Here is a 143,263-nt window from a genome sequence, read left to right as displayed (position 1 = left end):
GATGTTGCGAGGGACAGAGACGTCTGCGCTTCTTTGCTCGCCCTGTTGCCACCGCGACCCTGAAATGGAAAAGCGGAAAAGAAGATGATGATGATGACGATGAGTTTATTAATCTGAACACAGCAGCTGTCCTTCAAACTGTGTGAACATTTAATAACAAATGGACCAGTAAAAACACTCCAAATTACTTTTATTTAATTAACATTGACTTCCATTGAAATGTTAAAAGTTTTTTTCCCTTCTCCTGTAAAGTTACTATTTCATTTTACTATGTTTTTATTTGGACAGCAACAATAAATTTGTTGTTGAAGTTTGTAGTGTTAGAGTTAGTAATGACATATTCATTCATTCATTCATTCATTGTCTGTAACCGCTTATCCAAGTCAGGGTCGCGGTGGGTCCAGAGCCTACCTGGAATCATTGGGCACAAGGCGGGAATACATCCTGGAGGGGGCGCCAGTCCTTCACAGGGCAACACAGACACACACACACACATTCACTTACACATTCACACCTACGGACACTTTGGAGTCGCCAATCCACCTACAAACGTGTGTTTTTGGACTGTGGGAAGAGTAATGACATATGTGTTATTTAAATGTTTGTTAATCATATTTATACCAGGTAAATTTATAAATTAGCATTTTAATTATTAACATAAGCCCAAACAGTGACTTCTAATTGTCACAGTGCCAACACAGGACATATCCTCCAGAAGAGACCCGTGTAATGAGGGATTCCTACAGTGGTGAGGGTGGTGGGGTTTCCTCTTGTCCTTTAAGGGGGAAGTGTGATGCAGTGAAATTACAAACACTAAACAGTAAAATTTATATACAGAAGTGTTCATTTCCTCTTTTGGATTCCTGAGATGGGTGCGGTTGTCAATTAATGTTAGCCTTGTTTGGCAAGTTAGCAGGTTTTATCTTGCCCAGATACAAGTCTTTTATCACAGAGATGATATTTTTTTACATATTGCACAAATACTAAATACCCCTTGAACAACTCCAAAGCTCCAGGGCAGTATTCAGTGTTACATTCATTTGCATGCCATAACCTGGCACTGATTAGAAATAAAACTTTCACAGGCAGAATTTAAATTGTAGCTAAAGGCTACATACATTATATATATATATATATTACATTTACATACATAGTATATGCATAATTACGACAGAGTACTACATGATAAAAATATAACACATACCTGGTATCCATCTGAGGACTACTCACTGCTTTCATTCTTGGCATGTCACCTGTGCAGCCTGGTAAGATGACAACTGTGATGGAAACATGCAGCTTAACACTGTAATGATTAATAATGATGATAACACAATATACTATATAATGATTGTTTTTAGTAAGGCTGATTAAAGCATACAACATATTATTAAGATTTTGACCTTAAAGTGCTTATCACATGATGTACTCTGGACAAGACCCGGAAGCAACCGTGGGGGGCGGGGGATTGCTGAACATTGCAGTTTTGTAGTTAAGTTAGAGATCAAAGTCTCTAGATAGATTACTGAAGTAATCTGTTAAAGAACATCCTGAGTGGGAAACTTGTCTTAATCGTCTGCAAACATTATGCTGACAAGAGAAGACAATATAACAGAAATATGTATAGCGATGCCAGTTTGGGAGTGTCTGTGTTTTTGAGCAATAAGACATGATGTAATAATGACTGAATGGTGCACATGGCCATTGGTGTACGTGACAAAGGTCCCCTTTACTGCAGCAAAGGTTTGAATAAACTAGAGATTGGAGTGAATAATTGACTAATTGTGTCTTTATTCCTCTGATGTCTCCTCAGGCCCGAGAATAATTTTGAAACTCTGTCTTTCTTCCTTGGCGCCAGTTTCCTGAGAAAGTATCATTTGTAGATACCTCTAGATTTTTCTCCTCGTAGATTATTCTTCCTCTGCTTCCTTTTTCATCTGTGATATGACAAAAAAAAACTTCAATATATGCGCACTTTTAATAACTTGCACTTCAACAGAATCATATAATAATTATAAAATACAATAAAAGACTTCTATATCTTTGCACTGAACCACAGCCTCCATTTTCAGCAGTGCTCTTAGGGATCTGAAACAGAACCGTCTTCTACCAGAAGGCTGTCTAGGATATAAGTCTTAACATTGGTCCATTTTTCTTCTGATGATGTCTGCAATGTCTGGAACCTTTGCAGTTCTATTGAGTCAAAGCAATGTAAGCCAATGTTTATTTACACGACACAACGGCACATCAAAGTGCTTTTCCGAAACAGTACAATTACAGATCTACTGGAACAGGGAAAAACATTTTAAAAGATGTCGATGATACGTATGGATTTCTACGTAGCTTCTATGGATTTTTTTGTACCTTTTATACATGCTCTAATCCTAATATGGAACAACTGTAAGGGCCTGTGATTGACCCTTTTTTGTGCCCTATAAATATATTAGAACAATCGATGCTGGGGCCCAAGGTTCTGCTTTTTTACAGGGCCCTAAAATCCCGGCAATGCCCCTGCTCATGGCATGGGATTTGGGAGAAGAAAAAAAAATGAGCACAGTGAAACACGCCAGTTTATAAAATGTATTTCTGAACTATCAAAACAAAATTAAATGTGCAATACCTTGAACAAGCCAGATTTATTGCCACAATAAATGTAATTAAACAAATTAATATTGACTTTTGCACATAGTCAACAAGCTTTATTCAGCTCTGAGCTTTATTCATCTCAAAGCTGGAAAAAGTGTATAAGGAAATAGACAGTATCTTGTAAATATAACCAGATGAAACTGGAGAGTGCTACATGTGTGCAGGAGAAAGTTAGCTGTCCAAATGTGTTATGCCGACTTACAGAAGCCTACTTTGAGCGACATGATGCTGATTGTTGGGGAAAAGAGAGGGGCGTCCTACCTGCCTGTAGAACAAGGTGCGGAGCTTAAAGATATTTTAAAGTTATTAAGATGTGCACGTTTCTTTTCTTTTTAGAATAAAGAAACATCTTTGTTGATTGTTTGGTGTCATCAATTGTGACTCAGTTAGTACTTGACAACACAGCAGTTTTTAATAAAATACATGTTTTTAAAATAGAAATCATTGACAGTATTTGATTTCCATGTGCTCCAAAATGATTGGTGATTCACTGAGTTCTGACTGACATTGTACAAACAAACAATACTGAAAATAAGGTTGCTCTATTATTGATACGTCTCATGCTCTTCATTTTCTTTGGAACTGTTGATACTGTACACCGAGGTGTTGGACTGTTCAACAGAGAGTTACCTTTGTGCCAGGAGCCATTAGACTCTTGAATGAGCACTAATTGCTTGGAATGATTAAAAAAGAACACTTAGTTTTGTTTTACATGAAACTATCTTCATGAGAAGAAATGAAAGTAAACTGGATTTGGACCCATCCCCAATGATGTGGTTTAATGTTTAATTCTATATACAGTATGACTCACCCGTTCACTAGTGTGTGTGTCCAAAGTGTGAAACTATACACTGTTGCCAGTTTAATGTTTGGTTCAAATAAACATGTTCAAATATGTACAGACACTTGTAAATCTGATATTTCTTCTGACATGAAAGGAAGTAACATTCTAATGAAGGTGTAACTTTACTTGTTGGAACATTGCAGTGAGAAATTGATCGCTTTCAGCAACAAGAACATTACAGAAGTCAGCTGTTGATATCAAAGGACTGTACAATATGTGTGTTCTTTATAACGAACACATAAGGTTCACATGCAGGTGCTTCAGAGTGCCTCGTTCTATTGGTCAGTGTTGTACATTACAAGCTCTACCTGTGAGCAAATGAGTCTCTGTGTCCACAGTGGGTGCAGAAGCTGAAACGCTGATTAGAAGAGGTGTGTACTGAAGCCACACCCTTTTTAGATCACATTTATACTGAGGCAAGTTCTGCTTGTACCCTATTCAGATCCCTGTCTCATCTATCAGCAATGAAGTTGCAATTCACACTGCTGCTCATCTGTGGGCTTTATCCAGCAGGTAGGTAACTGTACTGAGTGTTCTGGATAAAACATTTTGACCACATTCCCTTTTTTTATAATTAATTTTAACTTGACAAAACAATATCTCCCACTTTGTACATTTGTTATTAAAGTTTATTTAGTTAAAAATCCTAAGGCAAACTAACATGCTTTTTAAAGAATCATTGCTTACAGTGTGTTTTTTAACAAACCAATCATAATTTTTACTTTACTTTTTATGTTCAAATTATAATATTCAGTAACTTTTTCACATATTTTTTTTAAGTAGAGACTCTGCAGTTTTGCGGTTTGCAAATTTAAAGAATATTTCAGCATTTAATCACACATTTAGTGAAGTGCATGTATAAATAAATCTGCTTGGTTTTAACTGTTATTGCATCAATATTTTATCCAAATAACTGCTTTCCCTAAAGACAGAGAAACGTCAATTGTTACATATACATATTTGAAGATCCCACAGTGTTTGTTTAGTTTACTTAAAAGTTTTTATTTTCTTCTAGCTCTGTCACTGATTTGTTATCGGTGCATACCCAGCCATTCTGAGCCATGCACAACCATGCAGACAGTCTGTCCAAGTCAGTGCGACAGTGCGACCGTCAATTTCACCATTACCTTTTTGTCTTTGAGCAGCTGAAACCTGAGCATTCTGTCAGTAATGCAATAGAAGTTTGTTTATAAACATTTTCTCAAAAGCAACGTTCCCTGCTGCTCTCATTTAGACAAGAATAACATATGATCAATTTACATATGATACATATGATCAATAGACAATCTCTTGTTAAAAATGTACAGCTTCTATTCAAAACACTTCTCACAAACACAACCCCAGATCATCTCAAAGCAACTGAAGCTAAAGTTCCAGTGATCTGTTTGTTCTGGGGTTTTATGCATTTGTAGCCTGTGCTTGGCACTGAGAAAGCCATATGCACTCATTTAATTTGATTCCACGCACTTCTGTGTGTGCATTATTTATCATTTATGTTCTAATGAGTGCACATTCATTATAAAAGGTGTCTACAAACTTTGGATATGTAATGTATTTCTAGGCTTTACAAAGCACTTACACAAAACCAGTTAAATTTCGCATTCACACAGCTCCAGTTGGTAGGTGGATTGGCGACTCAAAAGTGTCCATAGGCGTGAGTGTGTGAGTGAATGTATGAGTGTGTGTCACTCTGCAAGGAACTGGCAGCCCCTCCAGTGTGAGTTCCCACCTTGCGCCCAGTGATTCTGGGTGCGCTCCAAACCAACCGTGCCTCAGTAGCGGATTGTGTCAGCGGGAGCCTAAGCCTGGAAATCATGGAAACAACAATCAACACCCAGTGCTACAGCACAAACCTCTGCAAAAGTCAAAATGCTCCAGGTAAAGAGCGTGAGGTCCGATGTCCCAGACTCACCCCCCCTCCCCCAAGTTCACTTTACACATCTATGATTTAACAAGCCTTTAATATGTAGATAAACATCAGTGTCCCTGGTGAATAATGCTGTACCTAGCCCCACTGGCACCGTTAATGCATGCTCTGTGCATCCACAAGTTCCATGTGTATTCTGCATCAAAACAATACATACATACACACATGTACAGCATAAACATTACTCGCAATTTATTACAGTGCAGCATGAAAGTAAGTTTAAAAAATACAGAATATTAAAGTGTCACCCACACATACACCTTAAACTTCACAGTATATTATAGTGTGATATGTTCATTTTGTGGAAGAAATCCATTCAACAGACTGGAGTTGTTCATGAGGAACCTGCAAGGTTTAAATCTGATTAATTTAACCCTCCAGTAAAGGGGGAATGTCCAGTCATGTCCAGATTCATGAGCCCCACAGTTCTGTTGAACAAACTAAGTGAGCTTTAATTGCCCTTTTAATTGTCATCTACAACTGCAACTAATTCCTGTTAAATCTCTGCTTTTTGTTTGTTTACTGAAGCTTTACCCTTTAAGTCACCCAATGGTAAACATTGTTATTACTGCACTGGTAACGAATGCTCAGGGACTGTGAACTGTCTGGGGGACGAGGATCAGTGCATCAGTTTCACAGGTAGGGTATCCACACATGCATGCGCACAAACACACATGCATACACACACACAAACACACACACACACACATATACACACACACATACATAAAGGTGCTCCAAAGGTTATTTTGAGAGACGTCATAAAATAACCATTTTTGGTTCCATAAAAAAATTTACATTTAAATGGGTATCGAGTGGTAGATTTTTAAACCTTTTAAAAGCTTGTTCACACTCACACATCTCTTAAACAAACATGGTTCTTTGTGGAACCAAAAGTGGTTCTTCTATGGCATTGCTCAAAGCACCTTTATCTTTAAGAGTATGCCTACCATAGGGTGAGCTTGTGGAGTTCTGATCATTTTAAAGAACAAGGCAAAAGGGGATTGGCAAAGTATGCAGAGCAACATATGTACTAGTTTGTGGAACTACAAAGTGCTCTTATATGGTAAAGGGAGCTGTAGGCTGACTCATTGTTGTTCGTAATCAGTCCTACAATTGTGGTGTCATCTACAAACTTGATGATGTTGTTCGAGGTGTGAATGGGGGAGCAGTCATATGTAAAGAGTGAGTAGAGGAGGGGGCTGAGGACACATCCCTGTGGGGTGCCTGTGTTCAAGATGAGAGTTGAGAATGTGCGGTCTCCCATCCTGACGAATTGTGGTCTGTTGCTCAGGAAGTCCAATATCCATAAGCATAGTGAAATGCTCAGGCCCAGATCGCCCAGTTGTTTTACCAGGTTTTATGGAATAATTGTATTAAAGGCTGAACTAAAGTCCACGAACAACATCCTTACATTTGAATTTTTCTGTTCTAGATGAGTGAGGGCGGAGTGGAGAGCTGTGATCACAGCATCCTCTGTCGACCTGTTGGTCCTGTTGGCAAACTGATGTTGGACAAGGTCAGCTGGGATGGCAGATCTGATGTGAGGGATGATGAGTTTCTCTAAGCATTTGGAGATGATGGGAGTTAGGGCGACCGGGCGGTAGTCATTTAGGCAGCACACTTTGTTTTTCTTTGCCACTGGGATGATGGTGGCTGATTTGAGGCAGGTGGGAACTGCAGATTGTTGCAAGGAGAGGTTGAAGACAGTGGGGAACACTCCTGACAGCTGGTCTGCGCAGTCCTTGAGAATATGTCCGGCAACACCATCTGGTCCAGGATCTTTTCTAGTGTTTATCCTGTGCAGAGCAGATTGGACCTGGTTTGGGTGAAGCTGAATGGGGGTGTCTTTTACTACACATCTAGGCTGGCTGGTGGCATCCGGGTTACTGTTGTTCTTATGGTCGAAGCCCATAAAATGATTCAGTGTGTCTGGGTGGGTTCTGTCTGTGTCAGTTTTGGATGTGGCATCATATCCAGTGAGTGATTTTATTCCTTGCCACATACCTTTGGAGTTATTTTGGTTGAAGCACTCCTGGATGCACAGTTGGTATTTGCGCTTGGCTTTTATGATGCCCTGCCTCAGGTCAGTCCTCACTCTTTTGTAGACCAGCTGGTCCCCGAGTCTGAAAGCAGTGTTGAGCAGGGTCCTCAGTTCTTTGTTGAGCCATGGTTTCTGATTGGGCAGCACTTTCACAGTAGGGTCTTGGTCACACAGTCCGCATAAAAGTTGATGTACTCCAGTACAGCTAATGTGTGTCCATTCAAGTCTGCCCCCTCTGCAAAAACACCCCAGTCTGAGTGGCTTATATGCTGGGGTTAGAGACAGGTACAGATGATCACAAACACCCAGATGTGGTGAGGGTCTGGCTCTGTGAGCATGAGGAATGTTGCAGTAGATCTGATCTAAAATGTTCCTCTCTGTTGTGGGAAAGTTTACATATCTGTGAAAATTATAAAATTCATTCATTCATCTGTAACTGCTTATCTAATTATTAATAAAGGCTAATGGGCTCATAGGTTTTGTAGTCATCTACTGAGACAAACAGCTGGGAATATTCTGTTTTGTGACATCATAAATCATTAATTTAAATTGTCCTTGCTTTCTCTCTCACAGTGAGTGATGATGGTGTTCAGATGGGTATGAAAAGCTGTGCGACCAGAAGTATCTGTAATGCCCCTACAGGGAGTATGCAGACAGCTGGAATCAGTGGAAGTGTGAGCTGTTGTTCAGGGAATCTGTGTAACGGCGCTGAAGGGGTTAAGATCAGTCTCCTGTTCGTCCTGGTCCCTCTGCTCTCCTCCTTCCTCTTCCTCTGAAATCTCTGCTGAAGAGGATATTATCTCACATTTCTGTGTTCTACATTTCCAGAGCCACAGACTCATGTAATTAAAGGTGTCCCAGTGACTCAGTCTGAACGTATGAATGTATTACTTTTTAATAAACAGTGTTGAGACTGGGGGCTGCAGTATGTTTTAATTTCTGAGAGAGTCAAGACAAAACTATGTTGTTGCCTGTTACACTATTCAATAAATAAATAAAAATAAAACAGAAACACAGAAGCCCACCGCCTGTTTGCGCCAGGGTGTAAAGAATCCCCCAGTGTTGCATAATGAAGGAAAAAAACATTATTCACTATTAGCCATATTAGCATTTTCACCAAATCCAGAAAATAGTTAGCACATTACTCCAGCGCATTTCACTGCTATTTTGACTGAATCTGAGCGAGGTTTTTCACACACAGATCATTTACAAACTTCAGTAATAATCTTGTTTCACTTGTGTACATAATCTGATCACACTGTTAACAGATAATATTTACTGCAAATCTAAATTAATTCTCTGATTTGGCTTATTTTAATAAAGTAGTTATTCTTGTCTGAAAATGTTGGTAGGTGGATTGGTGACTCAAAAGTGTCTGTGTGTGTGTGTGTGTGTGAAGGAATTGCTTCCTCTCGAGGGTGTGTCCTCACTTTGTATCCAGTGATTCCAGGTAGACTCCGGACCCACCGCCACCCTGAACTGAATAAGTACTTTTAGCACTTTGAGATTTCCTTGAAATGTAAAGTGCATTACAAATAAAATTTATTATTATTATTATTACTTACAGACCATGAATGAATGAATGAATGTTAAATTTACTTTGTCTGTGGCCTTCAGATTAATCATTTGATTAAACTAAGGACCCCAGACCCTAGAGCTGTGGGCACCATCAGCCACTCAGACCTTTTTTTCATCTGTTAAATCTAAACATATATTTTACATCTGCTACGTTTTAAAAAAGATACTATTGACACTGGCCTCAGACTAACTTTTATATTTGAAAAAGTTTAAATATTGTCACTTTCCAATTAAAAACATACGTCTTGGTTTTTGTGGGTTTTTAGTTTATTACATCATCTAAACACAGCAGCTGTCCTTCACACTGTGTGAACATTTAATGATGAATGGACCAATAGAAACGCTCCAAAATTACTCTGAATAAAATGTTTACATTGATTTCCAGGGAAAGTTAAGAAGGTTTTTCCCTCTCCTGGAAAGTTTGTAGATGCATGTTTTTCTTTGAACAGTGACACAATATTTTTAATGTTTGCATTTTTGAGTTTTTGTTGTTGAGGTTTGTGGTGTTAGCATTAATAGTGACATCATTATTATATTGTTTGTTGCAACATAATATTTTTTATACCAAATAAATTATAAAATAAACATTAATTAAACTTTAATTATTAACATATGCCCAAACAGTTACTTCCTGTTGTCTCAGAGCCAACACAGGACATGTCCTCCAGAAGAGAGCTTACAAACACAGTACAATACAAACACAGTACAAAGGCTTAGTCAATAAAGCCTATCTACAAAAGAGTTTATTCTCTTCTGGTTCCTGATATGGGTGTGGTTGGTAGCACATTAATGTTGGCCTTGGTTGGCAGGTTAGCAGGTTAGCAGCATCTTGCCCAAGACTTGCCAAGTTTTATCACAGAGATATTTTATATTTTGCACAAATACTAAACACACCTTAAACAACTCCTAGATCCCAGGGCAGTATAAAGTGTTATAAAACTGTAAATTACTTTCATTTTTCCTTAATGACCTGGCACTGATTCGAAATTGAACAGGAGCTAAAGGCTTGGAGAAAAATAAATCTGGAATGGGCAAGTGTGAACAACTGCAGAGAACAGAAACTGACTTAAATGTATTTATGTATTTAATGAATGAATGAATAACTCTTACTTGATGGTTCTTTAAAGTGTTCTCTCATGACGTACAGTTTACAACCTTTCCTCGAGTGTGATGTAACTTGGTATCATCAAATATTGCAGTTCTCCAGGGGAAAAGAAGTGAAATAAGTTGTGAACAGGGTAGTAACATTTATTTATTTATCTTGTTTAATAGTACTATTATTATAATAATATAATATAACATAATAGCAGTAGTAATGCTACACGTGGGCAGTCGAGGATTAGGACTGAAAGGTCATTGGTTGGATTCCCACGAGAGGCGAGAATATTGTGGGCTGTGGGAGAGAAGGAACAGCACTCTCCTCCTCCCTCAGTCCATAGCTGAGATGCCCTTGAACAAGGCACCAAACCCACAACTGCACACGGGTGGGGGGGGTTCACTACCCCAGATGAGTTAAACACAGAAAACAGAGATATCACCTCACCTTACGTTTTTAATACACACATTTGCGAGCTTGTACCCTTATATCATAAACCTCTTTATCCCATGAAAAGTAATTAAGGTTTTACTTCTCTTTTCAGGAGAGAATCGTCTTTCACTTCTTCACTTTTGTTGCTAGAAATATCTGTTCTACTATTAAGTCTGTTTGTAAAGCACTTTGAGCTGCCACTGCCAGAAAACTCACTATTATATGATTTATTATTATTATTATTATTATTATTATTATTATTATTATAGCTTTATATTATTAAACTACCTTATAATTTTTTTGTATTTTTATTATATATATATATATATATATATATATATATATATATATATATATATATATATATATATATATATATCTCACTGGTCCAAATACTTTTTACTGGATAAAATACTGTTAAGGGTTTTTGTTGATTTGTTTTGTTTTTAAATGTGTTAAATGTGTTTTAAAAGTTTCATTTCACATTAATGGGTTCTGAGGGAAAATTAAAGTAATCTGAACACATTTACCCGCTGCCAGCCTGAATCCCAAATAGCTCCCTACTCCCTCCACAGTGTTTTACCTTTCTACACTGTATTACTGCACCAATGTCCAGGAGAGTCATTTGGGTTTCAGCGCAGAGAATAACTCTGCAGTGGAACAAACTGGGACAGTGAGGCCGGATGTGGCTTTGAATTCAGTGTTATTCAGAGGCATACACTAACCTCAGTGTCCTTGTTCTTTTTTCACAGACCGTTCTAACAGTTCTCTCGTGATTTTCATGCTTCACAGGAATTATTTGTCTACTTCTAGTATCACAACTAGAGCCAATGGTGCAGGAGAGTTAAAATGGGAGATGGTAGGGTTCCAAACTGTGAGCAAAAGGTTCAACTTTTATCTTATGTCACTACACTCTCAGAAAAAAAAGGTACAGTACGAGTACATTACTGTCACTAAAGCTACAAACAGTGGAGTGTATCTTTAAAGATACAGCAGTAGTGTTAGAGTCCCTAAAGGTGTGTTTCCTAAAGGTTCATTACATTCTCTTCTCCAGAAGGAGAGGGGGATCTCTGTAATCTTTCATTATACAACAGTGGAGAATAAAAGAACACAATAAAAGTCCTGGAACTTTTATTGGAACTTTAACTTTTATTCGCCCTGAAACGGGGCGAATGAAACCACCATAACTTTAACATCTACAGTTAAACTAGAGTAAGGTACAAGTGTATTACTTAACTAAAGGAACTGAATGTGTGCCCTTGAGAGTACCACCACAGAGACAGCGAAAGGTACCATCATGATTTTTCTGACAGTGCAGATGAGTTATCTTGTGTAACTTGTGCAAATCATTTGCTCTAAACCTCATGAACCTCATTGGCTATGAACCCATAAAAAGTCAGAACTGATCAACACTGACTCTTTAAAACTGACTTGGGTCTGTGTAGTGCCTTCAGAAACTGTCTAAACTTAATGTGTATTTATTTGTCATTGTACGACATACAGTGAAATGTGTCTTCCACATTTAACTCATCTGTGGCAGTGAATACTAGTGTACTAGGGGCTGTCCACTAGGGGCTGTGCACACACACCCAGAGAGACGGGAAGCCATCCCGGGCGCCCAGGGAGCAGTTGTGTTTTCGGTGGCTTTCTAAAGGGTACCTAAGGAGGAGGACCGTGCTGAATTTTACCAACAATCTTTCAGTCCCAAGTCCTCTTTTCTAAACATTAGACCACAGCTGCCCACATGATGAAAATATTAGATCATGAGGAAATATTGTCCTTTGCCAAGGCAATGTAGTATATATGTAATATATATATTATGCTATTATACCGTCTTCCAGTTAAACTAGACTTTTCCAGTACATCCAAAACTCAGCAGACAGGGCTCTGGGCTCACTCCCCAAGTGTTGAACTATCATCTCTCTTGTTTCTTGAGCAACTGCAATGGCTTCCTGTTGAGTCTAGGATTAAGTACAACATTTTTCTTCTAATCATTTAAGGCTCTACTCCAGGGGTCCCCAGTTACTTTCTTCAAGGGCCACATCCAACCAACATCACCAAGTCAAGGGCCAGTGTATCATTCTCATATAACTTCATACAGTACAGGACAAGAGTTTTAATTGCTGTAATCATATTATTAACTAACTACCGTAATTTGGTTTTACCTTTTACCTTTTAGTGAGAGGGAAAAAGCCATCGCGCTGAGGTTGGTACAAAATACATTCTGAGATATCTAACTCTATCAAGTCTAAAGAAGTCTCGTCCCAGTGCACTCTGAATAATATATGAGCTGAGCAAGAACACACCTGGGTAAAATGACTTTTAAACAGACACGGGCGTGGGCTAAGATTGTTGACATTTCCCAAGCATGGGAACACACAAGAACACATACTGAGGAACAGCTTTAGTCTGGTGAAATGGGAGTGGCTGAGGGTGAGGGCCGCAATCCCTCTTGTATTTTGTCTGTGTCTGTTTCACATCTGCAGAGCGCTGGTGTTGTAGCAGTAGCAGTGAAAAATGAAGAATTTTGCGTGCAAAAGTTTGAGGACACAAACCCAATGTGACTGTGGCTGTGTTGGTGGAAGTCAAAGCTTTAACTCTTGCAGGCCGACTAACCCTGCTCTACATGATCTGGCTCCTACATATCTCTGCAGCTTTATTTATTCATATTGTCCCTCTCGTCTTAGATCTTGTAACTCTGGACCTCTTTAAAAATTCCTACCATGGGTGGTAGATCTTTCAGTGCTGCTGCCCCCAAATATTTGGACGCTCCTGTACTTTATTCATTCATTTATTTGCCTGTTTATTATTTATTATTATTATTATTATTATTATTATTATTATTATTATTGATTAAATATACAACCTATTCTAATGAGGATACAGACTAGTGCACTCAAATGTGAGTTTCTGAAGTGCAGTGTCACAGTCATGAACCAACCATTCAACCCTTGTTTCAGATTTCAGGGCCTTTGTGGGGCAGCAGCGCCTCCCCCAGGTCCTTGAGCGTCAATGTATTTATTTAGTGAATATAGAGACAGCGCAGTTGGAGAAAACATAACAAATAACAAAAACTGTATTTGATTAAAATTAATAATTCGTTTTTGTTTGAGAGGGAAAGACTAAAGAGCTTTAAAGAGCGCTAGAGCCCAGAAAACAGGTCAATAACGTCAATGAATGTGTGAAATGAGTTGTAGCCCTAATCCGCAATTTAACAAAGTATCCACACAGGGGCGCTGGTGTAACTCTAATGAGAAGAGGAATGTGAGGGAGGAAATGCGCAGCTCACTCAAGTCACCCAGAGAAAATGGAGGAATGTTTTTGCAACAAAAATGGCTACACAATAATTTAAACTACAGAGCGATTCAGGTCAGTTGTGTGGTATATTCCAAGAAAGGAGATAAGTTTAAAACCTGTATTCACAGAGTTTACCACACAGCTGATGAACAAGGTTTTCACACTGAAGTTAAAGCTGAAGTCAGCATTGAATTTAATGTCCAGGCTCAATGTGAGGCACCAACAAGCAACAAAAGGAAGAAATGTTAAAGGCACAGTCACGGTGGAGCAATTAAAAACCTTAGTAATGGGCACTGAAGCATTAGCCAAGAACGTAGTGCAGCTGCAGAAACAAGTCAAACAAACCACTGTTTTTAAAGTGTGTAAAAGACAACACACAGCCATGAGAGTTTTTAGTAGAGTTTTTTATACAGGGTTAAATGGACCTTTAAAACTGTTAGCACCAATATGTTTGAGGCGTGGAGTGAGTAAACTACTTTTTTTTCACTTGTTTATGCTAATGTTCCTTTAACTCAGCTGAGTGTGAATTTGCAGATGACACCACACCCTGGTGAGTCTCATATCTGAAGGAGACGAGGCAGGCTTCTACTGTAGGTACGAGGTGCTGAGGTTAATAGAGTGGTGTGACAGAAACAACCTCTCAACATAAAAAACCCCAAAGAAATTACCATAGACTTCAGGAGGACTTCTCTACAAAAGTGGAGAGAGTGTGGAGTGTGTCTCCACTTTCAAATTCCTAGGGAGTCACATCTCAGAGGATCTTTCCTGGACAGTAAACACAGCAGCGGGGGTAAAGGCCCAGCAGAGGCTCTACTTCTTGAGAGGACCACTGTTGAGAGTGTGTGGGCATGTTCTATCACTGTATGGTATGCTGGCTGTGCAGTGGAAGACAAGAAGCAGCTGCAGAGAGTAATGTCAGCAGAAAAGATTATTGGCTGTTCTTTGCCCTCCCTGGGTGACACTGCCAGCTCTCTGTGTCTCTCTAGAGCAAGATCAGATTAAACATTCTCATCCTGGACAATGTCTGCTGAGTTTGCTTCCTTCTGGAAGGAGGTATAGGAGCAGAAACATTTGGACAAATAGATTAAACACTGCAGAGCAAATTTTCCAGTGTTAAATCAACACTACTAGTGTTAACTCTGAGAGTGTAAAATTATTACACTAATAGTGTTGATTTAACACTGGAGAATTTGCTGAGTTTGTTTCTTTCTGTGGGCCGTTAGGACGCTCAATAATAACAGGGAACAACAATGGAATAATGGAGTATCACTGGGTTTACAGAATGTGTAATAATATTAATGTAAAAGTACATAATATTTCCACACGACTGAGCAATCTACATATCTCTTTATATTTATCCTTGTTTAATTATGTATAATATTTATTTATTTATTTATTTATTTTTAATGCACTTAGTCTCAGACATTCATAATTTCATTTTACAGATGACTGGATAATGACAATAAAGATAGTCCAGCACCCAGAATTTTTGTGGCACAGCTTACCAGCAATTATATACATCTATGATCAGTCATTCTTTCTTTCTTTTATTTATTTAGTTGGTTAGTTAGTTAGTTAGTTAAAATAACAAAGCAGAAAAAGAATGATTTCTCAGCTCATACTAAGGATAGATTACATTGTTATTTTATCAACTCTAAACGTTAGAAACCTACATACAGGAAAATCTTACTAGTGTTACAATATGCACCGACTGGACGCAGCCACGGACATTTGGGATACTGTTGTTTTCTGAACAATTACTTGATGGTCATTTAATGCTTTCTCTGCGTCAGCCTGGGTGAAATATGAAACCAGATTTTAATACATTACATGAGCACTATAGGGAGCATGTGGTCATTTGGAACAGAGCCTTGTTCTACCAGCTAGACCAGATCAGACGTTCCAGTCTATGCAGTCAATAGTAGAGCAGTAGATGCAGGGTGTAGCAATGTAGATAAATATGTTTATTTTTTATCAGAAACACTGCTATATCTTTAAAATACTGTGCCTGTCGTTCAGAAGTTAAAAATGTGCAAAATGCTGAGCTATGTCAAGTAAAAATAGTATGATATCTGGTGGTCTGCTGTTGAGCGTTTATGCTGAGACATATTGGATCCTCTTACTTGACCAAGGTCCTGTGCTGGAAGGGCGGTCCAAAAGTAGCAGGATCTGGCTAGCCTAGATTACTGGGCAATGGAAGCGGCCCGTATAATCCGCGAACGTGAGCACGTGTGTGTTCTCCCGAAGTTTAGCTGTGTGTAAATAAGTTGTAGTAACAGTGTTACACAGAGAAACAATGCAAAACAATGTTTTTGCCTTTAAATTACACATAAAAATCAAACCACACATAAAATGATATGTAAAACTACCTTATCCTTGCCTCTGTACGCACTGGACATCTGGACTACTGTAATTCTCTGTTTGTGAGGTCTATTACTGTCCTATAACTACATTCTACTTTGTGTTTAGTTCTGTTTTATTATTTTTTGCTCACATTTTTTTAACTGTGTTTATCTCTGTGTAATACTTTCCCTGTGGGATTTATACATTTTTATCTTTTATCTTATTAGAAGAAGGTGGGAATAAAAGGAAAATGGACATTTTGAGGGGCACACTAAAGGTTTATTACATTTTGAAAAAAATAGGATTATGTACCTTTTGTTACAAAGTGACTTCAATTTACACAAAAATGTTATGTTTTATAGTCTGTATTTATTCTTTTGAAATAACGTGTTTATAATAATGTCATAAGTGACTACATCCATTTGAAGTGTCATTAAAATACCACACCTCTGCCACTAGACGGCGCTGTACGTCTGGTTTAATTGAGGTTTATTTAAAACCCGATAAAGAAGCTTTTACTGAGGTTTAAAGCTAGATATCTCATTCTCAAAGCTAGATGTATATAGTGTGGTGTGTCTTGCCACAGATGTTAATCTTCACAGGCTGAGCCTGTCTCAGTTACATAGATGTTTAGTGGATTAACGGTTGTTGTTTGTCTGACTGCAGGTTGTTTTGTTGTAAGATTAACCAGTTAAAGCAGAAATGCAGTGACATCTGGTGGCAGAGGAGAGTTTATTATTGTGGCGTGCAAGCAGGAGCAAGAGTATCACACAAACCTTGCATTGTTTCTTGAAACATTTATTGCTCTCTTAGTGCAAAAGAATACAAGCATCAGGCTGTTTTTCCACGCCCCCATTGATGCTCACAGAACCGCTTGGGTCTATACCTCCCACATATATCTATATCTCCCACACCCCACAAAAACGGTAACACACTCAATAAACACAAGAAATTACATAGAACAAGACCTAACTTACCACTAAACCAGACCCACCAAATGACATGAAATAAAACAGCACACATAAACAAATATTAGCAATTATAGTCAACTATCTATACGCAAGCAGTTCTGGGTATTCCGGGTAATGACGTACCCACACACCCCCCTCACAAACACAGTGGCGGATGCCACATTATTTTAATGACACAGTAAATGGATTTTTCAAAGTCCTTACTAAATAAACATAACCCTTCATTATTCATTATCCAGTTCATGGTCGCAGTGGATCCAGAGCCTACCTCAGTCAGGAACACACAGAGGACGGAGCGTCGGTCCATCACGGCGTCATGTGCCGTGGAGGACCTCAATACGTTCTGTTCAGTCATTTACAGAGCACTGTTTATACACTGTTCTGTTTATTTAGGTTTGACCTGAAATAACAGACTTTATTTGTTAATTTTAAAAGCCAGTTGTTTTTTAAATAAAAATTAAAATGATAATATATTGAGGGCAGTAGAAGGGGTTTTTTCTGTTTTTGATGTAGTTGGACTGGTCCTGAGATCAGCTGACAGTGATTAAAAAAAAGTTTAAAATATTGTTTAGATTTAGTCAAAATATATCAATCTCCCAAGGAGTAGATTCCCCTGGATTCACATGTCTACAGTGGTATGAAAAAATTTGGGCACCTCTGATAATTATCATGATTGTCCTTTATAAATCATTAGTTCTTCAGCAATTTCAGTTAAATATATCATATAGCAGACGAACACAGTGATATTTGAGAAGTAAAATGAAGTTTATAGGATTTACAGAAAGTGTGCAATAATTATTTAAACTAAATTAAGCAGGTGTATAAATTTGGGCACTCTTGTCATTTTATTGATTTGAATACGTTTATCACTAATTATTGGAACACAAAATTTGTTTTGTAATCTCATTGACCCTTGACCTACATACACAGGTGAATCCAATTATGAGAAAGGGGAAAATTGCAGGTTTTTCTCCTCTTTGCATCTTCTCTGAAGAGTGGCAACATGGGAACAGCCTCAAAACAACTCTCAAATGACCTGAAAACAAAGATTTTTCAACATCATGGTTTACATCTCAGAGATTTCAGCTGTCAGTTTCCACTGAGAGGAACATAGTGAGGAAATGGAAGACCACAGGCACAGTTCTAGTTAAGGCCTGAAGTTCTAGTTAAGACCTGAAGTTGTAATTAAGGCCCAGAGTTCTAGTTAAGGCCTGAAGTTGTAGTTATGGACCGGAGTTGTAGTTAAGGCCAGCTCCAAAGACCTACAACATCATCCTGCTGCAGATGGTGTCACTGTGCATTGTTCAACTATTCAGCACACTATATGGCAGTATGGGAGAGCAATGCAGAAGAAGCCTTTTCTGTGCACGCACCACAAACAGAGTCTTTTGAGGAGTGCTAAAGTACATTTGGACAAGCCAGCTACATTTTGAAATAAGGAGCTGTGGACTGATGAAACTAAAATTGAGTTATTTGGACATAACAAGGGGCGGTATGCATGTTGTAAAAAGAACACAGCATTCCAAGACAAACACTTGCTACCCACAGTAAAATTTGGTGGTGGTTCCATCGTGCTGTGGGGCGGTGTAGTCAGAGGAGGTACTGGGAATCTTGTTAAAGTTGAGGGTCGCATGGTTTCCATTCAATATCAGCAGATTCTTCAGAACAATTTTCAAGAATCGGTGACAAGTCGAAGCTGCGCCGGGGCTGGATACTTCAACAAGACAATGAGTCCCCAACAGTCAACAGTCCCCAGACCTGAATATTATTGAAAATCTGTGGTGTGATTTAAAGCGGTCTGTCCATACTCGGAAACCATCAAACCTGACTGAACTGGAGATGTTTTGTAAAGAAGAATGGTCCAAAATACCTTCAGCCAGAATCCAGACTCTCATTAGAAGCTATAGGAAGTGTTTAGAGGCTGTTTTTTCTGTGAAAGGAGGATCTACTAAATATTGATATAAATTTTGAGGAAAAAAGTGGAGCATGGGATATTTTCAGAGTGGATTCTGTGTTGGGCGTTTCCAGGTTTTGTCTGGTTTAAGTGTGCAGCACTAATGTAAACAGATGGGAAAGAGGGAAACATCATCTAATGGAAAACTGTTAGCACAGTACAGTCCAATGCATTTCACTGCTCTTTTGACTGAATCTGAGAGAGTTATTCACACATAGATCATATACAAGCTTCAATAATCGTTTCTCTCGTGTTTTGTCCCGCCATGTATTACTTTTGTCTCATTTGTTTGTCCTAGTACATAATCTAATGACACACTTAACAGATTATTGGAGGATAATATTTCCTCTGAATCTCTGCCTAAATTATTCCTCTGATTTGGTTTATTTTAATAAAGGAGTTCTCTTTGTCTGAAAATGTGAGTGATTAGTGAGTGATGTCTCCAATCTCTCTACACCTTCTTTGGCGATTGCTCTAAGACTGCAAGGGGAGCTCAGCTTCCCCTAAAATGTAAAAAAATAAGTGATCAAATATATTCTGTTGTGTGTACATGTCATTGAATAAATATTCACTACAACGCGCTCAACCTTTGTTCAGAATCAGCTTCTTATCACTGGTAAAGACACGGCTTTCCTCTCAATCATTCCCTTCACGGTGCTTTAAACAGTGAGGACGCTGAGCGTCCACAGAGTTCAATAGTGAAGCAGCGAAGTGCAGTGAAACGAGACGAGTCATTGGATAAATGCTGGGCTTTGTCCCGCCCATCGTACTCTCAGCGTCTCTGGGGGTCTATGGGGCAGTGGGCTGGCCTCGGCTGGCCCGGACGCTCAGCTTCTGCATGATGATTGGATGATCTGTCTGAGGCTGAATCCCTTTTTGATTGACAGCGAAATGAGCGAATCAGCGATCCTTTGGTGTAAAGATCCGTAGGAGCACAGGCGGACACACTTCACATGGGCCAAGGCCGTTTAAGCAGCCTAGCTCTGCTGGCCATTGAGAGGACACTAGTCAAGTCCCTGGAAAAGACGCCTTGTTGGTACGACAGGGTCACAGATCATTTTCTTAAAAAGGAACAGAGGGTAGAATTTACGTATAAATAAACCGACACATTTTATGATGTAGGATTCCCCTCCTTGAAATACAAGCATCCGCCACTGTACACCTTCTATAGGGCACAGTCGGTCATAAAATAATAGTTTTATGGCCTGTGATGTGCACTATGTAGGGAGTATGGTGCTACTTGCTACACAGCCCAAACTTCTCTACTGACTGACACAGACGAACAGAGCTCTGTTTACAAATGTGACACAGATAAATGGGTCAGGGATCTGTGCTTATATTCCCTTCATTTGAACATCTCACTGAGGGCTGAAAATGTAAAAAAGCAATAAAATCATTTAAACATTGAGTTGTGAGTTTATGATTAATGAATAATCACCTAATATGGTGGCTACTACACACAGTCCACGGGAATAATAATAATAATAATAATATTAGCAATAATAATAATAATATTGTTATTATTCAGTAAATGGAGTTTTTCAGTTGAACCCCTCTTAACGTCTGCTACAGTTTCTTCAGTTTCACTGTAACAGTGCAGACAGTCGTGGCCTTCAGTCGAATTATTTGATTAAACCAAGGACCCCAGACCCTGGAGCTGTGCGCACCATTGGTCACTCAGATCATTTTCCATTTATTCAATTGCCGCTGAATGTTTATAGACATTTGGGCTGAGACTAAATTTTATATTTAAATATCGTCGCTGTCGAGAGTTCTATATCTTTGCACTGAACCACAGCCTCCATGTTCAGCAGTGTTCTTAGGGATCTGAAACAGAACCCTCTTCTGTCAGGAGCCTGTCTGAGAGAAGTCTTAACATTGGTCCATTTTTCTCCTGATGATGTCTGCAGTGTGTCCCAAGATGTCAACAGCCTCTTGGCATCAGCCTCAATCTCATCAGCAGCAGCTTCAAACATCAGTTCACATTACTGCTGTAGAGTGAGATCATTCAGAAAGAAAAAAAAGAGTTTATTAAAGTAGAAGGAGCTTATGTTGAGACAAATTTAGCTGAAATATAGATTTTACAGGATGATGTATCCATACCGTATCCTGTGGGTGGTTCTGAAACTTTTCATTAGATGAATCCACATGGATTTATCCAAATAACTGCAACCAACTTCAGTGATAAAGCTACAACATAACAACCTTAGCATACCTGGATCTGCTGTAGATGATTGTAAACACTATTCAAATGAAAGCATTCTACCAGAATGTGATGGTAAAAGAGGCTGACTAACAAGAATCCACAGAGAAATATGTTTATGTTTGTTTATATAAACACACATATATATATATATATATATATATATATATATATATATATATATATATATATATATATATATATATATATATATTACCTGATGTGCTATTCTGGAGTAACAGGTGCCCATTATCCCTCTAAATTCTGCAACTGAAAATACAGCTACTTATATGGCAAGGGTAAGGATTCACGCTGGCGCTGTTCCTACCCCAGCCACCAGAGGGAGGCAGTACACCACCAAAGCCCATCAACCTAAACAGTACAAGTACAGATCTACTGGAACAGGACAAAAAAACTATATTTTAAAAGATGTCGATGGTACGTATGGATTTCTACTTTTTTGTACCTTTTACACATGCTCTGATCCTAATAAGGAACAGCTGTAAGGGCCTGTGATTGACCCTTTTTTGTGCCCTATAACTACATCAGAACAGTTGATGCTGGGGCCAAAGGTGCTGTTTTTTCACAGGGCCCAAAATCCCAGGCAATGCCCCTGCTCATGGCATTGGATTCGAGAGAAGAAAAAAAGGAGCACAGTGTTTTATAAAACATAATAATATAAAACAATACATTTTTTAAAATGTATTTCTGAACTATCAAAACAAAATTAAATGTGCAATACCTTGAACAAGCCAGATTTTTTCCCACAATAAATTTAATTAAACAAATTAATATTGACTTTTGCACATGAGCTTTATTCATATCAAAGTTTATAAGGAAACAGACAGTATCTTGTAAATATAACCAGATGAAACTGGAGAGTGCTACATGCTTGAAGGAGAATGCTAGCTGTCCAAATGTGTTATGCCGACATTACAGAAGCCTACTTTGAGCGACATGATGCTGATTGTTGGGGAAAAGAGAGGGACGCATTACCTGCCTGTACAACAAGGGGTGGAGCTTAAAGATATTTTAAAGCTATTAAAATGTGTAAGTTTCTTTTTTTTTTTAGAATAGAGAAACATCTTTTGTACATTATTGATTGTTTGGTGTCATCCATTGTGACTCAGTTGGTACTTGACAACACAGCAGTTTTTAATAAAATGCATGCTTTTAAAATAGAAATCATTGACAATATTTGATTTCCATGTGCTCCAAAATGATTAGTGATCCACAAGTTCCACATTGTACAAACAAACAATACTGAAAATAAGGACACTCTATTATTGATTCGTCGCATGCTCTTCATTTTGTTTGGAACTCTTGATACTGTACACCGAGGTGTTGGACTGTTCAACAGAGAGTTACATTTGTGCCAGGAGCCATTAGACTATTGAATGAGCACTAATTACTTAGATATTAGGATTATTTCTGGTGATCACAGGTGCTTAAATGTTCTGTCTTTATCTGTTGTCTCCCTTGTGTTATGTCTGTGTGCCCAATATGAATAGCCCGTCTCGGATAAATAAAGTGAATTTGGTTTGAATGCACTGTGACCCTGAATTAGATAGAGGTTACAGACAATGAATGAATGAACTGAAAGCCCAAAACTCAAGGTGGACCTACAGGACTTGGGAAGGCTGCCCATTGTTTAAAAAGATGAACGATTCAAAACAGAACACTTAGTTTTGTTTCACATCAAACTTCCTGTATGAGAAGGAATGAAAGTGAACTGGATTTGGCTTCACCCACCAAGGATGTTGTTAAATTTTGTATTTATTTTTAAATGGGATGGGGGGTGCACGTCAGATTGTCTCCTATTTAGGTGTAAGAAGCACTTGCAAAGGGTGAAAATTCTCCAAGAAGCCACACCCTTTGTAGATCAGATTTATACTGAAGCCAGTTCTGTTTGTATCTCATTCTGAACCCTCTCTGATCCTGCAACAATGAAGCTGCTCACACTGCTGCTCGTCTGTGGGCTTTATCCATCAGGTAGGGAACTGTACAGAGTGTTTGTTTTTTTAATGAATATTAACTTGATCAAACAATGTCTCTCACTTTGGAAATGTATTATTAAAATGGTATTATATTAAAATTAACTATTAATATAAACATTGATTTAAATCAAAACCCTAATGCAAACTAACACACTTTTATAAAATCATTGTTGGGATTTTACAGTGTATTTTTTAACAAATCAATGAAAATTTGTGCTTTTCTAAATTCAAATTATAATATTCAGTAACATTTTTGCAAATTCATATATAGTTTTTTTTATTCTGCAGTTTGACACTTGAAAATTGAAAGAGTATGTCAGCATTTACACACAGTTAGTGAAGTGCATGTGTAAATAAAGGAAATCCACAAATTTTGTTCTAATCAGCTTCTTTTTAACCGTTATTACATCAATATTTTTTCCACTCTATGTCAATCTTTATTTTTGTGTATAAATATATCTATATTATATATATATTTGAAGATTACGCAATGTTGCTTGTTTGACTTTCCAATGATCATTTTGTTTAGTTCACATAAAGTTTTTATTTTGTTCTAGTTCTGTCGCTGAATTGTTATCAGTGCATACCTGACCTTTTTGGGACATGCACAAACACCCAGACAGCCTGTCCAAGTCAGTGCGGCAGTTCTACCACTGTCGTTAATGTTGGTAAGTAGCAGCTCAGTACAAACCAATGTCAGAGCCTTTTTTAGAAACCAATGTCAGAGCCTTTTTGTCAGAGCCTTTTGCTTTGAGCAGCTGAAACCTGAGCATTCTGTCAGTAATGCAATAAAAATTCTGTAATAAACATTTTCTCACAACCAACGTTTCCTGCTGCTCTCATTTAGAGAAGAATAACATATTATCAATTTTAGACAATTACTTTTTCAAATTTTACAGCTTCTACATCACTCCAGAGATCACAGTTCCAGTGATCCTCATTGAGCACGGTCACCATAAGCTCCCAATTAATTTGATTCCATGTCGTTATCTGTGTGTATTTTTTTATCATCTGTGTCAGTAATGGGTGCATTTTCATTTTAAAGTGGGTCTACAAACTTTTGCAGATGTAGTGTATTTCTAGGCTGTACATAGCATTTACACAAAACCAGTTTAGTTTTTCTTTCACATGTTCTGTATGTTATCTGTGTTGGGAAGTTTCCCCAATAACTGATGGTCTGTTTTCTGTAGCTGGTCAAAAAAAGGAGATCAGTTCTAAAGACTGTGCCTCAGCAGCTCAGTGTGTCAGCGGGAGCCTAAACCTGGGAACCATGAAAACAACAGTCAACACCCAGTGCTGCAGCACAGACCTCTGCAACAGTCAAAAACCTCCAGGTAAAGAGCGTGAGGGAGACACCACCCCACCCTAGCCTCAAGCTCACTTCACAGACCTATGATTTAACAAGCCTCTAATATGTAGATCCACATCAGTGTCCCTGGTGAATAAGGCTGTACCTAGCCCCACTGGCACCGTTAATGCATGCTCAGTGCCACCAGTTCCATGTGGATTTTGCATCAACAACCTACATACATACACACATACATAAATTTACATCATGAATATCACATGCTATTTATTATAGTCCAACGTGAAAGTAAGTTTAAAAAATACAGAATATTAAAATGTCATTCATACGTATAAAATGTGGCAGTATATTATAGTGTGATGTGTTTTTGTGGAAAAAAATAATTTCAACAGACTGGAGTTATAATGTTTAAATCTGACAAAGTTAGCCCCAAGTGAAGGCAGAATATAAAAGGGCCATGTCCAGATTCATAACTGAGTTATGTGAGTGAGTTTTAATGACCTTTTTTAATTGTCATCTACGACTGCAACTAATTCCTGCTAAATCTCTGCTTTTTGTTTGTTTACTGAAGCTTTGCCCTCTAAGTCACCCAATGGTAAACAGTGTTATTACTGCACTGATAAAGACTGCTTAGGGATCGTAGACTGTCTGGGAAATGAGGATCAGTGCATCAAATTCAAAGGTAGAGTATCCACACACACACACACACACACACACACACACACACACAACCTTAAGATTGATAGATGTTTCAAACTTTTAAGAGTTTATTCACACTCATACATCTCTTAACAAGCATATGGAACCTGAACTGGTTTTTCTATGGCATCGCTCAAAGGACCTAGCACCTTTTATTTTTTTAAAGATTACCTTCTATATGGTGAGCTTGTAGAGGTCCTGATCATTTTGAAGAACAGGGCAAAAGGGTATTAGCAAAGTATGCAGTGCAACAGATGTACTATAGTTTGTGGGACTACAAAGTGCTCTTATATGGTAAGGGGAGCTGACAAAACATTCATGTTTCGTATATACTTCTTTAAAAATGTTGTGGATAGATTCATAAAGACTTATATCTGTCATTCATTCATTCATTCATTCATTCATTCGTCTGTAACTTTTTATCTATTTATTATTAAAGACTAACGGGCTCATTCTCTAGAGTTTTTGTAATAATCTACTGAGGCAAACACCTGGGAATATTCTGTTTTTTTGTGACATCATAATTACATGTCCTTGTTTTCTCTCTCACAGTGAATGCTGCTGGTGTTCAGGTGAATATGAAAGGCTGTGCGACCAGAAGTATCTGTAATGCCCCTACAGGGAGTATGCAGACAGCTGGAATCAGTGGAGATGTGAGCTGTTGTTCGGGGAATCTGTGTAACGGCGCTGAAGGGGTTAAGATCAGTCTCCTGTTCGTCCTGGTCCCTCTGCTCTCCTCCTTCCTCTTCCTCTGAAATCTCTGCTGAAGAGAATATTATCTCACATTTCTGTGTTCTACATTTCCAGAGCCACAGACTCATGTAATTAAAGGTGTCCCAGTGACTCAGTCTGAACGTATGAATGTATTACTTTTTAATAAACAGTGTTGAGACCGAGGGCTGCACTGCGTTTTAATTTCGTTTATGCAGTGGCCAAGAGAGTCAAGACAAATCTATATGGTGACTCCTTTTTCTTGCTTGTTATAATATTCAAACAATCAATTAATAAATAAATTAAATAATAAGAAGAATACTTTCATGTGTTTTTACATTAATTCTTATTTGATTTCATGCTGCTATCTCTGGTCTTTTAACCCTCTCAGAAAATGGTACAATTTATGTATCCCATGGGTTTGAAGTTATGGGATATTTTCGGAGTGGGTTCTGTGTTGGGCGTTTCCAGGTTTTGTCTGGTTTAAGTGTGCAGCACTAATGTAAACAGATGAGGGAAAGAGGGAAACATCATCTAATGGAAAACTATTAGCACAATAGAATCCAATGCATTTCACTGCTCTTTTGACTGAATCTGAGAGAGTTATTCACACATAGATCATATACAAGCTTCAATAATCGTTTCTCTCGTGTTTTGTCCCACCATGTATTACTTTTGTCTCATTTGTTTGTCCTAGTACATAATCTAATGACACAATTAACAGATTATTGGAGGATAATATTTCCTCTGAATCTCTACCTAAATTATTCCTCTGATTTGGTTTATTTTAATCAAAGAGTTCTCTTTGTCTGAAAATGTGAGTGATTAGTGAGTGATGTCTCCAGGCTGCAGTGAAGCTGAGGCCAAATCCCAAATATCTCACTACCCCTTCTATAGGGCACAGTCGGTCATAAAATAATGGCTTCTGCACTCACGGAGTGAACTGGGTGTAGAAAATAATATTGAGACAGCTGTAAGTTTCACAGTGCCCTGTCAAATTAATATGAAATTACTGTCTGGGAGCAGTATTTTAGTTTTATTACCTGTGATGTGCACTATGTAGGGAGTATGTTGCTATTTGCTACACAGCCCAAACTTCTCTACTGACTGACACAGACGAACAGAGCTCTGTTTACAAATGTGACACAGATAAATGGGTCAGGGATCTGTGCTTATATTCCCTTCATTTGAACATCTCACTGAGGGCTGAAAGTGTAAAAAAGCAATAAAATCATTTAAACATTGAGTTGTGAGTTTATGATTAATTATTAATCACCTAATATGGTGGCTACTACACACAGTCCACAGAAATAATAATAATATTGTTATCATTCAGTATATGGAGTTTTTCTCTTGAACCCCTCTTAACGTCTACTGTGGTTTCTTCAGTATCGATGTAACAGTTTAGGCAGGGTGAATTTACTTTGTCCGTGACCTTCAGCCGAATTATTTGATTAAATTAAGGACCCCAGACCCTGGAGCTGTGCGTGCCATTATTGATCCTGATTGTTTTCCATTTATTAAATTTCCGCATATATTTTTTATCTGCTTATGTTTTAGAAACAGAAACTACCGATGTTGACCTGACTCTGTATTATTCACTTTTCTCTGGAAATTTAAAGACATTTGGGCTCACATTAAATTTTATATTTGAATTACTTTAAATATCATCACTGTCCAATTAAAAACATCTGTCTCAACCTTTGGAATTTTAGTTTATTACATAATCTGAACACAGCAGCTGTCCTTCACACTGTGTGAACATTTCATAACAAATGGACCAGTAAAAACTCTACAAAATTACTTTTATTTAATTAACATTGACTTCCATTGAAATGTAAGAAGGTTTTTTTTTCCTTTTCCTGTAAAGTTACTATTTCATTGTACTATGTTTTTATTTGGACAGCAAAAATATGTGTTGTTGTCGTTTGTAGTGTTAGAGTTAGTAGCGACATGTATTATTTAAATGTTTGTTGCAACATAAACATTTTCATACCAAGAACATATATAAATTAACATTTAATAATTAACATAAGCCTAAACAGTGACTTCAAATTTTCACAGAGCCAGCAGACAACATATCCTCCTGAAAAGAGCTGTGTAATGAGGGATTCCTACAGTGGTGAGGGTGGTGGGGTTTCCTCTTGTCCTTTAAGGGGGAAGTGTGATGCAGTGAAATTCATTCATTCATTCATTATCTGTAACCGCTTATCCAATTCAGGGTCACGGTGGGTCCAGAGCCTACCTGGAATCATTGGGCACAAGGCGGGAATACACCCTGGAGGGGGCGCCAGTCCTTCACAGGGCAACACACACACATACACACGGACACTTTTGAGTTGCGAATCCACCTACCAACGTGTGTTTTTGGACTGTGGGAGGAAACCGGAACACCTGGAGGAAACCCACACAGACACGGGGAGAACACATCAACTCCTCACAGACAGTCAACCGGAGCGGGAATCGAACCCACAACCTCCAGGTCCCTGGAGCTGTGTGACTGCGACACTACCTGATGCACCACCGTGCCGCCCTGCAGTGAAATTACAAACACTAAACAGTAAAGTTTATCCAGAGAAGTTTTCATATCCTCTTTCGGATTCCTGATATGGGTGGGGTTGTTTAGCACATTATTTACTAGTATAGACCACGCCCAGAGAAGCGTCGGAAAGAGGGGGGGGGCGAACTTAGAGGGTTTGAGATGGAGGTGGTTTGGAAGTCAAAGCATGGAAACAGAATGTTATGAAGTTGATGGAAACATTTGAAGGTTAGCCAGCCGTTCCAGTATGTAGAGAGGGTGTTGGGTGCTGCGGCCTGGAGGATGAGGTCTTGCGAGATGATTGAAAGATGGTGGAGCCGGGATGAAGTGGATTGTGGAAGTGGAAGATGATTTCTGAAGAAGGAGGCGTCTGTGTGGGATGAAGGTCCGATTGAGGTGCCAATGCTCAGTATCTCTGAAATTGAAAATGAGAGAGTGAATCAGCTATTGGATTGGAATGGCCAGGGATGTGAGTAGCCTTTAAAAGGAATTGGTGCATAACTGAATGCCAAACGAGACGGAGGAGAAGGAACATGAGTGGCAGTGACTTTGAACGTCCTTTGTTAATTATGTTTAGGACTGATGCGTTGTCTGAATGAATGATAATGGCACGACGGGCCCATTTGTGCCCCCAAAGAATGGCGGTGGCCACGATGGGGTACAACTCAAGCAACGCAATTGAGATGCCTGCATCGATTGAGAAGGAGGAGAGTTCTGAGGGCCACTGGGATGCGAATCAGTGACCATCGTAGTAGCCGCCGAAACCTGTAGAAGGAGCGACATCCGTAAATATGGAGGGGTCTTCGGGATTGGAAAGAGCATCATTGTAGAAGAATGAGATGCCATTCCAGTGGCGAAGGAGTAGGAGCCAGAAGTTCAGCTCGGATTTACAAGCGGGGTCTAGGTTAACGACCTGGAACAGATAGGAGACAGAAGAGGCGAGATTAAGGAGGTGTGAAATGAAAGCACAACCTTGGGGTATAATTCACATGGTGAAGTTGAGGTGACTCAACAGAGAGAGGAGCTGATGCTTATTGCAACTAGTTTGGGTAAGAAAGTCAGAGAGTAACTGGATGATGCGGTCTTGTTTTTCCTGTGGGAGGGATGCTTGAAATAGGATGGAGTCCAAGACGATGCCAAGGAACTCGAGTGAAGTAGTGGGACCGAGGGTTTTCTCTGCTGAGAGGGGAACACCTAGGCGGTGAAAGTCGGAGTCTAGTTGGGTATTGCAGTGCGCTGGCGGGGAGGAAGTGATGTCGAGCAACAGGAAGTCGTCTAGGAGGTGGATGACGTAGGCAGGTGATAGACGTTCGGCAATATCCAAGATAGGGCCTCGGCAAAGGAGTCAAAATCTTGGGGCTGCTCTTACAACTGAAGGTCAGTCGGACTGCAAGTAATATGAGCCTCGTCAGTGCACGCAAAAAAGGTGCCAGAAATCAGGATGAAGTAGGAGAATTTTAAAGGCGGAGACAATGTCCGCCTTGGCCAACCAGGCGCTCTGTCCTATGATCTTGATGAGTGCAATAGCGTCCTTGACGCGAATATAGGAGAGGGAAAAATCCGTGCTGGGAATGAGACTATTGATGGACGGCACAGAGGAGCCATTGGGAGCCGAAAGGTCTATGAAGAGGCGTTTTTGCCAGAATGCTTTCGGGTGGCGATACCAATGGGGTTGATGTGGAAGGAAGAGAAGGGAGGCATGGAGAAGGGGGCAATCATAAAACCATCTGAGACCTCTTTGTCTAGGAGTGATGAAACGACGTAGGGTTCGGCTTCGGCTGATAGCAGATTGCGAGTGGAGAAGGAGGAGTTGGGGAAGACTACCAGACCGGAAGAGAAGGCCATTGAGAAGGAAACTGCGAAAGTGTAGTCGGGATGACAGGAGAGGCAGGTGGCGAATTCCGGCATGTTGATGGGAGTGGAAAGAAACTGAAGCAGTCAGCTGCTGCTAAATCTAGGTGGCTCCAAAATGATTGGTGATCTACTGAGTTCTGACTGACATTGTACAAACAAACAATATTGAAAATAAGGACACTCTATTATTGATACGTCTCATGCTCTTCATTTTGTTTGGAACTGTTGATACTGTACACCTAGGAGTTGGACTGTTCAACAGAGAGTTACCTTTGTGCCTGGAGACATTAGACTCGTGAATGAGCACTAATTGCTTAGATATTAGGATTATTTCTGGTGATCACAGGTGCTTAAATGTTCTGTCTTTATCTGTTGTCTCCCTTGTGTTATGTCTGTGTGCCCAATATGAACAGCCCCTCTGGATAAATGAAGTGAATTTGGTTTGAATGCACTGTGACCCTGAATTGGATAGAGGTTACAGACAATGAATGAATGAACTGAAAGCCCAAAACTCAAGGTGGACCTAGAGGACTTGGGAAGTTTAAAATTGTTTAAAAAGGTGAATGATTCCAAACAGAAAACTTAGTTTTGTTTTACATCAAACTTCCTGCATGAGAAGAAATGAAAGTTAACTGGATTTGAACCCGTCCCCAATGATGCGGTTTAATGTTTAATGCTATATACAGTATGACTCACCTGTTCACTAGTGTGTGTGCCCAAAGTGTGAAACTATACACTGTTGCCAGTTTAATGTTTGGTTCAAATGAACAGGTTTTAAAAAGGTTTACAGACACTTGTAAATCTAATATTTCTTCTGACATGAAAGGAAGTAACATTCTAATGAAGGTGCAACTTTACTTGTTGGAACAATACAGTGAGAATTGGGCTGTACAAAGCACTTACACAAAACCAGTTTAATTTTGTATCTGAATCTTAATCTGAACACATTTACCCACTGCCAGCCTGAATTCCAAATAGCTCCCTACTCCCTCCACAGTGTTTTAACAGACAGTGCAGTAACTTTCTACACTTTATTACTGCACGAATGTCCAGGAGAGTCATTTGGGTTTCAGCGCAGAGAATAACTCTGCAGTGGAACAAACTGTGGCAGTGAGGCCGGATGTGGCTTTGAATTCAGTGTCTTTCAGAGGCATGCGCTAACCTCAGTGTCCTTGTTCTTTTTTCACAGACCGTTCTAACAGTTCTCTCGTGATTTTCATGCTTCACAGGAATTATTTGTCTACTTCTAGTATCACAACTAGAGCCAATGGTGCAGGAGAGTTAAAATGGGAGATGGTAGGGTTCCAAACTGTGAGCAAAACGGTTCAACTTTTATCTTATGTCACTACACTCTCAGAAAAAAAAGGTACAGTACGAGTACCTTACTGTCACTAAAGCTACAAACAGTGGAGTGTATCTTTAAAGGTACAGCAGTAGTGTTAGAGTCCCTAAAGGTGTGTTTCCTAAAGGTTCATTACATTCTCTTCTCCAGAAGGAGAGGGGGATCTCTGTAATCTTTCATTATACAACAGTGAAGAATAAAAGAACACAATAAAAGTCCTGGAGCTGAAACGGGGCGAATGAAACCACCACAACTTTAACATCTACAGTTAAACTAGAGTAAGGTACAAGTGTATTACTTAACTAAAGGAACTGAATGTGTGCCCTTGAGAGTTCCATCACAGAGACAGCGAAAGGTACCATCATGATTTTTCTGACAGTGCAGATGAGTTATCTTGTGTAACTTGTGCAAATCATTTGCTCTAAACCTCATGAACCTCACTGGCTATGAACCCATAAAGAGTCAGGACTGATCAAGACTGACTCTTTAAAACTGACTTGGGTCTGTGTAGTGCCTTCAGAAACTGTCTAAACTTAATGTGTAATTATTTGTTACACATTTACATCCAAAACTCAGCAGACAGGGCTCTGGGCTCACTCCCCAAGTGTTGAACTCACACCTCTCTTGTTTCTTGAGCAACTGCAATGGCTTCCTGTTGATTCCAATCGTTTAAGGCTCTACTCCAGGGGTCCCCAGTTACTTTTCTTCAAGGGCCACATCCAACCAACATCACAAACTCAAGGGCCAGTGTGTCATTCTCATATAACTTCAGACAGTACAGGACAAGAGCTTTAATGTCCTTTAATGCTGTAATCATATTATTATTATTAAGTCTATGTAAATAGGCAGAGGCCTAACTAACTACAGTAAATTGGTTTTACTCACCCTTTTAGTGAGAGGGAAAAAGCCATCGCGCTGAGGTTGGTACAAAATACATTCTGAGATATCTGACTCTGTCAAGTCTAAAGAAGTCTCGTCCCAGTGCACTCTCAATAATATATGAGCTGAGCAAGAACACATTTGGGTAAAATGACTTTTAAACAGAACAGGATTTGGGCTGAGATTGTTGACGTTTCTCAAGAACATGAGAGCATGGGAACACACAAGAACATATACTGAGGAACAGCTTTAGTCTGGTGAAATGGGAGTGGCTGAAGGTGAGGCCCGCAATCCCTCTTGTATTTTGTCTGTGCAGTTTCACATCTGCAGAGCGCTGGTGTTGTAGCAGTAACGGTGAAAAATGAAGAATTTCACGTGCAATAGTTTGAGGACACAAACCCAATGTGACTGTGGCTGTGTTGGTGGAAGTCAAAGCTTTAACTCTTGCAGGCCGACTAACCCTGCTCTACATGATCTGGCTCCTACATATCTCTGCAGTTTTATTTCTTCATATTGTCCCTCTCGTCTTAGATCTTCTAACTCTGGACCTCTTTAAAAATTCCTACCATGGGTAGTAGATCTTTCAGTGCTGCTGCCCCCAAATATGTGGACGCTCCTGTACTTTATTCATTCATTTATTTGCCTGTTTATTATTTATTATTATTATTATTATTATTATTGATTAAATATACAACCTATTCTAATGAGGATACAGACTAGTGCACTCAAATGTGAGTTTCTGAAGTGCAGTGTCACAGTCATGAACCAACCATTCAACCCTTGTTTCAGATTTCAGGGCCTTTGTGGGGCAGCAGCGCCTCCCCCAGGTCCTTGAGCGTCAATGTATTTATTTAGTGAATATAGAGACAGCGCAGTTGGAGAAAACATAACAAATAACAAAAACTGTATTTGATTAAAACTAATAATTCGTTTTTGTTTGAGAGGGAAAGACTAAAGAGCTTTAAAGAGCGCTGGAGCCCAGAAAACAGGTCAATAACGTCAATGAATGTGTGAAATGGGTTGTAGCCCTAATCCGCAATTTAACAAAGTATCCACACAGGGGCGCTGGTGTAACTCTAATGAGAAGAGGAATGTGAGGGGAGGAAATGCGCAGCTCACTCAAGTCACCCAGAGAAAATGGAGGAATGTTTTTGCAACAAAAATGGCTACACAATAATCTAAACTACAGAGCGATTCAGGTCAGTTGTGTGGTATATTCCAAGAAAGGAGAGAAGTTTAAAACCTGTATTTACAGAGTTTACCACACAGCTGATGAACAAGGTTTTCACACTGAAGTTAAAGCTGAAATCAGCATTGAATTTAATGTCCAGGCTCAATGTGAGGCACCAACAAGCAACAAAAGGAAGAAATGTTAAAGGCACAGTCATGGTGGAGCAATTAAAAACCTTAGTAATGGGCACTGAAGCATTAGCCAAGAACATAGTGCAGCTGCAGAAACAAGTCAAACAAACCACTGTTTTTAAAGTGTGTAAAAGACAACACACAGCCATGAGAGTTTTTAGTAGAGTTTTTATACAGTGTTAAATGGACCTTTAAAACTGTTAGCACCAATATGTTTGAGGCATGGAGTGAGTAAACTACTTTTTTCACTTGTTTATGCTAATGTTATTTTAACTCAGCTGAGTGTGAATTTGCAGATGACACCACACCCTGGTGAGTCTCATATCTGAAGGAGACGAGGCAGGCTTCTACTGTAGGTACGAGGTGCTGAGGTTAATAGAGTGGTGTGACAGAAACAACCTCTCAACATAAAAATCCCCAAAGAAATTACCATAGACTTCCTAGGGAGTCACATCTCAGAGGATCTTTGAGTCTGCTGAGTTTGCTTCCTTCTGGAAGAAGGTATAGGAGCACAAACATTTGGTCAAACAGATTAAAAACTGTGTTTCTTTCTGTGAGTCATTAGGACACTCAATATTAACATGGAACAACAATCCCAGTAAACAAGGAATGTCCCTGGACATTCAAAAAAGGTCTAAAAGTAGTCAGTCCATCAAGGACATATTTTAAACGTCAGTGGACGTCCAAAGTGAATTGAAACAAGTCAGTTATTTTAGGGCCAATTGACAACCTCAATGGACGTCCAAAATGCGTTGAAAACAGGTCAGTTATTTCGGGACAAACTGATAACGTCAGTGGACGTCTGAAATGCGTTCAAAACAAGTCAATTATTTCGGGACCAATCATCCAAAATGCATTAAAAACAAGTCAGTTATTTCGGGACCAATTGATAACATCAGTGGACGTCCAAAATGCGTTTTAAACAAGTCAGTTAATTCAGGACCGGTTAACGTCAGTGGACATCCAAAATGTGTCTGTTATTTTGGGACCAATTAATAATGTCAGTGGCGTTTTAAACAAGCGAGAGAGAGAGAATGTGTGTCTGAGAGAGAAAGAAAGAGAGAATGTGTGTGTGTTTTTGAGAGAGAGAGAGCCCCTCAGATAACAGTTACTCTGAGTTTGAATAAGGCGCCAAAATAAGTTTCGGTGGATGATTTTTCAACGGTTTGTTGAAGCAGGCATTACTACGCGGAGGCTCGTATATTCAAAGGTAAGTGATATTTAATCTTAATAAAACTTTAGTTTCACTCATCCTGGTAAAGTATAAGTATTTAAAGAGCTCTAGCAAAGCAACAGCTATGCTAGGTTAGCATCTCAGTGAAGGAGTAGAGGAGGATAATAGTTAACCCCTTCTGTATAAATAAAATTCAAAGTAATATTACATTATAAACAGTAATGTTTTTGACATTTATTTCAGCAGGTCTGGGTTGCAGTTACATGCAAGCCACCTTGCTAACAATGCGAATGTTAACCAAATATCAAAAGAAGTGCTGGGCTGGAAAGTAAAATCATACAATACCATTTGCGCAGGCCACATTTGTGCTTTTCCAAATATGTGAAAATCTTTAGATGAACGGTACTTTTATCTGAAGTTGTGTGTAAAATATCAATGTTTTGTACTCTGTTATTACTTTTACTTAGAAAATCAATACATATAATTTTATCAGGTGCACCAAAACATTTACATATGATACAATATTTTGTTAGACTGACAGTTTTGTCCCACACAGGTGTCCAACTAACTTGGAGTATGTTCATGTTCCCAAAGGTTTAACTGTGAAATATAAATGTTGTGGGGGACACTAATGCAAGTATGTATTTTATTATATTGTAGAATGAGTAATAATATTTTAAAACGTATTTGCTGTGATCTGATTATTAATGAAAGCATACATGTTTTGAGTCAATACTGTCCATCCTCCAGCACACCTTGCATATGTCACTCAAGCAAAAGCTACAAAATGTGCCACTTTTCAATGTTGCAGAGATCTGAAGGTTTCAGTAAATTTATCAGGCGAGGAAGTCAACAGCATTGTCACCAAATGCCCAGTGCTGGTGGCAAGTGAACCAATATCATAGTATTATTGTGTCTTTTATAATTCTGAAAATATTTATGGCTTTGTACAGATCATAATGACTGGCGTACTATATATATATATATATATATATATATATATATATATATATATATATAAGTTTTTTACTGTAAGACCATTATTAATATACATTTGTCTAATATGGTTTCCTTATTCTATCTTATTTGCGCTACACTATTGTCTTTATTGATATAATTTATTGGATTATTATAATGAAGCTTTCATCTGTTGTGTTCTGCTTTGTTTTTACAGTTGTCTGATGAGGTTGATGGAATCCATACTCTAACAGTGAACAAAATTCACCAGTTCAGCGATGGATTTACAGCTGTACTCCCTAAAATACACATCACCATCCTTGTTTAATTGTGTATAATATTGTTTGTTTATTCATTCATTCATTCATTTATTTATTTATTTTTAATGCACTTAGTCTCAGACATTCGTAATTTAATTGTACAGATGACTGGATAATGACAATAAAGGTAGTCCAGCATCCAGAATTATTGTGGCACAGCTTACCAGCAATTATATACATTTATGCTCAGTCATTCTTTCTTTCTTTTATTTATTTATTTAGTTAGTTAAAATAACAAAGCAGAATAAGAATGGAGCAATAAGAATGGACCTGTGAAAGACGACAAAAACAAAGACAATGTCCTAACCTTACTCCCTTGCTGTGTATAAACAGAGACAAACCCCAGTTCCCAAAACAAAAACGGCAGCCACTCCCTACAACTGGTATACGATTACAAATATGTACAACAGACAGGCAACACTTACAAAAAGCATTCAACAATTAACAATTCAACACTAAGCGATTTCAACAGCACAAAAATGTAAACAGTCGAGTGAGGAAGCATTCCTCCCGGGTGTGACGTAACCCTCTCTTTTATAGCCGATGGTTGAAGCAGATGCAGTCAGTCAGGAACCCAGGACTGGATCCTAGAACATATGGACAGGACAGGATAGAGATAAAAGAGAACATTCATACCCATAACACTCTGCTGGCCATTGAGAGGACACTAGTCAAGTCCCTGGAAAAGACGCCTTGTTGGTACGACAGGGTCACAGATCATTTTCTTGAAAAGGAACGGAGGGTAGAGTTTACGTATAAATAAAATAACACTTTTTATGATGTAGGATTCCCCTCCTTGAAAGACCAGCATCCGCCACTGTACACCTTCTATAGGGCACAGTCGGTCATAAAATAATAGTTTTATGGCCTGTGATGTGCACTATGTAGGGAGTATGGTGTTACTTGCTACACAGCCCAAACTTCTCTACTGACTGACACAGACGAACAGAGCTCTGTTTACAAATGTGACACAGATAAATGGGTCAGGGATCTGTGCTTATATTCCCTTCATTTGAACATCTCACTGAGGGCTGAAAGTGTAAAAAAGCAATAAAATCATTTAAACATTGAGTTGTGAGTTTATGATTAATGATTAATCACCTAATATGGTGGCTACTACACACAGTCCATGGAAATAATAATAATAATAATAATAATAATAATAATAATATTGTTATTATTCAGTAAATGGAGTTTTTCAGTTGAACCCCTCTTAACGTCTGCTATAGTTTCTTCAGATTCACTGTAACAGTGCAGACAGCTGTGGCCTTCAGTCGAATTATTTGATTAAACCAAGGACCCCAGACCCTGGAGCTGTGCGAACCATTGGTCACTCAGATTATTCTTCATTTATTAAATTGGCGCTGAATGTTTATAGACATTTGGGCTGAGACTAAATTTTATATTTAAAATAGTTTAAATATTGTCGCTGTTCAATTATAAAATACTATGAAAGCGTTCTATATCTTTGCACTGAACCACAGCCTCCATGTTCAGCAGTGCTCTTAGGGATCTGAAACAGAACCCTCTTCTGTCAGGAGCCTGTCTGAGAGAAGTTTTAACATTGGTCCATTTTTCTCCTGATAATGTCTGCAGTGTGTCCCCAGACGTCAACAGCCTCTTGGCTTCAGCCTCAATCTCATCAGCAACAGCTTTACATCAGTTCACATTACTGCTGTAGAGTGAGATCATTCAGAAAGAAAACAAAGAGTTTATTAAAGCAGACGGAGCTTATGTTGAGACAAATTTAGCTGAAATATAGATTTTACAGGATGATGTAACCATACCGTATCCTGTGGGTGGTTCTGAAACTTTTCATTAGATGAATCCACATGGAATTATCCAAATAACTGCAACCAACTTCAGTGATAAAGCTACAACATAACAACCTTAGCATACCTGGATCTGCTGTAGATGATTGTAAACCCAATTTAAATGAAAGCATTCTACCAGAATGTGATGGTAAAAGAGGCTGACTAACAAGAATACACAGGGAAATATATATATATTTTTACCTGATGTGCTATTCTGGAGCAACAGGTGCCCATTATCCCTCTAAATTCTGCAACTGACAATTCAGCTACTTATAAACCGGATTCCAAAAAAGTTGGAACTACTTTATGTAGCGCACAGACACATTTTTGTGTTGCAATTTTTTCTCAACCAAGAAGACGTGCATCAAGAGCACTTACAGATTTGCTGACATCAAATCCACTTTCTCTGAGTTCCATTTGCTCTCTGACATGGCGTCATAAATCTGCCATCTTCCTCGTCTCCTGCTCCTCTTCAGAGAGACAGTGAGCGCCGATAGCTGAGCCTCTGTCGAGTATAAACTGAGTTTTTCTGTCTCTGTGAAAATGCCTGAAGAAACGGCCACCACTTTTGCGGAACACAGTGTTGGATAATGCTTTGGAGGGAGTCCCAGAGCAATCCTCAGTTGAGGGAGAGAAACAGAATGATCCCAAAACTGAGAGGGAGAATCATTTGGATGAGGGAACCAGAGATGAGCTACGAGAACAGGTTTATGATGCCATAAAGGGACCCTGAGAAGGTGGATTTGATGTTAGCAAATCTGTAAGGAGAAGGATAACTCCATCAGTAATTGAAGGACTCTGGTATTGTGTATTGCCTGGAGGGTGTTAAAATCTCTGTTTGCCTCTATTTTCCCAAACTGAACCATTTCTCCAGGTTACGACCTGGTTATGCTGGAGATACTGGAGTCTCTTGTAAATATAACCAGATGAAACTGGACAGCTCAACATGCTTGCAGGAGAATGCTAGCTGTCCCAGTGTGTTATTGTCTTACAGAAGCCTACTTTGAGCGACATGATGCTGATTGTTGGGGAAAAGAGCAGGACATCCTACCTACCTGTAGAACAAGGGGTGGGGCTTAAAGAAATAAAACATTTTAAAGCTATAGATATCTGTACACTCTCAGATAAAAAGGCACAGTAGAGGTACAATATTGGTCCCTAAAGGTACACACTGTGTACATGTACCTTTAAAGGTACGATAGTGTTTAAAAGTCTAGTTTTGTTCCTTACAGAAGGAGAGATATATGTATGTAATAGTTCATTATAGAGTTGTGTCATATATAAAACAATAATAAAAGTCCTGGAGATGAAACAGGACGTATAAACCAACACAATTTAAAAATCTACAATTATAATAAATTAAGGGACAATTATGTTCCCTAATTAAAGGTACACATATGTTCCCTTGAGGGTACCACCACAGGTTTATTTTTAGAATAGGGAAATCTTTTGTAGCAAATTCATTGTTTAGTATCATCAATTGTGACTTAATTGGTACTTGACAACACAGCAGTTTTTAATAAAATACATATTTTTAAAATAGAAACAAAAGGTTGCTCTATTATTGCTACGTCTCATGCTCTTCATTTTTTCAGGAACTGTTGATACTGTACACCGAGGTGTTGGACTGTTCAACAGAGAGTTGCCTTTGTGCCAGGAGCCATTAGACTCTTGAATGAGCACTTATTGCTTAGATATTAGGATCATTTCTGGTGATCACAGGTGCTTAAATGTTCTGTCTTTATCTGTTGTCTCCCTTGTGTTATGTCTGTGTGCCCAATATGAACAGCCCCTCTGGGATAAATGAAGTGAATTTGGTTTGAATGCACTGTGACCCTGAATTGGATAGAGGTTACAGACAATGAATGAATGAACTGAAAGCCCAAAACTCAAGGTGGACCTACAGGACTTGGGAAGGCTGCCCATTGTTTAAAAAGGTGAATGATTCCAAACAGAACACTTAGTTTTGTTTCACATCAAACTTCCTGCAATGAAAGTAAATAGGAGTAGGACCACGCCCGAACTCCTCCTCTCAGCCCTATATATACCCCACAAGTTCAAATAATTTCTGCATCAAACAAACTTGCTACCTTACTTGAGTTCCTCAGCACCTTTTGAATTTTGTCTCTTTCAGATTTCGCTCCCGTGTGACAAACTGCCTTCTCTCTGTCTCGCCATTCCTGCAGTGCTGACACTTTTTGGGCTTCTTGTTTGTCATCCCTCTAGATCACCCTTCCATTCTCTATTCCCTCTATGCCATTGGAAAGGTACCATCATGGCATACCTGCCAACAAAGGACATCTCGCTTTATTAATGCTGCCCCTGTGTAGGACTCGACTGAACTCTTCCCCAAAGACTTCTGAGGTCACCTCCCCATTTCAGCCTCTACGGGCGTGGTCTGTACTAGCAAAATGCTATATACAGTATGACTCACCTGTTCACTAGTGTGTGTGTCCAATGTGTGAAACTATACACTGTTGCCAGTTTAATGTTTGGTTCAAATAAACATGTCCAAATATTTACAGACACTTGTAAATCTGATATTTCTTCTGACATGAAAGGAAGTAACATTCTAATGAAGGTGTAACTTTACTTGTTGGAACATTGCAGTGAGAAATTGATCGCTTTCAGCAACAAGAACATTACAGAAGTCAGCTGTTGATGTCAAAGGACTGTACAATATGTGTGTTCTTTATAACGAACACATAAGGTTCACATGCAGGTGCTTCAGTGTGCCTCGTTCTATTGGTCAGTGTTGTACATTACAAGCTCTACCTGTGAGCAAATGAGTCTCTGTGTCCACAGTGGGTGCAGAAGCTGAAACACTGATTAGAAGAGGTGTGTACTGAAGCCACACCCTTTTTAGATTAGATTTATACTGAGGCAAGTTCTGCTTGTACCCCATTCAGAACCATGTCTCATCTATCAACAATGAAGCTGCAATTCACACTGCTGCTCATCTGTGGGCTTTATCCAGCAGGTAGGGAACTGTACTGAGTGTTCTGGATAAAACATTTTGACCACTTTTTTTGTTATAATTAACAAACCAATCATAACTTTTACTTTTCTGTTTATTTTCAAATTACAATATTCAGTAACATTTTTACATATTTTTTTTAATTATTGACTCTGCAGTTTTGCGATTTGCAAATTTAAAGAATATTTCAGCATTTAAGCACACATTTAGTGAAGTGCGTGTATAAATAAATGACGCAAATTCATTTGTACTGTTCTGATTGTTTTTAACTGTTATTGCATCAATATTGTATCCAAATAACTGCTTTCCCTAAACATAGATTTGGGTTTCTCCACACAGCTGCTGATGATAAATTTAAATGTGAAATGTCAATTGTAACATACATATATGAAGATCACACTGTGTTTGTTTAGTTTACATAAAATAATTATTTTCTTCTAGCTCTGTCACTGAATTGTTATCAGTGCTTACCTAGCATTTCTGAGCCATGCACAACCACACAGACTGTCTGTCCAAGTCAGTGCGGCAGTTCGACCTTCTTTATCAGTTTTGGTAAGTTACAGCTCAGTACAAACCAATGTCGGTGTCTTTTTTTTATCAATTTCACCAATCCCTTTTGGTCTTTGAGCAGCTGAAACCTGAGCATTCTGTCAGTAATGCAATAGAAGTTTGTTTATAAACATTTTTTCACAAGCCACGTTCCCTGCTGCTCTCATTTAGACAAGAATAACATATGATCAATTTACATATGATGCATATGATCAATAGACAATCTCTTGTTAAAAATGTACAGCTTCTATTCAAAACACTTCTCACAAACACAACCCCAGATCATCCCAAAGCAACTGAAGCTAAAGTTCCAGTGATCTGTTTGTTCTGGGGTTTTATGCATTTGTAGCCTATGCTTGGCACTGAGAAAGCCATACGCTCTCATTTAATTTGATTCCATGCACTTCTGTGTGTGCATTATTTATCATTTATGTTCATAATGAGTGCACATTCATTATAAGAGGTGTCTACAAACCTTTGGATATGTAATGTATTTCTAGGCTGTACAAAGCACTTACACAAAACCAGTTTAATTTTGCATTCACACAGCTCCAGGGTCCTGGAGGTTGTGGGTTCAAGTCCAGCTCCGGGTGACTGTCTGTGAGGAGTGTGGTGTGTTCTCCCAGTGTCTGCGTGGGTTTCCTCCGGGTGACTGTCTGTGAGCAGTTTGGTGTGTTCTCTCTGTTCTGTATGGGTTTCCTCCGGGTGACTGTCTGTAAGGAGTGTGGTGTGTTCTCCCTGATTCTGTGTGGGTTTCCTCCGGGTGACTGTCTGTGAGGAGTGTGGTGTGTTCTCCCTGTGTCTGTGTGGGTTTCCTCCGGGTGAGTGTCTGTGAGGAGTGTGGTGTGTTCTCCCAGTGTCTGTATGGGTTTCCTCCGGGTGAGTGTCTGTGAGGAGTGTGGTGTGTTCTCGCAGTGTCTGTATGGGTTTCCTCCGGGTGACTGTCTGTGAGGAGTGTGGTGTGTTCTCCCAGTGTCTGCGTGGGTTTCCTCCGGGTGACTGTCTGTGAGGAGTGTGGTGTGTTCTCCCAGTGTCTGCGTGGGTTTCCTCCGGGTGACTGCCTGTGAGCACTTTGGTGTGTTCTCTCTGTTCTGTATGGGTTTCCTCCGGGTGACTGTCTGTAAGGAGTGTGGTGTGTTCTCCCTGATTCTGTGTTGGTTTCCTCCGGGTGACTGTCTGTGAGGAGTGTGGTGTGTTCTCCCTGTGTCTGTGTGGGTTTCCTCCGGGTGAGTGTCTGTGAGGAGTGAGGTGTGTTCTCCCTGTGTCTGTGTGGGTTTCCTCTGGATGAGTGTCTGTGAGGAGTGAGGTTTGTTCTCCCTGTGTCTGTGTGGGTTTCCTCTGGGTGACTGGCTGTGAGGAGTGTGGTGTGTTCTCCCTGTGTCTGTGTGGGTTTCCTCTGGGTGACTGTCTGTGAGGAGTGTGGTGTGTTCTCCCTGTGTCTGCGTGAGTTTCCTCCGGGTGACTGTCTGTGAGCAGTTTGGTGTGTTCTCTCTGTTCTGTATGGGTTTCCTCCGGGTGACTGCCTGTGAGGAGTGTGGTGTGTTCTCCCTGTGTCTGCGTGAGTTTCCTCTGGGTGACTGTCTGTGAGCAGTTTGGTGTGTTCTCTCTGTTCTGTATGGGTTTCCTCTGGGTGACTGTCTGTGAGGAGTGTAGTGTGTTCGCCCTGTGTCTGCGTGGGTTTCCTCCGGGTGACTGTCTGTGAGGAGTGTGGTGTGTTCTCCCTGTGTCTGCGTGGGTTTCTTCCGGGTGACTGTCTGTGAGGAGTGTGGTGTGTTCTCCCTGTGTCTGTGTGGGTTTCCTCCGGGTGACTGTCTGTGAGCAGTTTTGGTGTGTTCTCCCTCTGTCCTCGTGGGTTTCCTCCAGGTGCTTCAGTTTCCTCCCACGGTCCAAAAACACACGTTGGTAGGTTGATTGGTGACTCAAAAGTGTCCGTAGCTGTGAGCGAATGTGTGAGTGTGAGTGTCACCCTGCGAGGGACTGGCGCCCCCTTCAGGGTGAGTTCCTACCTTGCACCCAGTGATTCAGGGTGGGCTCCAAACCTACAATGACCCTGAACTGGGTAAGGGTTACAGACAATGAATGAATGAATGAATAAATGAATGTTCTATATGTGTTGGGAAGTTTCCCCAATAACTCATTGTCTGTATTCTGTAGCTGGTCAACAAAAGGTGATCAATACTAAAGACTGTACCTCAGCAGCTGGGTGCTTCAATGGGAGCACAAACCTGGGAATCATGAAAATAACAGTCGACACCCAGTGCTGCAGCACAAACCTCTGCAACACTCAAAATCCTCCAGGTAAAGAGCGTGAGGTCGGACATCCCTGACTCACCCCCCCCACCCCCCCCACCAAGCTCACTTTACCATCCTATGATTTAACAAGCCTCTAATATGTTGATCCACATCAGTGTCCCTGGTGAATAAGGCTGTACCTAGCCCCACTGGCACCGTTAATGCATGCTCAGTGCCACCAGTTCCATGTGTATTCTGCATCAAAACAATACATACATACATACACACACACATGTACAGCATAAATATTACAGTTATCACAATTTATTACAGTGCAACATGAAAGTAAGTTTAAAAAATACAGAATATTAAAGTGTCACCCACACATACACCTTAAACTTCACAGTATATTATAGTGTGACGTGTTCATTTTGTGGAAGAAATCCATTTCAACAGACTGGAGTCGTTCATGAGGAACCTGCAAGATTTAAATCTGATTAATTTAACCCTCCAGTAAAGGGGGAATGTTCAGTCGTGTCCAGATTCATGAGGCCCACAGTTCTGTTTAACAAACTAAATGAGCTTTAATTGCCCTTTTAATTGTCATCTACAACTGCAACTAATTGCTTTTTGTTTGTTTGTTTACTGAAGCTTTGCCCTTTAAGTCACCCAATGGTAAACAGTGTTATTACTGCACTGGTAACGACTGCTCAGGGACAGTGAACTGTCTAGGTGATGAGGATCAGTGCATCAGTTTCACAGGTAGGTTGTACCACACAGACACACACACACACGTGTGCGCACACACACATACATAAAGGTGCTACAAAGGTTTTTTTGAGAGACTTCGTAGAAGAACCATTTTTGGCTCCATAAAAAAAACATACATTTAAATGGGTACCGAGTGATGGATTTTTAAACCTTTAAAAGCTTGTTCACACTCACACATCTCTTAAACAAACATGGTTCTTTATGGAACCAAAAGTGGTTCTTCTATGGCACTGCTCAAAGCACCTTTATCTTTAAGAGTGTGCCTACTATAGGGTGAGCTTGTGGAGTTCCTGATCATTTTAAAGAACATGACAAAAGGGGATTGGCAAACTATGCAGAGCAACATATGCACTATAGTTTGTGGAACTACAAAGTGCTCTTATATGGTAAAGGGAGCTGACAAATTACACAATGAATATAGAAACAAGGAGCTCATATAAATGTTCTTTTTATATACCACTTTAGCAAATCCTGTGGTTTGTTTCGTAAAGACCTAGCACTCTCATTAATTCATTAGTCTGTAACTGCTTATTTATTTATTATTAAAGACAAACGGGCTCATACTCTAGAGTTTTTGTAGTAATCTACTGAGGCAAACACCTGTGAAAATTCTGGTTTTTGTGACATCATAAATCATTAATTGAAAATGTCTTTGATTTATCTCTCCCACAGCCAATATTGAAGGTGGTCAGGTGCCTAATAAAGGCTGTGCGACCAAAAGTATCTGTAACGCCCCTATCGAGAGTATGCAGACAGCTGGTATCAGTGGTGTGAGCTGTTGTTCGGGGAATCTGTGTAACGGCGCTGAAGGGGTTAATATCAGTCTACTCTTCGTCCTGGTCCCTCTGCTCTCCTCCTTCCTCTTCCTCTGAAATCTCTGCTGAAGAGGATATTATCTCACATTTCTGTGTTCTACATTTCCAGAGCCACAGACTCATGTAATTAAAGGTGTCCCAGTGACTCAGTTTGAATTTATGAATGTATTACTTTTTAATAAACTGTGTTGAGACTGAGGGCTGCAGTGCGTGTTAATTTCTGAGAGAGTCAAGACAAAACTATGTTGTTGCCTGTTACACTATTCAATAAATAAATAAATTAATTAAATTAATTAATTAAAATAAATGCATTAATCCATTTTCTTATTTGATTGCATGGTGGTATTGAAACAAAAATTAGTAATTGAGAAATGTGAGGATGAGGAAAATATTATTATTATTTTTTGTATAGGGATCTATGTTGGGTATTTTCAGGTTTTCTCTGGCTTTAGTGTGCAGCATTAATTTAAACAGATGGGAAAGAAAGATATATTTATCTCATACACAGCTCCTCTCCCTGCACCAGAGAGAGTCTCACAAAACTCAGAAACACAGAAGCCCAGCACTTCTTTGCGCCAGGGTATAAAGAATCCCCCCAGTGTTGCATAATGAAGAAAAAAAACATTATCAACTATTAGCCATATTAGCATTTTTATCATAGCATCTAATGAGAAAATAGTTAGCACATTACTCCAGCGCATTTCACTGCTATTTTGACTGAATCTGAGCGAGGTTTTTCACACACAGATCATTTACAAACTTCAGTAATAATCTTATTTCACTTGTGTTTGTCCCTCCATCTATTATTTTTGTCTCATTTTTGTTCCCTAGTACATAATCTGATCACACTGTTAACAGATAATATTTACTGCAAATCTAAATTAATTCTCTGATTTGGCTTATTTTAATAAAGTAGTTCTTCTTGTCTGAAAATGTTGGTAGGTGGATTGGTGACTCAAAAGTGTCCGTGTGTGTATTTGTGCCGCCCTGTGAAGGACTGGCTCCCCCCTCCAGAGTGTGTCCTCACTTTGCGCCCAGTGATTCTGGGTAGGCCGTGACCCTGAACTGAATAAGTACTTACAGACCATGAATGAATGTATGAATGTTAAATTTACTTTGTCTGTGGCCTTCAGATGAATCATTTGATTTAACTAGGGACCCCAGACCCTAGAGCTGTGTGCACCATTGGCCACTCAGACTTTTTTTCATCTGTTAAATCTAAACATATATTTTACATCTGCTAGGTTTTAAAAAAGAAACTATTGACATTGGCCTCAGACTAACTTTTATATTTGAAAAAGTTTAAATATTGTCACTTTTCAATTAAAAACATACACACAGCAACTGTCCTTCACACTGAGTGAACATTTAATGATGAATGGACCAATAGAAGCGCTCCAAAATTACTCTGAATAAAATGTTTACATTGATTTCCAGGGAAAGTTAAGAAGGTTTTTCCCTCTCCTGGAAAGTTTGTAGATGCATGTTTGTCTTTGAACAGTGACACAATATTTTAGTTTGCATCTTTTAGTTTTTGTTGTTGAAGTTTGTGGTGTTAGTGTTAGCATTAATAGTGACATCATTATTATATTGTTTGTTGCAACATAATCTTTTTCATACCAAATAAATTATAAGATAAACATTAATTAAACATTAATTATTAACATATGCCCAAACAGTGACTTCCTGTTGTCTCAGAGCCAACACAGGACATATCCTCCAGAAGAGAGCTGTGTAATGAGTGATTCCTACAGTGAGGGGGCGGGGAGATTTCTGTTGACCTCTTGTCCTCTGAGAGGGAACTGTGACGCAGTGAAATTACAAACACAGTACAATGCAAACACAGAACAAAGGCTTAGTCAATAAAGCCTATCTACAAAAGAGTTTATTCTCTTCTGGTTCCTGATATGGGCGTGGTTGGTAGCACATTAATGTTGGCCTTGGTTGGCAGGTTAGCAGGTTTTATCTTGCCCAAGTCTTGCCAAGTTTTATCACAGACATTTTACATTTTGCACAAATACTAAACACACCATAAACAACTGCTAGATCCCAGGGCAGTATAAAGTGTTATAAAACTGTAAATTACTTTCATTTTTCCTTAATGACCTGGCACTGATTCGAATTTGAACAGGAGCTAAAGGCTTGGAGAAAAAATAAATCTGGAATTGGTAAGTGTAAACCATTGCAGAGAAGAGAAACAGACTTAATGAACAGAAACTGATTTATTTAGTTATTTTTTTCTAAAAGTACTATTATTATAATAATATAATATAACATAAGAGTAGTAGTAATACTACACGTGGGCAGCCGAGGATTAGGACTGAAAGGTCATTGGTTGGATTCCCATGAGAGGCGAGGATATTGTGGGCTGTGGGAGAGAAGGGACAGCACTCTCTTCCTCCCTCAGTCCATGGCTGAGATGCCCTTGAACAAGGTACCAAACCCACAACTGAACAAGGGTGTGTTCACTACTACAGATGAGTTAAATGCAGAACACACATGTGGTTATCATAAACCCTTCAGATATCACCTCACCTTAAGCTTTAAATTCACACGTTTGCTTAGACACTTATATCATAAACCTCTTTATCCCATGAGAATTAATTAAGGTTTTACTTCTCTTTTCAGGAGACAATCTTTCTTTCACTTCTTCACTTTTGTTGCTACAAATATCTGTTCTACTATTAAGTCTGTTTGTAAAGCACTTTGAGCTGCCACTGCCAGAAAATTCACTGTTTATATTTATTACAGCTTTAGATTATTAGACCACATTTTAATTTTTTGTATTTTTATTATATTCTATATATATCTCACTGGTCCATAACTGCTGTTTGTTCAGTTTATTAAAATACTGTTAAGGGCTTTTGTTCATTTGTTTTGTTTTTAAAAATGTGCTGTGCCCACATGTGCTTTACTCTGGGTGACTGTCTGTGAGGAGTCGGTGTGTTCTCCCTGTGTCCATGTGGGTTTCCTCTGGGTGACTGTCCTGTGAGGAGTGTGGTGTGTTCTCCTTGTGTCTGTGTGGGTTTCCTCCGGGTGCTCCGGTTTCCTCCCACAGTTCAAAAACACACATTCGAAGGTGGATTGATGACTCAAAAGTGTCCGTAGGTGTGAATGTGTGTGTGTGTCTGCGTTGCCCTGTGAAGGACTGGCGCCCCCTCCTTGGTGTATTCCTGCCTTGCGCCCAATGAGTCCAGGTAGGCTCTGGACCCACTGCGACCCTGAACTGGATAATGAATGAATGAATGAACACATTTACACACTGCCAGCCTGAATCCCAAATAGCTCCCTACTCCTTCCACAGTGTTTTAACAGACAATGCAGTAACTTTCTACACTTTATTACTGCACCAATGTCCAGGAGAGCCATTTGGGTTTCAGCGCAGAGAATAACTCTGCAGTGGAACAAACTGGGACAGTGAGGCCGGATGGGGTTTTGATTTCAGTGTTATTCAGAGGCATTCGCTAACCTCAGTGTCCAAGTTCATTTTTCACAGACTGTTCTAACAGTTATCTTGTGATCTTCATGCTTCACAGGAATTATTTGTCTACTTCTAGTATCACAACTAGAGCCAATGGTGCAGGAGAGTTAAAATGGGAGAGGGTAGGGTTCCAAACTGTGAGCAAAACGGTTCAGCTTTTATCTTATGTCACTACACTCTCAGAAAAAAAGGTACAGTACGAGTACATTACTGTCACTAAAGCTACAAACAGTGGAGTGTACCTTTAAAGGTACAGCAGTGGTGTGAGAGTCCCTAAAGGTGTGTTCTTACAAACAGTTAGCAAAGTAGAGTCCAATGCATTTCACTGCTCTTTTGACTGAATCTGAGAGAGTTATTCACACATAGATCATATACAAGCTTCAATAATCGTTTCTCTCGTGTTTTGTCCCGCCATGTATTACTTTTGTCTCATGTGTTTTGTCCTAGTACATAATCTAATGACACACTTAACAGATTATTGGAGGATAATATTTTCTCTGAATCTCTGCCTAAATTATTCCTCTGATTTGGTTTATTTTAATCAGAGTTCTCGTTGTCTGAAAATGTGAGTGATTAGTAAATGATGTCTCCAGGCCGCAGTGAAGCTGAGGCCAAATCCCAAATGTCCCTCTACACTTTCTATAGGGCACAGTCGGTCATAAAATAATAGTTTTATGGCCTGTGATGTGCACTATGTAGGGAGTATGGTGTTACTAGCTACACAGCCCAAACTTCTCTACTGACTGACACAGACAAACAGAGCTCTGTTTACAAATGTGATGAAGAAAAATGGGTCAGGGATCCATGCTTATATTCCCTTCATTTGAACATCTCACTGAGGGCTGAAAGTATAACTGTGTTTTAAGCAATAAAATCATTTAAACATTGAATTCTGAGTTTATCATTAATGAATAATCACCTAATATTGTGGCTACTACACACAGTGATGTCACCTGCAGTCCACGGAAATAATAATAATAATAATAATAATTCATTCATTATCTGTAACCGCTTATCCAATTCAGGGTCGTGGTGGGCCCAGAGCCTACCTGGAATCATTGCGCGCAAGGCAGGAATACACCCTGGAGGGGGCACCAGTCCTTCACAGGGCCACACAGACACACATTCACTCACACCTACGGACACTTTGAGTCGCCAATCCACCTGCATCGTGTGTTTTTGGACTGTGGGAGGAAACCGGAGCACCCGGAGGAAACCCACGCGGACACGGGGAGAACACACCAACTCCTCAGACAGTCACCTGGAGTTGGAATCGAACCCACAACCTACAGGCCCCTGGAGCTGTGTGACTGCGACACTACCTGCTGCGCCACCGTGCCACCCAATAATAATAATAAAGTAAATAAAATAAAAATGTAAAGTTACTATTTCATTGTACTATGTTTTTATTTGGACAGCAAAAATATATGTGTTGTTGACGTTTGTAGTGTTAGAGTTAGTAGCGACATGTATTATTTAAATGTTTGTTGCAACATAACATTTTATTATTAACATAAGCCCAAACAGTGACTTCAAATTTTCACAGAGCCAGCAGATGACATATCCTCCAGAAGATAGCTGTGTAATGAGGGATTCCTACAATGGTGAGGGTGGTGGGGTTTCCTCTTGTCCTTTAAGGGGGAAGTGTGAAGCAGTGAAATTCATTCATTCATTCATTATCTGTAACCGCTTATCCAATTCAGGGTCGCGGTGGGTCCAGAGCCTACCTGGAATCATTGGGCGCATGGCGGGAATACAGAAGGGGCTGCCAGTCCTTCACAGGGCAACACACACACACACACATTCACTCACACCTACGGACACTTTTGAGTTGCCAATCCACCTACCAACGTGTGTTTTTGGACTGTGGGAGGAAACCGGAACACCCGGAGGAAACCCACACGGACACGGGGAGAACACACCAACTCCACACAGACAGTCACCCGGAGCGGGAATCAAACCCACAACCTCCAGGTCCCTGGAGCTGTGTGACTGCGACACTACCTGATTCGCCACCGTGCCGCCCTGCAGTGAAATTACAAACACTAAACAGTAAAGTTTATCCACAGAAGTTTTCATTTTCTCTTTCGGTTTCCTGATATGGGTGGGGTTGTTTAGCACATTATTTACTAGCATAGACCACGCCCAGAAAAGCGTCGGAGAGGGGGGGCAAACTCAGAAGGTTTGGGCTGGAGGTGGCTCGGAGGCATGTGCGTAAAAGCCGTGCCCCCCTCCCAGGGCTTAAAGTGGTCAGAATGAAAAAAGGGGGGAGATGGGGTGGTGGTGGGTGTGATGTTGTTCGACACAGGGATGGAGTGAGAGTGAAGGGGTATAAATAGAGCTGTGGAGAGGTAATTGGGGCGTGGTCTAGCTCCCAAAACAACGTCACGTGGTGACTTCACTTTACTAGCATAGACCACGCCCAGAGAAGCATCGGAGAGGGGGGGTGAACTCAGAAGGTTTGGGCTGGAGTTCGAGATGGCTCGGAGGCATGTGCGTAAAAGCCGTGCCCCCAAAACTAGACGTTTGCCAATTGTTCATGGGCCGCGAGCAGATTGTGGGTGTGGGTATGGATATATCTGTGGTAGGCTTGTCAGGACCAGCGGCTGAGGATTTGGACGGTGTGGTCGGGAATTCCTTGGTGGGAGGCTAAGGAAGCCACACCAATCCTAAAGGAGTGAGCGGAGAAGTAAGCAGGATTGAAACCACTGCGACGGAGATGGAGGTGGTTTGGAAGTCAAAGCATGGAAATGGAATGTTATGAAATTGATGGAAACGTCTGAAGGTTAGCCAGCCATTCCAGTATGTAGAGAGGGTGTTGGGTGCTGTGGCCTGGAGGATGAGGTCTTGTGAGATGATTGAAAGATGGCGGAGCCGGGATGAAGTGAATGGTGGAAGTGGAAGATGATTTCTGAAAATGGAGGCATCTGTGTGGGATGAAGGTCCGATTGAGGTGCCGATGCTCAGAATCTCTGAAATTGAAAATGAGAGAGTGAATCAGCTATTAGATTGGAATGGCCAGGGATGTGAGTAGCCTTTAAAATGAATTGGTGCATAACTGAATGCCAAACGAGATGGCGGAGGAGGAACATGAGTGGCAGTGACTTTGAACGCCCTTTGTTAATTATGTTTAGGACTGATGTGTTGTCTGAATGAATGATAATGGAGTGACGGGCCCATTCGTGCCCCCAAAGAATGGCAGCGGCCACGATGGGGTACAACTCAAGCAACGCAATTGAGGTGCCTGCGTCGATTGAGAAGGAGGAGAGTTCTGGGGGCCACTGGGATGTGAATCAGTGACCATCGTAGTAGCTGCCGAAACCTGTAGAAGGAGCGACATCCGTAAATATGGAGGGGTCTTCGGGATTGGAAAGAGCGTCACTGTAGAAGAATGAGATGCCATTCCAGTGGTGAAGGAGTAGGAGCCAGAAGTTCAGCTCGGATTTACAAGCGGGGTCTAGGTTAACGACCTGGAACAGAGAGGAGACAGCAGAGGTGAGATTAAGGAGGTGTGAAACAAAAGCACAACCTTGGGGTATAATTCACTTGGCGAAGTTGAGGTGACTCAACAGAGAGAGGAGCTGATGCTTATTGCAACTAGTTTGGGTAAGAAAGTCAGAGAGTAACTGAATGATGCGGTCTTGTTTTTCCTGTGGGAGGGATGCTTGAAATAGGATGGAGTCCAAGACAATGCCAAGGAACTCAAGTGAAGTAGTGGGACCAAGGGTTTTCTCTACTGAGAGGGGAACACCTAGTCGGCGAAAGGTGGAGTCGAGTTGGGTAATGCAGTGCGCTGGCGGGGAGGAAGGGATGTCGAGCAACAGGAAGTCGTCTAGGAGGTGGATGACGTAGGCAGGTGATAGAGGTCCGGCAATATCCAAGATAGGGCCTCGGCAAATGAGTCAAAATCTTGGGGCTGCTCTTACAACCGAAGGTCAGTCGGACTGCAAGTAATATGAGTCTCGCCAGTGCACGCCAAAAAGGTGCCAGAAATCAGGATGAAGTGGGAGGATTTTAAAGGCGGAGACTATGTCCGCCTTGGCCAACCAGGCGCCGTGTCCTATGATCTTGATGAGTGCAATAGCGTCCTCGACGCGAATATAGGAGAGAAAAATCCGTGGAATCATGAAACCGTCTGAGACCTCCTTGTCTAGGAGTGACGAAACGACGTCGGGTTCAGCTTTGGCTGATAGCAGATTGCGAGTACAGAAGGAGGAGTTGGGGAGGACTACCAGACCGGAAAAGAAGGCCATCGAGAAGGAAACTGCGAAAGTGTAGTCGGGATGACAGGAGAGGCAGGTGGCGAATTTCGGCACGTTGATGGGAGTGGAAAGAAACTGAAGCAGTCAGCTGCTGCCAAATCTAGGTGGTCTAAGAGGACAGCTGGGTCGGGCGTGAGCCTGGCATACAGTATGTTCAGATGTGCAGGAATCTGCACGAGGGTACGAAACATCCACCTGAGTTAAAGTTGTTGCAAATCATCTGGCCGTTGAGGTAGGACAGGCGTCATCTGCGACTATGGCAAGAGCTGGAAGTTGTAATGTGTTGTGCGATGGTGGCTGTGGATGAAGTGGGGCGATGGCGATAGCAGCAATGGGAGTTTGTGAGAGGAGAGAACATGATGCGGCGGGATGGGATGGGTTGCCGCACACATCGCACAAAAGGGCGATGCGACCTGCATAGACGCGGCAGTACAGTTCTAGATCTATCTATCTATTGTTACACTTATATAGCGCCTTTCTAGATACCCAAGGACGCTTTACAATCCACACTGCTCAGAACGCTCAGAACCCTCAATCCACACACACTGGTGAGAAGCGGCAGCCAAACGCGCACGATGTTCCATTGCTGCAGGCGGCCAGCGGCCCGGGCAGAGAATTGCCGAGTGTGCTCATAAAAGGCGGAACCCCCGAAGCTAACAGCGAGATCGAGGATGATGGATAAGTAATTGTCAAGTCCCTGTCGATGGGTTGGAAAGGCAGAGCAGAGAATGTCGTGGTAAATGGAGAAAGGCAGTGCGTATTCTGGAACTGTCAGGATCTTTGATAGTTGCAGTTTGGCAGCCTTGAGTGTAAAGGAAAGGTCCCCTATGTTGATTGTGCGAAGGGCAACAGGGGCTGAACAAGGGCGTAAAAAGACTGAAAGGTCAATGTCTGCACCTTGCAAGATCCATTCTCTGAGACTGGGGGCCACAAGCGGTGGATTGAACAGCTGAGCGTAGGGAGGGGGCGGAGCAAAGGGTGCTGAAGCCAAGGAGAAGGACGTGTCCTGAGGCTGATGCATGGGGAGCTGGGATGGTTCAGCAGCAGCACCTGTAGGCAGAGAGAGTGAGAGAAGGTGAGAGGCCTGAGAAGGTGCAGCCAGAAATGGAAATGGTTGGGATGACGAAATACTGTCGGGGTGGGATGAATGGGGAGCAGGGGATGGATGAATAGGGACGGGGTGGGATGAAGGGGGAGGGGATTGAAATGTCGAGAAAGCAGGAAGGGCAGAAGAGGGAGGGCAGCGGAAGAGGAAAAAGAGACAGAGGGAGGTAGAGTAGAAGGAGGGAGAGAGAGAGAGAATCCGAAACAAAGGTGGCAGGGAGGGGAGGAGAAAGTCAAGAAAACACGGAAACCCAGGAAGGGGCAGGTCCGGGTAGGAGAGGCAAGGCCTGGGCCGGAGCTGAAGCCGGGGGGTTAGGGCAGCGGCGGCTGCCATGCAACCAGAGGCCGTGAGCGGCGGAATTGGCGGGAGGAGTAGTCCGGTGACTGGAGCGAAGAGAGCGGCGAGAAGGAGAGGTTGAGGAGGAATGGCGGGAATGCCTAGAACCGGAGTGCGGAGCACGGAGGCGGCTGCAACTCTGTGAATTATTTCTCTCGGTTACAATACTTCAAACATGGAATGAAGTGCTAAAGTTCTCTGAAACTTTTATAATACCTTGTTTAACCGGAAGAAGCAAACATTCAACAGAATCATCAAACTGAAAATTACACTCACTGACTGGTTCATAAGCAAGATCATACAGGAAGTGGAGCAGTTCTGATTTGAGAACAGTAGTTGAATTAGTAGATCTGTGAAACATTGTTAAGATTTTGGTGTCTGCACTTTCCAAAGCAGCAGGACAAATTAAGCTTTTACATGTAACTTGCCATTCGGGAAGTCATTTTCTCATCATGTTTAGCTCTGTGTCACGGTTATTTGAACAATATTTATAGAGTGTCCTAGGGGCTCCAAAAACTAATTTAAGTGTAGTTTTGTCTCCTTTGGACCTGGTATAATTCTTGTGACTATTATGTTCTCTTCCTTCCTTCTTTTTTCTCTTGGAAGATTCATGATAATTATCTACATTACACCAACAGAGTCATGTATGTACTTGTATGGCTGGAAACAGTCAACATTTAACATTAAGCCTTGATTGTGCTTGTCTTGCAGAAATGGTCTGTCATCAAATAACATGAAGTTTTCCACACATTTTTGACATTTCCATCACAAACAGCTATAACAGCTTTCTGCAAACAGAACTGCACTTGGAAAAACAACATTTTTTGAAATCATCTTTACATGAAGTCTTTCTAAACATGTGGAGTGTGGAAGGAATCTTCATAGCTATGCTTTTCAGTGTAATACAAAACACAATACTCATCATTTGGAGAAGGACTCAACAATACCTCAAATGCACAGTGGCACAGTGAAGGAAGACTTCCACTTTGACAACAGCAGCAAAATGAAAGTTACTGTTGTCTCTGGTGTTGATTCAGTGACATCTCCAGGACTTTTGCGGTTCTTAGCATCAGCCAATCTGCCATCTTCACTGTCACTCCAAACCTCTTTATAAGAAGGTGACTGCAACAGTGGAAGAAAAGGTTGAGTCCAAAGTAAGTTCCACAAAATATAACAGATACACGATTGCTAGGATAATAAATATATATATATATTTATTTTTTTATATATATATATATGAGAAATATATAATGCAACATTATGTAGAATTTATACATTTATATAACAACTTCAAAATCATTGTGAGATCGTTCTGAATCTTCCAGCTTGTGAAATTCAAAACATGTGAAAACCTTTAGTGTTGGCTCAAAGCAAGAATTCCTCTTCCCAAATGTAGGGGAAAACAGGAAAATGAAATGCCACTTCTCTCATCTGGCTGCTTAAAATGATTACAATTAGCAGTCTGCGGAGCTGGGACCAACAAAGACATAGATGCTGTTCGTGTCAGTGGACCATCACAACATTTTTAAAGCAGTTTTATTTTTGTGAAAGACAAAAATCTTTTTTAATTTAAAAATGCTGCATAATGTATATTCATAATTATGACAGAGTACTACATGATAAAAATATAACACATAACTGGTAACCATCTGAGGACTACTCACTGCTTTCATTCTTGGCATTCTATTCTCCCTCTCCTTCCTTGCTCTATTCAGCTCTGAGCTTTATTCATATCAAAGCTGGAAAAAGTTTATAAAGAAATAGACAGTACCTTGTAAATATAACCAGATGAAACTGGAGAGTGCTACATGCTTGCAGGAGAATGCTAGCTGTCCAAATGTGTTATGCCGACTTTACAGAAGCCTACTTTGAGCGACATGAAGCTTATTGTTGGGGAAAAGAGAGGGATGTATTACCTGCCTGTAGAACAAGGTGTGGAGCTTAAAGATATTTTAAAGCTATTAAGATGGTTGTTTGTTTGTTTTTTTAGAACAGGGAAACATCTTTTGTACATTATTGATTTTTTGGTGTCATCAATTGTGACTCAGTTGGTACTTGACAACACAGCAGTTTTTAATAAAATACATGCTTTTAAAATAGAAATCATTGACAGTATTTGATTTCTCTGTGCTCCAAAATGATTGGTGATCCACTGAGTTCTGACTAACATTGTACAAACAAACAATACTGAAAATAAGGTTGCTCTATTATTGATACGTCTCACGCTCTTCATTTTGTTTGGAAATGTTGATACTGTACACCGAGGTGTTGGACTGTTCAACAGAGAGTTACATTTGTGCCAGGAGCCATTAGACTATTGAATGAGCACTAATTGCTTAGATATTAGGATTATTTCTGGTGATCACAGGTTCTGTCTTTATCTGTTGTCTCCCTTGTGTTATGTCTGTGCCAAATATGAATACCTCCTCTGGGATAAATGAAGTGAATTTGGTTTGAATGCACTGTGACCCTGAATTGGATAGAGGTTACAGACAATGAATGAATGAACTGAAAGCCCAAAACTCAAGGTGGACCTAGAGGACTTGGGAAGGCTGCCCATTGTTTAAAAAGGTGAATGATTCCAAACAGAACACTTAGTTTTGTTTCACATCAAACTTCCTGCATGAGAAGAAATTAAAGTTACTCTATTTGGCTCTGTCCCCAATGATGCGGTTTAATGTTTAATGCTATATACAGTATGACTCATCTGTTCACTAGTGTGTGTGTCCAAAGTGTGAAACTATACACTGTTGCCAGTTTAATGTTTGGTTCACATAAACAGGTTTAAAAAAGGTTTACAGACCCATGTAAATCTAATATTTCTTCTGACATGAAAGGAAGTAACATTCTAATGAAGGTGCAACTTTACTTGTTGGAACATTGCAGTGAGAATTTGATCGCTTTCAGCAACAAGAACATTACAGAAGTCAGCTGTTGATGTCAAAGGACTGTACAATATGTGTGTTCTTTACAACGAACACATAAGGTTCACATGCAGGTGCTTCAGTGTGCCTCGTTCTACTGGTCAGTGTTGTACATTACAAGCTCTACCTGTGAGCAAATGAGTCTCTGTGTCCACAGTGGGTGCAGAAGCTGAAACACTGATTAGAAGAGGTGTGTACTGAAGCCACACCCTTTTTAGATCACATTTATACTGAGGCAAGTTCTGCTTGTACCCCATTCAGATCCCTGTCTCATCTATCAGCAATGAAGCTGCAATTCACACTGCTGCTCATCTGTGGGCTTTATCCTGCAGGTAGGGAACTGTACTGAGGGTTCTGGATAAAACATTTTGACCACTTCCTTTTTTTTTTATAATTAATATTAACTTCATAAAACAATATCTCCCACTTTGTACATTTGTTATTAAAGTTTATTTAGTTAAAAAATCCTAAGGCAAACTAACATGCTTTTTAAAGAATCATTGCTTACAGTGTGTTTTTTAACAAACCAATCATAATAATTTTTACTTTTTTTATTTTTATTTTTATTTTTACATGTTCAAATTATAATATTCAGCAACATTTTCACATATTTTTTTAAGTAGTGACTCTGCAGTTTTGCGGTTTGCAAATTTAAAGAATATTTCAGCATTTAATCACACATTTAGTGAAGTCAAGTCAAGTCAAGTCAAGTTTATTTATATAGCACATTTAAAAAGACAGTGAATGTCAGCCAAAGTGCTGCACAATAAAAATCAACTAACAAAACAAACCAGATAAAATTATAAAACATACATGTAAAGGAAATAAAACAGATAAAAGAATCCAACAATAAAACGTTGTGGAGAAAAATACAGCTAACAAGACAACATAAACCAAGGCAGAGACAAATGGCTAAAGTAATTTAAAAGGACCCAAAGGCCAGAGAAAATAAATAGGTTTTTAAATTGGACTTAAAAGTTACTACTGTAGGGGATTGTTTTATAAAGAGTGGGAGACTGTTCCAAAGTCTTGGAGCGGCTGCAGCAAAAGCCCGATCACCTTTGAACTTCAACCGAGAGCGAGGGGTGTCTAAAAGCAATTTGTCAGAGGAACGTAGGGCACGTGAGGTAGATCGAAAGCAAAGTATATAATATATTTCGGAGCCAGGCCATGGAGAGCTTTGAAAACAAACAGTAAGATTTTAAATTCAACTCTGTATTTCACTGGTAGCCAGTGCAACGATTTCAACACAGGGGTAATTCTCTCCCTTTTCTTAGTACCGGTCAAAAGCCTTGCAGCTGCATTTTGGACCAGTTGCAATCGTGACAGGCTCAATTGAGATATACCCAGGTACAGAAAATTACAATAATCGATACGGGACGAGATAAAAGCATGTATAACTGTTTCCAGGTCTTTAAAAGACAGTATTCTCTTAAGATGCTGCATGAAGTGCACGTATAAATAAATCTGCTTGGTTTTAACTGTAATTGCATCAATATTTTATCCAAATAATTGCTTTCCCTAAAGACAGAGAAATGTCAATTGTTACATATATATGAAGATCACGCAGTGTTTGTTTAGTTCACATAAAGTTTTTATTTTCTTCTAGCTCTGTCACTGATTTGTTATCGGTGCATACCCAGCCATTCTGAGCCATGCACAACCATGCAGACAGTCTGTCTAAGTCAGTGCAACAGTGGGACCGTCGCCATCACTGCTGGTAACTAACAGCTCAGTACAAACCAATGTCAGAGTCTTTCTTTTATCAATTTCACCAATCCCTTTTGGTCTTTGAGCAGCTGAAACCTGAGCATTCTGTCAGTAATGCAATAGAAGTTTGTTTATAAACATTTTCTCACAAGCAACGTTCCCTGCTGCTCTCATTTAGATAAGAATAACATATGATCAATTTACATATGATGCATATGATCAATAGACAATCTCTTGTTAAAAATGCTTCTACTCACAAACACAACCCTAGATCATTGCAAAGCAACTGAAGTTAAAGTTCCGGTGATCTGTTTGTTCTGGGGTTTTATGCATTTGTAGTGTGGTAAATATTATTAATAAAAGTAATTGTATGGTTTGGTTTTAGTTTACACTAAAGTAACCCTGCAAGGTTTGGCAACATGAGTACATGCAGGACAGTAGTCAAAACAGGAAGGTCAGGGTTCATAGCAATCAATATGATCTGCATATGCAGACAGTTAATCTTGAGCAATCTTGCAAAGCTTAGGCAATATGAGTAAGTGTAAAAAAAGCAGCAACACACATTAGCGCACTGCTAATCAGATGGATCAGCTAAAGCAAAACAGGATGTTCAATAACACTTACATATTCAGACAGAAAAACAGTTGTACACACATAGCAACCGCCTAGCAACGCTGATGCGCACAAATTGAGGTCCAATCACAAACAGACACCTTGCTTAAGTGTCAGACAGAACATAGTATAAGAAGAGGAGTCAGAAAGTGAGGTCTTCGGAGAACAGGAGGTAAAAGGCTAAATGTATTGAATGTACTGTTCTCCCCGGAATTCCGTATAATAAAAACTGTTTTGATTGTTCACTCGGACTCTGTGTTAACCTCTTCTGTTCCAATTATTTGCATCAATGAATGCGCAGGACAGATTTGTCCACAGTAGCCTATTCTTGGCACTGAGCAAGCCATACGCTCTCATTTAATTTGATTCCATGCACTTCTGTGTGTGCATTATTTATCATTTATATTCATAATGAGTGCACATTCATTATAAAAGGTGTCTACAAACCTTTGGATATGTAATGTATTTCTAGGCTGTACAAAGCACTTACACAAAACCAGTTTAATTTTGCATTCACACAGCTCCAGGGTCCTGGGGTTGTGGGTTGTAATCCAGCTCTGGGTGACTGTCTATGAGGAGTGTGGCGTGTTGTCCCCGTGTCCGTGTGAGTTTCCTCCGGGTGCTCCGGTTCACCCAATGGTAAACAGTGTTATTACTGCACTGGTAACGACTGCTCAGAGACTGTGAACTGGGGGATGAGGATCAGTGCATCAGCTTCACAGGTAGGGTATCCACACATGCATGCGCGCACACACACACACATGCGCACACACACACACACACACACAAATCCAATGTTATTGGATTCTGAAGGGCTTTGTTCTGGTCTATGGCAACACTGGGATATTTCTCAAAGATGGATTCCAACCTGTAGAACCAGCTGGACACAGTTTTGGAGTTTAGATGCCCTCTGGTGTAAAAAAGGGCCAATTCCACCTCAATCCCTGTCCCATTCTCACACACACACACACACATGCACACACGCACTCACACACGCACATGAACACACACACAGACACACACACATGCACACACACAATAACACACAATAATAATTGCTTATTACAATCATTTCATAGTTTAGCGACTACATTCTACTGCTGAGTTTGAAAATGCTGCAGTAAAACACTGAAATAAATTAAAAAAGAAGAGCATTATTTGCCACCGTTACAGAGCTTTTCTGCTGCACTCTGCATTACTGACCAAATATGCATTTCTTTAGACACAGACAGAAATACCAGCTGAGAGAGATCAGCTTTCTGTCTCAAACAAATCCTCCGTTATAGTCTAACCTCAGAAATGTGAAACAATAACACGTGGAACTGAGGATAACATGCACTTATTAAATAAAGCAAGTTACGTGTTTTAAAAAGGGGTCAATCCAGGGAGACCATAGAGAAAGAACATCCTCCAAGATGATCCTCCAAGTTGGTGCAGAGTATTTGTGGCCTGTGTTTCCCTGTTCTTTGACGGTAAAACCAACCTTTTACCAACCTGAAATAATTTCTTAAAAACATGGATCATCCCTAATGATAAACATACAAACAAATCAATAGTAATATTTAAAAATGTTTATTTAAACAACCTGATCAGGGCGGAGCAATTTTCTGCCTCACCCTTGTGGCTTTAGGTGCTCCAGCCCCAATCAGGGCCCCAACAGAAATTCTACCAGCTGTTTCAGAGAAATATCTACTTTAAGCAATACATTACAAAAATGGATTTTTATTTCAAGATCAGTCATTACTCAGACATTAGAGGGACTCACTTTAATAAATAAACTGGAAGGAAAACAATTATCAGTGATATTTCCAGTCAAAATCTTGTATTAGTACTTTATAAAAGAAAAAAATATTTTTGTAATAATTAGTGTTCTTTATGAAATATTAAAACGAACCTTGTTTCTGAAAAATAACTGAACTGTAAACACAAACAGTCTTGAAGGCTCCAAGCATCCCAGAAATTTAACTGTGAAATATTTACAGTCTGGCAATTTACAAATATATAACAAATAAATTATTAATAAAATATGTACAATTCTGGTAAGTGGTGACTCTACATCACTAAATACTGAGAAAAAAACACCATGTGCAAATTTGTTCATTTACAGCAGGTTGAAGTTATTGCTGGGTTTTCGGTTTACACACAAACACATGCTTTCACTTTGTCGAAGATGGGGCGGAGTGGGCGGGGCTTTACGCGCTCATGTGCCTCGAGCTCCGGTTCCGGCTTTGGCCAAAGTCGTGTCCGCGCGCGTGAACCACAGCGAAACTTCATCTGCTGGCTGTTTTGGGGCGTGTCACTTAAAAACAGTAGTAGTACAGACAAGTCCAGAGAATTGAGGATAATATTCACTTATTAAATAAATCAAGTTAAGTGTTTTAAAAATGGATCAATCAAAAAGATTAAAAGATTAAACCAATGTCAACACTTCCCATGTCACACCTTGACACTTTCTGGTTGTTTTCCTTCTCCTCACATGGCTTTGTTTATGTTCACTTGCTCCACCTCTTGTTCCGCCTTTCTGTAATTGTCCTTAGTTATCTGTGTCAGGTGTCTCTTGTTAAGTTCGTTTATTTAAGCCCTCTTCCCTCACTTCCTGTCATCGGTCATTTTGAGTTTGTTTGTTTCATTGTGTTGGGTTTTGTTCATATGGTGTTCTCTTGCTCGTTCTGTTTTCCAAATGTTTTCGTAGTCTTCGTGTTTCTAATCTAGTTCGTTTGTTTCATTCCCCAGTCTAGTAATGTTATCTCGTAAAGTTTGTTTTGTTATTTCATCATTAAACCTTTCCGTGTTGTAGCGAGTGTGTCCGCATCCTTTAAATCTACTCCTCACACGCCCCCGTTACATCCCACTTCATTAAACAGGTTCTGATAGCCCCGGGAGTAGTACAGACAAGTCCAGACCCCTTCCTCCATGCTTTGTTTTGTTTTAATACATGTCTGTAATCGTACAGAGGCCTGTAAAGGACAGTGTAGGATGAAACATCGGTCTCCGACATTTTCTCCGACAGTTTGAGCTTGGGGCTTGTGTAGTGACGCAGCCCGTTGCACGCGGCACTGATTGGCCACCGCCCAGCGAAACACGCTTCTCATTTGCATAATATTGGAGAAGTCTAAAAAAATTTTGCCGCTCGCTTTGCCTTGTTCGAAAAACCCGTCCCTTCAATGACTGAATAGATGCAAATGTCGGGTTTGGCTTGTGACTACACCGCTTCCCCACAACACACATAAATAAAAGATTGAGCAAGGTTTGGGTTCAGCTCATTTTCCACAGCGCACAGACAGAGAAACACAGCGGCGAATGCTCTGATAATTCAGCTCCTACAGAAGAACATGTCTAGGAACAGTAAGTACAGTCTGTTGGATCAGTCGATGTGAAAGGGTGTAAAACTTAGATGAACGACTTAGAAACCTCACAAATAAAAGGTGTTTTTTAAAAGTATCATTTCAGCATCATCACTGTAATGTATACATGTACAGTAGGTCTAATTAAATCAAATGTAATGCTAAGACGTGATTTGCTTTTTGATACAAGACTCTCTGATTAAACTTCATTTAAATTCTATGTAGATACACTCACTACAAATCACCCTAAATCTAGAAGTAATTAAATGAAAGATTTTGTATTTTTGCATATCACAACACGTATTTAGTTTAAAAATATATTTCCAATAATGTGCAGCCATAGGATTGTCAATCAAATATTCTTGAATAGGATTTGAGGCAGTTATATGATAATTCAAATATGCATCATAGAGTAAATTGGTGGAGTCTTCTAGTTCTAAGGAAAAATTAAAGAAAGATGTTTTGGACACCAAACGTTAAATTGTAATTATGGCAAAGTAATTACTATAATTTATTTACAAGTTTGCTTATTTTATAGTGATGTGTTGCTTGACCTTGGTGCATTATTATACATTTTGATTAAATAACAAAACAAAACTGCTATTTGTATTGTTTTTCTTTTGCAGCAGCTGATGATTCAGGAAACAGAAGTACAGATGCTGCAGTAGAGGTTAGACCATCTTCTCTACACAGTATCTCTCCAGATCTTAGACTATTGTAATGTTCAGAATCTCTCCTCATTTTAGACCGGTCTTCTCTATGAAATCTCTCTTGATCTTACACCGGTCTTCTCTATGAAATCTCTCCTGATCTTAGACCGGTCTTCTCTTTTAAATCTCTCCTGATCTTAGACCGGTCTTCTCTATGACACCTCTCCTGATCCTAGACCGGTCTTCTCTATGACACCTCTCCTAATCTTAGATCAGTCTTCTCTATGAAATCTCTCCTGATCTTAGACCAGTCTTCTCTACGGAATGTCTTTAGATCAGAGACGATTTTTCCGTACAGAATCTCCTGAGATCTGAGATTGTTGTACTGTACAGATTCTCTCCAAATCTGAAACCATTCTTTTGTACAGAATCTCTACTAATCTGAGACCATTGTAGTGTACAGTATCTCTCCAGATGTGAGACTGTTATAATGTACAGATTCTCTCCAGTTCTGAGGACATAGTTCTGTTTATCTCTCCAGATATGAGATCATACTACTGTATGGGACATTTACAGATCTGAGTCCTTTGTTCCTTACACAATCTAAGATCATTCTTCTGTCCAAATTCCATCCAGATCTAAGGTTATTTCTCCATACAAATCCATACATAATTTTCCATATCAGAAATTATTTTATTTTCATGGCAACAATGTTTCCAAAACATTTGGGACAGGGGCATATATACCAGTGTGTTACATCACCTCTTCTTTTAACAACATCTGCTAAATGTTTAGGAACTGAGTTACACATAGGATCACCAATCCCGACCAACCAAAAACATCCATTCTGTTCCCCTTGTACATGTAAATCAGAGAGAGTAGCTCATTTATGCTGCACAGTTTGCGTTGGTCATCCTTTTGTCCTTCAGCAGAGGACACAGCCCACAGGACATTGTTGGTCCACTCACATCAGCGAAACACACACTAACACACCACCACCACATGAGTGTCACTGCAGCACTGAGAATCCACCACCCAAATTGTACATGCTAAGTGGAGGTCCTTACCATTGAAAAACAGGGACAAAGGGGGCAAAAAATATGCATAGCAACAAATGCTCTACACTTATAGAACTACTGTGTGCACAGTGGAGCTGACATATATTCAGTCAAGTACCAAAATCAGGTGACATTGGTGGCCAGCTGGGATTCATGTTTAAGAACAGGCAAAGATAAAATACATACATTTTACATGATATAGTACATAATCTCGACACTTACTGTGGGGTTTATACGGATATAAACTACAGCCAGTGAATTATAAGTTCTCTAACAAATCTACATCAGACTGTAATAATCATTGCAGTTTATTCATGTTCTTAAAGTAGAATATATTCATAAAGGTAAAACATGCTGTTATGAGAATTATATCATAGTGTGTTGCCAGCACTGAGATAATAGAAATTGTACAGAATACTGTTTAATGTATGGAGCTTATAACATGATTTAAGGATATGTATCTGAATTCACAACCACCAATCAGAGTCTCACCACAACTTCCAATTCCAAAGACATCTCAGAAAGTTCTGTGACCACGAAGTGTAGTTGAGTGAAATTTGTGAAAGAAAATATAGTACATGACTCGCAATGATAAGTTAATAAACGTAGCATATTTTAAGAGTTGTTGATGGACGTAACACACAGCAAATTTCTGAGTTTGCACTTTTTTTAGCAGTGTTCACATTTTCCTAGGACACTTGGGTCAATTTGTCAAAACTGACACAGAGTCTGATATTTGAAATTTGAGACTGAGAAGTTTGAATTTAATTAAGTTTTAAAATCTGAAATAATTTCTTAAAAACATGGATCATCCCTAATGATAAACATACAAACAAATCAATAATAATATTTAAAAATGTTTATTTAAACTTTTTTTTTTTAATTTAAACCTTTATATGCTGTAGTCAGTTCAGTTTGTGTAGCGTATGGCAGGAACCTCTGTGTACATTTATAGCAATGTAATTTTGAAGCATATTGAAGCAGTGTACTTGTATCTGTAAAGCAACATGTGAAGGAATATACCTGTTATGTCTGATTTTTGTTCCCTGCAATAAACCAGAAATGCATATTTATCTGTAGATTTCATGAATCTGAAAAGGTGAAATATAAGTTTAATAACAATTAAATGTTAAAACACTTTTTTTATTTAATGTTTCAAAAAGGTATTTTTATATTTCTTTATCAGGATGATAAAAATAAGAAGACAGAAGACAGGAAAAAGAAAAAAGATTCAAGTATCAGTATTCAAGGCCTCATCTGTCGACTTAATCTGAACAACTTCTATCCCCATAAACTGACAGCGGAGGAAATATTAAGTGTCAGTGTGACTTCAATTCTGAGAAATGGGTCAGAAAAGGAGTCTCTGAAAGAGGAAAACCTGGCCTTTTTGTACCTTCATATATTGCTGACACTGGATTACAGAGCGAGATTTGTGTCCGTACATAAAGAAGTAACCATCTGTGAAGAAAATACAACTAAAAATGATGATTTTTGGGATGATGTTGATGACTGTAGTGATATTAATAATGATGGAAATACACACATTCACCCAATGGACGTACAGATGGCAGTGTTCCACTGTGCGGACAGTTTCCTAAAGCAGTACATAGTAACTAAACTCTCCTCCTGTCAGTATGCTCTCCCACTGCTGGTACCTAACCCTACAACTGCAGAAACTGAGCTCCCTCTCTGGACGTTCAGACAGGAGAGAAAGACTTGGAGGACAGCTGATGGTTACAGCAGGACTGAGCCAGTCTGTCAGGTCAAAGCTCCGATGGTGTTCCTCTGCAGACTGGGCTCTGTATCAACTTCCAAATCCCAGCTGCTGAACTCTGTGATTAACCCGAGCCACGACTGATGCGCACAAAGTGAGGTCCAATCACAAACAGACACCTTGCTTAAGTGTCAGACAGAACATAGTATAAGAAGAGGAGTCAGAAAGTGAGGTCTTCGGAGAACAGGAGGTAAAAGGCTTAATGTATTGAATGTACTGTTCTCCCCGGAATTCCGTATAATAAAAACTGTTTTGATTGTTCACTCGGACTCTGTGTTAACCTCTTCTGTTCCAATTATTTGCATCAATGAATGCGCAGATTTGTCCACAGTAGCCTATTCTTGGCACTGAGCAAGCCATACGCTCTCATTTAATTTGATTCCATGCAGTTCTGTGTGTGCATTATTTATCATTTATATTCATAATGAGTGCACATTCATTATAAAAGGTGTCTACAAACCTTTGGATATGTAATGTATTTCTAGGCTGTACAAAGCACTTACACAAAACCAGTTTAATTTTGCATTCACACAGCTCCAGGGTCCTGGGGTTGTGGGTTGTAATCCAGCTCTGGGTGACTGTCTATGAGGAGTGTGGCGTGTTGTCCCCGTGTCCGTGTGAGTTTCCTCCGGGTGCTCCGGTTCACCCAATGGTAAACAGTGTTATTACTGCACTGGTAACGACTGCTCAGAGACTGTGAACTGGGGGATGAGGATCAGTGCATCAGCTTCACAGGTAGGGTATCCACACATGCATGCGCACACACACACACACACACACAAATCCAATGTTATTGGATTCTGAAGGGCTTTGTTCTGGTCTATGGCAACACTGGGATATTTCTCAAAGATGGATTCCAACCTGTAGAACCAGCTGGACACAGTTTTGGAGTTTAGATGCCCTCTGGTGTAAAAAAGGGCCAATTCCACCTCAATCCCTGTCCCATTCTCACACACACACACACACATTCACACACGCACTCACACACGCACATGAACACACACACATGCACACGCACAATAACACACAATAATAATTGCTTATTACAATCATTTCATAGTTTAGCGACTACATTCTACTGCTGAGTTTGAAAATGCTGCAGTAAAACACTGAAATAAATTAAAAAAGAAGAGCATTATTTGCCACCGTTACAGAGCTTTTCTGCTGCACTCTGCATTACTGACCAAATATGCATTTCTTTAGACACAGACAGAAATACCAGCTGAGAGAGATCAGCTTTCTGTCTCAAACAAATCCTCCGTTATAGTCTAACCTCAGAAATGTGAAACAATAACACGTGGAACTGAGGATAACATGCACTTATTAAATAAAGCAAGTTAAGTGTTTTAAAAAGGGGTCAATCCAGGGAGACCATAGAGAAAGAACATCCTCCAAGATGATCCTCCAAGTTGGTGCAGAGTATTTGTGGCCTGTGTTTCCCTGTTCTTTGACGGTAAAACCAACCTTTTACCAACCTGAAATAATTTCTTAAAAACATGGATCATCCCTAATGATAAACATACAAACAAATCAATAATAATATTTAAAAATGTTTATTTAAACTTTTTTTTTTATTTAAACCTTTATATGCTGTAGTCAGTTCAGTTTGTGTAGCGTATGGCAGGAACCTCTGTGTACATTTATAGCAATGTAATTTTGAAGCATATTGAAGCAGTGTACTTGTATCTGTAAAGCAACATGTGAAGGAATATACCTGTTATGTCTGATTTTTGTTCCCTGCAATAAACCAGAAATGCATATTTATCTGTAGATTTCATGAATCTGAAAAGGTGAAATATAAGTTTAATAACAATTAAATGTTAAAACACTTTTTTTATTTAATGTTTCAAAAAGGTATTTTTATATTTCTTTATCAGGATGATAAAAATAAGAAGACAGAAGACAGGAAAAAGAAAAAAGATTCAAGTATCAGTATTCAAGGCCTCATCTGTCGACTTAATCTGAACAACTTCTATCCCCATAAACTGACAGCGGAGGAAATATTAAGTGTCAGTGTGACTTCAATTCTGAGAAATGGGTCAGAAAAGGAGTCTCTGAAAGAGGAAAACCTGGCCTTTTTGTACCTTCATATATTGCTGACACTGGATTACAGAGCGAGATTTATGTCCGTACATAAAGAAGTAACCATCTGTGAAGAAAATACAACTAAAAATGATGATTTTTGGGATGATGTTGATGACTGTAGTGATATTAATAATGATGGAAATACACACATTCACCCAATGGACGTACAGATGGCAGTGTTCCACTGTGTGGACAGTTTCCTAAAGCAGTACATAGTAACTAAACTCTCCTCCTGTCAGTACGCTCTCCCACTGCTGGTACCTAACCCTACAACTGCAGAAACTGAGCTCCCTCTCTGGACGTTCAGACAGGTGAGAAAGACTTGGAGGACAGCTGATGGTTACAGCAGGACTGAGCCAGTCTGTCAGGTCAAAGCTCCGATGGTGTTCTTCTGCAGACTGGGCTCTGTATCAACTTCCAAATCCCAGCTGCTGAACTCTGTGATTAACCCGAGCCACGACACCTTCTTTCACAGAGACAGTCCTGGCAGCAGCAGAACTTCCTTCTTTAAGGAGGGGCTGGTGGAGATTGCCTGGTACTGTCCTTCAGGAAAAAATTATGATCTTTTCAGTGACATTACAGCTTTCTGCAACCTCCACGGTGATGCTGTAGAGCACAGGGAGCAAACTGAGTTTTTGACTCAACAATCTGCAGTCAATGTTGTCCTGATGCAGAACATGAATCTCAATGACAAAGACAAAGAGCTGTTACTGGAGCTCCAAAAATCTCCAAAGCCGTTGATCTGTGTTGTCAGTGATCTGCAGAATGGTGTTAAAATGGGAAGTGGAAACAACATAAAGATAGGAGTCAGCGGTGCAAGACAGACAGAACTACAATAAAACCTAAGATGTGTGATTGAAGTGTGTTTGAAAAAATGTCCAGATCACACTTTCAGTCTTGAGGAAATCTCAGAAGCAGCAAAACAATGTGGGTTCAGAGTCAATGAAGACAGATAGGACTGTCAGAAAGGAAAAACTGGAGCTCTGGAGGTCATAAACCTGCTGAAGGGAGAGGACCTGTGTCAAATGAAAACCAAGTTCCTGCCCTGTCAGGGGACACTGTGGCACGACTGGACCAAGAAAAACAAACAGCTTTATCGCTTTCATGAAAATGTTGAACAGAACAAAAGCAAGACAAAGGAGGAAATGAGGGAAATACGGAAACAGCAAAGGAACTCTTCATTTAATAACTTTTTAAAGGCTGTGTATAAAAATTTAAACTCTGAATCTACGGTGAAAGTGTACTTTGTGAAATGGCTTGGAGTCAACCTTGACACAATCTTTTCAGAGAAACTTTCAGAAGTCACTCTGCAGTATTCCAGTCTGTTGTCACTTGTGCATTCTATAAAACAAAAACATGAAAGAGATGAAAGTCTGTTGAAAGATGAGATGGAAGATCTTATGAGATTATCAGAGAATGTGGATGCACTGACACTTGGCGTGGAGCACATAGTCAGAGAAATGGGCCAGATCTACGAGGCCTGGGCTGAATGTCCTACAGAAATGATGGCAGAGATCCAGACTCTCCCTGCTCTGGCTGCAGATCTCCTGATCTCTGGACATCCACTGGAACTGATGGATGGAGATGCTGCTCATGTTCCTCTGACCTGGATAGAGTCTGTTCTGGACAAGGTCACTGAGAAACTGGGAGACCAGAGAGTCTTTGTGCTGTCTGTTCTGGGTCTGCAGAGCTCAGGAAAGTCTACAATGCTGAACACCATGTTTGGGGTGCAGTTTGCTGTGAGTGCTGGACGGTGCACTAAAGGAGCGTTTATGCAGCTGGTCAGAGTCAAAGAAGAGGTTAAAAAAGAGTTGAAGTTTGACTACATCATACTGCTGGACACTGAAGGACTTCAGTCTTTAGAGCTGGTGAGTAAACACTCTGATCACTCTCATGACAATGAACTGGCCACATTCGTCACTGGGCTTGCAGATCTGACTCTGATAAACCTTTTTGGGGAAAGTCTTGCAGAAATGAAGGACATCATTCAAGTTGTAGTTCAGGCTTTTCTCAGAATGAAGAAAGTTAATCTGACTCCCAGCTGTAAGTTTGTTCATCAGAATGTTACAGATATCTCTGCTGCAGAGAAGAATGTGGAAGGAAGAAGGAAACTGCAGGAATTATTGGACAAAATGACTGAGTTAGCAGCAAAAGAAGAACGGTGCAATGCTGAGTGTTTTACTGATGTCATCAGATTTGACATTAAGAAAGATGTGTATTACATGCCTCAGCTGTGGGAAGGAAACCCCCCCATGGCTCCCCCCAACCCACGTTACAGTAAAAATATAGAGAGTCTGAAACAGGCCATTCTTACAGCTGCAGCACAAAAGAAACCTCTACGATTCTCAGAGCTTAAAGTCCGCATTAAAGACCTGTGGGATGCAGTGGTGAATGAGAACTTTGTGTTCAGCTTCAAGAACACTCTGGAGATCGCTGCATACAGGAAGTTGAAGACTGAGTACTGGAACTGGACCTGGGCCCTTCGGAAAGAGCTGCTCATCATTCAGAACAAACTGCAGAACAGGATTGAAAATGGAACTCTAAAATCTGTCGATCGAGAACTGATTCATGAAGAAATCAAGAGCACGTACTGCACAGTGAAGAAAGAGATGGAAGAATTCTTTACTGAAGAAAATGATGCTGTGATCCTTTCTCAGTGGAAAACAAGAACAGAACTGAAAATTAAAGACATCCATGACAGACTCATTCAGACGACTGAAAGAAAAATGAATTAACTTATTAAACAGAAGGCGGCATGTAAAATGCTAGATGAAAGGAAAGCACAGTACCAGAATGAGTTGTTTAACGGGAGTAAAGCTCTGGCGACTGAACTGAAAAACAAGACTGAGAAACTGGACCTTGAACAAGAGTTTAATAAAATGTGGAATAAATGGATTTCAGTTCTGACTGCAGGTGTTCCACCAGTTAAAGATGTGAACATAGAGCAGGAAGTGATGAGTTTACTAACTTCATCTTATGAACCTGGACTTGTTTATTCCAGAAAGAATAGTGGTGATTACAGAGAGATTCACAACAAGAGAGACTATTCAGAGTATGTAACAATAAAGAAACACTTCCTAGGCCTTTTGAGTTTCTCTCTGAACCCCAAACCCCATGATTCAGTCAGAGATCTAGTGCAGCAGACAGTGAGAAATGTTAATGAGATCATCAGGTCTAAACCAGTGTCCAGAACAGGCTACAGTGACGCATACACACAGGAGATTGTGGACTGTGTAAAAAGCGAGTGTCTGAGTTTAAAGCTGAGGAGTTTCTATTAAAGAATGAATTCACAGTAGATCTGTCTCTGTTTGTGTGTGACACTGCAGTTAGAGAGTTCACTAAGCTTCACCGTCTCTTCAGAGAGGCTAATGACCCTGTGATTTCTCTGGAAAACAAGAAAGAAGAGTATTTCTCTGTCTTCAAGAAGCTTTATGAAGGAGCCTCAGCCACCAGTGTGTTTGCGGACTCAGTGTGTAACAAACTCAAACCATCAATTCTTCAGGCTGCCTATGATCAAACTGCCATTGATGCAGCTGCAGAAATGAGGGCAAATTACCCAGCATTCACTGGGAACAGGACAAACCTGGAGAAACACATCCTGCAGGATCTGGCAGAAACTGAAGACTTTCAACAGTTCATTACATACATCAGACGTCCAAAGGAACACTTTTTACATTTTATAGATAAAAAAAGTAGAGAGGAAATGTTTAAAAGACAAAACTCCAGAATACTGCAGATACTGAAGAATGCTGTGGAAATGAAGGAGAAAAGTGTGACTATTGCCATTCAAAAAGCCACAGAGGAGACTGAAGAGAAGAAAGGAGACGTGAATGAGTGGCTGAAGAGTTTTGAAAAAGAACTCAGATATTTTAATTACCGTCTGAAATGACGTGGCCTGATTTGAATGATTACTTTCTAACTGCTCGGAATAAAAGAACTCTACAAAGTAGAAAAATGTGTGTCACACTGTGCTCCATTTCCTTGAATAAGGCGTTAAATGAAAGCTTATGCTTCCCTCTTTTGGCGGATGTCAGGTGTGGCATGATTAGGTCATTTATCTGGGTTAAGGCCTCTGTAAACATTTACAGGTTTATTTTATTACTGATAAATACTCATTCATTTATTGTCTGTAACCCTTATAATGTTCAGGGCTCAGGATTATTTTCTGCAGTGAACTTTAAGGGAGGGTTTAGGGCCACCTTAGGGAACATTTACACTTAAAGGCTAAGCACCACTTAATGGACCTCCATGAATATTCCACATTATTGTAGTTACTGACATATATAAGTATGAATTAAAATGAAAATGGCAGCTTAATTTGCTTTAAAACTGACAATTTTATTAAATCGCTACGGAAATTCTTGTACGCACCCGTGACGTCACTGGTGGACAACAGCTGAACAACGCCGCGGTAAAACACCGTTATGACTGACTGTTATGACAGTATCTAGCTAAATAACCAACATTATTCATGACAATAGCCTAGCAATAAGCTAAACTCAAATTTAGAGGTACCGTTATTCTTGTAAATGTGATCGAAGTCGAACTCGAATTCATCCGACACTATAAACCTCCGTAATGCAGCTACGTAGCCGAGTATAATCTGAACCACCGAGTTTAGCGAGTCAAACTAACGTTAACTAACACCAACTAAAACAGGCGAAGTGAGTGTCCTTACCCTGTTTACCTCCATGTTACAGAGGCTCTTGAACACCTTTCGTTGGTGTCCTTACATGCCCATATTGTTGGAAAAGCGCCAGTGAAATGGGACCAACGGTCTTTTAAACATTATTCCTTGAATTAGTAAGAAATAACATGTTTTCTGACTATCAATAAACACAAGTTAGGAACTCAAATTCCACTGTATTTATTTGTTTGACACTTTCATAGAGCTGGTGCTTAGCCTTTAAGGTGTTTTATGGGATGTTTTATCTGTAAATCATGGACGACCAGAGCTACCAGGTAAAAACAGTCGGAGATCAGTGTTTCACAAGAAGTCTTTTTTCTTACAAAAGAGCTGAATGTTGTCAGAATTAGTTTAATGTGCATCCATAAAAATAAATATAAATAAATCTCAGCACACACTGTGGTCTAACATTCATTTTATTGTCGGAATTTATGAATCTGCAATTAATTAGGAAATATATATATAATTTTGCTATTGAAAGCATTACATAGTCTCCAGAAAGGCTTTTTTCCTCACACTATCACACTCATGAACCATTAAAACACATCAGCTTTTTGTGCCCCTGGCAAACCATGATGTATTTAAAAAAGTAACTTTTTTATTAAAATATATCTGTTCATTAATCTTCTGTTGATTTGCTTGTTCATGTCTGCTGATGAGAGTACAGTCTCTGAGCAGTGTTGGGTGTAAGTCATGTGTCATGACATCAGCAGGTCCTAGATATTTTACTAAAAAACACAAAACCGTTTCCCCAGAATCTTGAAGGAGCGTGGAGAAGACAGATGGGGCTAAATGAACCTTGGTTAACTCTTCATTGAGCTGCTGCACTCAGCACATTCACTAGAGAGCGACGACTGCCCAGCTCTGTCACATCAACTCACAGATGCTCATTGTTGCTGGTACTCTGCTGTGAGCTGAGGGGAGGGGGCCACACCAGTTGTGCTCTTTTAGGACGACTAAGATGGCTGAGGCTTCACTGGGGCTCTAACATGTAATCTCCTGGTGGTTGTGCCAAAACTTGGACTGCGGGGTCATTAACACCTGATTATATTATGTAACACTTGTCCTTCATGTGTTGAACAAATATAACTCCATACACTTGTATTCAGGGCACAGGACAGGGAAGATTAAAATGTAGTAAGGACAAATTTAGGTTCTGTTCCAAAACCTAGTGCGTAGTCTACAAAGAGAGCACTTTACATCATAGTGTGTGCGTTCCCGAGACTGTCCCAGTTCGTAGATACCTTAAATATTCTGCCTACTGAGATACCTTAATTGGGCTGAATCTTAAGGCGGCATGGAACAGCTGCTAAGACAGTCCCATGATGCAATGCTAACACAACTGCCGTCTATTTCACTCTTGGTCCAGAGCAAAAATACAAATTTTGAGAAGAACAGGAAGAGCAGAATCCATGGTGCTGAAACGCTGAGGGGACGCTAGCTGCTGAGGAAAGTGAACACCTGTCACATGGTGTGGGTGGGAATAAGCCATGACACAATCACTCTCTAACTAGAGCTTCTCAATAATCTGCCTCATGAGAACAGACACTGGTTAGAACGCAGCTGAATTAAACAACTGTCTACGAGAGAAGGGGTTTTACAAGGGTTTTGTCTCTGTGTGAATTGGATGCTGGGTAAGTTTTCCTGGAGGTAGCAAGACAGGATGTCCTTACAAGTTACCTCTTTTTACCACGACAGGAAATGAAGTAAATAAAAGCCATAGTATTCACCATATGTTGACACTGACCAACCTATAGAGGGGTGTTAACGAAGGCATTGGCTACACTTCTCAACATCTTGTCCATTGGGGCTTGTTAAGATGCTGTTCTTTTCATTGTAATAAACCTGATTACTTTGCAACAAAAAGATTTGTCAAAGTAATTTTTCAGCATCTTCTTCACAACACTGAAAATAAACAACACTAGCTGTGCGCTGACGCCAAAGCCTCCCATTTCCAAGTTTAACATGATTTTATCTAATATTTTGATTGAAATGTTGTGTACATGTAATGTTAGTCTGCTTTACCATGAATGTTTTGTTAGTAACACTTAAATTAATCCTCTCCTCCCTTACGAATACTGGCAAGAACCGGGGTGTCCAAATATCTGCAAGGGGCCAGTGTGGCTCAAGGTTTCTAATCATGCAGAAGCACAACTGATTCTAAATTATGGTTCTTTAGTAAAGAAAAAGGTTCTGTTAAGAACCCTGAGCTCTTAAATATCCCTTTGCATGATTAAAGAGTTCTTTGCATTGAAAAAAAAACATTCTTCATATTAATGGAAAATATACTAAAGTGTCCTATATTTCACCAAGAAAATGTTTTTCTATAGTTACAATGTCAGGCTTCAAGTTCAGTTACAATAGAAAAAACATTTTTTGGTGCTATATAGAACCCTTTTTAACCCTTTTTTACCCTATGAAAATGGTTCTTTTAAAGGGTTCTATATAGAAACGTTAATGATGCTATAAAGAACCATGTTTCCATGATTTTTTAAATTTAATTGCAAATTCTTTAAAATGTAAAAACTTATTATTTTTACTGCATAGATCACTTCATGAAATAACAGGAGACCATAAACTAGTAAATATTTTTATTTATTGAGTTAATTCATAATAAACAATTTAATTTCATTCAATACATCAAAATGGCATTTGTCAATTCACAATACTAAAATGTATTGTCATGCTGAAGCAATGACTCCTCCAACATGTATACACACACATTCACACACCGGCCACATCATTATGTACATCTAGCATGTTTCGAGACTCATTTTCCATTTTATCAGCTCTATTTACTAGAGAGGAACACTTTGTAGTTCTATAATCACAGACTGTAGTCCATCTTTTTCGCTGAAAAATTTCAATCTCAGCACTGCAGTGACACGGTGATGATGTCACAAGATACAGCGGTGCTGCTGGGGATTTCAAAGCCCTCGGTGTCACTGGCTGGACTGCGAATGGTCCACCAACCAAAAGCATCCTTGTACCAGTGCAACACACACTAACACACCACCACCACATCATTGTCACTGCAGCGCTGAGAATGATCCACCACCCAAATCATGCCTACCCTGTGGGGACAATATGTGAGTCCTGACCATGGACAAACAAGGTGAATGGGAGATAAATTATGCAGAGAAACAGATGGACCATTGTCTGTAACTGTATAACTACAACGTGATATAATGTAGAAGTACCTAATGAAGTGGTCAGTGAGTACATTGAAGACAGTTGAAGTATAAAATTCTTTATATATTCCTTTTTAAATTCAAATACTTACAAGAATGACTTAAAATTTCAAATTTACAATTAAAGCACCCAAACTTACTAAACACTGAAACTTGTGTTTAGTAATTTGTCCAAACAATCCTAATAATATCTGTGGGAAAGTATAATAATATCCTAAAAACTGCAGGACTTACATTACATATGACACAGAAAAAACCTGAACTACACTGGATGATATACTAAAGTTTGCAAAATATTGAATCTTCTTTCACATACAATAAACATGTTCAACTGTGAGAAGCTCAAGTAAATATCTGAAAAACAAATGTAAAGTCTACTCACAGAGAGAATTGAATACTCGCTTCAGTGTAATTGGAAGGAATCTTTCCTCCTTCATTTTAAATACAAATGCTTCAAGGAATGTAAGAGTTTTTTTTAAGTCCTTTAGGGTACTCCACCCCAAACAGAAAGTAAGTGCTGAAGAGTACACCAAGGGCGAGCGAGACATCTGTGCAGTCTTCCACCATGATCTCCTTGTCCATGGTGACTTTCACCAAACCGTACTGCAAGGGAACTCCCTCCTTACAGCCACTTAAAATAATCTGTCGTGTGACGTTCTCTAATGTGTCTGACTAGACAGAAACAGAACATGACATGGTCACATTAGATAAATAAATATATCCAAATGTTACATTTGACTTTTTAAAAGAAGCTTACTTCCTCAGCTGTGAAGAGAAGTGAGGAATCCTCACTGAACAGAGACGGAAGGCACTGGATGGCTGCCTCTAACTGCAGACCTATAATCAATTAATATTTTAAATCAAGGAGTGCCACTCCCAAGTCATTTTCAAGACACAAACTGAACTCATTGCACAAAGTTTTGGAGGGGAAGGGCAAAATTTCTCCAAATAGACTTTAAATTCCTCATTGGTCATTTAGCTTCAGTTTTCCCATGCATCTTTTTCAAGTGAGCATAAAAAAACTAACGTTTGTAGATCCCACTGTAGCTACATGACTTACTACATGTTTGATGGCATAATATGTCATTTCAATAGTTGCCATGATCTACTGGTTAATCAATGGGAATATTTAGCAAAATCAAATTAATATTGCAGATAATGGTATAATGTTTTTGCCACCATCATGGCACTAGCCTTGCGCCCAATGATTCAGAGTAGGCCTTAACTGGATGAGCGGTTAGAGACAATGAATGAATGAATGAATGAATGAACAGTTGTACTATTTAGACAAGGAAGTTCGAATGTCCTCACCTTCTTGGCAGTCCTCAATGGTCTCCAGACATCTCTTAATCACTGCAGTGTGAGATGCTCGCAGTAAAATCATGGGGGCCATTTTGCTCAGCACTGTAGTGACTTGCTTGTCTATGTCAGTGTGTTGGAGATCTTTCATTTCCAAAAGCAGCTGTTGGTGTTCAAGTTGTTAATGTTACCATTTAAAAAAATGTGTTAATTTTTTTAAGACTAACAAATACATAAAACATACAATTTCAGGCAACTTAAGGCAAGGGAATTCCATTAAAATCTCTCTTGTAGAATGGGAGGAGATATATGTTCTTCGGTATCTTCTTGTCTTTGTCATCTGCTCTTATAGAAACAGCATATCTGGTTGGCCCTTCTTTACCTCCTCAGCCATTGTCTTTCGGATATGTTTCTCTCCTCCATACACACTTCAGGTTAAAATTAACCTATATGAATTCACACAACCAACTTGAACTTACACAAGAGACAATAAGTGACATTTGACTATAGCCATGTACTAATTGAACGTGCTTTTGTACGTACAGCAAGTCTTCTCCCTGCTTTAAATTGTAATTGGACAACCTCAGATGTACGCTTTCTGCCAGAACCTGGAATTGCAAACTTTGTTCTCATCCTGAGCACTTCATCATCGCTGATCAGTGGGCGTCTCTCGTTTTTGAACTTGTTCTTTAAGGACTCGTGCAGAGCATCCTAACAGAAAAACATGGCAAACACATGGATGTCATAAATCAATTTACACTGAAAACATATATAAGTGAGTAAATATATTTTGAAAATATTAACTACTTACAAAACCTGGTCCAAAGTTCTCTCTCAGGCATGGGTATACGGTTATGAGTGAAGACAACAACTGAACATACTGGTTGTGTGAAGGGTACCTTGGATAAGATTAAGCGAATAATTAAAATATTACGGAATTTTTAATGTTTGATCTGACATGAATGAAAATACTAACAAATACTCCTTTTGTATGGATAAAGACAAGTACCAGAATACACTTACAGTGTTTTACTAGACAGATGGTCAAATAAAGCCTGCAACAGAAGAGTCCTTATTCTTTGAGCTTTTGAGCTTCAGGGTCTCTCCGTTCCAGTGCAGCCAACAACAATGGGGGGAAGGCAAAATGAGATTAACCCTGTGTTTTTGAGCCACATCCGTGTGTATACTCAATCAAAGATCTATGATGCAAATGAGACAGAATAATAATTATTCTGTTTTCTCAGGTTGCCAACTTGTAAGCAAACAATGAGAACTGAATTATATTTAGAATGGACAAATGTATGTTGCCACTTTACAAAGTACAGTACATCTGAGAGGTACTTTTCATAAGTACTTACTTGTGGGATTCACCTGCTTTCAATTTTTCCAGAAGAGAAATAAACATGACCTGCTTCTTTATTATGGGTATCAGTCTCTCTGCCATTCGCTCTGTGAAAACCCCTAAAGTTGCTCCATCGATCTCATGCTCCAAGGGAAAATAAGATACATTTTTTTTAAGAAAAAAAACAAAAACATGGATTTCAGAGTTTACTGTGGAAAAGTGTAACACAGAATACAAATAATGTCACCCAAGTAAAAGATTGTTAATTTGTTAGTAGTGTGTAAAAATCTTTCATTTTGTTATTGATTAACTACACAATTTGAGGCATACTTAACACAATGTTTGACATGTTTGACAAAAATTCATAAAAATCATAATATTCTGTACTTAAACATTTAATCATGTAAATTTTTAAAAAGAAATTCCACAGTGATTTTGCATATATTCAGCATGATACTATTATGGTAAAAGTGAATTACTAATTAACTGTGCTAGTCCTATATCTCCAGCATGTAATCACCTCAGCATTAAAAGATCAAGAATATAGTAATCTCCAACTTTGTACTGGACTCTGTCATGTTCCAAGTGTTTTGTTTTCCACACAGAGTCTGTGAAACTTGCAGTATCACTTACAAAGATTTCCCTCAGTTGAGACGGGAGCACTCGCGAAGGTATTTCTGTTACACTGTCAGGGACTGCTTCTGAAGTCCAATTGGTACTACATTGGGACTCCCAACACTGTCTCATTTGGTAGCGCTTTGCAAGAGTTTTTGCAATATTCTGGTAGTTGCTAACCACAGATGAAAGTTGTTTGAAATAGAGGTGCTTTGACTCATACCTAAGACACCAGTGTGCCCTTAGAGGTCCAAAATTCTCTATCAAGCGTGGGAAGGGAACCAAGTAATGGACGTCACACACTGATCTCAATAACAGATAGAGATCCCAGTATGAATTCCATTTAGGAACAAAGTCTCCAATTAGGAAGGGTAGAAGACGAAACATTACAAATTTTTCAACAGATTTTCCTTGAATTCCACTTCCCTGCAGGATTGTCTGTCTCAACAACACCGGCTTGTGTGTAACATCATTTTGTCCAAAAGGGAACTCCTGGAGTCGTTCATTCAACTGCTGAATTGTGATAAGTTTATCACTGTTCAGATTCTTTAAGACTAAACTTGTAACATGTGGAATTACACCCTCTAATACATCATGCATAAGATCTGGTGGAAAAGATTCTGTAACCTAAAAATGAAGAATTTTTTCAAATGGACAATGCTCAGCAACACCATAGAGAGATTTTGAATGTTGTACACCTAAATGGCCTCTGTGGTCATCAGGGGTCAGAAGGGAGCAGGATGACCCATCAGTCAAATCACATATGCTGTCATGATGGCACATACAGAATCGACAAATGAAGCCATGACTAAAACATGCACTGAAACCAGCTAGGGAATATGGGCAGATAGGTTGTCAGCTGATATTGAAAAAAGTGCTCCTTTCAGGACATGAGTTTGGCCCCCAACACTGACTGATATTCCTTTGTTTTGCAGCTCTATGAGATCACGGATGAGCGGCTGAAAAATAGGCTCATAACCATACTTTTGTAATAACTTGTTTCGAACTAAAACAGAAACATGTATGTTCTGAAGTTGTGAACGGTACTTTAGTGGTAGATTTCCAACAACAAAATAGAAACAGGCTATCTTGTGGAGCCAAGGCTGTTCAAGATACTATGAGTAACAGTCTTAGAAACAATGTGTTTTTCCTGTAGCTTTAAGCAAAACAGGCCAAAGTGTTTCTGAACATTTTCTGTAAAATGGCTTAACTTTTCAGAGAGCAATTCTGTATGGACAATTTCTTTGTCACCGCCTTCGTCTTCATTAACATATGGCAGCTTGCACTCTTTGTCCAAGTTCTCTTTGATTGAGTTATGTTTACGGAAAATATGAACCTTAAAAGAACTTATTTTCTTATAAACATTAGGACATCCATTGTCAAGTCCACATTTGACAGAGAAGTTAGGTTCACTTTCATGAAAATACTGCAAATGCCTCAAATATTTTGATAATGAATGTTTCTTAACAGAGCAGTTGGGGCAATAGTACATGGAGCAGGGCAGTCCTTTAGGATCTTGTTTGGTGGATCTCACCCATGAAAACATCAGAGAATTCACCCAAACCGTTTCTCTCTAGCCACTGGCATACTTCAGCAGGTGTCCAGGCTATATAGTCACTCATTGTCTATAAACAAAGAAAACACACACAAACACAGGCATAACATGACTGTAATTTTCACTTTGTCTTTCACCAAAATCACTCAAATCTTGATTTTTGGTCATGTTCAGAGGTAGAACACTAGCTATAACATGCTATAAAAAGACCTTTCCAGTGAAACGAGATACAGTGCGTTAATGTGGCTTTTTTTAATCAAAGTTGCACATTATAAACACAACATCCTCACCAAGGAAAATATAAACTTGCTTAAGTAAGCATTCCTTTTAAACCATTCTTTCTAGCAAATAAAATATTCAGTGTTAAATGACATTTCGACAGCTCCATATGAAATATTCATTCACATAGTTATCGCTAGCTGCATTATTACTATTATTCTTGTCAAAGTTTACAAACAACTCCAACTGCAAAAATCTAGCTAGCTAAACTACATCTGAATATTAACAACGGCTAAATTAACGACCGCTAGCGAGTTAGCATTAAGCTAACAGTCTTCCAATGTCGAACTAAAAATTAAATAAATTGTTAGCTATTATTACATTGTCTGGCATCGCACCTAGTCAGTCTAACACAAAAGTCTTCCAGCTAAATGTAGCCACAGGTTCTAAGCCTGGCGATAAATTACTTAATTTATTTACATTTTGTTTACAGACTGTGGACTTACCTCAGAAAAGTGTGAAGGGTAGCACACTCGAGCTGCGGCGTTTGTTCACCGGCAGCCCCACTGAACATGCGCATTCCCGCGCCCAGAGACAACACCAAAATGTTTTGTTTTTTTTCATTCGTCATCTGTAACCGCTTATCCAATTCAGGGTCGCGGTGGGTCCAGAGCCTACCTGGAATCATTGGGCGCAAGGCAGGAATACACCCTGGAGGGGGCGCCACAGGGCAACACACACACACACACATTCACACCTACGGACACTTATGAGTCGCCAATCCACCTGCAACGTGTGTTTTTGGACTGTGGGAGGAAACCGGAGCACCCGGAGGAAACCCACGCGGACACGGGGAGAACACATCAACTCCTCACAGACAGTCACCTGGAGCGGGAAACAAACCCTCAACCTCCAGGCCCCTGGAGCTGTGTGACTGCGACACTACCCACTGCCGCTCACACCAAACTGGTCCCGCAGCGAACTGAACTTCGCACCGAGAGAGAGACTCATGTCTAGACCAGCATATCTAAGACGTTCAGTGTTATAACTTTCAGTCTGACAAAGCTGCAGCTGGCACAGATGAAAAATAAAGAACTATTTTGTGAAGCTTGCGAAGTATTTAATCAAGATAACTAGAAAAGCAATGTTAATTCCCCTTTTCTTCACAACGAAAACCAGACAACCATGTTTTGCCTTTTTCCTAAACGAATAAACACTAAACTAAAAATTGAAAGACTGATAAATGACCCATTATTTCTGATTTTGAAAATCGCAAGGAAATAAAACATTTGAGGAGGAGTTAACTCCCAAAGAATCGATTCTTCCAACTTCTGAGAGTTGCTCGTATAAATTCTAGACCAACGATTCATAGAGTTCCATCTCTTAGAGTCGACTCAGTGTCTATTTGCAGCGCACTTTAAACTTTAATTGTAAATGTTAAATAAATGCAAAATGTATTTGAAGAAAAATGACAATTTTTTCCATATTTCCATAATTTTAGATGTTAACGTTTTTAAATGTAATATCTTTTTAAGCTTTTGTTTATTAAGGTTAGTATTAAAATATAGCTAAAATATAGTAAAACCTTCAAAATTACATCGCTAAAATTAGGCTATTTGTTATTAATGTTAATTGATTAATTCACATTTTAGTCAAAAGCCTTAAGCTAAATCAAAATCAGCTGCCAACATTAACTGTAGAAATGGTTCCAAAATGTAAATGAAAAAAAGACAACAATAATAAGCATAATAATAATAAAAATAATAATGAATAAAAACAACAACAACAATAATTTATATATTGTCTAGAATGTATTGGTTATTTTTGTTACAGACTCATTACAGCAGCATAAATAATAATTACTTATTATTATAATTATTATTAGATAGATAGATAGATAGATAGATAGATAGATAGATAGATAGAGATACTTTATTGATCCCCAGGGGAAATTTTATTATTATAAGTATTATTATTATTGCAGCTTTAATGAGCCCATAGCAGTTTGAACCAATACATTTTGGACAACGTGCATAAAGAAGTAAAATTAATTCAGGACAACACATAAAAACATATACTTGACCCCCAATGCCAGCGTACTGTAGCATAATTACACAATAACATGAACAAAGAACCCTTTCCTGAGCTGCAAAGAGCCATTTAGGTATTCAGAGAGTTATTTGAGTATTCATGGTTCTATATAGAATATACCCAACCCTTTTCTAAAAGGTGCTAAATAGAACCATCTATAGCACATTCTCTATCAACCTAAAGAACCCTTTCACTGTGCAGAACCCTTTAATCCAGCAAAGGGTTCTTCATGTGTTCAGGGTTCTATATAAATCAATTTGCTTTACTTAAGACCCTTTAAAGGACCATCATTTTTAAGTGTTTTCTTATTTATTAAGATGGGGGAGCTGCTCTGTGTTCACACGATTGTTACTTTATGTTCGTCTGCTTTGTTGAAATTAAAACCTATAACTGCACTGGCTTTTGCATTAATTTAATGGTCCTGGTTTTGCTGTGATTATTTTTGGTGAAGTTCACTGTATTAACGTTAGTAGAGATGAAGAATTCATGGCAGAATAAGTGATGTGTTGTTTGGATCAGTGACCCTAATAATATTAGATTTCTTTCTGTTCTACTGGACTTCTTATGATACTATAGTGTTAAATTTTGTAAAAGTGTTTTGCAAAAGTTTATAAAAATACCTATTAACACTTAGTGTGTTGTGCAGGTGTGGATGTTTTTTTTTTAAAAGGGCTGTTCACGCTCTGCACCTGGGCCCTGAACAGAATGCACAGGTCTCCATCTAGAGGTAAAAGTAAATTGTGAAGTATATTAAAAGGGCTTATACACTGTCCAGCCATAACATTATGACCACCTCCTTTTTTCTACACTCACTGTCCATTCTCTTAGGTCCACTGACCACACAGGAGCACTTTGTAGTTCTGCAATTACAGACTGTAATCCTCCCGTTGCTCAGCAACTCCAACAGCACCGCTATGTCTGATCCACTCGCATATTAAGGCTTTTGTAGTGGTGTTGTTTTTATTAATACATTTTCTGATATTTAATTAAGGAAACTGGCCCCTCAGGGTGTGTTTCCCGCCTTGCTATCAGTGATTCGGGGTAGGCTCCGGACCCACTGCCGCCCTGAACTGGATAAGGGTTACAGACAATAAATGAGTGAATGAAGGAACTGAAGAGTGCGCCTAAAGTTTTACAACATATTTCAATAAAAGCATGTTTCTGAAACTGTGATTGTGTCTTTGTCTATGATTAAAAACTGCAAATGCTTCTTAGTTACACGGCATGAAACTGTCAGCTACTGTAAGAACTGTCTTGAATATTAAAGCTAGGTGATCTGCCTGGGCCAAAATGGTAAAAAATAAATCCCACTTCTATCATTAATCTAATTTCTGTTATTAAGTGTTAGCTTAGTGCTAATATTAATACGCCACCACACTTTTTAGTTGGGAAAAATGTTCACTACAGACGTGATTATACAAACCAGATTCAAATAAAGTTGGGACACTAAACAAATTGTGAATAAAAACTGAATGCAATGATGTGGAGGTGCCAACATCTAACATTTTATTCAGAATTGAACACAAATCACAGATCAAAAGTTTAAACAGAGAGAATGTATCATTTTAAGGGAAAAATATGTTGTTTCAAAATTTCATGGCATCAACAAATCCCCAAAAAAGTTGGGATAAGGCCATTTTTTACCACTGTGTGGCATCCCCCCTTCTTCTTACAACACTCAACAGACGTCTGGGAACAGAGGAGACCAGTTTCTCAAGTTTAGAAATAGGAATGCTCTCCCATTCATGTCTAATACAGGCCTCTAACTGTTTAATCGTCTTGGGCCTTCTTTGTCACACCTTCCTCTTTATGATGCGCCAAATGTTCTCTACAGGTGAAAGATCTGGACTGCAGGCTGCCATTTCAGTCCCCGGATCCTTCTCCTACGTAGCCATGATGTTGTGATTGCTGCAGAATGTGGTCTGGCATTATCTTGTTGAAAAATGCAGGGTCTTCCCTGAAAGAGATGACGTCTAGATGGGAGCATATGTTGTTCTAGAACCTGAACATAGTTCTCTGCATTAATGGTGCCTTTCCAGACATGCAAGCTGCCCATGCCACAAGCACTCATGCAACCCCAGACCATCAGTGATGCAGGCTTCTGAACGAGCGTCGATAACAACTTGGGTTATACTTGTCCTCTCTGGTCCGGATGACATGGCGTCCCAGTGTTCCATAAAGAACTTCAAATCGTGACTCATCTGACCACAGAACAGTCTTCCGTTTTGCCACACTCCATTTTAAAAGACCCCTGGCCCAGTGCAAACGTCTGAGCTTGTGGAGCTTGCTTAGAAATGGCTTCCTCTTTGCACTGTAGAGTTTCAGCTGGCGACAGCGGATGGCACGGTGGATTGTGTTCACTGACAATGCTTTCTGGAAGTATTCCTGAGCCCATTCTGTTATTTCCTTGACAGTGGCGTTCCTGTTTGATGTGCAGTGACGTTTAAGGGCCCGGAGATCACGAGCATCCAGTAGAGTTTTTACGGCCTTGACCCTTACGCACAGCAACTGTTCCAGATTCTCTGAATCTTTTGATGAAGTTAACTTAGGTTGATGATGAAAAGTCTTTGCTATTTTACGCTGGATAACACCATTCTGGTATCGCTGCACTATCTTTCTGCGCAACAATGGTGGAATTGGTGATCCTCTTACCATCTTTGCTTCAGAGAGACACTGACACTCGGAGAAGCTCTTTTTATACCCAATCATGTTGTCAATTGACCTAATTAGTGTTAATTGGTCTTCCAGCCGTTCGTTTCATGCTCAATTTCCTTTTTCCAGCCACTTATTGCTACGTGTCCCAACTTTTTTGGGATTTGTTGACACTGTGAAATTTTGAATCAACATATTTTTCCTTTAAAATGTTACATTTACTCAGATTAAACTTTTGATCTGTCATCTATGTTCTATTACGAATAAAATATTGACATTTGCCATCTCCACATCATTGCATTCAGTTTTTATTCACAATTTGTTTAGTGTCCCAACTTTTTTGGAATCCGGTTTGTATTTACATGTCAACATATAAAACTTTCTGAAACAGATCATGAACAAAATTCAAGGAAAGACTGGCACCATAGAGTTTAAACTATGTGAAAATCAACATATTTACATTAAATATAACTAATAAAGCATGAGTCTTTAGAGCACAAATGACCTATGCATACAATAAAAATTTTATTCAACATAAATGTTTATGGGAAATGAAATGCTATAAACTAACTGCAGTAGTCTAAAAAGTAAAAAAAAAAAAAAAACAAACAAAAAAAAAAAACACTACAGCGAGACGTTTTGAAGAGCCAGCACTTCCTGCAGGTTGTTTCCAGCATCAGCCCAATACTCCTCTATAGTGGTCTGCTTTAGCTGTGTTTTATCACTTATGTTCCTAGTGAAATACACCTGTACAAGTCATGTATAGACCATTCTCCCTTTATTTCTTATGGTCAATAGTACATACTTCTGTAACACACACTTCTATATCCCTGCCCTGTTTATTCTGATTACTATATGTCTGCTCTTGTGAACTATGTACAATACTGTGACACTGCAACTTCCTTCAGGATCAGTATAGTGTTATCTGTCTCATCTTAAACATGTAAGGGACTGACCATTTACTATATTATTAAGGATGTTGTAAAAGTACAACAAATTTTATATACCACCTTAATATAAGAATTATAATTAAATAACATTTTTTTTAAATCGGTGTGGAATGAAATATTGCTTTTAGTCCAATACCTGTGTTGGATTTACCTGTAGGGGGTTCATGCATACTTCCAGTGTCTCCTGGCTTTGTGTCACCTGCAAGAAAATAAGCATTCATTTACCACACTGTAAATTCTAATTAGTTAAAATTACTTTAAAAACACAAGCAAATTAATTGCTTTTAAAAAATTAAGTGGAATTAGAGAGCTTAGGACTGAAAGGTTGTTGGTTCAATTCCCACAACCAGCAGGAAAAATGGGAGTGGTGGGAGTGAAGGAACCGCACTGTGCTCCTCCCTCAAGGTTCCAGGCACCCGGGATATGTTCACAGCCCCTAGTGCACTACTAGTGTGTGTGTGTGTGTTCATGTCTACAGATGGTCAAATGTGGAAGACATATTTCGTTGTACTTTGTACAATGACAAATAATTGCACATTATTATTATTATTGTTATTGGTACTATTGCTATTATTATTGTGCATCAATATTTTTACTTGATGAAAACGGAGGCAGATATCACAATTTGATAAAAGAGAAGAAATAACCAAAAGTAAATATGATTAAAACTATAAATCGTTTTTGTTTGAGTGGGAGGACGCTAAAGAACATTTAAGGAGCGCTAAAGCCCCCTAAAACGACATCAATGACGTCAATTAAAAAGGGTGCAATGGGTTGTGGTCTTAAGTCGCAATTTAACAAAGTATCCACACGGGGGCGCTGGTGTAACTCTAATGTGAGAGGAGGAACTGCGCAGGTCACTGAAGTCACCCAGAGAAAATGGTGGAATATTTTAATTGAAGCCATATTGACCATAAAAATGTACATGCCCTAAACTACAGAGCAGTTCTGTCAGTTGTGTTCCCAGAGAGAAGACAAAAAAAAAACAAAAAAACATTATATTCTACCAGTAAAGCGAGACAATAAAATTCACAGCCATTCATAGATACAATACAGTCAGACACTAGGGCTTTTATTTAAATGTAAAAGTATTTTCATTATATAAAGAAGGAATTTACAGATAAAACCTATTCACAGAGTGTTCATGCTGAGGTTAAAGCTTGAGGTCAGCACTGAATTTAACAGTCAGGCTTTTTGACTAAATGTTGGTTTATATAAAAGTCACCATATGCTGTCATTAAAAGATCTTTTAGCTGAGAACAGATACGACATAAACAGTGCTTCTAACTACACAGAAAAATTCAGTTAATGAAGCTAACTCACTACTAAAATTATTATCTTAATATGCAGTACCAAAAAGCTAATAGGGAAGATATGGTTAAAGGCACAGTCATGGTAGGGCAATATTAAAAAAACGCCAGAAATGGACACTGAAGTATTACCAAGCAACAGTGCAGCTACAAAATTTGTAAAAAAAAATAATAATAATAATAATAATAAAATAAAAAAAACACGGTTTGTAAAATGTGTACAACTTTAAAAGACAACATTTTATGTGGGGGTTAAAGGGGAGTTATATTATTTATTTATATTATTGCGCAATAATATCAATTGCGCAATCTCGCATTAAACTGAACTGAGCGCGGGAAACAAGCGCGTGCCCCTGACTGTTATGAGAAGCAGCCTCTGCCGCAGTAAGAGCGCGCAAGAGCCTGAGTACCTTGTTGAAGTGAATATCTGAATGTTACTGGCAACATTTAACGGGTACTTCCTGGACCCATGTCATATCAGGGGATAATGAATATCAGTTTAGATCTAATACACATACCGTACAATAACACACAGTGGTGACTGAAATAGGCTGCGTGTTAAAAATGTGATATTTATTCATTCATTGTCTGTATCCGCTTATCAAATTCAGGGCTGTGGTGGGCGCAAGGAAGGAACACACCCTGGAGGAAGCACCAGTCCTTCACAGGGCGACACACACTCACACACACCTACAAACTCTTTTGAGTCTACCTACCACTCAAACCATACCAGGGTTAAAGAAGTATGCAAAGCAACAGATGAATAACAGTCTGTAATTGTAAAAAGTTCAAGTTCAAGTTCAAGTTCAAGAAGTTTATTGTCATTTCAGCAGTATATAGTGTTTACAGTACACAGTGAAACGAAATAGCGTTCCTCCAGGACCAAGGTGCTACATAAGACAATACACAACATTAAAGTGCGACTAGTGTAAAGCTAGTGCAACATGAAACAGTGCACACGCATTAAAGTGCAAAGGACATAGAACACAAAACAATACACAACATTAAAGTGCAACTAGTACAATCTAGTGCAACATAAACCAGTGCATACACATTAAAGTGCAGAAGATATGGCTAAGAAAAATACAAAACAATGTCCCTACAGTACAATACAATACAATGTAATACAAGACAAGGCAAAAACCATAAGTACGGAGGGGATGAGGGAGAGAGACACTGCAATTTAAAGTGTATTTGTGCTGTAAACGGTAACTGGATGTAAACATGATGTAAACCGGATATGTGAAAACATTTACAGTCCAACAGACCAGTGTTTGTGTGAAGTGTGTGTGTGTGTGTGTGTGTGTGTGTGTGTGTGTGTGTGTGCTTCTTTAAGTCCAGTCTTAGTCTCTAGGTGTTCAGGAGTCTGATAGCATGTGGGAAGAAGCTGTTACGGAGTCTGGATGTGAGGGCTCGAATGCTTTGATACCTTTTTCCAGACGGCAGTAGGTTGAAGAGTGTGTGTGAAGGGTGTGTGTGATCTCCCACAATGCTGAGTGCTTTGCGAGTGCAGCGAGTGGTGTAGATGTCTGTAATGGAGGGAAGAGACACACCGATAATCTTCTCAGCTGTCCTCACGATCCGCTGGAGGGACTTGCGATCTGCCACAGTGCAGTTCCCAAACCAGACAGAGATGCAGCTGGTCATGATGCTCTCGATGACTCCTCTGTAGAAAGTGGTGAGAATTGGAGGGGGGAGATGAACCTTCTTCAGCCTTCGCAGGAAGTAGAGGCGTTGCTGGGCTTTCTTTTTGATGTTACTGGTGTTAGTGGACCAAGTGAGATCATCCGCTAGGTGAACACCAAGGAATTTGGTATTCCTGACAATCTCCACAGCAGAGTTGTCGATGTTCAGCGGCGAGTGCTCACCCCTTGTTTTTCTGAAGTCTACAACCATCTCTTTGGTTTTGTCCACGTTCAGAGACAGGTTGTTCACTTCACACCAGTCAGTTAGCCGCTGCACCTCCTCTCTGTATGCTGACTCGTCGTTCTTACTGATGAGACCCACCACAGTCGTGTCATCAGCGAACTTGATGATATGATTTGAGCTGTGCATCGCTGCACAGTCATGGGTCAGCAATGTGAACAGCAGTGGACTGAGCACGCAGCCCTGGGGGGCTCCAGTGTTCAGTGTGATGGTGCTGGAGGTGTTCCTACCGATCCGGACTGACTGAGGTCTCCCAGTCAGGAAGTCCAGGATCCAGTTGCAGAGAGAAGTGTTGAGGCCCAGTATATTCAGCTTCCCGATCAGATGCTGAGGAATGATGGTGTTGAATGCTGAGCTGAAGTCTATGAACAGCATTCGGGCATATGTGTCTTTCTTGTCCAAGTGGGTGAGTGCCAGGTGCAGCGTGGTGGATATGGCATCGTCCGTTGAACGGTTAGGACGATACGCGAACTGTAGAGGGTCCAGTGTGGGGGGAAGTAGGGTTTTGATGTGCCTCATGACGAGCCTCTCGAAGCACTTTGTGATGACCGGTGTGAGTGCAACGGGACGATAGTCATTGAGGCAGGACACAGAAGAATTCTTAGGCACCGGGATGATGGTGGTGTAGACCATCCATCTCCCATGCTAGGGTTAGCAAACTGCTTGCCAAGTTTCGTGAAACTGGTTCAGGGTTGGATTTGCCAAAATGTTGATGCATAAAAACTGTCACTAACGAAGAAACATCAGTAGCGGTCCTAGCTTAATTCAGCAAGAGCTCACAGAGCAGCATTCGCCGCATGTCACTGGAGAGTGGCATCAGGCATACATTTTATTAATCTATGTGAAAAATTATTAAATTAATGTATGGATTTTTTAAATTCAATTTAAATAAATTATATACACATACACCTAAGGCATTTTGTGGGGTAGAAAACACAACTTATATAATCGCAGTGCTGTGAAGCCTCTCAGAGTAATCCAATGTGACATCCACATAAAAAACAATGCGATCATGCAAAATCTATGTATTATGTGGCTCTCATAAAAGATACTAATCATATTCACTATGATCATAATATGAGGATATTGCTCAGGACAAGAGTGACGGTGTTTACTTTCAGTTTCGTTTTGACTCAAATGACGATAACCCACGCTGTCTCCTGGCGGAAAAATTAGTCTCCAGACATCCAAAACATATTCCTATTATTGATTTATAGTTTTCCCAAGTTTTTGTAGGTTTTACCTAAAATAATATTGCATTAAATCACCAAATATAAACTAAAAAGCTTAAATAACTCATCATTGTGTGTATTCTGAATAAACAAGTATTATTCTGTCATATTTTTTAAATATAATAATAATAATAATTGTTATTATGATAAACAGCTGAGAAAACTGCCAAAGTACCAAAACTATTTTTATTTGTTGGGATATTGTCCACATTTTCCCTGAACTAAATTCCTGAAAGTCTGGGCCTGCTGTGACTGTCAGAGCTTCATCAGTCATTCATCTCAGAGGTTAGAATATCAAGAAAAATAAGTCTGTCTGATGCTACAAATTAATTTTGTCACAGTAATATGCCATGTAATAACTTATCATCAAAAATGCATATGTTTTCATCTAACAGACACCTCACATTAACAATCTGTCAAAGATATCTGAAGTGATTTCAAGGCTGTACTTTGAGAAATATGCAAAAAAAATAATAATAATAAATAAATAAATAAATAAGCAGGCGCTTGGTAAAATTTTGGTCAAAACATGACCAATTTATAGAGACAATGAATTATCGGTCAGCATGTAAACCTCACGTGATTACATGTTTGAATTGCCCAGGGCCTTTAGAAAATAAAACAACATATTGAACAAATAGTGATGCAGATGAAACAGCAGAAGAGGGAGAAGAGAATGCTGGCAATGAAGTCGTTATCAACCTTTGTCTAACTCCTCAGCTACTCCCCAGCCCCCACAAGCTCAACCCAACACCAAAGTGGTAGAAGGGATGAAGATGAGAGGAATCTTCCTCCATCAGCAAAAAAAATAAAGTGTTTCAACATTTGCAGCAATGTGCTAAAGTCCTGGAAGAGCAAATCAGAGAGCTGGAAGAAAGAAGCAGGAAAAAGAAAGCAGCAAGACCTCCTCCCACTGCACCGCCTCAGGAAAGCCCAGAGGGACCGAACACCTTGCTTCAAATGCTGAGTATCCAGGTGATGGGACCTAATGGGGCAGATTATGTTTTCAGATGTGAAGATGTATGTGAAGATCTCCCTCTGATTTCTACCTATTATGTGATTTCAGAGGGAGGATCAAAGTTTGTGACTGGGTGGAAACCTTCTGTGAATGAACTGACAAAAGTATGTGCACACAAGATGAAACTGAAATGGACTAAAGTACAAAGGGATCTTCCTTTTCCCAAAGACGTACAGTAAAGGGGGGGCACCCTGGATAACCCTACCAAGTCGCAGTGACTGCCCTCTATACAAGGATCGAAGCAGCGTTTTCAGTCAGACTGAATCTGGACAAACTGTCTCAGTGCAAGCAGAAAGAAGGACAGACTGTCACTGATTATCTACATGAACTGGAACAAATCCACGAAGCTCACTCCAGACTTCAGAAACCCGCTGACTATCCCGGAAACGACATGAGCCCGTGGGAAAGTCACATAAAAGAATGCTTCCTAAGTGGTTTGAAATCTGACATTCAGACAAAGGTGAGAGATGATTGTGTGGAAGTGGACACAGGAAGGCTACAGACTGTCCTGGCCTTTGCATGTTGAAAAAAACTGAATGAGAAAGTGAAGAAAGGACAACAGAAGAGAGAAAAGGAGAAGCACCAACTGCAGTGTGCGGCGCTGGACGTGGCAAAAGCTGGTTTCAGAGGAGACAGAGGAAGAGTACGAGGGCGAGGAAGAGGTAGAGGACGCGGAATAGGTGGCACTGGCTTCAGAGACTTCTGTGTTACAATTGTAACGAAATGGGACACATTGTTATTTATTGTCCTGAGAACCAACCAGCAAGTGACACGCGTTTTGAGGGAGAGGAGGCATGAATCATACAGGGATCGAACACACCACACACACACATCTGGATACTGGTAAGATTGTTTTAAATTATTGAATGCTTCTAACCAAACCCTCTGCATTGCAGACAATTGAATTACAAATTGCGGGCCAAATTTTAACTTTTTTAGTTGACACTGTGGCTACAATTTCAGTTTTAAAAACAGGGGCCTTACACCCAGAACCACGTTTATCAGGGAGGAAAACATCTATATTGGGGGCGGGTGGGGTTCTTTTAATTAAATCTTACACTGACGAGCCTTGGTGTCACCATGCAGGAAGTGACACAACCCTAAAACATGCTTTCCTTCTATCATCAAATTGCCCTGTGAATCTTTTAGCTCGGGACCTAATGTGAAAATTAGGAATGAAAGTGTCATGCACGGAAGAGGGTATTGAGATAAGCATGTTAAATTTGCCACAAGTTCCGTCCAATCCTACAAGCGTGTGGATGGGATGGCATTTAGAAAAATCAAACATATGGTTACCCTTTTTAAATAATTTACGGGCAAAATTTAATTATGATAATGTCAAAACCACAGGGGATTTGCATTGCACTGCTAGTGTGGAAACCTGGCCTATTGATATGGAACAAATGTGTGTGTTCCAAGGTAAAGACAATGTGTTAGTCTCTGCAACCACCTTATTTGCTGGAGAGCGCAGTAAGTTTAACCTCAGGTCAGAGTCAATGGTTTCGTGAGGAGGTACCTCACATTTCCTTAGCAAAGGGAAAAAAGTAAACAATGGAAAGACATTTCAAATTTAATTTTAACTCCTTTAACTATCACTGATTGGCAGCCTAATATTCAAAGACATCCAAAACATATAGAACAACAGTAAATGTGTCATTCTAAGCCCAAGCTGAAGTGCCAGTAACGAAGCCATTGAACCTTGTCTGTGGTCCAAAGGCAAATATGATGTTGGTCTTATGAAAGGAGCTCCAGAACTAATAAAAAAAAGAACTAAGAACTAAAGAACTAAAAAAAGTGATTACAGGCCATTCACAACTCAATATCCTTGGAAAAAGGAGGCCATCGATGGAATAACCCCTGTTTTCAACAGTTTGTTGGAAAGAGGGATTGTTATAGAATGTCCGGACTCATCATGTAGATCTCCAATTTGGCCTGTAAAAAAAATCCACAGCTCCAGGAAAACCGGAGCAGTGGTGCTTTGTTCAAGACTTGCAAGCAGTAAACAAGGCTATTCATGCTCAAGCACCAAAGGTTCCAAACCCGCACACTATTCTGAGTCAGGTGCCAGACAATTCACAGTGGTTCTCAGTTATAGATTTGGCAAATGCTTTTTTCAGTCTGAAAGTGCACTCTCAATTTTGGTTTGCTTTCTCTTTTCAAGGGAAATCATATACATTCACATGTGTCCCACAGGGATACAATGAGTCATCACCTTTTTTTTTCAATACAGCCCTGAGGGATAACTGAGCTAAGTTCTCTTCCCCAGGTATTAGTACACTTCTACAGTTCTACAGTACACTGATCTTTTGATATGTTCTCCTGATCAGGACACCTGTATAACTGACACTGTCTCTCTGCTTAATTTCCTGACACAGAATGGCCACAGAGTGGACAGGGACAAGATGCAGCTTGTGCAATCAACAGTCACATATCTGGGACATGATCTGTCAGCAAAGGGAAAGTCACTGTGTGCAAAAAGAGTTTCTGCAATCGCACACATACCAAAACCAACTACAAAAAAGCAACTTCTCTCTTTTCTAGGTATGACTGGATACTGCCGAAGGTGGATTCCAAATTATGCAAAGACCTCTGCTCCACTACATGACATGGCACATGAAAATAATCTAACAGCCTCGTCCAAAGTAACCTGGACCACTGAAGGGGAGGAGGCATACGTAAATCTAAAAATAGCCTTTCAGAACGCAACAGTTTTAGCTCTGCCTGATACAGAAAAACATTTTGAGCAATTTGTAGATGAAAAACAAGGCTACATGACTTCTGTTCTCTTACAAGAACACGGTAACTAACTTTAACCAGTGGCCTATTTCAGTGGGTGGCTAGACACCATAGCTCAGAGCTATCCCTACTGCTTAAGAGCAGTAGCAGCAGCAGAGAAGGCTTTCATAGCTTCTAGAGAGATAGTGGGGTATGCAAACATCACCCTACACGTTCCACATGCAGCGTCCATGATCTTGCTGGAAAAACAGACATCACATCTTAGTGCAGCCAGGTGGCTTAAATATCACACATTATTAACAGAAATGCCAAATGTTACAGTAAAAAGGTGTACAGTGTTGAACCCAGCTACTCTCCTTCCCACAGAACAGGAAGGGGAGCCCCATGACTGTCTGCACACACTGGACCTTGTCTGCTCTCCACGACCTGACCTGAAAGATGTTCCCCACTTCTCACCAAGATGCACTAACATTAGCAAAAATACTGTTGAGGGAAATTGTCCCTAGGTTTGGTATTCCTATGAAAATCTCATCTGACAATGGGCCATCATTTGTTAGCAAAATTGTAACACACACCAGCGAAGTAATTGACATGCCACTATACAAACACTGTGCCTATCACCCTATGAGTGCAGGGGCGGTAGAATCAAAGTATGTCAAGAAACAGAGCTCAATTGGGTGGAAGCCCAAATACAGGATGTGCTGCCAAAAGAGAAACACTGGCCTTGGAAGACGATCACAAGCAAATATATTGTGCAACATTGTGTTCTGTTTTGTCTGATGTGCACAGGAGGGTGAAAGAATCTCTACCGAACCCAGCAGTTAAAGGACACACAGTGAAACCTGGAGATTGGATCCTGACTAAAGTCTACAGGAGGGCAAACTGGAAAGCGGATCGCTGGCAAGGACCGTTCCAGGTGCTCCTGACTACTCACACCGCAGTGAAGATTGCTGAGAGGGACACGTGAGTCCACATCTCACACTGCAAAAGAGCCCCAGCCCCAGAATAGACACAACAAATTCACCATGGCAGGAAAATTTCACATCTTGTTCAACCTTTGCAAGGTGACAGCATTCATCTTCGCCTGCATCATCCTGACAGCGTCCATCTGGATGACAGTGGAAAATATGCAGGGAAGCAAAACCTGAGACTACAGAAAGGTTCATAGACTACAGTAAAAATGTTTACTAGCAATATGCAAACTTCACAGTGAAGACAACTGGTAATGATCATGACACATGCATTGTATGTTCACTAATGCCACATTCCAGTACTGATCCTTTTAAATTTTCCGTTTCTGAAAATCATTCAGATGAAGTGAATAAAACTTGGATGGGTTTAGACACAACTAGTTATAATCTTACCAGCAAATTCATGCAGGAACATTTTAATCCCCATTCTTCATTCTCAATCCATCTTGTTAACTTTACAAAAAGGTTCCTATATGAATTCTTTAAAACCACCTCCTATATCAAAATTGTACTATTTTTAATGAGAGAATTTATGAAATTGTTGCAGAAAGTCTAACATGTAACAGTGGATATTCAATTCTTGTAAGTTTTTTTTTCCATATTCTGTAAACGTTTCATATATTATTTTTTTTTCCTCTTTTAACCTCTATGTGTAGTAATATAAGTTTCCTTTTCAGTATGCAGATCCTGGAATTTCTGTATGTTCTTAGTGTCCTTAGAGACAAGGGGTGGATTGTAATGGAAATTTTTATATGTCTCTGTTAAAGACCCTGTCTGCTTGTTTTGTCTGTATATTCATTTCTAACCATCAACAGAACTCAGAAACTAAGTGTATGTCAGGTCAGTTCGATGTCAGTGCTTTATCAGAACAAAGCATTTTGTCCTTCATCTTGTATATCAAACTGGGATGTCTCTAAGGAAACTAAGCTTGCAGAAATTTAGAGTGATTATCTTTTGCTTATGACGTATAAACTACCTATATAAACTCTCTGTGAAAAAACTTCTTTGTCCTCATTCACATAGTGCTCTGTTGTATTGTGTGTTGACCACCTTAAGGTTAATAACTACTTCCTGATTGCAAATGCTCTGTTATATTTCAATTCGTAATACTTGTATTTATTTTCTCCACCACAATAGTCACTATAGCTTTTTTTTTTTTTTTTTTTTTTTTTTTTTTTTTTTTTTGGTTAAAAACGTTAACTTTTATCTGGGCATGAGGTAATTCTGCAGATACCACCTATGCCCATATTGGGTGAAATTCCAAAAAACCTGAACTTTAACAATTGTCAAAACAATGTTGGACTTTCAGCACTGTCAGGGTTTCATAATCTGCTAAAAAAAAAACTACTACAACTCAAATGTTTTTTCTGAAATGTTACAATGTCTTAGAGATTCATTACCATGGGGTGAGAAGAGATTATTATATTTTGCATTTCTGACTCTGTGAGCCTCTAGTGTGTAGGCACCCTTTGCAACAGAGGATTGTCCAATTTTAGCACACCCTGAACATGGATTTTGGTCACACTCTGGTATGTGCATATCATTCAATGAGGTACATAAATCTATTGAGTATGGTGCAAACTGAATGAGTCTAAACAAACAGTTGTTATTCATTATTTATTTAAAATGTTATTGACATACAATCTGATTCAGGAAAACTGTCACTGTGTCAAATTTTATTTCAGTCTGTCAATCCCGGGTTGTTTAAGACATTCTTTGCAGAAGAATATACCACCAACTACAACGCCACCAAAATGTAATAACTTGTAGATATTAATCATGTGAAATTTTACAACATAGGCAGGAATACAGCAGTTTTCTAACAAATCCCATATTTACTATGTATTGTTCTAACATCCACTTTAAAAACGTATTAGGGACACTAAATATTTTTCAAACTAACGGAAAATCATTTGAATTTTACACGAAAACATGGGTGGTGCCTAAAAAAGGCGTTGGGTTGATATATGTCTGATTATCGTTGGAATCCACAATTTCACAGATTATTAAAGTTTACATTTAAATAAAAAAGTGCATCTTTGTTCAAGACTAATTTGATTCGGGGGTATTGATAATTTGTAAATCAGAGTCATTTGAACTTCACATGAAAACGTGGGTGGCTCTTAAAAGAGCCGTTGGGTTTGGACGTGTCTGATCACCGCTTACTTGGAGCTGGTGTACTTGGTGACGGCCTTGGTGCCCTCGGACACGGCGTGCTTGGCCAGTTCACCGGGCAGAAGCAGGCGCACGGCGGTCTGGATCTCCCTGGAGGTGATGGTGGAGCGCTTGTTGTAGTGAGCCAAACGGGAAGCCTCGCCGGCAATGCGCTCGAAAATATCGTTAACGAAGGAATTCATGATCCCCATAGCCTTGGAAGAGATACCAGTATCGGGGTGAACCTGCTTCAGCACCTTGTACACGTAGATAGCATAGCTCTCCTTCCTGGTGCGCTTACGCTTCTTACCGCCTTTGCTGGCCGTCTTGGTCACGGCTTTCTTCGACCCTTTTTTGGGTGCGGACTTCGCTGGTTCAGGCATTGTAAATACTCTGAGTTTTACTCAAAATGACAAGGCGTGTTCCTGGTCGCGGCTGATATAGACTGTGATATGCAGATGAAACTGATATCCGCCCACTCAAATGTTGTCCAACGCCCATTGATCAGCGTTCTGCCGCTTGAACTCCTCCCTCCAGCCCCTGTTTTCCTTGACGTTAAGCTCCGCCCGTGACCTGAGCTGTCTTTGTTCTTTGTCCCGCGCATTTCTCGCCTATAAAGATCATATATGTAATATCTTACAACACAGGCTTTTTTTATGGGCTCTGAACGTCTCAAACATGAGGCCATTTGGATTCGAACGTACTTTTTATAAATATGTGCTGAAAATTAACAATAAACACGTTCAGTAGGTGGAGTGATAAAAATCACCACGCCTTATCGGTGGTGTTATAAACACTGTACAAGAAAACACTTGTGGAAAAACTGTTTAGTTGAATTTGTGGGTGGCTCTTAAAAGAGCCGTTGGATACAAGCCTTGGTCGAGTCGAGCGTTTAACCTCCGAAACCGTACAGAGTGCGTCCCTGGCGTTTCAGGGCGTACACCACATCCATAGCGGTGACAGTCTTTCTCTTGGCGTGCTCAGTGTAAGTGACGGCGTCCCTGATCACGTTCTCCAGAAACACTTTCAGCACACCACGGGTCTCTTCGTAGATCAGACCAGAAATACGCTTGACACCACCACGACGAGCGAGACGACGGATAGCAGGCTTAGTAATACCCTGGATGTTATCACGGAGCACTTTGCGATGACGCTTAGCGCCTCCTTTTCCAAGACCTTTACCGCCCTTTCCTCTTCCGGACATTTTTCTTCTTGTTTTTCCCTAGATGCAAAAAGAACGAATGAGATGCTGCTCGTTCAATGCTGTTATTATGCTACTCTACAGGACCTGGTTGAAACCAACTGCCAGAAAGGCGGAGCTAAATACAGCAGACAATGGTGCGAGAGACACCACACGATATTCATTAACTCAATTTGGCGCTAGTGCCTTTATTGCAGTAATGGCTGTGTTCCATTCCACATCCACCATCATATTACAATTATAATTTAGAGAATTAAATAAAGAGGAAAATAAAATATGTCTAAAAAATATGCTTAGCAAAAATATATCTGAGACTATTAGAGATACAACCTGGTTAATTGCAGTAAGGATGTTACCTGTTAGACTTTTAGTTAAATTGAGTTGTTTTATTAAAACCACATTTTTAACAGGGTTTGCTAAAACTTCACATTTCCATGTGAAGTTTAAATGACTCTCTACTGATTTAAAAATTATCAATACCTCCTAATCAAATTAGTCTTGAACAAAATGCACTTTTTTATTTAAATATAAACTTTAATAATCTGTGAAATTGTGGATTATTTTTATCTACTTTAAACAAAGTATATACTAACACAAGGCATTCTCAGTGTCCCAGCGAATAGTTTGTAAAAAGTACATTAAACCTTCTGTCTTTTTAATTCAGTCCTGATTCTCTTCATAGTTACATCACTGGAAACAAAAAAACGTATGTAGTGATTTTGTTGTTTTTCACAATTTGAATTCTATCAGACATATTATACCGCCTAAACCTACATTTAACCTCAATGTTATAAATCAAAAACATCAATAGATACATTCAATATTCCCATCAAAGTTTAAACCAATGTTCCTTACTTTTTCCCCACAGTTCTTTAGACCTCCAATAAAAAAAGTTCCACATATTTTCCTCTTGCCACAAAGGCAATGGACATTTTATGGTTCTAATAAAACAACTCAATTTAAAAATCAAAACAGATAAATCTCCTTACTGCAATTAACCAGCTTTTATCTCTGGCATACTTAATCCAACAAGCTTTACTAAAATAATTTGTTGATTTTATGTAAACCAGCTGTGATTGTTACTGAATAGAATACAATAGATTTGATTATATAAAATACTACTTTAGGTGCATAACTGTCCTGAGTAGTTGTTTTTTCCTTCTAGTTTAAATCTCTAGTCTAATGAAAGAATAAAAAAAATTCTACTCTTTTTTACAGAAATAGGTCGGTGGCTCTTAAAAGAGCCTTTTGTTGTTAATTGTGAAAGAAGCCGAGCTATAAGCTTATGCGCGCTCTCCGCGGATACGGCGAGCCAGCTGAATGTCTTTGGGCATGATAGTGACTCTCTTGGCGTGGATGGCGCACAGGTTGGTGTCTTCAAACAGCCCAACCAGGTAGGCTTCGCTGGCCTCCTGGAGAGCCATGACGGCAGAGCTCTGGAAACGGAGATCGGTTTTGAAATCTTGAGCAATCTCACGAACCAGGCGCTGGAAGGGCAGCTTGCGGATGAGCAGCTCAGTTGACTTCTGGTAACGGCGAATCTCCCGCAGGGCCACAGTGCCAGGCCTGTAACGATGAGGCTTTTTCACGCCGCCGGTGGCTGGGGCGCTTTTTCGCGCTGCTTTGGTAGCCAGCTGTTTCCTTGGAGCTTTGCCACCGGTGGACTTACGCGCGGTCTGCTTAGTTCTTGCCATCGCGTTACGCTTTACTTCTCCTTAAGAAAAAGAATGTGAACATTAGAGCCCACGGCCCTTTTAAGCTCTAGGGCAGCTTGTCCCTTATTGGGCGTCTGGGATTACCGCCTTCTATTGGACGGCCGTCCCCTCGTAGCCACAATTCTATTGGACGCCTTTATTCCCGCCAATGTTTCAAATTATTAATCACGTCCTGTAGGTTTTCCACTGTGTCGGCTTTATCATAATAAACTCTTTTGACACTTTCTGCTCAAACTCTCTCTATATAATTCATATGTAACGATATGTTCTTAAGTATAAATTGTTTATATGAATCAAACATGGAAATATATAAAACATTTTAAGAATTCCCAAGTTCTGAGTTTGGCTTAAAATATGTTTTCTTTTTTTTTCTTTTAAAAGTAAATTATGTAACTAATTGTCAGCACTGTTCAATGCAAATGATGTAAAAGGTGTTTAAATACATTTTTAAATGTAATTCTTTGAGTAATCAGTTGAAAAGCCATGGATCAAAGAAAGGTTCCTGTAAATTCAATTTAGTTCATATATAAAATTAGATTAGTTATTGATTACATTTGGAAAGTTAAATTACGTTAAGTCATGACCTAGGTTCTTATCCTAACTTGACTCTTGTCCATGGTCAAAACACAGCAGATCAGATCAATAACAGAAACATGTAAAACACTGTATAATGGTAAAAGAGAAACATGAATCTAAATGATGCTGAGTGTCAGTGCGTATACACTCATCAACCATGATCACCTCCTTGATTTGCACTTATTGTCCATTCTCTCATCGTTACATAATTATATACTACATTTACATTGTGTGATGTGCATGCAGTTGTAGAGTTTGTTAAATAAATGCACTTTTTTGCAAAAGTGGGTGGCTCTTAAAAGAGCCTTTGGGTGATTCTGGAGAAGTGGACCGACAGTTTACTTGGTTTTGGCCGCTTTCTCGGTCTTTTTGGGCAAGAGCACAGCCTGGATGTTGGGCAACACTCCACCCTGAGCGATCGTCACTCCTCCGAGCAGTTTGTTGAGCTCTTCGTCGTTACGAACGGCCAGCTGCAGGTGACGAGGAATGATACGGGTCTTCTTGTTGTCGCGGGCAGCATTCCCAGCCAGCTCCAGAATCTCAGCGGTCAGATACTCCAACACAGCCGCCAAATAGACAGGAGCGCCTGCACCAACACGCTCGGCATAGTTTCCCTTGCGCAGAAGCCTGTGAACACGGCCAACAGGGAACTGCAATCCAGCCCGGGATGAACGAGTCTTGGCCTTGGCTCTTGCCTTTCCACCGGTCTTACCTCTTCCACTCATCTTAATGGTACAGTTACGTCGATTAAGAAAACTGTAGTAAAACGCTTTGGTCTCCGTGCGCTCCCTATATAGAAAAACCATCTGCGTTCCTATTGGCTACATGCAACGGCTCTTAAACAGCCAGTCAGAGCAGGGACATGAAACACTTTCCTATCCAAGTACCCCCCACACACTCACTCACTCACTCTCTCACTCTCTCTCCCCTTTTTAAACCAACTTTATTAAAGTAAAATCATAACAGCACAGTCATATACATACATATATATTACACATAACTTTACTGTGTGTGTAAGTAAAAGAGTTTTTTATGGTATGTACTTTGAATCTAATGGTATATATCTTTAAAGAAAAGGTACTGTCCTGACGTATTGTGGTCGTAGTGTGATGCTTAGATGCTTATAAAGAATATTTAAAAAGAAGAAAATGTAAGAATCCGTGATTATTCAGCTTTCGCAAGGAGATCAGGGTTACATAAGCACTGAAGCATTGCTCAGGCTTCATAAATACATGAGTTTTACATTTACTTCCAAAACATGTTTGAAATCCCCAAATGATCCGTTATTCTTAGTGGATCCCTTTTGTATAATCTGTTGAAGTCAGTTTATCTGTATTAAAATACCAGCAGGGATCTTTGTTGTATGATGAGTAATTATTGTTTATGAACATAGACTAATGTATTTTTCTGAATCATTCACAGTACAGAAAGAGACAAGAGGAAATTGACCTTATTGTTAAACATGTACAACTCCTTAAAATCTGATGTGGTGCTACTACTAAAATAAAAAGCTCCAATTACTGCTTCATGCTTCACACTCACTAACTGAAAATGCAGCTCTTTCTGGGTGAAAACGTGGTTGGCTCTTAAAAGAGCCGTTTTGTACTGTAAAGGACTGAAAAGCGAAGAAAAACTACATTTACTTCTTCTTGGGGGCAGCCTTTTTCGCTTTCTGCGCCTTGGGCTTCGCTGCTTTGGGTTTGACCGTCTTTGTCTTCTTGGGGCTCTTGGCTGCCTTCTTGGGGGCCGCGGGCTTCTTTGCCTTCTTGGGGGACTTGGCCACTTTCTTGGCGGCCACAGGCTTCTTCACCTTCTTCGGGGATTTCTTGGCGGCAGCAGGCTTCTTTGCCGCTACCTTCTTGGGCTTCTTAGCCGCGGCAGGTTTCTTGGCGACAGGCTTCTTAGCTTTAGGCGCCACCTTTTTGACTGGTTTCTTCTTGGTCTCGGTTTGCTTCTTGTTGAGCTTAAAAGAGCCAGACGCGCCGGTGCCTTTGGTTTGCAGCAGAGTGCCCTTGGTCACCAGGCTCTTGACGGCCACCTTGACGCGGGAGTTGTTCTTCTCCACGTCGTAGCCGGCGGCGGCGAGGGCTTTCTTCAGCGCGGCCAGAGACACGCCACTCCTCTCCTTGGAGTCCGACACGGCCTTGACGATGAGCTCGGCAACGCTAGGGCCGCTCTTTTTAGGGCGAGCGGCAGCTTTCTTCTTGGGTGCTTTGGCCGGAGCGGCTGCGGCGGGCGCTGGAGCGACTTCTGCCATCTTTCTGCTTTTGCTGAGTAGCGGTAGCGAATAAACACACAAACGGATTTGTTCTGAGGAACCTCCCCTCCCTGCCGAGGGGACGGCTCTTATAAGATACATGAGAACGGTGAAGACTCAATCTGGCGCTCGCTCTGCAGCCGTGTCTCACTTATACGCTCTCACTTGTGTTTTCTCTCGGCTTTTAGCGACAGAAATAGAAATAGCGGAGCAATTTGCCGATAATTTAACCACGCGTCCGTCTAAAGCAGTCTCTCCCGTGTGACTGGAGACCGGGAACAGCCGCGCAGCGAAGCCTCGTTTCACATGGCGCTGTCAAATGTGTGTCGCTCCACCGCCTATTCCAACGAGAGATGGCTCATTTGTCTCGAATATCGGTGGAAAACGGCGACAAACGCTGGCTTGACCATTCGAAAGTCTCCGCAGCAACTTCGACAAGAGCCCGGGCCAAAACGTGGACGAAACGCAAGTGGCCGAGAGCTTCGTTTACTATTTGAAAAATGAGTTCTCGCGGACCGAGTAAAGCACACGTGCGAGTACAGAGTACAGGAGCCTAGTTAGCCTGGGCCTGCGTACATATATATGTATCGTTGTGACCATGGTTACATTTACAATGTACTGAATACATGAAAAGCTGTTTTTTTAAGAGCGTGTTTCGCTGGTAAAAAAAAAAAAAATGTGTGTGGTGTGTATGTCGTCTATATGTGTTTGTGAATGCATATGTATGGCTTGTGAGATGAGTGTGTGGTGTACATGGTGTGAGATGAATACGAGAGTCTGGGTGTAATTAATTTAGTATAAATGTATAAATTTTTAGATATTTAAGGGTGAATTAAAATGCTTTTAAGCATGCAGGCTTAGTGCTGAGAAACAAACTTAAGAGCGTACATTAACAAAACATGTGTAATCTGAATGTGTCAGAGACAGAAAAGGTGAAAGAAAACGAGGAAAAGGAAAAAAACAAGTATGAAAACAAACATGAAAAGAAACACTGAAAAGAAAAAAAATGAAAGAGCAAGAAAGTTAACTTACTTTTTTTTTCTTTTCTTTTTTTTTAATAAACTTTATTAATTAATACAAATATATATACAGTCCTTCAAAAGTTCCAGCTTACATAAATGATATACTCATACATCTAAACATTTAATTACTCATATAAATGAGCACAGTCTCATATATTTAGGGTGTCCCAGAGAATAGAGTCTTTAACTCTATGGTTTTAATAAAACAACTCCATTTTACTAAAGTCTGACAGCAATGGTGGGAGTCAAGGGAACTTGGTCCATCTGTACTTCTCCAGCAAGGCACATGTCATCCACATAACAGAACATCATGTCTTCCTTCTCATCAAAGTAGGACAATAGAAGCAACACCATCCCTTTGATGTCTTCTGAGCATCCACTCACCTATCCCACTGTTGTTTTATGCTTTAACACAGCCTTTTTGTTCTGGTTGACAAAAACAGTCTTCCTGTAGTTCAGAAGTCGTTTCCCCTTCATATCCACATTTTGTGTAAAAGTCTCTTTAAGTCCAATTCCAGTGAGCTCCTTGAAGTGAACCACCATGCCAAGCTCACTGAACAAAAATGGCCATTCCTCCTCCATTCCTTGAGTAGCAAAAACATACACAAACATATCAAGAACACAATATGAACATTTCTAAGCCTTTTACTGCTTATAATTGACTTTTCAATGCAGGCTACTTTGAGAAGTGGCTGCATTCTCTAATGACATACCTGAATATCTCAGCTTCCAACAACTTTACGGGCTTGAACTGGCCTCAGCGCTGACAGCAAATCAGCTGCCGTGATAAACTGAAAGTCATAATATGTCTCCACCCCAAGGGATTGTAAGGTCTCCTCTAGGATATCTTTTGTCACCTCTGGATGGTCAGGTAACACCTCATAAATGACAGTGCGCAGTAATCATTGCTCTGTGTCAGTCATCTCTAGATTCAAGGAAGAAAGACACAAGTTTTCAATATTAGAAATGAAAGATGTCATTTAAAAAAAAATAAAATAAATTGGTCAACTGACACAACAAGAGAAATGTCTACTCTGAGTATGTGTCAGTGAGAACTTATAATTTCTTTGGATCTAACATGGGGAAACTGCCGTCATTTTTGTATTTTTCCAAATAGTGTTTTATCAATTTATTTAAAGAACACATGTCAAAATTCTATGACTGCTAAACATATTTAATTACTGTGGTTTATTTAGACAGCACACTGTGTTTCAGGGGAATTACTTGGTGATTATTAACAATATATGATGTTAATGGATAAAAATCTACCAGATCATTAATATAAAGACATTGCAACCTTGAATTCCCTTTTGTCACTGAGTACAGATGGTATTTAGAAAGATAGTCAGCTTCATGTACATCTATCACAAAATACACAGCTGAATCATGTTGAATTAAAATAATAAGAAGCTCTCCAAACTCCATGGACTCTTCATTATTTAACACAAGGAAAGGCCCTTTTTTATATGAAGTACCTTTATACTGTATGACTGTGGAAACACTAGTGTCTTTTTCTGAAAAGCCCGCATTTTGCAAAAGCAAAGCATTTTGCGGGGTGAAAAACACACCTTATATAATCAGCTTTATAAGTCTTGAATGTCTGAATGCGTCTGTGAGTTCCATATACCGTTAGAAAGCGCAGATCCTACCATCCATTCCATCCATCCATTATCCACCGCTTATCCGGGTCCGGGTCGCGGGGGAAGCAGTCGGAGCAAAGAAACCCAGACCTCCCTCTCCCCAGCCACCGACGCCAGCTCCTCCGGGGGTATTCCCAGGCCAGTCGAGACATATAGTCTCTCCAGCGTGTTCTTGGTCTGCCCCGGGGCCTCCTCCCCGTTGGACATGCCCGGAACACCCCTCCAGGAAGGCGTCCAGGAGGCATCCGAACCAGATGCCCGAACCACCTCAACTGGCTCCTCTCGACGTGGAGGAGCAGCGGCTCCACTCCGAGTCTCTCCCGGATGTCCGAGCTCCTAACCCTGTCTCTAAGGGAGAGTCCAGACATCCTGCGGAGAAAACTCATTTCAGCCGCTTGTACCCGCGATCTCGCTCTTTTGGGCACTACCCAAAGCTTGTGACCATAGGTGAGGGTTGGGACGTATATTGAACAGTAAATCAAGAGCTTTGCTTTTCTGCTCAGCTCTCTCTTCACCACAATGGACCGGTACAGAGCCCGCATTACTGCTGACGCTGCATGATCCGCCTGTCAATCTCCCGCTCCATCTTTCCCTCACTCGTGAACAAGACCCAATGTATTTAAACTCCTCCACTTGAGGCAGGATATCACTTCCAACCTGTAGAGAGCACTCCATCTTTTTCCGACTGAGTACCATGGACTCGGACTTGGAGGTGCTGATCCTCATCCCTACCACTTCACACTCCTCTGCAAACTGGTCCAGCGAGAGCTGGAGGTCCCAGCTCGATGAAGCCAACAAGACCACATCATCTGCAAAAAGCAGACATGGGATCCTGAGACCACCAAACCGGACACCCTCCGCCACTTGGCTACGCCGAGAAATTCTGTCCATAAAAATTGTGAACAGAACCGGTGACAACGGGCAGCCCTGACGGAGTCCAACTCCGACTGGAAACCAGTCGGACTTACTGCCAGCCATACGAACCAGACTCCTGCTCTGTTTGTACAGGGACTGGATAGCTCGTAACAAAGAGCCCAGTACCCCATACTCCCTGAGCACAGAATACCCCGAGGGACACGGTCGAATGCCTTCTCCAGATCCACAAAACACATGTAGACTGGTTGAGCAAACTCCCATGCACCCTCCAGGATCCTAGCGAGGGTAAAGAGCTGGTCCTGTGTTCCACGACCGGGGCGGAATCGGCATTGTTCCTCCTGGATCCGAGGTTCAACTATCGGTCGGACTCTCTTCTCCAGTACCCCCGCATAGACCTTACCGGGGAGGCTGAGGAGTGTGATCCCCCTATAGTTGGAACACACCCTCCGATCCCCCTTTTTAAAAAGGGGAACCACCACCCCAGTCTGCCAGTCCAGAGGCACTGCCCCCGATGTCCACGCGATGTTGCAAAGACGTGTCAACCAGGACAGCCCCACAACATCCAGAGCCTTGAGGAACCCGGGGTGAACCTCATCCACCCCCGGGGCCCTACCGCCAAGGAGTTTCACTACCACCTTGGCCACTTCAGCCCCAGTGATAGACGAGCCCCCCCCCCCCCCCCCCCCCCCCGGGGTCCCCAAGCTCTGCTTCCTCTGCGGAAGACGTGCTGGTGGGATTGAGAAGATCCTCGAAGTATTCCTTCCACCGTCTGGTGACGTCCCCAGTCGAGGTCAACAGTTCCCCACCTCCACCATATACAGTGTTGGTGGAAAACTGCTTTCCCCTCCTGAGTCGCCTGACGGTTTGCCAGAAACGTCTCGGAGCCGACCGAAAGTCTTTTCCATGTTCTCACCGAACTCCTCCCACACCCGAGTTTTTGCCTCAGCGACTGCCGAGGCTGCGAGCCGCTTGGCTCCTCAGTAGTCCCCTGCTCAATAGGACTCGATAGGACCAGGCTCGATAGGACTCTTTCTTCAGCTTGACAACCCCCCTCACCCGGGGTGTCCACCACCGAGTGCGAGGATTGCCACCCCGACAGGCACCGACAACCTTGCACCCACAGCTCCGTTCAGCCGCCTCAACAATGGAGGTCCGGAACATGGCCCACTCGGACTCAATGTCACCGGCCTCCCCCGGGATGCAGTCAAAGCTCTGCCGGATGTGGGAGTTGAAGATCTTTCTGACAGGTTCCTCTGCCAAATGTTCCCAGCAACCCCTCAGCACACGTTTGGGCCTGCCAGGTCTGTCCGGCATCCTCCCCCGCCATCTGATCCAACACACCACAAGGTGGTGATCAGTTGACAGCTCAGCACCTCTCTTCACCCGAGTGTCCAGAACATATGGCCGCACGTCAGATGATACGACTATAAAATCGATCATCGAAATGCGGCCTAGGGTGTCCTGATGCCAGGTGTACTTGTGGACACCCTTATGTGTTCGTAATGGACAAACTGTGACGAGCACAGAAATCCAATAACTGAACACCACTCGGGTTCAGATCAGCGGGGCCGTTCCTCCCAATCACGCCCCTCCAGGTCTCACTGTCATTACCCACGTGAGCGTTGAAGTCCCCCAGCAGAACAATGGAGTCCCCAGAATGAGTGTTCTCCAGCACTCCCTCTAGGGTCCCCAAGAAGGCATGGTACTCTGAACTGCTGTTCGGTGCATAAGCACAAACAACAGTCAGAGCCCTTTCCCCAACCCGAAGGCGCAGGGAAATTACCCTCTCGTCCACTGGGGTAAACCCCAACGTACAGGCGCTAAGCCGGGGGGCTATGAGTAAGCCCACACCTGCCTTACGCCTCTCACCCTGGGCAACTCCAGAGTGAAAGAGCATCCAGCCCCTCTCGAGGAGATTGGTTCCAGAGCCCATACTGTGTGTCAAGGTGAGCCCAACTATATCTAGCCGGTACCTCTCAACCTCGCGCACCAGCTCAGGCTCTTTTCCCACCAGAGAGGTTACGTTCCATGTTCCAAAAGCCAGTTTCAGTAACCGAGGATCGGAACGCCAGGGCCCCCGACCCCGACCACCACCCGATCCACAATGCACCAGACCCGGATTACGACCTCTCCCACAGGTGGTGGGCCCATGGGAGAGTGGACCCATGTATCCTCTTCGGGCTAAGCCCGGCCCCGCAGATCCTACCATTTCTAAAGATAGCGCTCTCATCGTGGTGCTATGAAGCCTCTGGGAGTAATCCAGTGTGAAAAACCACCTAAAAATCAAGGCGCTCCTTCAAAATTTTTGTCTTATGTCCTTGTCATGAAATATTCTAATGATATTCGCTATAATCAGAAATGAAGACGCTGCAAAGGGACAAGAAAGACAAATATTAACTAAAAAGCTTGAATACTTATTTATTGTGTGTTTTCTAAATAAACAAGTATTATTTCATTATTTTTAAAAAAGATTATAATAATAATAATAATTGTAAATATTATCAGCATCTGAGAAAAATGCCAAAGTACCAAAATGTTTTTTTATTTGTTGGGAAATTTTCCATATTTGCCCTGAACTAAATTCCTGAAAGTCTGGGCCTGTTGTGACTGTCAGAGCGTTATCAGTCATACATCCCAGAGCTTAGAATATCAAGAATAATATGTCCGTCTGATGCTACAAATTTATTTTGTCACAGTAATATGACATGTAATAAATTAGCATAAAAATGCTTATGTTTTCAACTAAAAGACACCTCACACTAACAATCTGTGTCAAGATATCCGATGTGTGAATATGATTTCAAGGCTATACATTGAGAAATATGAAAAAAAAAAAAAAAAAAAAAAGGCGCTAGGTAAAATTTTGGCCAAAACATGACAAATTTATAGAAAAATTGATTTATCGGTCAGCATGAAAACCTCAAGTGATTACATATTTGAGTAGCAAAGGTTCTTTAGAAAATAAAACTTTATATTGAATATGGCTATGTCACATAATTGCTGTTTAAATGCAACTGAAAGAGGCACTGACAGGCTGGGGTAAAAAGTACAACTGTCTTTGACTTGCAGAAGTGGACTGCACCCTGGCCCAGCTGAAAGATATGCCTGGAACATCTGATGTCTTTCAGATAAAGTTAGGCAGATGTTTTTAAAGTTTTTCAAATGTCTGGCACATCTCTTGAAGTAGCTGTGTTTACTTCTGAAACGCATGGTCCACAACCTGATCAAGGAGCCAAATTTTAAAATTAGTGCTGGATAGTGCCGCAAGAAATGGTGTTTTGGTTTTAGCGTGTTTTCAGGGAATAAACACTTTCTTGATTCCAAATACTCCTCCATTATTATGTCAAGATAGGCTACCTGTGACAATGAAATATTTTGTGCACAAATCATATCAACAATATATTTAAGCTGGAGGGGGTAACTGCCAAATATATTCTTTAGGATTTTGTACTATGTCACCAATTAATACAGGTAGGAACCTTAAAAAATTCCAGTTCTGAATGGCTTGACCTGAAAGCTTGGACTGCTTCATCTGGTAGACACATGTCATTTTTTTAAAAGTGAACATATTGTACTTAAAGTGTAATCCTGTCCTAACTCATTTTGCATCTCTCCAACAGTTGTTTGTATTGCTGAAGCTGGAAGTAGGAGCAGCCCTTGCATTTTTAGGTATAATAAACATATATCCTTAAGAAAGGAATCTTTAAAATTTGGTGGTATTTCAATGCTTTCTTTTGTTGCATCATGTAAACTTTGGGAAGAGCTTACATGATTTGAAAAAAAACAATGAGGTTCATTCCTTTGAACTCTACAATGCAACACATTGAGATTTGAGATTTAATCATTACGCGATAACTAGTAGTCCAATGAAAGAACAGCAACAAACACTACGGCACAGTGATTTGAAGAGAGGGAGTTCTTGTTTGAAATCCAAACAGGCGTTTATTTTCACTTTAATAACATTATATGGATCATAAAAGAAATTATAGTCTGTAACAATAATAAAAATCTCATACTTTACAAATCACAATGTACAGATGATGCAAAATAATATACAGGAGCAGATGATCAGTAACTGTCCATTTCGAAGACTAAGATAAAATGAAGGCAATTACAAATATTTTAATTTACCCTCAAAATAAATTTGCAATGGTCTAACAGGAAGGAAAATGTGTTTTATACTGGTGAAGTCCTAATATTTATGGACCTAATTAAATCTGTAATCGTCTCTTTTTCATCTATTTATTTATTTAGACTATTAACCACATTAAAGCCACTTGCTTTTGTTTGTACACTTATTGTCCACTTGATCATTTCCATTGAAAATATGTATTTTGTAAATTTACATTGTATTTTATTTGTTGCTTTGCATACCTCCACCCACTGCCCTGCAGTGACACTGGTGGTGTGTTACTGTGTGTTGCTGGTACAAGTGGATCAAACACAGCAGTGCTGCTGGAGTTTTTAAACACTGTGTCCACTCTGTTAGACACACCTACCTTGTCTGGTCACCTTGTAAATGTAAAATCAGAGATGGTAATTATTTTGCTTCTTGCTTTGTGTTGGCTGTCCTCCAGTCCATTCATTGCTGCATGTAGGATGCTTTTGGCTGGTCATTTGTGGTTGGTGGACTATGCTAGCAGCACTGCTTTTTCTGATCCACATTAAGACACCACCACCACACTGCACTGCTATGATCCCCCTGCTCTGTTGTGGTCCTGAGTATTGAAGAACAGGGTGAAAGGAAGCAGAAACCTGAAACCAACAACCTGAAATTTAACATAATAAATTTGTAAAATGTAATAGATTTTTCTGTATAAAATAAATTTACAATTTTTCTCTGTTTAAACTACAGTAAACTGTAAATTCAACAAGTTTGTGATTGTTTTAACATATATTTATAGTAAAATTTTCATCATCATTTTACTACATATTACTGTCTATACATTGCGTCCTTGTTTTCCACTTCACATTGTTTTTCTTTGTCATGACTTTACATATTTTCACTGTTAATTTCACAGACATTTTTTAGAGTTGCTATTCATAATTTATTTAAAATGTTATTGACATACAATCTGATTCAGGACAACTCAGTCACTGTGCCAAATTTCATTTCAGTCTGTCAATCCTGGATTTTTAAGACATTCTTTGCAGAATAAAATACCACCAAAATATAATACCCACTCCTGAGGACATTAAGCATGCAGAATTTTATAAGATATGCAGGAATATAGTTGTAAACGTGGGATTTGTTAGGAAACTATTGTTCTTAGGTCCCCTTTTTAAAAACAAAAACCTAAATTAGGAGCATTAAACACATCAATATAACGGAAAATCATTTGAACTTTACATGAAAACGTGGGTGGCTCTTAAAAGAGCCGTTGGGTTTGGACGTGTCTGATCACCGCTTACTTGGAGCTGGTGTACTTGGTGACGGCCTTGGTGCCCTCGGACACGGCGTGCTTGGCCAGTTCACCGGGCAGAAGCAGGCGCACGGCGGTCTGGATCTCCCTGGAGGTGATGGTGGAGCGCTTGTTGTAGTGAGCCAAACGGGAAGCCTCGCCGGCGATGCGCTCGAAAATATCGTTGACGAAAGAGTTCATGATCCCCATAGCCTTGGAAGAGATACCAGTATCGGGGTGGACCTGCTTCAGCACCTTGTACACGTAGATAGCATAGCTCTCCTTCCTGGTGCGCTTACGCTTCTTACCACCTTTCCTGCCGTCTTGGTCACGGCTTTCTTTGACCCTTTCTTTGGTGCTGACTTCGCTGGTTCAGGCATTGTAGACGTTCTTCGAGTTTTACTCAAGAATAACGAAGCGTGTTCCTGATCGCGGCTCATATAGACTGATATGCAGATGACATTTGTCTCCGCCCACTCAAATGCTGTCCAACGCCCATTGATCAGCGTTCGGCTGCTTGAACTCCTCCCTCCAGACCCTCTTTTCATTGACGTTATGCTCTGCCCGAGACCTGAGCTGTCTTTGTTCTTTGTCCCGCGTATTTCGCACCTATAAATTTCACATGTGTAATATTTTACGATACGGGCTATTTATGGGTTCTAAGTATGAATTGTTTGCTGATTTTGGAGCTCTTTTCTTAGGCAATTATATTGTTTGGGTTCCTGAGTTTCTCACATACGAGGACGTTTGGATTCACATGTATGTTTAATAACACACACGTTCAGTACGTGGAGTGATAATCACCATGCTTTAATATATTTATGTATGCTCAAAATGGTACTAGTTAATCAGGACTTTAACTTTTTTTTTAACTTTTGACACTTTTTCCTTATGTGCTCAATTCCAAGATGTTTCTGTCGATAAATTAATAAAACTCATTGTTTAAGAGAAAACCCATGAGCCAGGAGCAGTTTTGTTGAACATGGAGATAAAAAAAAAAAAAAAAAATTAAGTGTAGCGCCTGTAGTGTGACAAATTAGCTTGAAAGTATAATTTCATCTCGCATTTATAGTTGTATTTTAACATCGGTTCTACTTGTCTATACGGATGGTGTATTTATAGACAAAGCTTTTCATTTGTTTAAATATATACATATATATATAAATATACATATATATATATATAAATATACATATATATATATACATATATATATACATATATATATACACATATATACACACAGCTTTTACTTTAAGAAAACACTTGTGGAAACGCTGATTTGTTGAATTTGTGGGTGGCTCTTAAAAGAGCCATTGGATACAAGCCTTGGTCGAATCGAGCGTTTAACCTCCGAAACCGTACAGAGTGCGTCCCTGACGTTTCAGGGCGTACACCACATCCATAGCGGTGACAGTCTTTCTCTTGGCGTGTTCAGTGTAAGTGACGGCGTCCCTGATCACGTTCTCCAGAAACACTTTCAGCACACCACGGGTCTCTTCGTAGATAAGACCAGAAATACGTTTGACACCACCACGACGAGCGAGACGACGGATAGCAGGCTTGGTAATACCCTGGATGTTATCACGGAGCACTTTGCGATGACGCTTAGCGCCTCCTTTTCCAAGACCTTTACCGCCCTTTCCTCTTCCAGACATTTTCCTTCTTGTTCTTCCGTCGACGAAAAAAGAACGAATAAGACTTTAATCGTTCAATGCGGTTATTATGCTCCTCTACAGGACCTGGTTGAAACCAGGTGACAGAAAGGCGGAGCTAAATACAACAGACAATGGAGAGAGATTACATACCATGCGGTATTTATTTACTCAATTTGGCGCTAGTGCCTTTGTTAGAACACTTAATAAAGGTCAATTGTTGCAGTAATGGCTGTGTTCCATTCCCCATTCACCAACATATTACAATATAATATGATGGGTTATAAACTATTACGTTTAAAAGAACGGGTATTGTAATTCACCTTGATATAGCAAATGAGATTGGGACTGAGAAAAATGTTACTATACATTAAACTATAACTCTAAACTACAACTCTTACTGCTGTTAAACATTCACAGCGATGAAATCCAGCACTGTTCTGATAATTGTTAAAGTTCAAGTGTACTGATACCGCATACATCAGGCAAACATTACATTAAGATCACTTCCTTGTTTCTACACTCACTAAACATAAACCTATGCAACGCATCACCCGTAGTTCATTCGTTCTCTTTGCAGCAGTTGAAGAGTAGAAAAAAACATGCAAGGGCGGCAATTGAGAGTCAAAACATAGAGAGAGAACGCAGTGCTTGTACACAGTCTAAGTTTGCTATTATTTCTCCTGTTTATTTATTTTTTTTTTTTAAGTGGCACTTTCCAAGTTTTCTTTATTTTCTTTTTGAAGCTATACGTCACCACTTCAGCGGTTGTGCCATTATGGCGCCTCACAAGGCACATAGTGAACGCCAAGTTAAATACTGGGTGAAAATCACCTTTACTGGTTTAGGTGAACCTCCTAACAGAGATTTTGTTGGGGATTTGATATTCCAGTCTCAATGGCTTCATGCAGAAGATAATTATTCTTTCATAAGCCTTCCAAAAAGGAAAGATTTTGAGCTGTGTTTCAGAAATGAACGAGCTATTCGTATTTTTCTTGAAATATTTCTTGAGGTAAGTAACCTAAAAAAGTGGGAGGATTTTCAGATTTTCTAACCTGTAAGCCTTGATGTTAAAACAATTATTGTCAAGTTTTGGACGAGGAGAATTTCAGACGAAGATGTTGAAACATACTTACATCACTTCTGTGATATTTTGAAACCTGCAGTCAAACCAGTCGACAAGTTTGGTTTATGGTATGACATCAGGAAGTATCAAGTGAAACTTAAGAGAGACTGTAATGGCAGAGAATTACACATTCCTAACTCCATATCTTTGGGCCCCCACAATGGTAAAATATCATATCAAGGTCAAGTGGCAAGATGTTTTATTTGCCAAGAGGACAATTACCAGGCCAAAGATTGTGGGAAGATTAAATGTTGGCAATGTGGTTCCTTTGGCCACAAAGGAAAAGAGTGTAGAAACACAGCTATATGTTCACTATGTGGAGCGGAAGGGCACAACTTTTTTATGTGCCCTAAATCATATGTAAATTGCTCTAAAGCAATGTCTAGACTCTCAGATATGATTACACAAGAACAAGAAAATATACCAAGTAAGATGGAACAGGCGCAGCAGGTAGTGTCGCAGTCACACAGCTCCAGGGACCTGGAGGTTGTGGGTTCGATTCCCGCTCCGGGTGACTGTCTGTGAGGAGTTGGTGTGTTCTCCCCGTGTCCGCGTGGGTTTCCTCCGGGTGCTCCGGTTTCCTCCCACAGTCCAAAAACACACGTTGCAGGTGGATTGGCGACTCGAAAGTGTCCGTAGGTTTGAGTGTGTGAGTGAATGTGTGTGTGTGTCTGTGTTGCCCTGTGAAGGACTAGCGTCCCCTCCAGGGTGTATTCCCGCCTTGCGCCCGATGATTCCAGGTAGGCTCTGGACCCCCCGTGACCCTGAATAGGATAAGCGGTTACAGATAATGGATGGATGGAGATGGAACAAGAAAGAGTTGCAGTTGGAAGCAAAGACTCTGAACAGGAACAGAAACCAGAAAATACTGATCAGAATGCAGAAGGAACTTCTCATATAGAAGAGTCTGGTCACATCCAAAATGAACAGGTGAATGGAAGAAATGAAGTCAATAGCAAAGTGCAAAAGGAAAAGGAAGTGGATGAAGATGGAAAAAGCAACAATGGATCTTCAAATGATGACAGTAGTAACAGCAGTAGCAGCAGCTCTTCGTCTGAAAGTTACGATGAGGACTTCTCCAGATCAGATAGAGACTCGAGTGGAGACTTTTCTTCTGAGAATGTAAAGGTATCTTCATCTTCAGGACAAAATATTCCTATAGATCATGCTTCTACTACGTTGCCGACAACTGACTTTGGAAAATCTTCAATCTGCAATCAAGGACAGGACACCAATAAGGATATAACACAACAGATAAAATGCAAAATATCACCAAGAAAAGTAAGTAATGCAAACAAAAAAAAAGTTTCTAAAAATGAAAAGAAATCAAAATTGATAATAAAATATGTCCACTGTAGGTATTAGAATAGCCACTTGTAATGTACGAGAGATTCAGTCTAAATACACAAATTTTAGAAATTCCTGCAGTATTATTAGATTTAAAAGGAGAGATTGATAGAATAAAATCTTTAAAAAATTTTACTAAAAATGATCGAGAACTGTGGGAAGTTCTAAAAATACAGATAAGAGACTTTTTTTAAAGGAATATGCCGGGGCGTACAACAAAGAAAAAAAAGAAAAAATATTTTAACAATGATGCAATATATTAAAAGAGAAGTGATGAAGATGAAAGTATTGTGTCAAAATTGAGGGAACAAATAGATTCAATGAATAATGATCTATATTTAAATCTACAAACTCTTGCAGGTGCTAATATGGAGGAAATTCATAATAAAACCAAAATTACGTCTTTATACACAAAAAGGAAACAAAGCTCTTATATTGGATCAATCTATTCAAAAAAAAGTAAAATTGTTAATCAGCCTTTACGAGATTAGAAAATCTATTCAAATATTATGTCAAGAGATGTATAAAGAAATTAAAATAGATAATAAATATTTTAGAAAATACTTACATTTTGAATATAATAATGAGTATGAATTTTTAGCGGACAGAATAATAGAAAGTGAAGTCATCACAGCAATAAAAAAATTAAATTTTAAAAAGTCTCCTGGAAAAGATAGGTTACCTGAACAAATGTATGTATGATATTTCCCAATTATTAACTACAGAATTTAATGAAGCCCCCTCCAGGGTGTATTCCCACCTTGTGCCCAATGATTCCAGGTAGGCTCTGGACCCACCGCAACCCTGAACTGGATAAGCGGTTACAGATAATGAATGAATGAATGAAGTATTTAATGAAGGTGTGGAACAAGGATTTATGTACGACACAATTTATGAAGGTGTGATGTCACTATTATATAAAAAATGTGATAAAAGTGATATCAATAATTGGAGACATCTCACTTTAATGAATATTGATTATAAAATTTATGCAAAAATCATTATGAATAGGTTGCAGGATGTTCTTGATGGAATTATCACCAAAGAACAGACCTGTGCTATTAAAGGAAGATTGATGTGGGATAATTTAGGTATTTTAAGAGAGCTAGTTTGTACTAAAACCAATGAATCCTTTTACATAGTCGCTTTAGATCAAAAGAAAGCGTTTGACTATATCTCTAGAGAATATTTATGGGAAGTGTTAAAAATGTATACATTTCCATTCACTTTTATTAGAATGATTATGTGTCTATATGTTGAGTCTAAAATACAGATTAATATAAATGGACATTTAACCGAACAGTTTAAAATATATAGAGGTGTTAAACAAGGTTGTCCACTTAGTGCAGCACTTTATGTTTTGGCTATAAGTCCATTAATAATGAAAATTCAAACAGACCAGAGGCTTCAGGGTGTTAAATTAGGAGATAAAAGAATCATAATTACTGCATATGCTGATGATATAACAGTTTTTATTAAATTTCAATCAGAGTTAGACATTATTTACGATCATTTTAAAATTTATGAACAAGTTTCGGGGGCACAATTAAATGTAAATAAATCAGAAAGTGTCTGGATAGGAGATCCAAATAATAAATTCAAAATCAATATTCCTGAATTCCAAAAAATAAAAGTTTTAGGAATTTATATAGATAACACAGGTTGTGTAGATGCAAACTGGTCTCAGAAAACAGAAAAAGTTCAAGAGGAGGTTGAGAAATTGAAAGATAAAAAAACTAAATTATAAGACTAGAATAGATATTACTAAAACTTTTATTCTATCAAAGATTTTGTTCTTAGCATGTATTTTCCCCCCACCTGATATATGGTTAAATCAAATTAATAAAATATGTCTTAATTTTATACGGAATACAACTAGAGAAGTTAAAAGACAACTGATTTACAAAAGACGTGATTTAGGAGGCTTGGGTGCTATTGATTTCTCTGTTAAAACTCTCTGTCAAAATTTCATTTTGCAAAATTATTCAAAATGGAATTCAACGACAAGTAGAGTGGATAGGAGATTTGACAAATTGGAAATCTAAAAAAGGTAAAGCTAGAGGATCTATTCCATATTATAAGTTAATCTTTTCAGATTTTATACATAAATACAATGATTTGAACATTGATTGGATAAATGCTTCAAATAAAAGCATATATAAAATAGTGAGTGATAAAATTTATGGACAGAATTTTGAATTTAGAGAACTAAATAAAGAGGAAAATAAAATATGTCTAAAAAATATGCTTAACAAAAATATATCTGAGACTATTAGAGATACAACCTGGTTAATAGCAGTAAGGAGGTTACCAGTCAGACTTTTAGTGAAATTGAGTTGTTTTATTAAAACCACAAAATGTCCAATGCCTTTGTGTCAAGAGGAAGAATCTCTGGAACACTTTTTATTAGAATGTTACAGGTCTAAACAAGTGTGGGAAAAAGTAAAGAATATTGATGTCAATATTAAATGTATCTATTATGGCATTTTTGATTGTAATATTGATTAAGATAAATGTAGTTTTATGTGGTATATTATATGTTTGGTAAAATCTAAGTTGAGGAAAACACGATGTAAAATGTCAATAGAACAGTTTTTTGTCTCTAGTGATGTAATTATGAAGAGCATTACGACTGAATTAAAAAGACAAAAAACTCTTAATATACTTTTTAAAGATTCTATTCTCTGGGACACTAAATATGTGAGACTGTGCTCATTTATGTATGTAATTAAATGTTTAGATGTATATGTATATAATTTATGTAAGCTGGAATTTTTGAAGGTCTGTACATGAATTTGTATTGATTAATAAAGCTATGGGTGGGTGTTCACAGCCCCTGGTGCACTAGTGTGTGTGTGTGTGTGTGTGTGTGTGTGTGTGTGTGTGTGTGTGTGTTCAAAAAAATTGTTTTGCGACAGGTGGGTTAAATGTGAAAGACACATTTCATTGTATGAATAATACAATATATAATGAATAATAATGATGCACACTATAATCATTGTATATTAAAATAGAGTTTGAAAACATTGTTTAAAACAATGCACAGAGCAGTGTTATTCAAACTCAGATGAGCCACTATGAGCACCTGCTCCAAGTACCGGGCTGCTTTCATCTGTAGCTAAGGCCTAGTTCTTTGCATTTTCTCTATAACTTTTACTAGTATGTGTTTTTAGAATAATTTTGTGTACATCATGCAAATTTCAAGTAAAGACAAACCAAAATTCAATTAAAACATTGCCTTATGTACTCATGCCAGTTTCATCCCCCTAGTAAACTGATGTGTTTTGTTTGTTTAACAGAGAAATCTAAGCACACATCCTCTACAGTGGGCTTGAGCTGGTATAAAAGAGAGGCTGGAGGGAGGAGTTCAAGCGGTCGAACGTTTGAGTGGGCGGAGATAAGTTTCATCTGCATATCACAGTCTATATAAGCCGCGAGCAGGTACACCCATTTGTCATATTTGAGTGAAACTCGAAGAACGTCTACAATGCCTGAGCCAGCTAAGTCAGCACCGAAGAAAGGGTCAAAGAAGGCCGTGACCAAGACGGCCAGTAAAGGCGGTAAGAAACGTAAGCGCACCAGGAAGGAGAGTTATGCTATCTACGTGTACAAGGTGCTGAAGCAGGTCCACCCCGATACTGGTATCTCTTCCAAGGCTATGGGGATCATGAACTCTTTCGTCAACGATATTTTCGAGCGCATCGGCGGCGAGGCTTCCCGTTTGGCTCACTACAACAAGCGCTCCACTATCACCTCCAGGGAGATCCAGACCGCCGTGCGCCTGCTTCTGCCCGGTGAACTGGCTAAGCACGCCGTGTCCGAGGGCACCAAGGCCGTCACCAAGTACACCAGCTCCAAGTAAGCGGTGATCAGACACGTCCAAACCCAACGGCTCTTTTAAGAGCCACCCACGTTTTCATGTGAAGTTCAAATGACTTTCCATTGATTTGAAAAAATCAATACCCCCTAATCAACTTAGTCTTGAAGAAAGATGCAATTTTTTATTTAAATGTAAACTTTTTTAAAAAACCTGTAAAATTGTGGATTTTTTCTACTTTACACAAAGTACACACTAACACAAGGCATGCTGTGTCCCAGAGAATAGTCTAAAAAATACAATAAGCCTTCTGTCTCTTTAATTCTCTCCTGATGCTCTTCATAGTTACATCACTGGAAAGAAAATTTATGTAGTCATTTTATGTCGTGTTTTTCACAATTTGGATTTTATCAGTCATAATATACTGCCTAAACCTACATTTAACCTCAATGTTAAACAAAAACGTCAATAGATACATCCAATATTCCCAGCATAATCTAAACCAATGTTATAAACAAATCTCCTTACTGCAATTAACCAGGTTGTATCTCCAGAATACTTAATCCAACAGGCTCTACTAAACTTCTCAGGTTTGTTTATACAAGTAAACCAGGTGTGATTGTCACTGAATGAAAGATTACTTTTGTTTGAAGGACAATACAAACAATACATTTGATAAAATATTTTAGGTGCATGTAACTTTTAGTTGGTTGTTTCTCCTAGTTTAAAACTCTAGTCTACTAAAAACAAAGATTCTACTCATTTTGACAGAAATAAGTCGGCGGCTCTTAAAAGAGCCTTTTGTTGTTAATTGTAACAGAAGCCGAGCTATGAGCTTATGCGCGCTCTCCGCGGATACGGCGAGCCAGCTGGATGTCTTTGGGCATGATAGTGACTCTCTTGGCGTGGATGGCGCACAGGTTGGTGTCTTCAAACAGCCCAACCAAGTAGGCTTCGCTGGCCTCCTGGAGAGCCATGACGGCAGAGCTCTGGAAACGGAGATCGGTTTTGAAATCTTGAGCAATCTCACGAACCAGGCGCTGGAAGGGCAGCTTGCGGATGAGCAGCTCAGTTGACTTCTGGTAACGGCGAATCTCCCGCAGGGCCACAGTGCCAGGCCTGTAACGGTGAGGCTTCTTCACACCGCCAGTGGCTGGGGCGCTTTTTCGAGCAGCTTTGGTAGCCAGCTGCTTCCTTGGAGCTTTACCACCGGTGGACTTACGAGCGGTCTGCTTAGTTCTTGCCATCGCGTTGCGTTTGGCTTCTCCTTAAAAGAAAGAATGTGAAAGTACGCAGCGCACGGCCTTTTTAAGCTCTAGAGCAGCTTGTCGCTTATTGGGCGTCTGGGATTACCGCCTTCTATTGGACGGCCGTCCCCTCGTGGCCACAATACTATTGGACGCCTTTATTCCCGCCAATGTTTCAAATTATTAATCACGTCCTGTAGGTTTTCCACTGTGTCGGGCTTTGACATAATAAGCTGTCTTTTGACACTTTGTGCTCAAATTCTCTCTATATAATTCATATGTAACTATATTTTCTAAGTATAAATTGTTTATTTGAATCAAACATGGAAATATATAAAACATTTGAGGAATTCTCAAGTTCTGAGTTTGACTTAAATATATATATATTTTTATTTTTTTTATTTTAAAAGTAAATAATGTAACTAATTTTCAGCAATGTTCAATGCAAATAATGTAAAAAGTGTTTAAATACATTTTTTAAACGTAATTCGAGTGATCAATTGAAAAGCCATGAATCCAAGAAAGGTCCCTGTAAATTCCATTTAGTTCATATCATATAAAATCAGTTTAGTTACTTTAATTAGTTGAGTAACATTTGGAAAGTTAAATCTTGTTAAGTCATGACCTAGTTTGTAATACTAACTTGACTCTTGTCAATCACTAAAACACAGCAGCTCAGATCAATAACACAAACAAGTAAAACACTGTATAAATGGTAAAAGAGAAGCATGAATCTAACTGATGCTGAGTGAGTGCATATACACTGACCAACCATGACCACCTCTGATTTGCACTTGTCTATTCTCTCATCTTTACTGACCCTACAGAAGGACTTTGTTGCTGTACAATTGCAAGCTGAAATTTGTTTAAATAAAGTTGACCCAAATCATACACTACATATTTATATTGTGCGATGTGCATGCAATTGTAAAGAGCTTGTTAAATAAATGCACTTTTTTGCAAAAGGGGGTGGCTCTTAAAAGAGCCTTTGGGTGATTCTGGAGAAGTGGACCGACAGTTTACTTGGTTTTGGCCGCTTTCTCGGTCTTTTTGGGCAAGAGCACAGCCTGGATGTTGGGCAACACTCCACCCTGAGCGATCGTCACTCCTCCGAGCAGTTTGTTGAGCTCTTCGTCGTTACGAACGGCCAGCTGCAGGTGACGAGGAATGATACGGGTCTTCTTGTTGTCGCGGGCAGCATTCCCAGCCAACTCCAGAATCTCAGCGGTCAGATACTCCAGCACAGCCGCCAAATAGACGGGAGCGCCTGCACCAACACGCTCAGCATAATTTCCTTTGCGTAGAAGCCTGTGCACACGGCCGACAGGGAACTGCAGTCCAGCCCGGGATGAACGAGTCTTGGCCTTGGCTCTTGCCTTTCCACCGGTCTTACCTCTTCCAGTCATCTTAACGATACAGCTTAGTCAATTAACGAAACTGAAATAAGACGCTTTGGTCTCCGTGCGTTCCTTGTATAGAAAAACAATCTGCGTTCCTATTGGATACATGCAACGGCTCTTAAACAGCCAATCAGAGTAGGGACATGAAACACTTTCCTATCCATTGCTCTGATCCGCAAGACTCCCCTCCACCCTCAACACACGCACACACATTCTCTCCTTTTTAAACCAACTTTATTAAAGGAAAATCGTTAAAGCACATTCATGTACATGTATATATAATACACATAACTTTACTCTCCCTCTCTCTTTTTCTCTGTGTGTGTGTGTAAGTAAAAGAGTTTTTAATGGTATGTATTTTGAATCTTATGGTATATATCTTTAAAGAAAAGTATTGTCTTGATGTATTGTGGTTGTAGTGTGATGCTTAGATGTTTTGTATGAATTTCCTTATAAAGTATATTTTAAAAAAAATAAAATATTAGAATCCGTGATAATTGAGCTTTTGCAAGGAGATCAAGGTTACATAAGCACTGAAGCATTGCTCAGGCTTCATAAATACATTAGTTTTACAGATACTTCCAAAACAGATGTTTGAAATCTCAAAATGATCCAACTTATTCTTAAGTGGATCCCTTTTGTATAATCTGTTGAAGTCAGTTTATCTGTATTAAAATACCAGCAGGTATCTTTGTTGTATGATGTGTAATTATCGTTTATGAACATGGATTAATTTATTTTTCTGAATCATTCACATTAATCATTCACAGTACAGAAAGAGACAAGAGGAAATTGACCTTATTGTTAAACATGTACAACTCCCTAAAATCTAATGTGGTGCTACTACTAAAATGAAAAGCTCCAATTACTGCTTCATGCTTCACACTCACTAACTGAAAATGCAGCTCTTTCTGGGTGAAAACGTGGTTGGCTCTTAAAAGAGCCGTTTTGTACTGTAAAGGACTGAAAAGCGAAGAAAAACTACATTTACTTCTTCTTGGGGGCAGCCTTTTTCGCTTTCGGCGCCTTGGGCTTCGCTGCTTTAGGTTTGACCGTCTTTGTCTTCTTGGGGCTTTTGGCTGCCTTCTTAGGGGCCGCGGGTTTCTTCGCCTTCTTGGGGGACTTGGCCACTTTCTTGGCGGCCACAGGTTTCTTCACCTTCTTCGGGGATTTCTTGGCGGCAGCAGGCTTCTTTGCCGCTACTTTCTTGGGCTTCTTGGCCGCGGCGGGTTTCTTGGCGACAGGCTTCTTAGCTTTAGGCGCCACCTTTTTGACTGGTTTCTTCTTGGTCTCGGTTTGCTTCTTGTTGAGCTTAAAAGAGCCAGACGCGCCGGTGCCTTTGGTTTGCAGCAGAGTGCCCTTGGTCACCAGGCTCTTGACGGCCACCTTGACGCGGGAGTTGTTCTTCTCCACGTCGTAGCCGGCGGCGGCGAGGGCTTTCTTCAGCGCGGCCAGAGACACGCCACTCCTCTCCTTGGAGTCCGACACGGCCTTGACGATGAGCTCGGCAACGCTAGGGCCGCTCTTTTTAGGGCGAGCGGCAGCTTTCTTCTTGGGAGCTTTGGCCGGAGCGGCTGCGGCGGGCGCTGGAGCGACTTCTGCCATCTTTCTGCTTTTGCTGAGTACCGGTAGCGAATAAACACACAAACGGATTTGTTCTGCGGAACCTCCCCTCCCTGCCGAGGGGACGGCTCTTATATGATACATGAGAACGGTGAAGACTCAATCTGGCGCTCGCTCTACAGCCGTGTCTCACTTATACGCTCTCACTTGTGTTTTCTCTCGGCTTTTAGCGACAGAAATAGAAATAGCGGAGCAATTTGCCGATAAATTAACCACGCGTCCGTCTAAAGCAGTCTCTCCCGTGTGACTGGAGACCGGGAACAGCCGCGCAGCGAAGCCTCGTTTCACATGGCGCTGTCAAATGTGTGTCGCTCCACCGCCTATTCCAACGAGAGATTGCTTATTTGTCTCGAATATCGGTGGAAAACGGCGACAAACGCTGGCTCGACCATTCGAAAATCTCCGCAGCAACTTCGACAAGATCCCGGACCAAAACATGGACGAAACGCAAGTGGCCGAGCGCTCCGTTTACTATTTGAAAAATGAGCTCTCACGGACTGAGTAAAGCACACGTGCGAGTACAGTGTCGTTGGGAGCCTAGTCTACCTAAGCCTGTTTTGGAGCAAAGCAGTATGGGTGTGTGTGTGTGTGTGTATATATATATATATATATATATATATATATATATATATATATAGAATACACGAGACGGTGTCTTTTCAGAGCGTGTTTTGCTGTTAAAACTCTCTATCACCATCTGGTGAAGGTCTAGGTCTAGGGAAGTTAGTTATTGTTCTTCTGTAAGCTATACTTATTAGAACAATAGGCTTGACCAATTCTTTAATTTTTAAGATTAATCAAATTTAAATACTTCAAAAAGCTAGATATCTGCATACAACTGCTGAGGCTTGTCCACACTGATCCGTTTACTTTTAAAAATGAGAGTTTTTGGTCTGTTACTTTCGCCTCCCATCCACAAGAAAACAACGTTTCACTGAAAATGGACGTTTTTCAAAAACATTGTAAATGCTGTTGTTATGAAAGGAAACAGAGGTTTCAGAAATGCTGACGTCACACACTGTGCCCGTCTGTGGTTGAAACTCATATAGCTTCTCACTGCCTCCCTTGGAGACAGACCTAGGACAAATATTTGGATGAAATGGCTGATGATCATTTGGTTCAACTTTTTATTTCTGAGCCTAGGATTTGAATAAGAGATTTAATATATAAAACCAGCATATAAAAGCAATGGTATGCAAACACACATTTGATTCTCAAAAGGTAGACGTAAATGAAGAAACAGGAGGTGACGATTATCTGAAAGGCTTTGATACACTGGGTCATTTCAATACAAATGAGGGGGAGATGGTCAAATGGTTATTTGTAACAAAAGGCAATTAACTCAATTTGAATTTTAAATTAAATAAATCCCACAACACAAGCTCCCTCCGTAACCAAAACATCTCATATGTATGCTCCCTGTTTATAGTCCAATATGATATTGTCTTATATTAAGTGTTCCGACAAACAAATGATATCATATCTCATATTTAAAGCCCTTAATTGGCAACAGCTGAACTGCAAAAAGCAGTCTTTATTATTCATTCTGTGTGGAGAAGAAAAAAAGGTTTTCAGCAGGGCCCCTTCTGGTCTGCAGAGCTTATAGTCACATCTGAGCATGAGGTAATTCTGCTGATACCACTATGTCCACACAGTAAAAAAAAAAACATTCCGTTTTTACGGAAAAAATCTGGCAGCTTTGGTTACCAGAATAATTTTGTTAAAAACACAGTACAAACATAAAACATTTTAAAGAGCAAACTGTAAATTTTACTGTTTTAAAATTAAAAAAAGGAAAAAAAAATACATTTTAAACTAGTAAACACAACAGTAGTTTTCTGCTAAATTACCATAATCGTACTGCTAATAAACTAATACATTCAGTAAGATTTATATGCTGTTGTTGCATATTTTACAATGAATTCCTTTCAAATACATGGAAAAATACCAAAATAACATTGTTTTACTGTAAAAGTCACATTATACAACTGTCATTTCACAAAATATTTATGCAAATTTTACTTAATTATTTTATATTATTTATCGTCTTTTACAGTATTAAACAAATTTACAGTAAAAAAAAATTAAATACTGCAACTGAACGTCTTATTATTGTATTCATTAGGATTTAAAACATACAACATGTTCTATGACTCTATTGACTAATATCAATTTAATTTAAACTGCATTAGCTTCTTATAGTTCTTGACCAGAAATGCCAAAGCCTTTATAATTGGAAAAAAAGCAATGCTAAATAAATTGTACACTAAAAAAATATCCAATAATATGCCTTTACAAGGATTTATAAAACTCAAAGTCCATAAACTTTAAACCAGAATATTAAATTGAGCCATGTAAATAGAAATGAATACAAAATCAGCTACAAAAAAGAATTTTGTGAAAAATTAAGTTGGTGCCCCAAAGCCAGCTAACAGAGTTTGAAAGCCAAGATTTTGCTATACCATTGTTAAAGTATCATAGGGCTAAATGCAAGGGTAAGGCTATTGCTAGTGTATTGAAACTGTTTTCTAATGTGCCTGTTAAGGTTTTCCAAGTGGTTGCTCAAGTTTGCTAGGTTGTTGGTGGTTCATAGTTGCTTATTTTGGTACTCCATCTTTGTTACTATGGTATTGTGGGAGAGTCTGAATGTGTGGTCGGAGTGTTTGTGCAGTACGTTGCCCGGGAGTGCTCAGTGAGGCACCAACAGGTGAGTTGCTGGTTTCAGATGTCTGGCCTGCAAAAACATACACAAACATATCAAGAAAACAATATGAACGTTTCTAAGTCTTTTACTGCTTATAATTGATTTTTCAATGCAGGCTACTTTGAGCAGTGGCTGCATTCTCTACTGACATACCTGAATATATCAGCTTCCAAGCAGCAACAACTTTACGGGCTTGAACTGGTCTCAGCGCTGACAGCAAATCAGCTTCCGTGATAAACTGAAAGTCATAATATGTCTCTACCCCCAGGGATTGTAAGGTCTCCTCTAGGATATATTTTGTCACCTCTGGATGGTCAGGTAAATGGCAGTGTGCAGTAATGATGGCTCTGCATCAGTCATCTCTAGATTCAAGGAAGACAGACACAAGTTTTCAATATTAGAATTGAAAGATATAATTTAAAAAATAATAATAATAAAAATAAAATAAAAAAAATTGGTCAACTGACACAACAAGAGAAATGTCTACTCTGAGTATATGCCAGTGAGGACTTATAATTTCTCTGAATTTTTTGTATTTTTCCAAATAGTGTTTTATCAATTTTTTTAAAGAACACATGTCAAACTTCTATGACTTCTAAACATATTTAATTACTGTGGTTTATTTAGACAGCACACTGTGTTTCAGGGGAATTACTTGGTGATTATTAACAGTATATGATGTTAATGGATAAAAATCTACCAGATCATTAATGTTAAGGCATTGCAACCCTGAATTCCCTTTTGTCACTGAGTTCAGATGGTATTTAGAAAGATAGTCAGCTACACAGCTGAATCATGTTGAATTAAATTAATAAGAAGCTCTCCAAACTCCATGGACTCTTCAAAATTTAACCCAAGAAATGCCCTTTTTTATATGAAGTACCTTTATACTGTATGTCTGTGGAAACACTAGTGTCTTTTCCTGAAAAGCCAAAATCCTTCACTGCATGTTTAATTGCATCACTGTACAGGCTAGGGTTAAAAGTACAACTGTCTTTGACTTGCAGAAGTGGACTGCACCCTGGCCCAGCTGAAAGATATGCCTGGAACATCTGATGTCTTTCAGATAAAGTTAGGTAGATGTTTTTTAAAGTTTTTCAAATGTCTGGTACATCTATTGAAGTAGCTGTGTTTACTTTCGAAACGCATAGTCCACAACCTGATCAAGGGGCCAAATTTTAAAATTAGTGCTGGATAGTGTCGCAAGAAATTATGTTTTGGTTTTAGCATGTTCTCAGGGAATAAGCACTTTCTTGATTCCAAATACTCCTGCATTATAATGTCAAGATAGGCTACCTGTGAAAATGAAATCTTTAAGCTGGAGGGTTAACTGCCAAATATCATCTTCAGGATTTTGTACTTTGTCACCAATCAATACAGGGAGCAACCTTAAAAAAATCCAGTTCTGAATTGCTTGACCTGAAAGCTTGGACTGCTCAGAGTTGACAGCACATGGCTTTGTGAGAGCATCAGGTCCTTTGTACTTGAACTGCTTGATACGCCAGTTCAGAAGAGAATATGTAAGCCTTTTCTTTTTCTTTATGAAATATTTCAAGTACAGTGCAATGTCATAGGCTAAGACACCCTCAAATATGTCATGGCCAAAACAAGGGGAGAGTCCAGGCTGGCAAACGTGAAAAGATGTCAGGTCACTGAAAACAAAATTTACCTTTAGGCCTTTGATGTCTTCTCTGTCTTCCACTTGTTGCTGACCAACAGCAGAATTGTAACTCTCAGGGGTGCGCCGTGGACAACATACATTTGGATCATCACTCTGAAACTCACTTCGTGTGATTTCACAGTACCCTTTGACTGTTTCACCCCCTACGTTTCTTCCATTTTCCTCTAAACCTTTTAAACCCACCAACATCTCGGAGAAAAAACCTTAGAATATCCAAATTGTTTAAGGTCATTCTCTCCACACAACAAAACAAGAAATATATGATAAGAATTGGACCGCATATGAACAGGTAAATTTGCAACAGAAAGATATACTTTCTGCTTTTTCTTAGCTGAGCCAAGGGGATTGACAATTTCAAAAGCATCCTGATACAGAATTAGCTTCAGACATCTTGGATTTTCAATGAAAAACTGATTGGACTTGAAGTTCTGTCCATCACTTATGTCACCAAAACGATCTGTGTCTGTTTCAAAAGATTGTTGTTACATTGAAATCCTCCATAATTATGACTCTAATAAGCCACTTAATGTTTGTTTCACAGGTAATAAGCAAATTTTTGTGTCATATTTTCATCATTTCATAATGTTACTTTGTTAGGCTATATGTATTTGAACAAAGTTATGAATGCTTGAGCTCTTGAATATGTTGTTCTCAGTGGTCCCTGATGACAGAAAGAAAACAGATCTGTTTCTTTCACACACTCACAAATTTAAGCAATAACATCATCTGGTAGATGTCATTTTTTAAAAGTGAACGAATTTTACTTAAAGTGTAATCCTGTCCTAACTTGTGTACATTTTGCATCTCTTCAACAATTGTTTGTATTGCTGAAGCTGGAAGTAGGAGCAGCCCTTGCAATTTTATATATAATAAACATATATTCTTAAGAAAAGAATCTTTACAATTTGGTGGTATTTCAATGCTTTCTTTTGTTGCATCATGTGAGCTCTGGGAAGCATCTTCGTACGCAAAGGCAGCAGAAGACTGAGAAATAGTTTCCTTGTACATGTCACTTATGTTATACACTGAACTTGCTCTATGTTTCCTGGACATATGAGCAGTGAATGATGATTTCACTGCGAACGTAGTTTTACAACCTGTTATTGGACATGCCACAGATTGTCCCTCCAAAATATGCTTTTTTAAGTGGGATATAATTTACTGTGTGAAATTGGTGCTGACACAGCGAAATTGCACATTTAAAATCTGTGACAACGGCTTTAGCAGTAACAAGGGGTTACTTGGCACATGGTGAAACCGACAGTAATGAAATTTAAAAGCTGCGTAGTTACAAAATGTCCGCTTGCAGTCAGCGCCAACACATTTGAAAAAAACAATGAGGTTCGTTCCTTTGAACTCTACAATGCAACACATACCCCTTAAAGACTCAAGTGATTTACTACAAAAACGGCAGGTAATCATTTTAGCAAACTAACAATAATCCCCGTTTTATAGATTCTTCCTCGCGTAACGGTAGGAGTCGGGGTTATTTTTATGAATGGAAATTAAACACTGGTTCATCAAATATCCTCCAGTACCTTTCTGAGAACAAGCGGTCAAAACAACAAAAGTCAGAATGAGTGAACTATTCGTCCACCAGTGCAACATATCATGATTCACAATGTCAACACATTCACAATCCACTCACTGATGAAATAGGCGCGCTTTCAGCAACGACGGGTGAACTTCGCAGAGTTTAATTATCCCACGAGATTTAATTATTATGCGATAACTAGTTGTCCAACGAAAGAACAGCAACAAACACTATATATATGATTTGAAGAGAGGGAGTTCTTGTTTGAAATCCAAACAGGCGTTTATTTTTGCGGGAATGTAAACGTTAAGTTAAACGTCATTATACTTTTATAACATTATTTATATAATGATTTATATAATCAAATATAATATTAATCAAATAATAATATAAATCAAAATTTAATATTCTGTAATAATAATACAAATCTCATACTTTACCAATTACAATTTGCAGGTGATGCAAAATAATATACAAGAACAGATGATCAGTAACTGTCCGTTTTGAAAACTAAGATAAAATTACAATTAAGGCAATTACAATCATAATATTTGTACCCTCAAAATAAGAATTAAATTAAAAATCAATTAAATGTGTTTCATACTGGTGAAGTCCTAATATTTATGGACCTAAATAAATCTGTAATTATCTCTTTTTCATCTATGTATTTATTTATTTAGTTAAACTATTAACCACATTAAAGCCACCTGCTTTTGTGTGTACACTTATTGTCCACTTGATAATTTCCATTGAAGCTATTTATTTTGTAAATTTACATTGTATTTTATTTATTTATTTGTTGCTTTGCATACCTCCACCCACTTTTTCAATGTTCAGAACCCATTCAGAACATGACTTGGGTGGTGGATCATTCTCAGCCCTGCAGTGACACTGGTGGTGTGTTACTGTGTGTTGCTGGTACAAGTGGATCAAACACAGCAGTGCTGCTGGAGTTTTTAAACACTGTGTCCACTCTGTTAGACACACCTACCTTGTCTGATCACCTTGTAAATGTAAAATCAGAAATAGTAATGATCTTGCTTCTTGGTTTGTGTTGGCTGTCCTCCAGTCCATTCATTGCTGCATGTAGGATGCTTTTGGCTGGTCATTTGTGGTTGGTGGACTATGCTAGCAGCACTGCTTTTTCTGACCCACATTAAGACACCACCACCACCACACTGTACTGCTATGATCCACCTGCTCTGTTGTGGTCCTGAGCATTGAAGAACCGGGTGAAAGGAAGCAGGAAAAAAATATATACAGAGCAAAAAAAAACCTATGTTTTCCATTTTGCATTGTTTTTTTTTTTTGTTTGTTTGTTTGTTTTTTTTTTGTCATGATTTTACATCATTTCACTGTTAATTTAACAGGCATTTTTACAGTGCACATTGGGTGAAATTCCAAAGAACCTAAACTTTAACAATTATCAAAACAATGTTGGACTTTCTTCATGTCAGGGTTTCACAATCTGCTAAAGTAAGAAACAGAAAAAAAACGAAAGAAATACAACTACTTGTACACAAAATGCTTTTCTGAAATGTTACAATGTCTTACAGAGTTATTAGCATGGGGTGAGAAGAGATTATTATATCTTGCATTTCTGACTCTGTCAGCCACTATCGTGTAGGCACCCTTTGCAACAGAGGATTTTCTAATTTTTGCACACCCTGAACATGGATTTTGATCACACACTGGCATGTGCATATCATCCAATGAGGTACATAAATCTATTGAGTATGGTGCAAACTGAGTAGGTCTAAACAAACGGTTGCTATTCATAATTCATTTAAAATGTTATTGACATACAATCTAATTCAGAACAACTCTGTCACTCTAAAATTTTATTTCAGTCTGTCAATCCTAGATTAAGACATTTTTGCAGAAGAAAACACCACAAATACAATTACACAAATGTAATATTCACTCTTGAAGGAATTCAGTGAAAGTTTGCAACATAAGCAGAAATAAAGCTGTAAACGTGGGATTTGTTACTAAGCTATGTACTGTTCTAAGGTCCACTTAAAAAATAGATAAATAAAATAAAGGGGCATTGAAAACATCAAATTAACGGAAAGTCATTTGAACTTTACATGAAAACATGGGTGGCTCTTAAAAGAGCCGTTGGGTTTGGACGTGTCTGATCACCGCTTACTTGGAGCTGGTGTACTTGGTGACGGCCTTGGTGCCCTCGGACACGGCGTGCTTGGCCAGTTCACCGGGCAGAAGCAGGCGCACGGCGGTCTGGATCTCCCTGGAGGTGATGGTGGAGCGCTTGTTGTAGTGAGCCAAACGGGAAGCCTCGCCGCCGATGCGCTCGAAAATATCATTGACGAACGAGTTCATGATCCCCATAGCCTTGGAAGAAATACCAGTATCGGGGTGGACCTGCTTCAGCACCTTGTACACGTAGATAGCATAACTCTCCTTCCTGGTGCGCTTACGCTTCTTACCACCTTTACCTGCCGTCTTGGTCACGGCTTTCTTTGACCCTTTCTTCGGCGCTGACTTCGCTGGTTCAGGCATTGTAGACGTTCTTCGAGTTTTACTCAAGGATGACAAAGGGGCGTTCTTGCTCGCGGTTTATGTAGACGGCGATATGCAGATTAAACTTATCTCCGCCTATTAAAATGTTGTCTAATGCCCATTGATCAGCGTTTAGCGGCTTGAACTCCTCCCTCCAGACTCTATTTTCATTGACATTAAGCTCCGCCCGTGACCTCAGCTCTTTTTGTTCCTCGTCCCGCGCATTTCTCACCTATAAAGATCATATATGTAATATCTTACAATACAGGCTTTTTATGGGCTCTGAACATCTCACATATGAGGCCATTTGGATTCGAAAGTATTTTTCATAAATATGTGCTGAAACTTAACAATAAACACGTCCAGTATGTTGAGTGATAAAAATATCCCTTATAGGGATTTTGTTTCTGACACCTTTTCCTTGGGTGCTTATTACCAAGATGGTTTTGTCAGTAATATTAATAGTCTTTATTGTCTAAAAAAAATTGTGGGCCAGGAGCTATTTTGTTGGACATGGAAACATGTGCCAAACATAGCTACACATTATATACTTTCAGCATGTCTCATGGTTAAAATGTGTTATAAACAAAGCGTAAGAATACACTGTAAAAGAAACACTTGTGGAAACGCTGTTTTGTTGAACTTGTGGGTGGCTCCTAAAAGAGCCGTTGGATATAAGCCTATATTGAGTCGAACGTTTAACCTCCGAAACCGTACAGAGTGCGTCCCTGGCGTTTCAGGGCGTACACCACATCCATAGCGGTGACAGTCTTTCTCTTGGCGTGTTCAGTGTAAGTGACGGCGTCCCTGATCACGTTCTCCAGAAACACTTTCAGCACACCACGGGTCTCTTCGTAGATCAGACCAGAAATACGCTTTACGCCACCACGACGAGCTAAACGACGAATAGCAGGCTTAGTAATACCCTGAATGTTATCACGAAGAACTTTGCGATGACGCTTAGCGCCTCCTTTTCCAAGACCTTTACCGCCCTTTTTTTTTTATAAACTTTATTAATTAATACAAATATATGTACAGTCCTTCCAAAATTCCAGCTTACATAAATTATATACTCATACATCCAAACATTTAATTACACAGACAAACGAGCACAGTCTCATATATTTAGAGTGTCCCAAAGAATAGAGTCTTTAAAAAGTATATTAAGAGTCTTTTGTTTTTTTAATTCAGTCCTAATACTCTTCACAACCGCATCACTAGAGACAAAAGACTGTTCTATTGTCATTTTACATCGTGTTTTCCACAACTTAGACTTTACCAAACATATAATATACCACATAAAAGTACATTTATATTCATCAATATTACAATCAAAAATACCATAATAGATACATTTAATATTTACATCAAAATTTAAACCTATATCCTTTACTTTTTTCCCACACTTCTTTAGACCTATAGCATTCTAATAAAAAATGATCCAGAGATTCTTCCTCTTGACATAATGGCATTGGACACTTTATAGTTTTAATAAAACAACTCCATTTTACTAAAAGTCTAACTGGTAACCTCCTTACTGCTATTAACCAGGTTGTATCTCTAATAGTCTCAGATATATTTTTGCTAAGCATATTTTTTAGACATATTTTATTTTCCTCTTTATTTAGTTCTCTAAATTCAAAATTCTGTCCATAGATTTTATCACTCACTATTCTATATATGCTTTTATTTGAAGAATTTATCCAATCAATGTTCAAATGAGCTTATTTCCCATAAATTTAATATGTTCTCAAAAATATATAATTGTGTTTAAAACATTCCGGTTAGGCCTAGTTATTTGTATTCTCTCTATAACCTTTATTAGTGTTTGTTTTTAGAATAATTGTGTGTACAGCATGCAAATTTCAAGTAAAGACACACAAAAATCAAGCAAGATATTGTCTTATGCACTCATTCCAGTTTTACCCCCCTGGTAAACTGATGTGTTTTGTTTGTTTTACAAATAAATCTAAGCTGGCATTGGACTTAATGTTTGTGTTTACCCTTCATTCTTGTATTGTTTGTTTTAAGTCCATACGATTGTAGGGTTTATAGTATTTTGCTGACAGCTCAGAGACAGAAGCAGTGTCAGTGTACAGTACTCAACTCTACAGTGTTTTACACTCACACAACGTCAGCTTCACTCTGTAGATACTGTAGCTGTTATTTCTGAAACTGAGCTCTAGGCGATCATCACACACCAAACATTCTGAAGGTCACATGGAGAACTGATGATGTAATTAGATCCACAGAACAGAACAGAAACATCGTGACGCTCTGAACTGAAACGTTTGAATTGAAAACATTCAAAACCCAGCGTTCCACCCCAGTGTTCTGCAGCAATGAAGCAGGATGAAGTCGCTAATGTGTGGACACTAGACACAGACACAAGGAACTGGACAGTAACTTAACAACACCATTTTCACCAGGAATTTACTCTTTATAATAAACTGCCCTGCACCTGAAATACATCACAGATCATAGCCCCTAAAGGTCATGGTGTTTCATATGTGTTTTACTGTTCTTTACTCTAATAATAAATTATTTATTTCCTTTAGCACAACGTAACCTACATTTTACTAAGATAATGTATGAATGTTGTATTGTCAAGCAATAATACATGAGAGTGAGTGTAATAATGTGGGATATTATGACTGCTGGGCTGCGGTTGTAGGAACAAGGCCACAGGCAAAGTCCAAGTCCAGAAGATCAGTTACATCTAGAGTAACTGATACACATAGAACAGTACATATAGAGTATCTTATTGCAATAATAATTTTCTGTTATCACAGTTTATTGCTAGATTGTAAGATAAAGAGGACATAATTAAAACAATTTGTTTAGTAATATTCCACAAGGTGAAAAAGTTCTATTCCATCACATATTCCTTCTAGTGCTAATCCACTGTTCACAGTAGATTCAGATCATATTGATTATATGATTCACAGATACGAAACAAAGTGATGAATGAATAAATGAATGAATGAATGTTATGCCATTTTCTATACGAGTTTCATGTGTATCTACACTACTTAAAATTGTACGCAGGCCCAAGTAGACTTGGCTCCAACCGACACTGTACTCGCACGTGTGCTTTACTCGGTCCGCGAGAGCTCATTTTTCAAATAGTAAACGAAGCCCGCGGCCACTTGCGTTTCGTCCATGTTTTGGCCCGGGCTCTTGTCGAAGTTGCTGCGGAGACTTTCGAATGGTCAAGCCAGCGTTTGTCGCCGTTTTCCACCGATATTCGAGACAAATGAGCCATCTCTCGTTGGAATAAGCGGTGGAGCGACACACATTTGACAGCGCCATGTGAAACGAGGCTTCGCTGCGCGGCTGTTCCCGGTCTCCAGTCACACGGGAGAGACTGCTTTAGACGGACGCGTGGTTAATTTATCGGCAAATTGCTCCGCTATTTCTATTTCTGTCGCTAAAAGCCGAGAGAAAACACAAGTGAGAGCGTATAAGTGAGACACGGCTGTAGAGCGAGCGCCAGATTGAGTCTTCACCGTTCTCATGTATCATATAAGAGCCGTCCCCTCGGCAGGGAGGGGAGGTTCCTCAGAACAAATCCGTTTGTGTGTTTATTCGCTACCGGTACTCAGCAAAAGCAGAAAGATGGCAGAAGTCGCTCCAGCGCCCGCCGCAGCCGCTCCGGCCAAGGCACCCAAGAAGAAAGCTGCCGCTCGCCCTAAAAAGAGCGGCCCTAGCGTTGCCGAGCTCATCGTCAAGGCCGTGTCGGACTCCAAAGAGAGGAGTGGCGTGTCTCTGGCCGCGCTGAAGAAAGCCCTCGCCGCCGCCGGCTACGACGTGGAGAAGAACAACTCCCGCGTCAAGGTGGCCGTCAAGAGCCTGGTGACCAAGGGCACACTGCTGCAAACCAAAGGCACCGGCGCGTCTGGCTCTTTTAAGCTCAACAAGAAGCAAACCGAGACCAAGAAGAAACCAGTCAAAAAGGCGGCGCCTAAAGCTAAGAAGCCTGTCGCCAAGAAACCTGCCGCGGCTAAGAAGCCCAAGAAGGTAGCGGCAAAGAAGCCTGCTGCCGCCAAGAAATCCCCGAAGAAGGTGAAGAAGCCTGTGGCCGCCAAGAAAGTGGCCAAGTCCCCCAAGAAGGCAAAGAAACCCGCGGCCCCCAAGAAGGCAGCCAAGAGCCCCAAGAAGACAAAGACGGTCAAACCCAAAGCAGCGAAGCCCAAGGCGCAGAAAGCGAAAAAAGCTGCCCCCAAGAAGAAGTAAATGTAGTTTTTCTTCGCTTTTCAGTCCTTTACAGTACAAAACGGCTCTTTTAAGAGCCAACCACGTTTTCACCCAGAAAGAGCTGCATTTTCAGTTAGTGAGTGTGAAGCATGAAGCATTGGAGCTTTTCATTTTAGTAGTAGCACCACATCAGATTTTAGGGAGTTACACATGTTTAACGTTAAGAATAATTTCATCTTGTCTCTTTCTGTACTGAATGATTCTTAAAAATTCATTAGTCTATGTTCATAAACAATAACTACACATCATACAACAAAGATCCCTGCTGGTATTTAAGTAAAGGTAAAACTAATGTAATTATGAAGCCTGAGCAATGCTTCAGTGCCTTGATTTCCTTGCGAAAGCTCAATAATTACGGATTCTTATATTTTCTTCTTTTAAAATATACGTTATAAGGAAATTCATGCAAAACGTCTAATCATCAAACTACAACCACAATACATCAAGACAATACTTTCTTTAAAGATACATACTATTAAAAACTGTGTGTGTGAGAGAGAGAGAGAGAGAGAGAGAGAGAGAGAGAGAGAGAGAGAGAGAGAGAGAGAGAGAGAGAGAGAGAGAGAGAGAGGTTATGTGTATTATGTATGGATGTATATGAATGTGCTGTGATGATTTTCCTTTAATAAAGTTGGTTTAAAAAGGAGAGTGAGTGCGTGCGTGTGTGTGTGTGTTGGGGGGGTCTTGCGGAAAGGAGCAATTGATAGACAAGTGTTTCATGTCCCTACTCTGACTGGCCGTTGAAGAGCCGTTGCATGTAGCCAATAGGAACGCAGACGGTTTTTCTATATAGGGATCGCACGGAGACCAAACCGTCTCATTTCAGTTTCGTTAAGCGACTTAACTGTACCGTTAAGATGAGTGGAAGAGGTAAGACTGGTGGAAAGGCAAGAGCCAAGGCCAAGACTCGTTCATCCCGGGCTGGACTGCAGTTCCCAGTTGGCCGTGTTCACAGACTTCTGCGCAAGGGAAACTATGCCGAGCGTGTTGGTGCAGGCGCTCCCGTCTATTTGGCGGCTGTGCTGGAATATCTGACCGCTGAGATTCTGGAGTTGGCTGGCAATGCTGCTCGCGACAACAAAAAGACCCGTATCATTCCTCGTCACCTGCAGCTGGCCGTTCGTAACGACGAAGAGCTCAACAAACTGCTCGGAGGAGTGACGATCGCTCAGGGTGGAGTGTTGCCCAACATCCAGGCTGTGCTTTTGCCCAAAAAGACCGAGAAGGCGGCCAAAACCAAGTAAACTGTCGGTCCACTTCTCCAGAATCACCCAAAGGCTCTTTTAAGAGCCACCCACTTTTGCAAAAAAGTGCATTTATTTAACAAACTCTTTACAACTGCATGCACATCACAATGTAAATGGTATATAATTTGGTTCAAGTTTTTTGCAAATTAATTTCAGTTTGCAATTGTACATCAACAAAGTTCTGTAGTGTCAGTAAAGAGAGTAAATGTAACAGTTAAAATATATAAAAAATGACAAAGCTATTATTAAAGTGGTCTTTTTTTGGTATAGGGCAGCTTGTATTTGGACGTCTCTTCTCCTTCATAAAACTCCTCCCCCTTCCCTGCCTCTCCCTTTTACTCGTGTGATATGGAGAGGTAGGTTTCAGGCTTACTCTATAATTTATCTTTTGTAATCCTATGTCTCTAGATTATTTTAAGTGACCAAATTATTTTATATACTTCATGTGTCCATTATTAATCATTATGTTGAGATATTTTCTGATGATGGTGTGTCTTATGACAAATATGCCCATTTTCATATTGCTATTGTCACACCGTATGCTCTATGCTAAGAGTCTAATTCTGATCTCTCTGATCACAGAGGAGATACGAGGAGAGAAGAGATACACACTGCCTGTCTAATACTAAAAGGCTGTTTATTTCTGTTGGCAGGTATGGGGAATTTAATTTGAACTCTGATAGACTCTTATGTATTCACTTCAGCAAATATATACGCTCATGCTATTATAGGGAAGTTCAGTAGTGATGTTATGACTGTACCCACCCTATCCAGAAATCTTAGCAATTGTTAAGTTAATAAGTTTTAAGTTAATCATTTATTGCATTGTTGTTAATCTGTAATTAATTCATTAATGTGACATACATTCTGAGGTGCATTTCTTTCTCTCGCCTCACCCCTTTTTACTCATGTGTAATATGGAGAGGGGAGATACGAGGAGAGAATAGATACACACTGCCTGTCTAATACTAAAAGGCTGTTTATTTCTGTTGTCAGAATAAATCCTCAACAGGAAAAAAACACAACGCAGAGTCTCTGTTTATCCGTAACCACCGGTTACATAAACAATAAGTGCAAATCAAGGAGGTGGTCATGGTTGATCAGTTTATACGCACTCACACTCTGCATCAGTTAGATTCATGCTTCTCTTTTACCATTATACAGTGTTTTACATGTTTCTGTTATTGATCTGAGCTGCTGTGTTTTAGAGATTGACAAGAATCAAGTTAGGATAAGAACCTAGGTCATGACTTAACATGATTTAACTTTCCAAATGTAATCAGTAACTAATCTGATTTTATATGATATGAACTAAATGGAATTTATAGGGACCTTTCTTTGATCCATGGCTTTTCAATTGATCACTCAAAGAATTACATTTAAACACCATTTACATAATTTGGATTTAACAATACTGAAAATTTGTTACATTATTTACTTTTGGAATAAAAAAAAGAAAAAAAATATTTTGAGCCAAACTCAATTTTAGAATTCCTCAAATGTTTTATATATTTCCATGTTGGATTCATATAAACAATTATACTTAAGAACATATAGTTACATATGAATTATATAGAGAGAATTTGAGCATAAAGTGTCAAAAGACAGCTTATTATGTCAAAACCCGACACAGTGGAAAACCCACAGGACGTGATTAATAATTTGAAACATTGGCGGGAATAAAGGCGTCCAATAGAATTGTGGTCACGAGGGGTCGGCCGTCCAATAGAAGGCGGTAATCCCAGACGCCCAATAAGCGACAAGCTGCTCTAGAGCTTAAAAAGGCCGTGCGCTGCGTACTTTCACATTCTTACTCTTAAGGAGAAGAAAAGCGCAACGCGATGGCAAGAACTAAGCAGACCGCTCGTAAGTCCACCGGTGGTAAAGCTCCAAGGAAGCAGCTGGCTACCAAAGCCGCACGAAAAAGCGCCCCAGCCACCGGCGGCGTGAAGAAGCCTCACCGTTACAGGCCTGGTACTGTGGCCCTGCGGGAGATTCGCCGCTACCAGAAGTCAACTGAGCTGCTCATCCGCAAGCTGCCCTTCCAGCGCCTGGTTCGTGAGATTGCTCAAGATTTCAAAACCGATCTCCGTTTCCAGAGCTCTGCCGTCATGGCTCTCCAGGAGGCCAGCGAAGCCTACTTGGTTGGGCTGTTTGAAGACACCAACCTGTGCGCCATCCACGCCAAGAGAGTCACTATCATGCCCAAAGACATTCAGCTGGCTCGCCGTATCCGCGGAGAGCGCGCATAAGCTCATAGCTCGGCTTTCTTCAAAATTAACAAAAGGCTCTTTTAAGAGCCACCGACCTATTTCTGTCAAAACGAGTAGAAAAATGCTAATTTTGTGCTATCTCCAGTAGTTAAAATTGTGATGGCGTTCACTTTTTATCTCACTTCTGTGGGGATATTTCACCTCACGTCACTGCAGCACTCAGTGAATTTAATGTCTAAAAGAAAGTGCATATGTCTGTTTATCACTGTGGTTCTAATCAGTATCAAGGGATCCCCTGTCTCACTAGGATTTCTAACACAGAGTAAACAAACATGGCCCCACCCTTGCTGTCATGAAAACAAATTTGGTAAATAGGGCAAGATGAGATTACTTTGTTTTGTAAAACATACAGCAGAAAGTGAAAGGCTCATGGGTCACAAAAACACTTCCACACATGAAGAGAAGACTGTCATCGCTGCGATGGTACCCTCAAGGGTTCATATTCAGTACCTTTAATTAGGAAGCATAATTGTACCATATTCTTATTGTAATTTGCACATCAGCAAATACCTTCACATTGCAGTAGTTTCTGACACTGTTTAATGTTGTTACGTGTAAGGGCTGATACGGCTTTAAGGAAGAAATGAAAGAAAGAAGGTGAATGTCGAATAATGCTGGATGATCCAGTGAGAAGGCCTCGGGGTTCTCCATGTGACTGTGTTCATCATATGATCAGCTGTGTATCAACACAGACACTGTAAACAACTGTAAATCCACTCCCACCCGCTATATATATACAGTATATACAGAACTGTGTAGAAGTCTTAGGCATCTAAGATATATGTAAATTAATGCCTCAGTAAACTTGGTGCTTGTATAAAATTATAATCACAGTAAATACATCTTCATTTCTTTCAGTGGCCATGCCATTGTTGAGAAGAGCATTGGTTGGTTTTTTGTTTCGTGTTGTAACTGATTTTTTTGTTGTTGTTTGTTTTTGTGAATTGTTACTATACAGTGCTGTCTACATAGTTCTTTTGTGTGTGTGTGTGTGTGTGTGTGTGTGTGTGCGTGCGTGCGCACATGTGTTTGTGTGTGTGAGAGAGAGAGAGAGAGAGAGAGAGAGATCTTGGGTGGAGAAGAACTACATGACGTCATACAACTTCAGTATAACTTCTAGATTTTCCACAATGCCCAGTGTCTTTCTTAAGCACTTCTCACATTTTCAGTGCACCTCCTGTGTGTGTCAGAATAAATGTGGAGGCACTTTTGGCAAATGGT

The 143,263-nt window shown here is 39.7% G+C and overlaps 17 protein-coding genes and 4 pseudogenes across 17 annotated transcripts; 6 read left to right on the top strand and 15 right to left on the bottom strand.

Moving 5' to 3' along the window:
• Positions 1 to 23,278: 23,278 nt before the first annotated feature.
• LOC136696471 (phospholipase A2 inhibitor and Ly6/PLAUR domain-containing protein-like) lies at positions 23,279 to 26,141 on the top strand. The gene is made up of 4 exons (XM_066670906.1): positions 23,279 to 23,324; positions 24,520 to 24,663; positions 25,207 to 25,317; positions 25,887 to 26,141. The coding sequence occupies exons 1-4, from the start codon at positions 23,279 to 23,281 to the stop codon at positions 26,087 to 26,089; spliced, it is 504 nt and encodes a 167-aa protein (XP_066527003.1). The 3' UTR covers positions 26,090 to 26,141.
• A 2,672-nt stretch (positions 26,142 to 28,813) lies between these two features.
• LOC136696470 (uncharacterized) lies at positions 28,814 to 30,492 on the bottom strand (annotated as a pseudogene).
• Positions 30,493 to 51,897: 21,405 nt separating this feature from the next.
• Positions 51,898 to 53,364, bottom strand: LOC136696469 (uncharacterized; annotated as a pseudogene).
• Positions 53,365 to 63,347: 9,983 nt separating this feature from the next.
• LOC136696468 (interferon-induced very large GTPase 1-like) lies at positions 63,348 to 72,860 on the top strand (annotated as a pseudogene).
• A 3,937-nt stretch (positions 72,861 to 76,797) lies between these two features.
• Positions 76,798 to 78,813, bottom strand: LOC136698010 (sterile alpha motif domain-containing protein 3-like). Its single transcript, XM_066673390.1, has 5 exons — positions 78,692 to 78,813; positions 78,393 to 78,594; positions 78,161 to 78,311; positions 77,607 to 77,686; positions 76,798 to 77,521 (listed from the first exon to the last, which is right to left on the bottom strand). Exons 2-5 carry the CDS (start codon positions 78,486 to 78,488, stop codon positions 77,303 to 77,305), a joined length of 546 nt encoding a protein of 181 aa, XP_066529487.1. The 5' UTR covers positions 78,489 to 78,594; positions 78,692 to 78,813; the 3' UTR covers positions 76,798 to 77,302.
• A 20,067-nt stretch (positions 78,814 to 98,880) lies between these two features.
• Positions 98,881 to 99,498, bottom strand: LOC136696293 (histone H2B 1/2-like). The gene has a single exon (XM_066670551.1). It carries the CDS (start codon positions 99,300 to 99,302, stop codon positions 98,928 to 98,930), a length of 375 nt encoding a protein of 124 aa, XP_066526648.1. The 5' UTR covers positions 99,303 to 99,498; the 3' UTR covers positions 98,881 to 98,927.
• A 171-nt stretch (positions 99,499 to 99,669) lies between these two features.
• On the bottom strand, positions 99,670 to 100,136 carry LOC136696294 (histone H4). The gene has a single exon (XM_066670552.1). It carries the CDS (start codon positions 100,121 to 100,123, stop codon positions 99,812 to 99,814), a length of 312 nt encoding a protein of 103 aa, XP_066526649.1. The 5' UTR covers positions 100,124 to 100,136; the 3' UTR covers positions 99,670 to 99,811.
• Positions 100,137 to 101,378: 1,242 nt separating this feature from the next.
• LOC136696288 (histone H3) lies at positions 101,379 to 101,814 on the bottom strand. Its single transcript, XM_066670546.1, has one exon. The coding sequence runs from the start codon at positions 101,812 to 101,814 to the stop codon at positions 101,404 to 101,406; it is 411 nt and encodes a 136-aa protein (XP_066526643.1). The 3' UTR covers positions 101,379 to 101,403.
• Positions 101,815 to 102,748: 934 nt separating this feature from the next.
• Positions 102,749 to 103,146, bottom strand: LOC136696292 (histone H2A). The gene has a single exon (XM_066670550.1). It carries the CDS (start codon positions 103,134 to 103,136, stop codon positions 102,750 to 102,752), a length of 387 nt encoding a protein of 128 aa, XP_066526647.1. The 5' UTR covers positions 103,137 to 103,146; the 3' UTR covers position 102,749.
• Positions 103,147 to 104,019: 873 nt separating this feature from the next.
• On the bottom strand, positions 104,020 to 104,668 carry LOC136696523 (histone H1-like). Its single transcript, XM_066670995.1, has one exon. It carries the CDS (start codon positions 104,666 to 104,668, stop codon positions 104,051 to 104,053), a length of 618 nt encoding a protein of 205 aa, XP_066527092.1. The 3' UTR covers positions 104,020 to 104,050.
• Positions 104,669 to 113,567: 8,899 nt separating this feature from the next.
• On the bottom strand, positions 113,568 to 113,988 carry LOC136697993 (histone H2B 1/2-like; annotated as a pseudogene).
• Positions 113,989 to 114,954: 966 nt separating this feature from the next.
• LOC136697835 (histone H4) lies at positions 114,955 to 115,266 on the bottom strand. The gene has a single exon (XM_066673110.1). It carries the CDS (start codon positions 115,264 to 115,266, stop codon positions 114,955 to 114,957), a length of 312 nt encoding a protein of 103 aa, XP_066529207.1.
• A 5,945-nt stretch (positions 115,267 to 121,211) lies between these two features.
• LOC136695996 (histone H2B 1/2-like) lies at positions 121,212 to 121,598 on the top strand. The gene has a single exon (XM_066670045.1). It carries the CDS (start codon positions 121,224 to 121,226, stop codon positions 121,596 to 121,598), a length of 375 nt encoding a protein of 124 aa, XP_066526142.1. The 5' UTR covers positions 121,212 to 121,223.
• A 764-nt stretch (positions 121,599 to 122,362) lies between these two features.
• On the bottom strand, positions 122,363 to 122,833 carry LOC136697215 (histone H3). The gene has a single exon (XM_066672246.1). The coding sequence runs from the start codon at positions 122,798 to 122,800 to the stop codon at positions 122,390 to 122,392; it is 411 nt and encodes a 136-aa protein (XP_066528343.1). The 5' UTR covers positions 122,801 to 122,833; the 3' UTR covers positions 122,363 to 122,389.
• A 964-nt stretch (positions 122,834 to 123,797) lies between these two features.
• Positions 123,798 to 124,223, bottom strand: LOC136696704 (histone H2A-like). The gene has a single exon (XM_066671335.1). The coding sequence runs from the start codon at positions 124,204 to 124,206 to the stop codon at positions 123,820 to 123,822; it is 387 nt and encodes a 128-aa protein (XP_066527432.1). The 5' UTR covers positions 124,207 to 124,223; the 3' UTR covers positions 123,798 to 123,819.
• A 964-nt stretch (positions 124,224 to 125,187) lies between these two features.
• On the bottom strand, positions 125,188 to 126,018 carry LOC136696511 (histone H1-like). Its single transcript, XM_066670974.1, has one exon. It carries the CDS (start codon positions 125,905 to 125,907, stop codon positions 125,188 to 125,190), a length of 720 nt encoding a protein of 239 aa, XP_066527071.1. The 5' UTR covers positions 125,908 to 126,018.
• Positions 126,019 to 133,843: 7,825 nt separating this feature from the next.
• LOC136697449 (histone H2B 1/2-like) lies at positions 133,844 to 134,279 on the bottom strand. Its single transcript, XM_066672568.1, has one exon. It carries the CDS (start codon positions 134,263 to 134,265, stop codon positions 133,891 to 133,893), a length of 375 nt encoding a protein of 124 aa, XP_066528665.1. The 5' UTR covers positions 134,266 to 134,279; the 3' UTR covers positions 133,844 to 133,890.
• A 684-nt stretch (positions 134,280 to 134,963) lies between these two features.
• Positions 134,964 to 135,266, bottom strand: LOC136697832 (histone H4-like; the record flags this gene model as incomplete). The annotated part of the gene is made up of 1 exon (XM_066673107.1): positions 134,964 to 135,266. A coding segment is annotated over one exon (303 nt), but the record flags the coding sequence as incomplete, so codon positions are not given.
• A 2,617-nt stretch (positions 135,267 to 137,883) lies between these two features.
• Positions 137,884 to 138,501, top strand: LOC136696542 (histone H1-like). The gene has a single exon (XM_066671036.1). The coding sequence runs from the start codon at positions 137,884 to 137,886 to the stop codon at positions 138,499 to 138,501; it is 618 nt and encodes a 205-aa protein (XP_066527133.1).
• An 878-nt stretch (positions 138,502 to 139,379) lies between these two features.
• LOC136696291 (histone H2A) lies at positions 139,380 to 139,789 on the top strand. Its single transcript, XM_066670549.1, has one exon. The coding sequence runs from the start codon at positions 139,380 to 139,382 to the stop codon at positions 139,764 to 139,766; it is 387 nt and encodes a 128-aa protein (XP_066526646.1). The 3' UTR covers positions 139,767 to 139,789.
• Positions 139,790 to 141,578: 1,789 nt separating this feature from the next.
• Positions 141,579 to 142,074, top strand: LOC136697229 (histone H3). Its single transcript, XM_066672266.1, has one exon. It carries the CDS (start codon positions 141,611 to 141,613, stop codon positions 142,019 to 142,021), a length of 411 nt encoding a protein of 136 aa, XP_066528363.1. The 5' UTR covers positions 141,579 to 141,610; the 3' UTR covers positions 142,022 to 142,074.
• The last annotated feature ends 1,189 nt before the right edge of the window (positions 142,075 to 143,263 follow it).

The sequence above is a fragment of the Hoplias malabaricus genome, chromosome 5 (genome assembly GCF_029633855.1).
Source record: "Hoplias malabaricus isolate fHopMal1 chromosome 5, fHopMal1.hap1, whole genome shotgun sequence".
NCBI lineage: Eukaryota > Metazoa > Chordata > Actinopteri > Characiformes > Erythrinidae > Hoplias > Hoplias malabaricus.
The sequence above is the reverse complement of the archived record's forward strand: the minus strand, read 5'-3'. Positions and strand labels throughout refer to the sequence as shown.

What these genes read in the sequence shown, in the direction of transcription:
- LOC136696471 (XM_066670906.1), top strand. Translation starts at nt 23,279, where the DNA reads ATGAAGCTGCTCACACTGCTGCTCGTCTGTGGGCTTTATCCATCAG. An exon ending in CTGTGGGCTTTATCCATCAG is followed by an intron (nt 23,325 to 24,519) that starts GTAGGGAACTGT and finishes TGTTTTCTGTAG; the next exon opens with CTGGTCAAAAAAAGGAGATC. An exon ending in CAACAGTCAAAAACCTCCAG is followed by an intron (nt 24,664 to 25,206) that starts GTAAAGAGCGTG and finishes TGTTTACTGAAG; the next exon opens with CTTTGCCCTCTAAGTCACCC.
- LOC136698010 (XM_066673390.1), bottom strand. Translation starts at nt 78,488, where the DNA reads ATGACAAAGACAAGAAGATACCGAAGAACATATATCTCCTCCCATTCT. An exon ending in CATTGAGGACTGCCAAGAAG is followed by an intron (nt 77,687 to 78,160) that starts GTGAGGACATTC and finishes AATTGATTATAG; the next exon opens with GTCTGCAGTTAGAGGCAGCC. An exon ending in TTCTCTTCACAGCTGAGGAA is followed by an intron (nt 77,522 to 77,606) that starts GTAAGCTTCTTT and finishes GTTTCTGTCTAG; the next exon opens with TCAGACACATTAGAGAACGT.
- LOC136696293 (XM_066670551.1), bottom strand. Translation starts at nt 99,302, where the DNA reads ATGCCTGAACCAGCGAAGTCCGCACCCAAAAAAGGGTCGAAGAAAGCC.
- LOC136696294 (XM_066670552.1), bottom strand. Translation starts at nt 100,123, where the DNA reads ATGTCCGGAAGAGGAAAGGGCGGTAAAGGTCTTGGAAAAGGAGGCGCT.
- LOC136696288 (XM_066670546.1), bottom strand. Translation starts at nt 101,814, where the DNA reads ATGGCAAGAACTAAGCAGACCGCGCGTAAGTCCACCGGTGGCAAAGCT.
- LOC136696292 (XM_066670550.1), bottom strand. Translation starts at nt 103,136, where the DNA reads ATGAGTGGAAGAGGTAAGACCGGTGGAAAGGCAAGAGCCAAGGCCAAG.
- LOC136696523 (XM_066670995.1), bottom strand. Translation starts at nt 104,668, where the DNA reads ATGGCAGAAGTCGCTCCAGCGCCCGCCGCAGCCGCTCCGGCCAAAGCA.
- LOC136697835 (XM_066673110.1), bottom strand. Translation starts at nt 115,266, where the DNA reads ATGTCTGGAAGAGGAAAGGGCGGTAAAGGTCTTGGAAAAGGAGGCGCT.
- LOC136695996 (XM_066670045.1), top strand. Translation starts at nt 121,224, where the DNA reads ATGCCTGAGCCAGCTAAGTCAGCACCGAAGAAAGGGTCAAAGAAGGCC.
- LOC136697215 (XM_066672246.1), bottom strand. Translation starts at nt 122,800, where the DNA reads ATGGCAAGAACTAAGCAGACCGCTCGTAAGTCCACCGGTGGTAAAGCT.
- LOC136696704 (XM_066671335.1), bottom strand. Translation starts at nt 124,206, where the DNA reads ATGACTGGAAGAGGTAAGACCGGTGGAAAGGCAAGAGCCAAGGCCAAG.
- LOC136696511 (XM_066670974.1), bottom strand. Translation starts at nt 125,907, where the DNA reads ATGTATCATATAAGAGCCGTCCCCTCGGCAGGGAGGGGAGGTTCCGCA.
- LOC136697449 (XM_066672568.1), bottom strand. Translation starts at nt 134,265, where the DNA reads ATGCCTGAACCAGCGAAGTCAGCGCCGAAGAAAGGGTCAAAGAAAGCC.
- LOC136696542 (XM_066671036.1), top strand. Translation starts at nt 137,884, where the DNA reads ATGGCAGAAGTCGCTCCAGCGCCCGCCGCAGCCGCTCCGGCCAAGGCA.
- LOC136696291 (XM_066670549.1), top strand. Translation starts at nt 139,380, where the DNA reads ATGAGTGGAAGAGGTAAGACTGGTGGAAAGGCAAGAGCCAAGGCCAAG.
- LOC136697229 (XM_066672266.1), top strand. Translation starts at nt 141,611, where the DNA reads ATGGCAAGAACTAAGCAGACCGCTCGTAAGTCCACCGGTGGTAAAGCT.